Source organism: Pinus tabuliformis, chromosome 4_1, assembly GCF_031772625.1.
Source record: "Pinus tabuliformis cultivar Carrire ecotype Pingquan chromosome 4_1, CPIR1, whole genome shotgun sequence".
NCBI classification, from domain to species: Eukaryota; Viridiplantae; Streptophyta; class Pinopsida; order Pinales; family Pinaceae; genus Pinus; species Pinus tabuliformis.
The window spans coordinates 596210504-596354682 of record NC_142303.1 but is presented as its reverse complement, the minus strand read 5'-3'; the positions used below and the strand labels follow the sequence as shown (position 1 = coordinate 596354682).

The window sequence follows — 144179 nt, the reverse complement described above, 5'->3', positions numbered from 1 at the left end:
TGCCAGGTGCTCAATTAGTGTTAATACCTCCCTTGTTTTTTCATCTTGATTTTGTTCACCTCCTATCCTTGCTATGTAGCCGATGTCACCTTCTCTCCTACAGGTGAAACTATAACATAGTCAATTGCAAGATTGTATCTTATTTTGGTATTGAGATTACCATGTTCACATATTTCACATCCTTCAACAAGCTTGAACATCAAGATATCTGTTTTGTTCAATGAATTGCAATTATCTTAATTATAACTATTTTTCCTTGGTTTTTTGTATTTCTTTTATGCTTCTTGCTTAACACTACTCTTACATATCTTGTTTAGCATGGAACCCCCTTTTATGTACTCCACACATTTTGTCTTGGGCATTTTGTAGACGATTCAATGATTGTTCATGTGGCATCACATTTCATGGGGCAATTTCATAGTTGACATGATAGTACAAATATCCCAAGGCGTTGGCATTCCTATCTATATTGTTAAGCATAGACACCCCTCTTATGTATTCAACACGTTTTGGGTAGGGACTCAAGGGGATCACACTATGATTGTTCCTATGGAGTCACATTTTGTGAGGCATTTTCATACTTCTCGTTGTAGTACACATATCCCAAGGCATTGGTCACATTTTTCGAGGCACATTTGGGCAACTTTTTCATGCATAGGCTTTCTCTTGACATGTCAAGTGCTCAAGTAGTGTCAATACCTCCCTTGTTTTACCCTCTTGATTTGGTTTGCCTTGTGTCATTGTTAAGTAGTTGGTATCACCTTCTCTCCTAGATGTAAATGTATAATATGATCATTGCATAATTGTAACTTATTTTGGTATTTAGATTATCATGTTCACATCTTTTACAGTCTTCAACAAGCTCCAACATCACGACATCTGTTTTGTTCAGTGAATTATAATTATCGTAATTATAACTATTCTTCGTTGTCTTTTTGCATTTCATTTATGCTTCTTGCTTAACACTACTACTCTTATCTAGCTTGTTAAGCATGGACCACATTTTATGTATTCGACACGTTTTAGCTTGGGGTAATGGGAGATGATTCTATGATTGTTCATGTGTCATCACATTTCATCGGGCAATTTCATATTTGACATGGTAGTACACATATGCCACGACATTGGTCACATCATTCAAGGCCAATTTAGACAAATTTTGCATGCATGGGCATCCTCTTGACATTCCATGTTGAATATCCTTGAATGGCCTCCTATTTCATCATCATTCTAGTTATTTTGCACTCGAATATAAGCTCCAACCACTTTGCGGACACATCTACTTGGTATTTGTGAACAACTTCATTATTTTTGACTTGGAGGGTCATTTCACAATTTTTGACGAAGAGTGCTCCTAAGATGAGTTCAGTGAAACAACTTTGGTGAGATGGGCACACGAAGAGCTCGCTTAAGATGAGTTCGGTGGAACAATTGGAATGACTTGGTGAGTCAGCATGACAAGGGTACCCAACAGAGGCATGCTCTATCGAAGACATGGTGCGCCCAACCGAAGACAAGGTGCACCCAGCCGAGATGTGCCCGTCCGATATGCGAATGCACATGACTGAGGATCAACGTGAAGAGGAGTATATTGCAGAGAAGTATGCAGGGTTCATACTAGGTATGGGCGGATTCTTCTTCGAGACGAGAAGGGATGGCCTTGTAATGTGGAAAGGGAAGTCGTATAACTTCCCCACACCACCATCTTTTTGAAGCTCATAAAGAAGATGGGCTTACTGTCACTCTCTCGAGATGATGAGACCCTTGGGAGCTTGAGATGCCATCGAATGGCGCCTAATGATCAGCATAATCGGAGGAAAGATTGTGTGACATTGAAAGAGGTGACAATTGTTGAACATGTTTGGGTGCTTGTGTTCTTGTGGAGTTGATGCTACTTTCAGATTAGCTACCTGACTAGTCGATTGCACGAGGGGATCCAACATATTTCATTCTTACAGGTTGTGATACCTGCATAGACATGGGATATATGTCAGAGACAAGATTCTTCTGTATTGATCAAGACAGTTGATGTGAAGGTTGTTTATGATGAGGACAACATTAAAGATTTGGTTTAGAAGTTTTCTGAGGGGTGTGTTGTCGAGGATGACAACCATTTTGACGTGGGGGAGGATGTCAAGCCCTTAGGCTAGGCACCTGAGCACGCCTGAGTTAGGCTGAGTCGAGTTCGGTGGAACGACTTGGTTGGCATGAAAGGTGCGCCCAAGACAAGTTCGATGGAAAGACTTTGGTGAGACGTGTGCACGAAGAACATACATGAGATTAGTGCAATTATTGGAACAAATTTGAGAGTCAGCAGAACAAGGGTGCCTACCCGAGGCGCACCTGACTGAAGACAAGGTGTGGTCAGCGTAGATGAGCCTGATTGAGACGAGGGGTGCCCTGCTGAGATGTGTCTGCCCGAGTTGCGAAGGTAACCAACTGAGGATGAGACGCAAAAGCACACGACCGACAGTGAATTGAAGGAAAGTTTGTATGCGACAAATGATGCGACATAATTTGGAGTTTATGGTAGGCTCGAACGAAGGAAGGTCAACTCGAACACCTAACCGATACGTCCCTTGGAAGAGACACGAGTGTTCATGGAGGGTGACTTATATATATAAGATGATAGGAGAGGAGTTAGAACATCAATCAACCAAAGATCATCAACCTGTCATCGCAAGAAAAGGAGGCAACGAAGGAAGAAGAGAATTGGGTCTCACGAAGGAGCTTGCTCTCTAAAGGAAGCGATCGAAGAAATTTGTGCAAGCTTGTGGAATGAAGTATTGCTGAGGGTGGCACACCATGGGGTATTTGTGTATTGAGGTTGTGTGTAGGTCGAAGGGTCACAACATGGTTATTTATTGGGTTTGGTTGTGGGTTGCTAGTTGAAGGGTTGTAACTTGGTTATTGTATATTTGTATCTATGAAGGGTTGTGGTAGCGAACTGTTTGGAGTTCCTCCCAACCGAAGCAAAGTCCATTATAAACCAAAGTTTTGTGTATTGAATTTTTATAGTGAAAGAGCAGTTGGGAAATTGTTTTGGAAGTTCGCCCTCTCGTTTATTGAAGTGTTATTTATGTACATGATTCGTGTTGTTTATGAATGAATGTGATTATTGTTGAACTTAAGTTAATTGAAGTAAAATGTAATTGATGTTAAGTTTTGAAGTGGCTATTGTAGTGAGATTTGATTGAACACCAATTTTGCAAGAGAAGATATCGGTCTCGGTATAGGATACATGGGCTAGAGGCATAATACGAGCATTAGTAAACTCAAGTTGGTTTCAGCATTGAGGAGAAAGCGCATTGGTGTTGCACACCTCAGGGGACTCTGGAAGTTCATAACTTGGAGGTGCGCCCTAGTGGCGTGACACCCAAATTTTGAGGCTAGACATTGGCTTGCCTAAGGGAAGTTATTTCTAGGAGGGAAACCTCACCATGTTTTGAGGCTTATACCATTCCTTCATGATGACCCTCTATCTTCGAGGGTTTTGTTTACATTTGGTGTACCTTGCATATTTTCTTAGTCTCATTTACCTTGTGGATATCAAGTGACTTTCTTGTACATTTTCTAGGCTAAGGAGTTCGTGTTGCCTTGCCTCTACTTGAGCCAACCCAAAAATATTATCAGTGGAGGTATATAGCTTGCTTGGAGAATGAGATTACAATGTTTGAATTTTTAGCATGCAATAGTAGCCTCCCACTTGTGAATAATTCATGCCAATGGCGGGAATTAGTCTTTTCCTTTTTTTTCTTTTATCCTCTCTATTTTTTCTCGTTTTGTCAATTCTATTTTTGGTCACCTCACTAGTGATCGATTCCCTCCAAGTCATTTTCATGACTCATGAGTAGGGACCAACTTGAGATACTTCTTCCTAGATGGTTCTAGTCAACATGCTCCTTGCCCCTTGTTACTTCCTTGGAACGTTAGTTTTGGTTTTTGCATCTTGAAGATTGCAGCTATGGGATCGCTTAATCATTTATCCAACATATCCTTCCTCTAATATTTTGCTCCTTGACTTAGCTAGTACCACCCTAGTGTCGTAACTAGTTTTTTCTCATTCTATATCTACCCTTTTCTATTGTTTTCGTTCTTCTTTTCTCATTCTTTGAACATCTACATACTCATTTTAGATATTTATGTCTTCTCTATTATGTCACTAGCTCATCACAAGTCACACCATGGTGATTGTATTTCCAATTTTTCCTTCATTGTTGCTTCACCAGTCTTGGTATGTCTTGCACAGTAGCAAGCTACACGTGGGCATAGCTATCTTGTAGTTTCATAGCTATTTCGTGGACTTTGCCACTTTATATGCCCTTTATTTCAATCTATTTTGCAATTGACGAGGTCGCTTGGATGATTGCGAGGAGATATTCTTGTTGATTTTTTGGGTAGCATCGGATGTGCTCTAGATCCGAAATTTTGTGGAGGGGTTAGAATGGTGGAGCAAGAAATGCATTCAAGAAGAAACAAGAATGGTGGAGCAAGAAATGCCTTCTAATAGAAGCAACCCCACTGTATTCTCCACTCATGCCAAAAGGAGAAATAATGCAATGTCTAAAGGTCATTTCCATGGAAAGCCTGGATCTAAGGGAGGAAGGAAGGGCAGGTGCTTTGTTTGCAATAAGTTTGGCCACTATGCAAGGTAGTGTCCAAATAGAAGGCACACATTGCATGATCATGATCACAATCATTCCAGGGGCAACTTCAACAACAACGATCAAAGGAATGGCAGGTCCAATGGCAAAGGAAAAAGGAATGATGGACATCAAGGAAATGGTCAACCCTGCAAGAAATCAAGGAACTCCAGGTATGAAGAATCGAATGTTGTTAAAAATAAGCAAAAAGAGTACTATCTTATATCGACCCTCTCTACTGCCTCTCCTCCAGACACTTTGGGAAATTGGATGATTGATAGTGGTGCCTCAAGGCACTTCACTGTATACAAGGAAGCCCTCTCTAATCTGATAGAAAAAGGAGACAAACTTGGAGATCATCCTTGGAGACAATGCCACCTATCCCGTGAAGGGAGTAAGGAATGTTACCCTTCAATTGAATCAAGGTAACACTATTCATTTGCAAGAAGTACTATATGTACCTGATCTCAAGAAGAACCTGGTGTCCATTTCAGCCATGGAGGACAAAGGATTCAAGGTGGCATTCATCGATGGAAAGGTACATGTTTGGAAAAGAAATTTTAAAGATGCTTTTACTCTTAGGTTCAGGGTTGACACTTTGTATCAAGTTGGAGGAAGTCCATTGGGAGCCATGTCTTGCGACACATCTCTACAATCTGAACTATGGCACCGGAGGTTTGCCCATCTTCATTATAAGGTCCTACCTGATGTGAGACAGATGGTGACAGGTATGCCCGAGTTCAAAGTAGAGCATGAAGGTGTATGTCCGGGATGTGCCGAAGGAAAACTTACAAGGGGACCATTCCCCTCAAGTAATAGCAAGACCACAGATATATTGCAATTGATCCACTTCGACATATTTGGTATGATGCCCGTAAACTCTTTGGGAGGATACTTATATTATCTCACCTTTACGGATGATTATTCTCGCAAGACCTGGATCTACTTCTTGAAGAAGAAGGATGAAGTGTTCCCCTGGTTCCGACACTTCAAAGCCTTAATAAAAAACCAATCCAAGAAGAAAACCATGTTATTGAGGACTGATAATGGGACCGAGTACGAATCCAATGAATTCCATGATTATTGAAGAGAAGTTGGCATTAAGAGGGAGACTACAAGGCCATACACTCCGGAGCAGAATGGTATGGCTGAAAGGAAGAATCGCTCTTTTGTAGAAGCAGTTTGTGGCATGCTTCATGATCAAGGCCTTCCGAACTTCCTATGGGCTGAAGCTGCAAATAGCACCGTGTATGTTCAAAACTGATGCCCTCATTAAGCATTGGACTCCAAGACTCCCGAAGAAATGTTCACTGGAGCTTCTATATATAGTTGAGAAGGATAGGTTGTTCAATTTTGTGATTGGGTTGCAACCATGGGCTCAAGTTGAAGTAAGGAGGCAGAAGGTTTAGTCTCTTGAAGAAGCCATGATTGATGCAAACAAGCTTCTAGATTACCCTGAATGCAAGACATAAGGGAAGGAGCAAGGCAAGAGGAGGAAGAAAGCAGATAAAGGGAAAGAGAAGTTTTCAAAGGAAGATGGAATGAAGTTGGTTGGCTTTCTGAAGGGGGAAGCAACCTCTTGTGTGTTGGTTGTGTAGTGAAGAGCACATGACCAAGCATTTTCCGTTAATGCAGAAGGCGACAACTTTGCAACAAGTCGAAAAGGAAAAGAGAGAACAAGGTTCTCATGCATCAAGCATTATGCAGGTTTTAGGAGCAACTACGGTGAAGGAAGCTACCTTGAAACATGATCCGGAAAGGAGGAAGCTAAATTTCGTAAAGATGGATGTAGTTGGGAGTCCAGCGATGGCTATGTTGGATAGTGGAGCATCTCACAACTTCATGAAGGACGATGTGGCTAGCAGATTGGGATTAAGGTTCGTTCCAACCATGCATCTTTTAAAACGGTGAAGTCAGAAGGAAGCAAAGTCCTTGGAATAGTGATAGATGTTCCGATGAAGATTGGAAGTTGGCAAGGAAAGGTGGACTATGAAGTTGTACTTGGCATAGATCAGTTTATGATTGAGTAAGAGGCTGTGCTAGTACCGCACTTGGGGAAACTATTCATTCATGCAGGAATGATGCAGCCAAAGATCATTCCTACCGTGGGAGCTATGGCATGAGAATGCAAGATGATTGCCATTTGTGTGGAGGTAGGAGAACAGTAATATGAGGTCCATGAAAGGACCCATTTGTGTGGAGGTAGGACAACTGGAGTATGAGTTTCATGAGAGGTTGGATTGGGTGGAGTCCATGCTCATGGTACACTCAAAATTGATAGCAGAATTGTTAGATGGTATTCTAAGTTTATTTAATAGGCCAAAGATGATGGATGCGAGGACTTGCACTGGAGAGTGCGAGGCTGTTGATGCCTGGACTTCTATCGTTGAAGAGTGTAGAGGGTATGAGGATCAACGTGAAGAGGAGTATTTTGATGTGGAGGAAGAAGATGTTGATAGATGGATTGAGAGTGTGGAGTAGGAACCAGACTGAGAAGAGGATGAAGCTGGAGGGATGCCCGTGGGTCATAAAGAAGATGGGCTTACAATCACTCTCTCGAGATGGTGAGACCCTTGGGAGCTTGAGATGCCATTAAATGTCACCTCGTGATGAGCATAATCGAAGGAAAGATTGTGTGACATGGAAAGAGGTGACAATGGTTGTACATGTTTGGGTGCATGTGTTCTTGTGGAGTTGATGCTACAGTGAGATTAGCTACCTCACTAGTCGATTTCACGAGGGAATCCAGCACATGTTATTATTACAGGTTGCGATACATGCATATACATGGGATATATTTCAGAGATGATATTCTTTTGTATCGATGAAGACAAGTTGTTGCGAGGGTTGTTCATGATGAGGACAATCTTTAGGATTTGGTTAAGAAGTTTGCCAAGGTGTTGTCAAGGACGACAACCATTTTGACGTGGGGGAAGATGTCAAGCCCTTAGGCTAGGCACCCAAGCACGCTCTAGTTAGGCCAAGTCGAGTTTGTTTGAATGACTTGGTTGGCACAAAGGGTGTGTCTAAGATGAGTTCGATGGAAACACCTTGGTGAGACGAGCGCATGAAGAACACACCTGAGATGAGTTTGGTGGAATGATTGGAACAAATTTGAGAGTCGGCATGACGAGGGTGCCTAGCCGAGGTGCACCTAACCAAAGACAAGGTGCTCCCAGACAAGATGCGCCTAACTGAAGACAAGGCTTGCCTAGCTAAGACGCACCCGACCAAGTTGCGAAGTTACACGATCGAAGATGAGGCGCGAAAGCACACGACCGATGGTGAACTGAAGGAAAGTTTGTATGTGACAAATTATGCGACATAATTTGGAGTTCATGGTTGGCTCGAACGAAGGAAGGTCGGCTCAAACAACCAACTGACACGTCTCTTGGAAGAGACACGACTGTTCATGGAGGGTGACTCATATATATAACACGATAGGAGAGGAGTTAGAACATCAATCAACATGAAGATCAACAACTTGTCATCGCAAGAAAAGGAGGAGATAACGAAGGAAGAAGAGAGTTGGGTCGCACGAAGGAGCTCGCTCCTTAAAGCAAGTTGTGGAAGGAAGTTGTACAAGCTTGTGGAACACGGTATTGCTAAGGGTGTTACACTGTGGGGTATTTGTGTATTGATGTTGTGTGTAGGTCGAAGGTCCCCAACTTGGTTATTTATTGGGTTTGGTTGTGGGTTGCTAGTTGAAGGGTTGTAACTTCGTTATTGTATATTTGTATCTGTGAAGGGTTGTGGCAGTGAAATGTTTGGAGTTCCTCCCAACCAAATCGAAGTCCATTATAAATTGAAGTTTTATAGTCAAATAGCGGGTGGGAAATTGTTTTGGGAGTTCCCCCTCTGGTTTATTGAAGTGTTATTTATGTACATGATTTGTGTTGTTTATGAATGAATGCGATTATTGTTGAACTTAAGTTAATTGAAGTAAACTGTAAGTGAAGTTAAGTTTTGAAGTGGTTATTGTAGTGAGATTTGATTGAACACCAATTTCACAAGTATAAGATATTGGTCTCAATATAGGGTACATGGGCTAGAGGCATAGTACGAGCATTAGTAAACTCAAGTTGGTTTCACTATTGAGGAGAAAGCGTGCTGGTGCTGCACACCTCAGGGGACTTGGGAAGCTCATAGCTCAGAGGTATGCCCTGGTGGCATTACACCCATATTTTGAGGCTAGACATTGGCTTACTTGAGGGAAGTTATTTCTAGGAGGGAAACCTCATCATGTTTTGAGGCTTATATTTGAAAAGGAGTATATTATAGAGAAGTATGGAGGGTTCATGCAAGGTATGGGTGGATTCTTATCGGAGACGAGGAGAGATGGCCTTGTGTTGTGAAAGGGAAGTCGTATGACTTTCCCACAACACCATCTTTTTGAAGATCATGAAGCAAATGAGCTTACTATCACTTGCTCGAGATGGTGAGACCGTTGGGAGCTTGAGATGCCATTGAATGGTGCCTCATGATGAGCATAATCAGAGCAAATATTGTGTGATATGGAAAGAGGTGACAATGGTTGCACATGTTTGGGTGCCGGTGTTCGTGTGGAGTTGATGCTACGGTCAGATTAGCTACCTGACTAGTTGATTACAAGAAGGGATCGAACAGATTTCATTCTTACAGGTTGCGATACATGCATAGACATTGGATATAGGTCAGAGATGAGATTCTTCTGTATTGATGAAGACAGTTGATGTGAAGGTTGTTCATGATGAGGACAGTCTTCAAGATTTGGTTAAGAAGTTTGTTGAGGGGTGTGTTGTTGAGGACGCCAACCATTTTGACGTGTGGGAGGATGTCAAGTCCTTAGGCTAGGCTCCTGACCATGATTGAGTTAGCCCAAATCGAGTTTGGTGGAATGACTTGGTTGGCACGAAGGGCGTGCTTGAGAGGAGTTCGATGGAAAGACTTTGGTGAGACGAGCACACAAAGAACACACTTGAGATGAGTTTGGTGGAATGTTTGTAAAAAATTTGAGAGTCGACACGATGAGGGTGCCTAGCCGAGGCGCACCTGATTGAAGACAAGGTGCGTCTATCCGAGATACGCTTGAACGAAGAAAAAGCTTGCTTAGCTAAGATGCCTCCTCCTGAGTTGTGAAGGTACACGATCAAGGTTGAGATGTGAAGGCACACGAACGACGTTGAATTGAAGGAAAGCTTGTATGCGACAAATGATGCGACATAATTTGGAATTTATGGTCGACTCGAACACCCAACTGACACGTCCCTTGGAAGAGACACAATTGTTCATGGAGGGTGACTCATATATATAAGATGATAGGAGGGGAGTTAGAACATCAATCAACTGAATATCAACAACTTGTCATCGCAAGAAAAGGAGACAATGAAGGAAGAAGAGAGTTGGGTCTCACAAAGGAGCTCGCTCTCTAAAGCAAGCTACGGAAGGAAGTTGTGCAAGCTTGTGGAATGCAGTATTGCTGAGGGTGGTACACCCTGGGGTATTTGTGTATTGAGGTTGTGTGTAGGTCGAAGGGCCGAAACTTTGTTATTTATTACTTTTGGTTGTGGGTCTCTAGTTGAAGGGTTGAAACTCGGTTATTGTATATTTGTACCTGTGAAGGGTTGTGGCAGTGAACTGTTTGGAGTTCCTCCTAACCGAACCAAAGTCCATTATAATCTGAAGTTTTGTGTATTGAAGTTTTATAGTCAAAGAGCATTTTGGAAATTGTTTTGGGAGTTCCCCCTCTCATTTATTGAAGTGTTATTTATGTACATGATTCGTGTTGTTTATGAATGAATGTGATTATAGCTGAACTTAAGTTAATTGAAGTACACTCTAATTGAAGTTACGTTTTGAAGTGGCTATTATAGTGAGATTTGATTGAACACCAATTTCACAAGTATGACATATCGATCTCAGTATAGGGTACATGTGCTAGAGGCATAGTACCAGCATTAGTAAACTCAAGTTGGTTTACCTTTTAAGAGAAAGTGCATCGGTGCCGCACACCTCAAGGAACTCGGGAAGCTCATAGCTCAGAGGTGTGCCTTGGTGGCGTGACACCCATATTTTGAGGATAGACATTGGCTTGCCTGAGGGAAGTTATTTCTAGGAGGGAAACCTCTCGATGTTTTGAGGCTTATACCATGCCTTCGGGAGGGATATTAAGTGTCTTGATCCTAAAAGATTTCAACCTTTAGGGGACGAACCTCTATATTTGATGGTTTTGTTTACATTTGGCATACCTTGCTTATTGTGTTGGTCTTCTTTACCTTGTGGATGAAAAGTGACTTCCTTGTAAATTTTTCTAGGCTAAGGAGTTGGTCTTGCCTTTGCCTCTACTTGATACAACCCAAAAATGTTATCAGTGGAGGTATATAGCTTGCTTGGACAATGAGATTACCATGTTCGAATTTTTAGCATGCCATAGTAGTCTCCCACTTGTGAATCATTCATGCCAATGGTGGGAAGACATTCTTTTCCATTTTTTTGTTTTTGCCTCTCTCTATATTTTCTTGTTTTGTCAACTCGATTTCCGGTCACCTCACTAGTGATTGATTCCCTCTAAGTCATTATCATGAGTAGGGTCCAACTTGAGATACGTCTTCATAGATGGTTCTAGTCAACATGCTCCTTCCTCCTTGTTAGTTCCTTGGAATGTTGGTTTTGGTTGTTGCATCCTGTAGACTACAGCTATGGGATTGCTTAACCATTTATCCTACACATCCTTCCTCTAATATTATGCTCCTTGACTTAGCTAGTACCACCCTAGTACAATTTTCTATTGTTTTCAATCTTCTTTTCTCATTCTCTCAACATCTACATATCCATGTTAGATATTTTTGTCTTCACTAGTATGCCACTAGCTCATCGCAACTCACACCTTTGCTTGTTTTGTGCTAGCATTGTCTCATGTAGCCTTTGCTTTTGCCTCTAGAGAGTTACTTCTTCTAATGATAGAGCTACCATGGTGATCGTATTTCAAAATCTTGCCTTCATTGGTCCTTCACCAGTCTTCGTATCTCTTGCACCTTAGGTAGTTACACGTGGGCATAGCTATCTCGTAGTTTCATAGCTATTTCATGAACTTTTCCACTTTAGATACCCTTTATTTCCATCTATTTTGCAGTTGACGAGGTTGCTTGGATGATTATGACGATATATTCTTACCTTGGAAACCCCTCAACTTGACTTATGAACACTTTTGGAGGAGTTCTCATCCTATTTAGCCCCTTTTCACATCACACATGTTGACATATGAACTTCTAGAGCCAGACATTGGCTTGGTTGAGGTAATTTATTTCTACGAGAAGAACCTTACCATGTTTTTTGACTTATAACCTAGCTTTGGTGCTTCACTAGTCTTCATATATCTTGCACCCTAGGTAGTTACATGTGGGCATAGGTACCTCTTAGCTTCATAGCTATTTCATCCACTTTGCCACTTTAAATGCCCTTTATTTTTTAATATGGAAATTTCTGCCTTTTATTTTTGATGGTGTTAAAGCAGTGTCAATATGCCCCTTGTTTTCTCGTGTTGATTTTGTTCACCTCGTGTCCTTGTCACGGAGTCAGTGTCACCTTCTACCCTCTTAAAGGTAAAACTCTAACATGACCATTGTCGGATTATAACCTATTTTGGTAGCGATGTTACCATTCTCACATCTTTCGCATCCTTCAAAAAGCTGCAAAATGAAGACAACTCTTTTGTTAAATATAAGTTTTGTATTTGTTTCTCGAAGGCTGTTCTTGGCTGCGAAACTGCGCCGAGAAACCAACTCAACCAACTTTAGGTTCAAGTTGGTCCTTGAACTAGAGGGGGATCCCTCAAGTGTTAAAATTTAGCGTAGATATTCACACTGAACACTTTGACTAGTTAATAAGATCAGAAAGCGTGAAGAGACACTCTCAACAGCCAAACAAAATACATACAGGAAATGTCTAGAATCTAGATAGCGACAATCGTGTGATGTTGAGGGATCAACAGTGATACACTGTCATTCTGATTTACTCATTAATGAAAATAACTTCATGGTGGGATTTCAGTGGGGGGGAGGTGATATTCAACCCAACCTTCCCTGAATACCAACACACCCCCAAATCCATGCAAAAATAAAGATATGGAATTACAAGAAAGAACATACATCAGAAACAAATTATGTCATAAAGCTCAAGCCAAAAACCTTTGATTGAAAATTTTGTAGTAGAAGTCTTTACAAAAAATGTCAGGGTTTTGGCATCAAAATCCAACACCCGCATATTACAAATCAAATAATATATGATAATTACATCTCAAATAATATATGATAATTACATCTGAAAGCTATCACTAGTTTTCTGGAAATAAAAAGAAATAATAAATTAAAATAAAACTAAATCTAGAAATTGATTGCATAATCTCTCAAATTATTGAACTGCTTGAGTCAAATCCCTTGGATCTGGAATAATCTTCCGCTGTTGAAAATGTGAATATGCAGATCTTGATGGCCAAGATATGCTCAACTAACCCTCTATTGCTGATTTTCTGACATTTGTCTTTGACTGATGATTTTTTGCCTTAAAATCTGGGGTTATTGAAACTATCCCTGAAGATCTGTCAACTTTCCTTCCAACCTGGAACTGCTAGTTTCATTTTCCACCTATCCTTTGACTTTAATCCACAAGATCTCCTGTTCTTGATAAGATCGTCGAACCCTGAATGGACTACTGACTGTTTGGTTCTCTGCTTGAAATCCGGAGGCAATCTTTTGACTGCTGATATAACTTCTGGAAATATGGTATCTTTATTAGGTTAGATTCTCTACCACTTGTCTTTCTACTGTCAACTATATCCACATATTTAGTTGCCTTCAAATCGGACCTAGATTTGGTTTATCATTCACTGCCATCTATAATCTAATTGCTTGAAGATATTGAATCTGTACACTTTTCTACCCTTAAATCTGGATCTTCTTGCTTAAATCACTCAAGTACTACTGAATAGAGGAAATAATACTTGTTACCTGCCACATCACATCCCAGCATTCCTCAATTGTATAACTGATCCTTGAATATTTGAATTGACCCTCTAAAAATGATCTTTTGGCATTATGACAGGCTTGATTTTAAATCTGCTACTGGTGCATAATGATGCTTTGTGCCTGTTGACCTCTACTGGTCAACTACCCATGCAGTACCCCCCCCCCTTTTTCTTGGCAAAAAGGGGCAGCACCTGATCAGCATGTCCGTGCCATCCTGCCATCATCAGCAACTTGATCTTTTTGATTGTAAACCCAGTCTGCATGTATTAATTGTAAATAATCTTAGTAGACATGAGTCATGTATGTAATTTGCCTAGGTGGACCTAACTTTCTGATGATAATCTACGTCCCGGAAGGTTTTTCGTCTCACCGATCCATGGATCGGCAGAGTTTTCCTTCAAACCTGACCCCAAAGCCGGGATGGACTTTGTCATTGGAATTTTAGGAAAATCCTAGTGTGTTGATCTGCTAGATTATAGTTGTGTCGCAGAACTGAGTGATTTGTGAGGGTCTATATTAAAGTGGGTTCATCCCTTTGAGATGTAAATTGTAAAAATCATGATGAAATGTGTCTTGAGGGTCGAGAAATGTTTTAAATCCCCTCATGAGTCCTAAGTCCCGGGTCCTAGGTGATGTTTCTGAAGGCTTAGTTCGATGATCCATTTTAAAATGAATTAAAAAATTAAAAAAATGAATAAAAATAATAAAATAAATAAAAATTAAAAAATGAAATAAATAAAAAATAATAAAAAATTAAAAAAAAATAAAAATAAAACAAAAAACCCTAACTAATAAAATAATAATATTTTGAGTGAATAAATCGACGGATGAGATCAAGAGATGTCTTGATCCTCATCAACGGTCGAGATCATTTCTATATGGATCACTCGAACTAGCCGTTGGAGTCATTTCCTTTAAGTAGGGCGCTAGGGGTCAGTTCAGGTTTATCGGATCTGTGAGTCTGTACTGAAAAAGCTCTCTTGTAATCTGATTTTCTGGTTAATAAAAAAGACTTTGGGATCCAAATCGTGCTGGTGTTACTCTCTGGAATTGCTGTGAGATCTTTAATTTTCTGCATATTTCAGTTTTCAGCCATTAATCATAGCTTGTTTTTAGAGTATTGTGAGCACAGGTATCTTGTTCACTTGCTAGGGTTTGAGTGTTTCTAGGGTTTCTGAAATAATGGCAGGTATCTCCATTATTTCCTGAGATCTAGCAGCATTCTCTCTCTCTTTGCTGATGGTTGCTTGAGATGTGCAGGAAAACCTTTTAGTAGAGAATATTGGCGGGCGTTTGGGGAAGTTCTAGGCTGAACCAGCCGACTCCCACAGGCTTTTCTTTGCAGAGCCCAGCTGATTTTGGCCCTGGGATATCTGTCATCAGGGTTACAACCTTTTTTCTGATTTTGGCATTCGACAAATTTGTAAATTGGTGAACTGGCTTACGTTTCCATCCACCGCTGCCGTCTTTCACCGTGCCTGCGTTACCAGTCATCGAAGTGATTTCAAACTGCAATAAGGGCAATCCAGCATTGGTATATACGGGCCAGAAGAGCAGTTTCGGGCCAGTCAAGAGATAAAACTTGGCACGCTGCATCAACGTGAGAACCAAACGTGAATGAGGGTGCGTTCTGTATGGTTCAATCATCCCAGGTATTTCCAAAACCCTGCTGTCTTCATTAACCTGCAAGCACATCACCAAAACTACGAAAAACGTCTCTGAAGCACCTGCGTATATTTCTTTGGGGAAAACACGTAACCTGATATTTCAAATCTTTTCTTTTTTCGGCGTTTGATTCGTTAATGAAATCGTAGATAGCTCAGCATTATGGTTTGCATTTAGTTTGATTGAAATTTTGTTTTAACAGCTAGGGTATTTCTGAAATCGCCGTGCCCATTGCTGTCTCGTGACTCCGTTCTGATGCAGTCCAATTATTTATTTAATACTGTTTATGCACTGTGAAGCAGACGTGAGCATTTTGGGGGTCGTTTTGCCTGCCGTAGTTTTGTTTTATATCAGTTATTTTGCTTGATACGTAGTCACAACTACGGCTTTTCCTCATTTGATTAAACGCGCTATCGATTTCCCAGTTTCTTTTCCGAGCCAGGGTCACGATTTCGTTATTTCTGGGCATCTATTTGCCTGTCGACTGCTTGCACTGTGTGCTGGGTTTGCATCACGCATCGTTCTGATCCTGTCAGCGAAGCCCTCGTCTCATTATCGCATTCAATTTAGGGGTCTTGCTGCCTCTGATATCCATTTGCCCACATACGTTGATATTGCAACTGCGTCGACTGTTTCCAGGCAATTTCTGTGTCTTCAACAAATTTCAAATCGATTTTTTTTACTACTGTTGACTGTGCATCGGACGCATTTAGTTGTTGAGCCCTGCGTTTTTGTGGTTGTGATCGTGTTTGTGTATGTGTTACCCAATTTCGATTTACACCATTGCAGCGTCCTTCATTTACCATTGCATTACTCATCGTATTTACGCTCAGCCATTTGCGTGACTGCGCCTTCTCTTTTGGGTTTGGCCTACGGCCGTGTCTCATTTAAATTTTTGTCCCAGGTTTTGGACGCGTCTGCAATAGTGGTTTTGGTTCATCGAAATTTTGGTTCGATTCATTCCTTAAGGCAGTTGATCCTGTAGCGTATTTTAGCTTAGGTCATAGGTTCGATCGAATTTTTTTTTTTTTTACGTTTTGTATTGTTTCATATCAGTCACGTTTTGCTTGTTTTTCTTTTTAAATAGTTTCATTTCATTGCCAATAGCTTCATATAAAAAAAATATATATATATAGATTAAAATGCATTTCATTTTTTAGATTTTGAAATTAAATTTTTATTTTTATTTTTTTAGTTTTTTTAATTCGTTTACTTTTAGTATAGTTTTAGATTTTCATTTTCATTTTCAAATATTAATAAAAAATCAAAAAAAAAAAAAAATGTTTATGTTTTAAAGTTAGGATTAGTTTTACTCTTAATATAGTTTAGTTTTAGAATAATTTCTAGATTTTCTTTTTTTTTTAGATTTCATTTAAAAAAAAAATATATATATATTTAGGATTGGCATTTTGCTGGAAAATTTAGCTTTAAATCTTTTTGCCTGAAAATATTGTGGAAAATTCTTTTTGTCAAAACTCAGTTATTTGAGAAATTTTTATGCTGAGATTTAAAGTTATTGATGTGGAATGAATGCTTTACATGAATGATTATCTTGACGTGGTATCTGGTTAATAATTGGTGATTTATAATTGTGTTATTACTCTCCTAATTACTGGATATCATTATTGAGTTCCATGATCTTTGTGGTTTTACTGAATATTTAAGCATTGTTCTGGCTATTTGATGATAAGTGATTGTTGTTCATGGTTTTATATTCTATATCAGCTAACAAGTAATCGCTTTAAAGGCACTGGTCCGCTAAATCAAATCATCTTAGGGCTTGCCATATCGTGTCTCCCACCCAACTAGTCGATAGTTGGTTTCCTTCACCTTGTAGGGTCTACCCCCCTTAGCCGCAGGAGACAGGCTTAAACGGAGGGATCGGGGATAAGAGTGACAGCCCCCGGTCTGAGCGTTGTCGTGTCAATCCGCGCGACAACATTTTTTGGCGCCGTTGCCGGGGACACTTTGTTCTCGGTGTTTCAACGACTTTTCATTTATCTTCTCTTTCTCATCTCTCAGTTGAGCTGGCATATTCAATATTTTTGGCATCTTTTCATCCCATATCAGCAGCATCTCTTCGGTTTGTTTCTTGTTTGGGTGGCGACTCCACTTTCTTATTTTTCCCAGACAAGAAGCCTGCCGCATATCTGTTTGTTGATTGCTTCTCGGATCTTAGAATCAGATTTATTGTTCAAGTGGCGACTCCACTTCTCTCATCTCTTAATTTTCTTGAGCAGAAATCTCTTTCTATCATCCATTTGATCCCTTGTTGTTCATCATGGATTATTCATGTAAACCATGTCATTTTACTGACAATCTCCATGATCTTCCGAAAGAGGCCATTTCTAAATTATTTAAGTTCTCGGGTGATGATCCGGTCGCTGTTAGACATCATTTAAACATGTTTACTTGCGTAATGATCATATATTGTAGACTTCCTCAATATAATCATGAAGATTTCAAGATGCGTCTTTTTGTCCATTCTTTAGAGGGTGATGCCTTGAATTGGTTTAATAATTTTCCTAATGATTTTTTCACTTCTTTACAAGACATTCTCAATGCTTTTAAACATAGATATGATAGTTCAAACAGCTTGCCTTCTACCTCTAAAATTGTGCAAACGAAAGAAAGTAATCTTATAAAAAATCCAGCTGTTGAAGAAAGTTTTCAAGATCAGAATGTGTCATCCACCGGAAATATCGCAGACCAAGTTCATGATAGTGAAAAATCAGGGACAAATGACAATGAAAAGGAAGAGCAAAAGCAAATTATACAAGATCTAATGGAGGCTAATCAAACTAATTATGTCAATGACGTGAGAACTTTGTGCACCCACCTTGAAAAACGTAACAGGGAGATAGATATTATGCAAAATCAGCATGCTAAGGAAATTGAGGCCATGAAAATTAAATATGAAACAGAAATTAGAAGCATGCAAAGCAAGATGTCAGTCTTAGAGGAAAATATGGTGACCATGAAAGTTGTTCATGATAGGGAAATTGACTCTATGACGTTCAATCATAACAATCAGTTCGCTGACATGCAAGCGAATCATAAAGAAGAAATAAATTTCATGCAGCATTGCTTGATGAACTTAAAGGAAAAGAATGATAAAGTAATAAAACACATGCAAGAACACCATGCCATACAAATCAGTGCTATAAGGGATGAATGCTCTAGTCAGATGGATGCCATTAGAATACAGGTTCAAAAGTTTCAGCAATTGGAAGATGAAAGAAACCAGATGACATCAATAGATCAGGAACCTTCTCATTTGTTGCAACAAGCTCCATCTTATTATGAGGAGGTTATTAGTTCAGTTGAAAGATGGTTGATTGAAGATGGACTTAAGAATGATAAAGATCAGATGCGGGCTAAAGAAAGACATATCACGCATACTTCATCTGATAGTTTTGAGACAGAAAGTTCCAGATCATCAGTAATTCATCCTGCCAGAAAGAAAAAGCGCAAGAGAAAGAAAATGAGAAGAAGATTTGACGCATCAGACGGCCGCGAGCAGCTTGATTTTCGGATAGGAAAAAGTCCCACCATATGCAAAATTGGACATGGCACATCCGACAAGCAGCCGACAGATTTGCCTGAAAGCAGGCAAATGCTCAGTATGCACTATATTGAACACATCTGATGCCGTGGGGCATTTTTTGTATTGTATTTCTAACTCTACTCCTCGTCTTTTCAGCATTTCATTTCTGTTTTAGGATTAGATTTACTTTTCATGTTATTAGATAGTTAATAAATGAAGAGCTTTTATCTTTCCTGTGCTTAATGTATATGATGATTTTTGGATGGACGCTACTTATTTTTGTGTTGTATGGATGCAGATTCTGGATTCTCACATTCCTGCAAGCAGCAACGTGTCCCCAAGTAGAGCCAGATGTTGACCTCTACTGGTCAACTACCCATGCAGTACCCCCCCCTTTTTCTTGGCAAAAAGGGGCAGCACCTGATCAGCATGTCCGTGCCATCCTGCCATCATCAGCAACTTGATCTTTTTGATTGTAAACCCAGTCTGCATGTATTAATTGTAAATAATCTTAGCAGACATGAGTCATGTATGTAATTTGCCTAGGTGGACCTAACTTTCTGATGATAATCTACGTCCCGGAAGGTTTTTCGTCTCACCGATCCATGGATCGGCAGAGTTTTCCTTCAAACTTGACCCCAAAGCCGGGATGGACTTTGTCATTGGAATTTTAGGAAAATCCTAGTGTGTTGATCTGCTAGATTATAGTTGTGTCGCAGAACTGGGTGATTTGTGAGGGTCTATATTAAAGTGGGTTCATCCCTTTGAGATGTAAATTGTAAAAATCATGATGAAATGTGTCTTGAGGGTCGAGAAATGTTTTAAATCCCCTCATGAGTCCTAAGTCCTGGGTCCTAGGTGATGTTTCTGAAGGCTTAGTTCGATGATCCATTTTAAAATGAATTAAAAAATTAAAAAAATGAATAAAAATAATAAAATAAATAAAAATAAAAAAATGAAATAAATAAAAAATAATAAAAAATTAAAAAAAAATAAAAAATAAAACAAAAACCCTAACTAATAAAATAATAATATTTTGAGTGAATAAATCGACGGATGAGATCAAGAGATGTCTTGATCCTCATCAACGGTCGATATCATTTCTACATGGATCACTCGAACTAGCCGTTGGAGTCATTTCCTTTAAGTAGGGTGCTAGGGGTCAGTTCAGGTTTATCTGATCTGTGAGTCTGTACTGAAAAAGCTCTCTTGTAATCTGATTTTCTGGTTAATAAAAAAGACTTTGGGGTCCAAATCGTGCTGGTGTTACTCTCTGGAATTGCTGTGAGATCTTTAATTTTCTGCATATTTCAGTTTTCAGCCATTAATCATAGCTTGTTTTTAGAGTATTGTGAGCACAGGTATCTTGTTCACTTGCTAGGGTTTGAGTGTTTCTAGGGTTTCTGAAATAATGGCAGGTATCTCCATTATTTCCTGAGATCTAGCAGCATTCTCTCTCTCTTTGCTGATGGTTGCTTGAGATGTGCAGGAAAACCTTTTAGTAGAGAATATTGGCGGGCGTTTGGGGAAGTTCTAGGCTGAACCAGCCGACTCCCACAGGCTTTTCTTTGCAGAGCCCAGCTGATTTTGGCCCTGGGATATCTGTCATCAGGGTTACAGCCTTTTTTCTGATTTTGGCATTCGACAAATTTGTAAATTGGTGAACTGGCTTACGTTTCCATCCACCGCTGCCGTCTTTCACCGTGCCTGTGCTACCAGTCATCGAAGTGATTTCAAACTGCAATAAGGGCAATCCAGCATTGGTATATACGGGCCAGAAGAGCAGTTTCGGGCCAGTCAAGAGATAAAACTTGGCACGCTGCATCAACGTGAGAACTAAACGTGAATGAGGGTGCTTTCTGTATGATTCAATCATCCCAGGTATTTCTAAAACCCTGCTGTCTTCATTAACCTGCAAGCACATCACCAAAATTACGAAAAACGTCTCTGAAGCACTCGCGTACATTTCTTTGGGGAAAACACGTAACCTGATAATTCAAATCTTTTCTTTTTTGGGCTTTCGATTCGTTAATAAAATCGTAGAGAGCTCAGCATTATGGTTTGCATTTAGTCTGATTTAAATTTTGTTCTAACAGCTAGGGTATTTTTGAAATCGCCGTGCCCATTGCTGTCTCGTGATTCCGTTCTGATGCAGACCAATCATTTATTAAATACAGTTTATGCACTGTGAAGCAGACGTGAGCATTTTGGGGGTCGTTTTGCCTGCCGTAGTTTTGTTTTATATCAGTCATTCTGCTTGATACGTAGTCACAGCTACGGCTTTTCCTCATTTGATTAAACGCACTATCGATTTCCCAGTTTCTTTTCCGAGCCAGGGTCACGATTTCGTTATTTCTGGGCATCTATTTGCCTGTCGACTGCTTGCACTGTGTGCTGGGTTTGCATCATGCATCGTTTTGATCCTGTCAGCGAAGCCCTCGTCTCATTATCGCATTCAATTTAGGGCTCTTGCTGCCTCTGCTATCCACTTGCCCGCATACGTTGATATTGCAACTGCGTGGACCATCTCCAGGCAATTTCTGTGTATTAAACAAATTTCAAATCGATTTTTCTTACTGCTGTTGACTGTGCATCGGACGCATCCAGTTATTGAGCCCTGCGATTTTGTGGTCGTGATCGTGTTTGTGTATGTGTTACCCAATATCGATTTACACCATTTGAGCGCCCTTCATCTGCCATTGCATTAAGCATCGTATTTATGCCCAGCCGTTGGCGTGAGTGCGTCTTTTCTTTTGGGTTTGGCCTGCGGCCGTGTCTCATTTAAATTTTTGTCCCAGGTTTTGGACGCGTTTGCAATAGTGGTTTTGGTTCATCGAAATTTTGGTTCGATTCATTCCTTAAGGCAGTTGATCCTGTAGCGTATTTTAGCTTAGGTCATAGGTTCGATTGAATTTTTTTTTTTTTTACGTTTTGTATTGTTTCATATCAGTCACGTTTTGCTTGTTTTTCTTTTTAAATAGTTTCATTTCATTGCCAATAGCTTCATATAAAAAATATATATATATATATAGATTAAAATGCATTTCATTTTTTAGATTTTGAAATTAAATTTTATTTTATTTTTTTTTAGTTTTTTTAATTCGTTTACTTTTAGTATAGTTTTAGATTTGAAATTTTCATTTTCAAATATTAATAAAAAATAAAAATAAAAATAAAAAAAAATGTTTATGTTTTAAAGTTAGGATTAGTTTTATTCTTAATATAGTTTAGTTTTAGAATAATTTTCTAGATTTTCTTTTTAGATTTTATTTTAAAAAAAAAAAAAAAAAATAAAAAATTTAGGATTGGCATTTAGCTGGAAAATTTAGCTTTAAATCTTTTTGCCTGAAAATATTGTGGAAATTTCTTTTTGTCAAAATTCAGTTATTTGAGAAATTTTTATGCTGAGATTTAAAGTTATTGATGTGGAATGAATGCTTTACATGAATGATTATCTTGACGTGGTATCTGGTTAACAATTGGTGATTTATAATTGTGTTATTATTCTCCTAATTACTGGATATCGTTATTGAGTTCCATGATCTTTGTGGTTTTACTGAATATTTAAGCATTGTTCAGGCTATTTGATGATAAGTGATTGTTGTTCATGGTTTTATATTCTATATCATCTAACAAGTAATCGCTTTAAAGGCACTGGTCCGCTAAATCAAATCATCTTAGTGCTTGCCATATCGTGTCTCCCACCCAACTAGTCGATAGTTGGTTTCCTTCACCTTGTAGGGTCTACCCCCCTTAGCCGCAGGAGACAGGCTTAAACGGAGGGATCGGGGATAAGAGTGACAGCCCCCGGTCTGAGCATTGTCGTGTCAATCCGCGCGACAACAGTGCCCATACTTTCAACCAGTGTTTTTTAAAAATTGTCACATTTGATTTGGCTTTGCCTCGAATCTTCCTTGTCTCTATCCTTGGGCTTCTTTGCAAATTCACAGAGCACCAAGTGCCAATATCATCTGAGAATTCTTTGGTGTCTGCAAGTCCTAATCCAATGAACTTGCAGGTTGCTCTGTCGAGTTATAAAAACCCTGATTCTAAGGAACATTCAACTGCTCTTCTTTTGCCATGCTTACACTTGACTTAGATGAATAGAATTAGGGAAAAGAAGCAAAAGAAGTATTGAAACTACTCTTGATGACTATTTAAGAAGTCAAGTCCTCGTAAATTCTAATGATAATAGATGAAGGTTGCTAGACACTCCATTTTCATACTTCTGAGGAGGCTGTAAATCATTCTTGGAAACAAAATTACTGTCTTCGAGTTTTGGATAAGTAGGTTCCCAAAACTTTTCCTTTGTATCTTACAACAGTGTTGCATAAGACACTTGAAACCAATAATTATCCTGAATATCCTTTAGGCTTATGGCCCAAAATGCATGATTTGAAATTCTGCAGCTATGCTTTTATTTATTTTTTAGTTTAATTCAAGGTTATCTCCATCAGCTTCACTGCAACCTCTTTCCCATCATAAATTCTTCTGCAAACAGACCCAAATGTGTTTTGGGCATGTTGACATTACTTTTGGCACTTGATTATTTCATTGGCATCTGAAGTTCATTAATTATCTCAGGTTTGAATCATCTTGAACTTGGCTTCAAAGGAGTAATCCGTTTATCCAAACCTTCAATGATTTCTGTTATCCATAAATGTGTAAAACTATTACCTAAGAACATAGATCTATATCATGGTGATGCCATTTCATTTTTAATGTGCACTATTTTGGATTTTGCTGTCTATAGGAATAATACGATGCCACAGAGAATTCAGAGTATATGAGCTTCTCCAATGAAGGCCAACATGAGTTAATGTATGGCTTTTAGAATCTATTGCTGCAAATTTTCAAATGCAATGCATATCTTTCGACTGGCACCTTGGTATTCTATTTTATTGATCGACATTCTAAAAACTGCTTACGTTATGTCTCTCCTTTCCATCCAGCTAAAACCTTTCACACTAGTTGCTGTTATTTTTGCTAAATGTGTAGGATGCTTATAGTGCATGAAAACCTCTCATGGATTCATTTGAAAAGTCCTCAAAAACGCCCCTTGCAAGCTTGAAATGCTCTTTACCTTGTAATCAAGACTAAAATATTCTTGCAAACAAATTCATGAAGGTTTTGCCTCTCACTTAATCGTTGAAACTTGAAAGTGAAACAATTAGCCAATAGCTTTTATAAACAAATCCAACTCTGGAAATATATGCTTCTCACCTATAGACCTCTTAACTGGAGCTTCTTTGGTTTTAGACATTGAATTGATCTGACCATATTACTATTCTTCAACTAGAAAGACTCATCTGTATGTGTCATCGGATTTAATTTCTCCACACTTCAACTATTTCCTTGATTATCTTTGGGCTCTTCAAGAGTTTTGGATTCTCTGCAATCCAGTTAAGAACAATCTTAACTTTTTCATGGGTTTAAAAACTGAATAGATATAGGCGAGTATATGCCTCAGTGCCAGGGTACTGCAAGAATCTTTTTCCAACAATGGCAGTTTTACCAATAACTATACTTGTGCCATAATCAAGCAAAATTCCCTATGCAACATGAACAGCTGGATGAATATCTATCATAAAGACCTTCCTTTTGCAATTTTAACTGTCAGGACCAACATTCGTTGCTATTGACCTCATAATGCATGTACAACATATAACAGGTAAGAACAATTCATCAAAGTTCTTCAGGTTGCCTAAACAGAGTTTGATGATCCCAAAGGTACTGGAGCACTTGCCAAGCTATTTAGTAACAATAAAGATGCAGAAATCCTCTTTCAACGGTAGTGGTCATCACTCAACCATGGCTTTTCAAAAATGACTTGAGAAGTCAGCTTATTCCTGTTCCTGAAAAAACTCAATCTGAACCGCAAAACTGGATGCCAGGAGAAAACAATTCTTAAAACCTTATACCTTTCTGTGTGTACAAACCCTTGATGCTGATAGTCTGCAAAAAAATCAGTCTCTCTGTCTTCTTCCGTTGCTAAAGCAACTACATCTTTCTTCACTCCTTGAACCTTTTCCAAGGCAGATTCCACAGTGCTAGAGCAAGAAGTGCATGTCATTCCTTTTATGCAAAGAGGTCATACAACTATTGCAGATCTCTCATCAACATCATCGTTTATCAAGGTGGCTTCAAAGCCAACATTTCCCTAATCGATTCATCCTTGTGTTGAACATGGCTTGTCAAATTGCCTGTGTTGAAGAACTCGTTTACCCCCTATCCACTATTCGGAAATAGTCTCTTTACTGCAATTGCATATTTCACATAAATCATCTGTGCAAATAGTAAATAGTGCACATACATTGCCTCTGATGCATCCCTGTGACAATTTTCGGATGTGGTTCTTCTCTTTCTCATCCTGGCAGGAAACATTGGGATCACTTCTGTTATTCAAGAGGGTATGCAAATTCTGAGGTAGACCCTTGCTCAATCACCAAGTACTCGAGCTTTAAGCATGAGACCCCTCATTTCACTTTTCCAAGTCTGTGTATGCATCTTCTTGAACATTGCTGTTGAGTGAAAATCCTAGTCTGAAATTAGTTGCAAAACTTTCATGTGCATATAGTACATGATATTCTCCATCTAAATAATTTTCATTAAAACTTTCCTGTTGTAGACGATTACATATTCACGCATCATCCACCATTGGCGCCTAAAGATCGAAAGCTTCTCATATAACTAATTTACAAAGTATATGAATCCACGTTCTGGAATTTCAAGCTATCTTTTACAAACTTTGGAAAGGGACTCAAGTGAATCCTTTCTGCAAAATTTGCCATTGAAATTTCCTTTCCAACAATTGTCAAAAGTCCAAAATATGCTTTAAGTTGTCGTTCTCATGGGGAAGATGAGATGCTCTGCATTTGTCGTTCTCATGGGGAAGATGAGATGCTCTGCATTCGAGACATGGCCACATAAAGAAACTCGTTGCCACCTTTAAACTTGTCTGGCAGAATTAGCTCCTGCACTGTCATTGTAAACCACGACTGGATTGCAGGACGGGGTGAACAGTAAGCAGTTTTTAGAGCTAGGGGTCCACAATTCTCCACAGAATGCCACGTAGGGAAATGTGGTTTGATAAAACAGTCAATTGCGAACCCTCCCCTTCGTTAAGTGTTGAACAAATTGGGGGGTCCACAATTCAACTATGGCCATGGATTTTCCTTGACATTCTTGGATCATTGACACTTCGCGATATCCCTGTTCTCATTGACAAGGAATGTTGGGTTTTGACAAAATGGAAACACACTATATATTTTCATATATGAGAGTATATCCCACATCGCAAAGACAAAAACCTCCAACCCACTTTATATACTCAGGTGCATATGGATGTAACCAATGCGTTGGGCACCCTTTAGCTCCTCTCTTGGCTTGGTGCTCTGAGTATTGAGCTTTGACTTGGCTTGTGATTTGACTGCTTGGTGGACATCGATAACAAATATGGGAGAGAATAAGGACTTGGAGATCAGGCTTTTAAGCCTAATATTTTGCATTAATTTTATATTTTAAATAAAACATTTTATAAAAATATATAACTATAATTTTATAAAATTAAATTTATTTAAAATTAAAATTATTATTAAAATAACCCAATCAATTTGTATACAGATGATTTTGCCACTGAAGTTCACATGTGATTGAGAGTCTGGGCAGGAAACTGGTTGACACCATAAAAAAATTTTGTAACATTTTGAAGAGGTCAAAATATGTTACAACAATAAGTATAATATTTCTAACTATTTTTCCTTTGTTTTTATGCGTTCACTGATGCTTGCTTCTTAACAACATTCCTATCCATTTTTTAAAGCATGGACACCCCATCTTATGGGTTGGACACGTTTTGGCCAAGGACTCTTTGGGATGACTCTATGATTTTTCAAGTGGTGACAAATTTCGTAAGGCAATTTCATAGGTGGTAGTACACATATCTCAAGGCGTTAGTGACATTATTCGAGGCACATTTGGGCAACTTTTGCATGCATGGACATCCTCGTTACATGCTAGGTGCTCAACTTGTGTAACTACATCCCTTGTTTTTTCGTCTTGATTTTATGCACCTTCTATCCTTGCTAAGTAGCCGATGTAACCTTCTTCCTAGAGGTAAAACTATAACATAGTCATTGTAGGATTGTATCTTATTTTGGTATTGAGATTACCATGTTCACATCTTTCTTATCCTTCATCAAGCTCCAACATCAAGACATCTGTTTTGTTCAGTGAATTATAATTATCGTAATTTTAACTATTCTTCCTTGGCTTTTTACGTTTCATTTATGCTTCTTGCTTAACACTACCCTTATCTAGCTTGTTAAGCATGGACCCTATTTTATGTATTCGAAACGTTTTGGGATGGACAATGGGAGATGATTCTATGATTGTTCATGAGGCATCACATCTCATGGGGAAATTTCATTGTTGACATGGTAATACACATATGTGACGACATTGGTCACATCATTCAAGGGCCATTTAGGCAAATTTTGTGTGCATGGGCATCCTCTTGACATTCCATGTTGAATATCCTTGAATGACCTCCTATTGCATCATCTTTCTAGCTATTTTGCACAGGAATAGAGCTTTCAACATATTTCGTTCTTTTCATTTGACGCATGTGGGCCTGCCACTGTCAAGCCCTCAGGCTTAGACGCTCGAATGTGCTTGAGTTAGTCCGAGTCAAGTTTGGTGGAACGACTTGGAGGACGCAAAGAGTGCACCTGAGATGAGTTCGGTGTAATGACATTGGTGAGATGACTACACCAAGAGCGCGCCCAAGATTAGTTCGGTGGAAGAATTGGAATGAGTTGGTGAGTCGACATGTCAAGGGTACCCAACCGAGGCATGCTCTATCAAAGACAAGGCGTGCCCATCCAAAGACAAGGTGCACCCAACCGAGACACGCCTATCCGATTTGTGAATGCACACAACTGAGGATGAACGTGAAGAGGAGTATATTGCAGAGAAGTATGGAGGGTTCATACTAGGTATGGGTGGATTCTTCTCAAAGACGAGGAGAGATGGCCTTGTGATGTGGAAAGGGAAGTCGTATGACTTCACCATACCATCATCATTTTGAAGCTCATGAAGGAGATGTGATTACTGTCACTTGCTCGAGATGGTGAGACCCTGGGAGCTTGAGATGCCATTGAATGGCGCCTCATGATGAGCATAATCAGAGGAAAGATTGTGTGACATGGATAGAGGTGACAATGGTTGCACATGTTTGGGTGCATGTGTTCTTGTGGAGTTGATGCTATGGTCAGATTAGCTACCTGACTAGTCGATTGCATGAGGGGATCCAACACATGTCATTCTTATAGGTTGCGATACATATATGTTAGAGATGAGATTCTTATGTATTTATGAAGACAGTTGATGTGAAGGTTGTTCATGATGAAGACAACCTTCAAGATTTGGTTAAGAAGTTTGTCGTGGGGTGCGTTGTCAAGGACGAAAACCATTTTGACGCCCCAGAGGTTGTCAAACCCTTGGGCTAGGCAATAGAGCACACCTGAGTTAGGCCGAATCTAGTTCTATGGAACAACTTGGTTGGCACGAAGGGCGTGCCCGAGGAGAGTTCAATGGAAGGACTTTGGTGAGACGAGCGCACAAAGAACAAACCTGAGATTAGTTTGGTGGAATTATTGGAACAAATTTGAGAGTCGGCACGACGAGGGTACCTAGCAGAGGTGCACCCGATAGAAGACAAGGCGAGTCTAGCCGAGACACGTGCGAGCGAAGACAAGGTGTGCAGAGATGAGATGTGCCCGATCGAGTTGTGAAGGTACACGATCGAGGATGAGAAGCGAAGGCATACGACCGACGATGAACTGAAGGAAAGTTTGTATGCGACAAATGATGCGACATAATTTGGAGTTTATGGTCGGCTAAAATGGAGGAAAGTTGGCTCAAACGCCCAATCGACACGTCCCTTGGAAGTGACACGCCTATTCATGGAGGGTGACTCATATATATAACATTATAGGAGAGGAGTTAGAACTTCAGTCAACCGAAGATCAATAACTTGTGATCACAAGAGAAGGAGGTAAAGAAGGAAGAAGAGAGTTGGGTCTTAGAAAGGAGCTCGCTCTCTAAAGCAAGTTGTGAAAGGAAGCTGTGCAATCTTGTGTAATGAAGTATTTCCGAGGGTGGCACACTGTGGGGTATTTGTGTATTGAGGTTGTCTGTAGGTCGAAGGGCCGCAACTTGGTTATTTCTTGGGTTTGGTTGTGGTTTGCTAGTTGAAGGGTTGTAACTCGGTTATTGTATATTTGTATCTGTGGGGGGCGACCTTCTATCTTCGATGGTTTTTTTTTTTAAATTTGGCATACCTTGCTTATTGTATTAGTCTCCTTTACCTTGCTTATTACAAGTGACTTTCTTGTAAATTTTCTAGGCTAAGGAGTTGGTGTTGTCTTTGCCTCTGCTTGAGCCAACCCAAAACTATCATCAATGGAGGTATAAAGCTTGCTTGGACAATGAGATTACCATGTTTGAATTTTTAGCATGCAATAGTAGTCTCCCACTTGAGAATCATTCATGCCAATGGCAGGTATCAGTCTTTTCCATTTTTTTCTTTTTTCCTCTGTCTCTATATTTTCTCGTTTTGTCAACTCTATTTTTTGTCACCTCACTAGTGATTGATTCCCTCTATTCTTCCTTGGGTTTTTGCATTTCATTTTTGCTTCTTGCTTAACACTAATCTTATCTGTCTTGTTAAGCATGGGCCCCATTTTATATATTTTTCATGTTTTGGCTTGGGACAATGGGAGATGATTATATGATTGTTTAGGTGGCATCACCTTTCATGGGGAAATTTCATAGTTGACATGGTAGTATACATACGCGATGACATAGGTTGCATCATTCAAGGCCCGTTTAGGCAAATTTGCATGCATGGGCATCCTCTTGATATTCCATGTTGAATATCCTTGAACGACCTTCTATTTCATCACCTTTCTAGCTATTTTTCACTGGAATAGAGCCCCAAACCCTTTGCGGACACATCCTCTTGCTATTTGCGAACATGTGGCTTCATTATTTCTGACTTGGAGAGGGTCATTTCATAATTTTTGGAGGTCACTTGCAGGATTTTTAGGATATATTCTTATGTTTGAAACCTCTCCATGGACTCATGAGCTAATTTGGTGGAATGACTTTGGTGAGACGGGCAGACGAAGAGCGTGCCCAAGATGAGTTCGGTTGAACAATTGGAATGACTTGGTGAGTCGTCACGACAAGGGTACGCAACCGAGGCACGCTCTATCGAAGACAAGGCACACATAACCAAAGACAAGGTGCGCCCATCCGAAACACGCTCGTCCGATTTGTGAATGCACACGACTCAGGATCAACATGAAGAGGAGTATATTGCAGAGAAGTATGGAGGTTTCATACTAGGTATGGGTGGCTTCTTCTTGGAGACAAGGAGAGATGGCATTGTGATGTGGGAATGGAAGTCGTATGACTTCCCCACACCATCATCTTTTTGAAGCTGATGAAGGAGATGGGCTTACTGTCACTTGCTCGAGATAGTTAGACCCATGGGAGCTTGAGATGCCATTGAATGGCGCCTCATGATGAGCATAATTGGAGGAAAGATTGTGTGACATAGAAAGAGGTGACAATGGTTGCACATGTTTGGGTGCATATGTTCTTGTGGAGTTGATGCTACGGTCAAATTAGCTACCTGACTAGTCGATTGTATGAGGGGATGCAACACATGTCATTCTTACAGGTTGTGATACATGCATAGACATGGGATATATGCCAGAGACGAGATTTTTCTTTATTGGTGAAGACAATTGATGCAAAGGTTGTTCATGATGAGGACAGTCTTCAAGATTGTTTAAGAAGTTTGTCGATGGGTGTGTTGTCGAGGAAGACAACCATTTTGACGTGGGGGAGGTTGTCAAGCCCTTAGGCTAGGCACCCAAGCACGCCTGGGTTAGGCTGAGTCGAGTTCAATGGAACGACTTGGTTGGCACGAAGGGCGCGCCTGAGACGAATTCGATGGAAAGACTTTGGTGAGACGAGCGCACAAAGAACGCACTTGAGATGAGTTTGGTGGAATTATTGAAACAAATTTGAGAGTCAGCACAACAAGTGTGCCTGGCCGAGGCGCACCCGACCGAAAGCACATTGCGAAAGGAAGCTGTGTAAGCTTGTGTAACGAAGTATTACCGAGGGTGGTACACTGTGGGGTATTTGTGTAGTGAGGTTGTTTGTAGGTCGAAGGGCTGCAATATGGTTATTTATTGGGTGAGTTTGTGGGTTGCTAGTTGAAGGGTTGTAACTCAATTAATGTATATTTTTATTTGTGAAGGGTTGTGGCGACAAATTGTTTGGAGTTCCTCCCAACCAAACCGAAGTCCATTATAAACCGAAGTTTTGTGTATTGAATTTTTATAGTCAAAGAGCAGTTGGGAAATTGTTTTGGGAGTTCCTTGTCTCGTTTATTGAAGTGTTATTTATGTACATGATTCATGTTGTTTATGATTGAATGCGATTATTATTGAACTTAAGTTAATTGATGTAAACTGTAATTGAAGTTAAGTTTTGAGGTGGCTATTGTAGTGAGATTTGATTGAACACCAATTTCACCATTGAGGATAAAGTGCTAGTGTTGAACACCTCAGGGGTCTCAGGAAGCTCATAAATTAGAGGCGCCCCCTGGTGGCGTGACACCTAGATTTTGAGGCTAGACATTGGCTTGCCTAAGGGAAGTTATTTCTAGGAGGGATACCTCACCAAGTTTTGAGGCTTATACCATGCCTTCGTGAGGGTTATTGGGCCTCTTGATCCTAAAATATTTCATCCTGTGGGGGACAACCCTTTATCTTTGATGGTTTTGCTTACATTTGGCATACCTTGCTTATTGTCTTAGTCTCCTTTACCTTGTGGATGACATGTGATTTTCTTGTAAATTTTCTAGGCTAAGGAGTTGGTGTTTTCTTTGCCTCTACTTAAGCCAACCCAAAAATATTATCGGTGGAGGTATATAGCTTGCTTGGACAATGAGATTACCATGTTTGAATTTTTAGCATGCAATAGTAGTCTCCCACTTGTGAATCATTCATGCCAATGGCGGGAATTAGTCTTTTCCATTTTTTTCTTTTTGCTTCTCTCTCTATATTTTCTTGTTTTGTCAACTCTATTTTTGGTCACCTCACAAGTGATTGATTCCCTCTAAGTCATTGTCATGTGTAGGGCCCAACTTGAGATACTTCTTCCTAGATGGTTCTAGTCAACATGCTCCTTCCTCCTTGTTACTTCCTTGGAATGTTGGTTTTGGATGTTGCATCCTGTAGATTGCACCTATGGGATTGCTTAATCATTATTCCAACACATCCTTCCTCTAATATTTTGCTCCTTGACTTAGCTAGTACCACCCTAGTGTCGTAACCAATTTTCTCTCATTCTACATTGACCTTTTTCTATTGTTTTCATTCTTCTTTTCTCATTCTCTCAACATCTACTACATACTCATGTTAGATATTTTTTTCTTCACTAGTATGTCACTAGCTCATTGCCACTCACACCTTTGCTTGTTTTGTGCTAACATTGTCTCATGTAGCCTTTGCTTTTGCCTCTCGAAAATCACTAGTTCTCATGCTCGAGATACCATGTGATCGTATTTCCAAACCTTGCCTTCATTGGTGCTTCACCAGTCTTCATATCTCTTGCACCCTAGGTAGCTACAGGTGGGCATAGCTATCTCGTAGTTTCATAGCTATTTCATGAACTTTTCCACTTTAGATGCCCTTTATTTCCATTTATTTTGCAATTGACGAGGTGGCTTGGATGATTATGAGGATATATTCTTACCTTGGAAACCCCTCTCTTGGACTTACGAACACTTTTGGAGGAATTGTCCACCTATTTTTCACTTCACACATGTGGACGTCTGAACTTCTAGGGCTAGACATTGGCTTGGTTGAGGGAATTTATTTCTACGAGAACAACCTTACCATGTTTTTGGGCTTATAACCTGCCTTTGGCACTTCACTAGTCTTTGTATCTCTTGCACCCTAGGTAGCTATGTGTGGGTGTAGCTACCTCTTAGCTTCATAGCTATTTCATCAACTTTGCCACTTTAAATGCCGTTCATTTTTTAATATTGAAATTTCTGCATTTTATTTTTGATGGTGCTAAAGTAGTGTCAATACGTCCCTTATTTTCTCATCTTGATTTTGTTCACCTCGTGACCTTCTACCCTACTAAAGGTAAAACTCTGACATGACCATTGTAGGACTATAACCTATTTTGGTAGCTATGTTACCATTCTCACATCTTTCGCATCCTTCAACAAGCTGCAACAAGAAGACACCTCTTTTGTTAAATATAAGTGTAATATTTCTAACTATTCTTCCTTGGTTTTTATGCATTTGACTTATGCTTGCTTCTTAACACCATTCCTATCTATTTTTTTTAGCATGGATCCCCCTCCTATGGATTCGACACGTTTTGGCCAAGGACTCTTTTAGATGACTATGATTGTTCAAGTGGTGTCACATTTCGTGAGGCAATTTCATAGGTGGTAGTACACATATCCCAAGGCATTGGTCACATTATTCGAGGCACATTTGGGTAACTTTTGCATGCATCGACATCCTCCTTACACGCCAGGTGCTCAACTAGTGTCAATACCTCCCTTGTTTTTTCGTCTTGATTTTGTTCACCTCCTATCCTTGCTAAGTAGTTGATGTCACCTTCTCTCCTAGATGTAAAACTATAACATAGTCATTGTAGGATTGTATCTTATTTTGGTATTGAGATTACCATGTTCACATCCTTCACATCCTTCAACAAGCACCAACATCAAGACATTTGTTTTGTTTAGTGAATTATAATTATCGTAATTATAACTATTCTTCCTTTGCTTTTTGCATTTCATTTACGCTTCTTGCTTAACACTACTCTTATCTAGCTTGTTTAGCATGGACCCCATTTTATGTATTCAACACGTTTTCACTTGGGACAATTTGAGATGATTCTATGATTATTCATGTGGCATCACATTTCATGGGGTAATTTCATAGTTGACATGGTAGTACACATATGCCACGGCATTGGTCACATCATTCAAGTCCCATTTAGGCAAATTTTGTATTCATGGGCATCTTCTTGACATTTCATGTTGAATATCCTTGAACGACCTTCTTTTTCAACATCTTTCTATCTATTTTGCACTGGAATAGAGCTCCAAAACCTTTGTAGACACATCTACTTCCTATTGGAGAAAATGTGGCTTCATTATTTTTGACTTGGAGAGGGTCATTTCATAATTTTTGGAGGTCACTTGCATGATTTTTAGGATATATTCTTATGTTCGAAGCCTCTCCTTTGACTTATGAGCTATTTTGGAGGAGTTTTCAACATATTTGGCCCTTGTCACTTGACGTGTGGGGACCTCCCACCGTCAAGCCCTTAGGCTTAGTCGTCCAAATGTACTTGAGATAGGTTGAGTCAAGTTTGGTGGAACGAGTTGCAAGCTACGGAGAGTGCGCTTGAGATGAGTTTAGTGGAATGACTTTGGTGAGATGGGCACACGAAGAGCACATTCGAGATGAGTTCGGTGGAACGACTTTGGTGAGACGAGCACACGAAGAACGTGCCCAAGATGAGTTTGGTGGAACAATTGGAATGACTTGGTGAGTCGGCACGACAAAGGTACCCAACCGAGGCACGCTCTATCAAAGACAAGGTGCGCCCGACCAAAGACAAGGTGTGCCCAGCCGAGATGCACCCATCCGATTTGCGAATGCACACGACCGAGGATCAACGAGAAGAGGAGTATATTGCAGAGAAGAATGGAGGGTTCCTACTAGATATGGATGGATTCTTCTTGGAGACGAGGAGAGATGGCCTTGTGATGTGGAAAGGGAAGTCGTATGACTTCCCCATACCACCATCTTTTTGAAGCTCATGAAGGAGATGGGCTTACTGTCACTTGCTCGAGATGGTGAGACCCTTGGGAGCTTGAGATGCCATTGAATGGTGCCTCATGATGAGCATAATCAGAGGAAAGTTTGTGTGACATGGAAAGAGGTGACAATGGTTGCACATGTTTGGGTGCATGTGTTCTTGTGGAGTTGATGCTATGGTCAGATTAGCTACCTGACTAGTCGATTGCACGAGGGGATCCAACACATGTTATTCTTACAAGTTGTGATACATGCATAGACATGGGATACATGTCAAAGATGAGATTCTTCTGTATTGATGAAGACAATTGACGTGAAGGTTGTTCATGATGAGGACAATTTTCAGGATTTGGTTAAGAAGATTTCCGAGGGATGTATTGTCCAGGACGACAACCATTTTGACGTGGGGGATGTAGTAACCCATCATTAATATAGAGAGCAAAAGAATATTAGCATGCATACGATGCATGCATATGATAGCTACATATGCATGTATCGCATGCACCGCACTAGTAACTATATTCTAAATTAACTAAAAATATTAAATATCCTGACACGTTCAAATTCTGTAGTCGCATTCACCCATCAACACATATATTACTTAATGCATCATGATTAATGAGCAATTACCAATGATATTAAGTTAAAAAGTATAAAGTAAAAGGGTTATAAAAGATAGATGTTAAAAATTAAGCTAATCCTAAAAGATGGTTATATAATCATATATCTTAGAATATTAATAAATTAATAAAATGATAAAAATAAATTAAAGTTAAAGTATTTAATATGAACCTAAACCTTTATATTAAAAACAAACAAAAAGAATACTAAACCAAAAATCAATATACCTTTAAAAGAAAAATATATCACGTGACATGAGAAGGGTGTCACCATAAGGAGAAGCGGTGGGTTGCAGGTGGAGGGAGCGACCATTGCCAAGAAACAGAATATAGGGAGCAGGGAACAATTTTGAAGGGGGAAGAAAAAAAAAGAGAAGAGAGAACGAAGGGAAGAGACATACGGAAGAGAGATGAAATTGATAAACGGAAGTTACCAACAGAAGGAGAGCCTTGTTGTTCTGAGATTTCTAGGCATGGGGGAACAGTCTGCTTCAATTGGGAAGCTTATTGGACTGAGTAGCGAGGTTCTACTCAGTTTGGCTGGGTGGTTTTGGTCTTTTGGTAATCGAAGTAGGAGCAGCTTGAGGCATCTTCAACCGCAGGAATAGAGGTAGGTACTCTCATCAATTCTGTCAGTTAGATTTGTAAAATTTTATGTAATTTCATCACAGGTTCGTGATGATTTTAAGAAATCCTTTACTGTCTTTACAATGGTTGTTAAATTCTGTACAGTCCTTACACTAAATTCTGTATAGCCCTTACAGGGGAGGATGTCAAGCCCTTAGGCTAGGCACTCGAGTTGGCCTGAGTTAGGCTGGTTCACGTTAGGTGGAACAACTTGGTTGGCACGAAGGGCGTTCCTGAGACGAGTTCGATAGAAAGACTTTGGTGAGACGAGCGCATGAAGAACGCACCTGAGATGATTTTGGTGGAATTATTGGAACAAATTTGAGAGTCGGCACAATGAGGGTGCATAGACATGGTGTGCTTAACTGAGACGCGCCCAACCGATATGCGCCTGACTAAAGACAAGGTGTGCCTAGCTAAGACGCGCCCGCCTGAGTTGCAAAGGTACACGACCGAGGATGAGACGTGATGGCACACGACTGACAGTGAATTGAAGGAAAGTTTGTATGCAACAAATCATGCGACATATTTGGAGTTTATGTTGGCTCGAACGCCCAACTGACACATCCCTTGGAAGAGACACGAATGTTCATGGAGGGTGACTTATATATATAAGATGATAGGAGTGGAGTTAGAACATCAATCAACCAAAGATCAACAACTTGTCATCGCAAGAAAAGGAGACAACGAAGGAAGAAGAGAGTTGGGTCTCATGAAGGAGCTTGTAATACCTGATTTTTACAATTAACCAGAAATGCAAATTTTGTGTCGTAAATTTAGGAATGAACTTAGATTCAACAATTTAAACCAACTCTGATGCCCTAATTTGCATTTTAACCAAACAATCTGAATTTTAACAATTTAAATGCAAATACTTACTTGGAGCTCGTGTTTGAAGGCAATTTTGGACTGTCGTTGCTCCTGCTCCCTCTCTTGCTTCCAAACCGACCCTTTTCTTCCCAGCCTATCTGGGATCAACCTATCTGGTTCCCAGACCCAGAAGACTTTGTATTTGAGCTCTTCTGGCCCCCGTGCCCAAAACACCAAGAAAAATTACTCAATTATCAAGTTTCTCTCCACAAATTTCCTCTGACTACTACTTCTCTGTATGTCTTCCTCAGTCTATGCTTCTTATGAAAGACCAAAAAAACACTCCCCCTCTCATGTCCCCTTTGTCTCCTTATATTCCCGAATCCATTGATGCCTCTTGCTACCATGATAATGACTAATATTTAAATTTTTTTTTAAATGAAGTTTGTCTCTATGCATTTTAACCAGGGTATAATCATTAATATCAGTGTTGATAATATCGCCGAGATATCGGCGATATTCGGAAATATCACGATATTTTCGGCGAGCCGAAATATCGCCGACCAAATATCGCGATATTTTCGAGTTTTGAAAATTGCGCGAGATTTACGATATTTCGACGATATATTGGAAAATATCGCGCGACGACCTAAAATATCGCCGACGACCCTGAAAACATTCCGGGCGGGCTATATAATTCGATTTTTGGTTTTTTTAAGTCATTTTGGTTTTTTCTGAGCGCTGGAAGTCCAATGCGGTTGCTGCCAAGGAGGGTTTGAAGCCAATACGCCATCAACAACGAAGATTTCTAAGCTGCAAGTGCCAAGAACTGTAAGACAAACTCGATTTTCATTCTTCCGGTTCCCTACAATCATTTGCTTGGTTTTTGATTTGATTTCAAACTGCAAGGTTTTGCATTGAACCACAAACATGAACCACTTCCACCGGACAGGAGCAATCAACAGACAAGTTTGAAGTCACAAAAATACGCTGCCATTACAAGACAATACTTGAAGTTGTCTTTAAGGTTTCCTTTTGCATAGATGGTGTTCCGGAATATATTTGTGTCCTACCCCTTCAATCCGACCTTCCAATCAAAATATAAATCCTCATTGCACCAAATGCTGCACATACATATAGAAGAAATGTCACTTTTCACTAGTCTTCTTGCTTCAACATAAATTGCTGTACGATGAACAGTTGTTGTTAGCTTGCATTTACTATATGATTTCTGATTTCCTTTTCTGTATGAATGAACGTTGAGAAACTACATACCTAGTTTGTTTAGGACTTTAGAAGTTTATAGTGATAAAAAGATAGCTCATGAATGTTATTTTAATTGGTGATTCAATTGCATCCACCTTACTAATTGCCATAGTGTCATGTTGTTGCACCAGCTGTTTGGAATAAAGGGAAGTAAAATAATGTGCAAGTTTGAGAATAAATTGTTAACATTTGAAGGACATCATGGATTGAAGTACACATTGACCAACAATATGAAGGATAGTTGAAGAAATTTAAATGATATTTGTTAACAAAGTTTGTAAACCCCTCAACAATGTGACCTTTCTTCACAACTCCAACATGTGGGATGGATGCAATAAGATAGCTGCTTCCTGTTCGTACATGATTATTTGTTGTATAAATGTAGTATTTTCTCAAAAAAAATGCACAAATGACTAGTAGTTACACAACAAAAGGGATGATCGAGTAACTCACCAATTCCACAGTTGCTTACACAATTATTTTGATTATAAGCTTCTCGATAACCACATACATCATTGCACCCAATCTTGGGTGCAAGGTAGGATGACCAATACCTCCCTCAACTCCACCTATTAACTCAAACATGACCATTTCCCATGCTCCCCAAATCTAGTGCCATAGAGTTGTCCCTGTTTAGGGGAAAAAAATGTTTCTAGGTTGAAAAAGAAACAAATCCATGATTTGGTGGTAACATCAATATATATTATAAACAAGCTTTGTTGTCTTGAAAGGCAGTCAAGTACATTGCTAAAATTATTTCCACAATGGCTTTGATCCTTGCTATTAATGATCCTCCCTCCATCAGCTCAAAAGGTGCTGCCTTCTTCTTCAAAGATTGCACCCTGCCTTGCTGGTTAAAGATGTAACTTTCTCTGTGCTCACTGCTATGAACTTATGAAGTCTAATAATGCATTATGCACCTACAGCAGTGGTATAAGTTATAAGTTATAACAGTTATATATTTTTCCCATGCTTGGCATAATTCTGAAAGAAATTGTTCTCATTCCGTGCCAATTTGCTATGTGTTTCATTTGCCATTTGGATACCTCACGTTACAACATGTTCATACTCTTTTGTTCAAGAGTATTCAACAGTCAACTTGTATTACACTTCTATTCAACAGTCAACTTGTATTACACTTCTATTCAACAGTCAAGTTAAAACTGTTTTGTAAAATGATGTGGTTATTTGTAATTTGAAAATTTCGTATTACTTATTAAGTTACTAATTCCAAATTTTTTTTGGTGCTCTAGGTTTCCGTTTGAGTTAGCCCACTACAAAATACAAATATGCCAAAAGCCTTGGACCCATTTTGGGAGTATGGGAGCCCTGATGGTGGGACAAATCGTGCATATCTTACATGCAAATTGTGTGGGGACAAGATGACAGGTGGGATTACACGACTGAAATACCATCTTGCTAGACTCAGTGGACATGATGTTGGGCTTTGTACAGTTTCTAGTTCGGAGCTTATACAAAAAGCTCTTGAGGCAATTGAAGAAAAGGACAGAAAGAAGGAAGAGGCGGAAAGAAACAAAGCTGAACGTGCAGGTAGATCTTTCGGGATATCTTCTCCTGATTTTGGTGTTGAGGGTAGTGGGCCTAGTGGCCCTAGTGGGAGGGGCTCCACAACTGGCACACCATCACATGCTACTGCTAGTGTGAGTGCGAGGTCATCATTTTTTGTTCCACGAACAGGCGCTGGAGCACAACCTGGCATAAAATCACTTGTTAAAAAAAAGGAGAAGCAAGAAGCAGATAGAGTCATGGGGAGGTGTATTTTTTGGAGCGACTTACCTCTCAACATCACGAAAACCAATCCATTTTGGCAGCCAATGTGTGATGCTATTGCTATTGTGGGCCCAGGGTACAAAAGTGCCACATATGAGGAGTTGCGGGGGCCAATTCTTCAAGCAGAAAAACAGGACATCAACTCTAGATTGGCGGAGTTGAAAAAGACATGGGAAGTCACTGGATGCACAGTGATGTCTGATGGTTGGACAGATAGGAAGGGTAGGACCCTTCTAAATTTCTTGCTACATTGTCCTAAAGGTACCATGTTTATTAAATCGTTGGATGCATCAGAACATATCAAAGATGCAGCAACGATATGTGAGTTGTTAGATGGGTTCATTCGGGAGATTGGTGTGTAGAATGTGGTGCAAGTCATAACAGACAATGCAACTAATTATGTGTCTGCCGGCAGAATGCTTATGGAGAGGCATCCCACATTGTTCTGGACTCCATGTGCAGCGCATTGTCTTGATTTGTTGCTTGAGGATATGGGGAAACTCTCCTTCATCAAGGAGGCAGTTGATATGGCTAGGAGCATCCCTAAGTTTATTTATAACCATGCTTTTGTTCTTAGCCTTATGAGGAGGTTCACTAGAAACAAGGAGTTGCGACGTCCTGCCATCACATGTTTTGCCACAACCTTTATTACTCTTCAGTCATTGCTTCGATGTCAGTTCGAGTTGAAGCAAATGTTTGTGTCTGATGATTGGCATAATTGTAGATACAACAAGAGACCTGATGGGAAAGCCATTGCAAAAATGGTGTACTCTGAGACATTTTGGCGTGGAGTAGAAGAAGCATGTGCAGTTAGCGAACCTATAGTAAAGGTTCTTAGATTGGTGGATGGAGAGAAGTCTGCAATGCCTTATTTGTATGAGGGCATGGATAGGGCCAAGGAGGCCATTCGTTCCTATTATGCAAACAAGGGTTCTGTTGGCCTTGATAAGCAGATGATGTTATGGGATGTGATCGATAGTCGGTGGACAGGGATGCTTCATCGACCCATTCATGCAACAACACTCTTCCTCAACCCCGCATTTTCATACAAATGCAACTTTGATTTTGATGGCGAGGTGATGGAAGGGCTCCATTCCTGTATTCAGAGGATGGTACCTGATCTTGAGCTTCGTAGCAAAATCAATCGCGAGGTACAGTGTTATCAGGATTGTGTTGGCCTATTTGGCTTTGATGATGCCATTAGGGAAAGGGCCCTCTTCATGCCACGTAAGTGACAAGTCATCACTCATTAGAAATTAGAAATTTGAATTTAATTATGTTTTAACTTTTAACTTTTAAGTTTTTGAATTTTTTATTTCATTATTTTGTTGTAGATATTTGGTGGCGAAGCTATGGTGCAAGGGCACCAAATTTGCAAAAATTGGCTATACGAATCTTGAGTCAAACATGTAGCTCTTCAGGGTGTGAGCGCAATTGGAGTGTATTTGAGAAAATACACGCCAAAAAGCGCAACAGGTATAACTTTGAACTCAAGCCTTCAGTTGAGCAATTACACTTATTGTAATTTTTAATTTTTAATTTATGACCTTCAACTTCAAGTGTCAAGAGTCAAGAGTCAAGACTCATTACTCTTTTTGACACTCTTACAGGTTGGAGTTCGCACGCCTCAACGATTTGGTGTATGTGCATTACAACATCCGACTTCGAGTGAGGCAAATAGAATCACCAATGGATCCAGATGCCATTTCCTTAGACAATATTGATGTATTGTCTCCGTGGAGGGTGGAGTCTGAGGAGCCCATATTGGAGGAGTCACCTTCATGGTTAGAGCCAGTGGCAGATGATCCATTAGAGCAGGGGCAGCAAGAGGAGGACTCGGAGTCAGAGGAGCAGCAGCACTTAGAGGAGGAGCAGGAGGAGCAGGAGGAGGAGGACACTGCGGGAGCATCAGCATCAACACCATCTGCTATAGATATAGGAGAGCATAGCTCCATGCCTAGCACTCATTATTTGACATTAGGTGCAGAGGTAGGGTCAGGGCCTTCTACTACTAGGGGCAGGCCTGGCAAACAGCCCATCATGTTTTCCCGTAAAAGGGGGAGAGGGCAGTAGATAGATAGCTGCTAGTTTTATTTGTTATGCTACATGTAACTCATGATGATGAGATACTTTTATATATGTGATGTTATTTTGTATTGGTTCTCCACATTTGAGTCCTTGAATGGACAATTATCAGGGATCAGCAGGATTTGGTATCGCCTTTGATATATCATTTCTATTTGACATCATATATATCAGTGTTTTCTTCATATTTATGTGCCAATGTGTTTATTTCATGTTGATATTGCTTTATATGTTTAAAAATCTGAAAAAAATGAATATATTATGCATTTTTTATGCTTGCCGATATTTGCTGATATTTTGCCGATATTTTCGCCGATATTGCCGATAAGATATTTTTTGGACCCTCGCCGATATTTTCCCGATACCGATATTATCAACACTGATTAATATACTTTATTAATGTTATATTTGCATTAATTAATGAGTATACTAATTAATAAGGTTAATTATTATATTTACATTAATTAATGAGTATGTTAATTAATAAGGTTTATTATTATCAGAGTTTTATTAGTTAATAAACTTTATTAATTGAAGTACTACTTTAGAATACCCATTGGATGATATTATAGAGTCCTAAGCTTAATGCATTTATTACTTTTAATAGTTAGGTATTTAATTTGGGATTAACTATATATTATAATGGTGGTATACATATCAAGTACCCCACTCACTTGTTCAATATATTCTCATGAGTTAGGTATTTACTTAGTATTTCCAATAATTAATTCATTGTTGTATACTTGGACATTTAGTTAGTATGTATACTAGTGCAGCACATGTGATGCATGCATATGTAGCTATCATATGCATGCCTCGTACACATGCTAATATCCCTATGCTCCCTTTAATTCGAGATGGGTCAGTACAGAGCTCGCTCTTTAAACCCAGCTGCGGAAGGAAGTTGTGCAAGCTTGTGGAACGAAGTATTGCCAAGGGTGGTACACCGTGTATTTGTGTATTGAGTTGTGTGTAGGTCAATTGGCAACAACTTGGTTATTTATTGGGTTTGGTTGTGGGTTTCTAGTTGAGAAGTTGTAACTCGGTTATTGTATATTTGTATCTGTGAAGGGTTGTGGCAACGAACTATTTGGAGATCCTCCCAACCGAACCGAAGTCCATTATAAACCAATGTTTTGTGTATTGAAGTTTTATAGTCAAAGAGTAGTTGGGAAATTGTTTTGGGAATTCCCCCTCTTGTTTATTGAAGTGTTATTTATGTACATGATTTGTGCTCTTTATGAATGAATGTGATTATTGCTAAACTTAAGTTAATTGAAGTAAACTGTAATTGAAGTTAAGTTTTGAAGTGGCTATTGTAGTGAGATTTGATTGAACACCAATTTAGCAAGTATAAGATATCGGTCTCGGTATAGGCTACATGGGCTAGAGGCATAGTACGAGCATTAGTAAAATCAAGTTGGTTTCATCATTGAGGAGAAAGCATGCCAGTGTCACACACCTCAGGGAACTCGGGAAGCTCATAGCTTAGAGGTGCGCCTTGTTGGTGCGACACCCAGATTTCGAGGCTACACATTGGCTTGCTTGAGGGAAGTTATTTCTAGGAGGGAAACCTTACCATGTTTTGAGGCTTATACCATGCCTTAGGGAGGGATATTAAACCTCTTGATCCTAGAAGATTTCATCCTTTGGGAGACGACCCTCTATCTTCGATGGTTTTGTTTACATTTGGCATACCTTGCTTATTGTCTTAGTCTCCTTTACCTTGTGGATGACAAGTGACTTTCTTGTAAATTCTCTAGGCCAAGGAGCATGGTGTTGCCTTTGCCTCTACTTGAGCCAACCCAAAAATATTATCAGTGGAGACATATAGCTTAGACAATGAGATTACCATGTTTGAATTTTTAGTATGCAATAGTAGTCTCCCACTTGTGAGTACTTCACGCCGATGGCGGGAATTAGTCTTTTCCATTTTTTTCTTTTTGCCTCTCTCCATATTTTCTCGTTTTGTCAACTCTATTTTTGGTCACGTCACTAGTGATTGATTCCCTCTAAGTATGAGTAGGGACCAACTTGAGATACTTCTTCGTAGATGGTTCTAGTTAACATGCCCCTTCCTCCTTGTTACTTCCTTGGAACGTTGGTATCCCTAATGTCGTAACCAATTTTCTCTTATTCTATATTCTACCATTTTCTATTGTTTTCATTCTTCTTTTCCCATTCTATCAACATCTATCTACTCATGTTAGATATTTTTGTCTTCATTAGTATGTCACTAGCTCATCACTTTGTTTTCTTGTTTTGTGCTAGCATTGTCTCATGTAGCCTTTGCCTCTAAAAAGTCACTCCTTCGCATGCTAGAGCTATCATGGTGATTGTATTTCCAAATCTTGCCTTCATTGGAGCTTCAACAGTCTTCGTATTTTTTGCACCCTAGGTAGCTACACGTGGGCATAGCTATCTTGTAGTTTCATATCTATTTCATGAAATTTGTAACTTTAGATGCCCTTTATTTCCATCTATTTTGCAATTGACGAGGTCGCTTGGATGATTATGAGGATATATTCTTACCGTGGAAACCCCTCCCTTGGACTTATGAACACTTTTGGAGGAGTTGTCCACCTATTTATCCCCTTTTCACTTCACACGTGGACGTTTGAACTTCTAGGGCCAAACATTGGCTTGGTTGAGGGAATTTATTTCTACGAGAACAACCTTACCATGTTTTGGGGCTTCTAACCTACCTTTGGCGCTTCACTAGTCTTCGTATCTCTTGCATCCTAGGTAGCTACATGTGGGCATAGCTACCTCTTAGCTTCATAGCTATTTCATCAACTTTGTCACTTCATATGCCCTTTATTTTTTAATATGGAAATTTCTGCCTTTTATTTTTGATGGTGCTAAAGTAGTGTCAATACGTCCCATGTTTTCTTGTCTTGATTTTGTTCACCTCGTGTCCTTGCTAGGGAGTCAGTGTCACCTTCTACCCCCCTAAAGGTAAAACTCTAACATGAGCATTGTAGGATTATAACCTATTTTTGTAGCGATGTTACCATTCTCACATCTTTCACATACTTCAACAAGTTGCAACATGAAGACACCTCTTTTGTTAAATATAACTATAATATTTCTAACTATTCATCCTTGGTTTTTATGCATTTCACTTATGCTTTCTTCTTAACACCATTCGTATCTATTTTTTTAAGCATGGACCCCACTCTTATGGATTCGACACGTTTTGGCCAAGGAATCTTTGGGATGACTCTATGATTGTTCAAGTGGTGTTGCATTTTGTAAGGTACTTTCATAGGTGGTAGTACACATATCCCAAGGCATTGGTCACATTATTCGAGGGACATTTGGGAAACTTTTGCATGCATGGGCGTCCTCCTTACATGCCAGGTGCTCAACTAGTGTTAATACCTCCCTTGTTTTTTCATCTTGATTTTGTTCACCTCCTATCCTTGCTATGTAGCCGATGCCAACTTCTCTCCTATAGGTGAAACTATAACATAGTCAATTGCAAGATTATATCATATTTTGGTATTGAGATTACCATGTTCACATATTTCACATCCTTCAACAAGCTTGAACATCAAGATATTTGTTATGCTCAATGAATTGCAATTATCTTAATTATAACTATTTTTCCTTGGTTTTTTGTATTTCTTTTATGCTTCTTGCTTAACACTACTCTTATCTATCTTGTTTAGCATGGAACCCCCTTTTTTGTATTCCGCACATTTTGTCTTGGGCATTTTGTAGATGATTCAATGATTGTTCATGTGGCATCACATTTCATGGGGCAATTTCATAGTTGACATGACAGTACACATATCCTAAGGCGTTGGCATTCCTATCTATATTGTTAAGCGTAGATACCCCTCTTATGTATTCAACACGTTTTGGGTAGGGACTCAAGGGGATCACACTATGATTGTTCCTATGGAGTCACATTTTTTGAGGCATTTTCATACTTCTCGTTGTAGTACACATATCCCAAGGCATTGGTCACATTTTTCGAGGCACATTTGGGCAACTTTTCCATGCATAGGATAGGCTTTCTCTTGACATCACATTTCATCGGGCAATTTCATATTTGACATGGTAGTACACATATGCCACGACATTGGTCACATCATTCAAGGCCAATTTAGACAAATTTTGCATGCATGGGCATCCTCTTGACATTCCGTGTTGAATATTCTTGAATGGCTTCCTATTTCATCATCATTCTAGTTATTTTGCACTCGAATATATGCTCCAACCACTTTGCGGACACATCTACTTGCTATTTGTGAACATGTGGCTTCATTATTTTTGACTTGGAGAGGGTCATTTCACAATTTTTGATGAAGAGTGCTCCTAATAGGAGTTCAGTGAAACAACTTTGGTGAGTCGAGCACACGAAGAGCTCGCTTAAGATGAGTTCGGTGGAACAATTGGAATGACTTGGTGAGTCAGCATGACAAGGGTACCCAACTGAGGCATGCTCTATCGAAGACATGGCGTGCCCAACCGAAGACAAGGTGCACCCAGCCGAAACGTGCTCGTTCGATTTGCGAATGCACACGACCGAGGATCAACATGAAGAGGAGTATATTGCAGAGAAGTATGGAGGGTTCATACCAGGTATGTGCAGATTCTTCTTGGAGACGAGGAGGGATGGCCTTGTAATGTGGAAAGAGAAGTCGTATAACTTCCCCACACCACCATCTTTTTGAAGCTCATAAAGAAGATGGGCTTACATTGAAAGAGGTGACAATTGTTGAACATGTTTGGGTGCCTGTGTTCTTGTGGAGTTGATTGTACTTTCAGATTAGCTACCTGCCTAGTTGATTGCACGAGGGGATCCAACATATTTCATTCTTACAGGTTGTGATACCTGCATAGACATGGGATATATGTCAGAGACAAGATTCTTATGTATTGATCAAGACAGTTGATGCAAAGGTTGCTTATGATGAGGACAACCTTAAAGATTTGGTTTAGAAGTTTCCCAAGGGGTGCGTTGTCGAGGATGACAACCATTTTGACGTGGGGGAGGATGTCAAGCCCTTAGGCTAGGCACCTGAGCACGCTTGAGTTAGGTTGAGTCAAGTTAAGTGGAACGACCCTGTTGGCATGAAGGGCACGCCCAAGACAAGTTCGATGGAAAGACTTTGGTGAGACGTGTGCACGAAGAACACACATGAGATGAGTTTAGTGCAATTATTGGAACAAATTTGAGAGTCAGCACCCGACTAAAGACAAGGTGCGCTCAGCCGAGATGAGCCTAACCGAAGACAAGGGGTGCCCTGCTGAGATGCATCTGCCCGAGTTGCGAAGGTAACCGACTGAGGATGAGACGCGAAAGCACACGACTGACAGTGAATTGAAGGAAAGTTTGTATGCGACATAATTTGGAGTTTATGGTAGGCTCGAACAAAGGAAGGTCAGCTCGAACACCTAACCGATACGTCCCTTGGAAGAGACACGAGTGTTCATGGAGGGTGACTCATATATATAAGATGATAGGAGAGGAGTTAGAACATCAATCAACCAAAGATCAACAACCTGTCATCGCATGAAAAGGAGACAATGAAGGAAGAAGAGAATTGGGTCTCACGAAGGAGCTCGCTCTCTAAAGGAAGCTGTCGAAGAAAGTTGTGCAAGCTTGTGGAATGAAGTATTGCTGAGGGTGGCACACCATGGGGTATTTGTGTATTGAGGTTGTGTGTAGGTCGAAGGGTCGCAACTTGGTTATTTATTGGGTTTGGTTGTGGGTTGCTAGTTGAAGGGTTGTAACTCGGTTATTGTATATTTGTATCTATGAAGGGTTTTGAAGCGAACTGTTTGGAGTTCCTCCGAACTGAAGCAAAGTCCATTATAAACCAAAGTTTTGTGTATTGAATTTTTATAGTGAAAGAGCAGTTGGGAAATTGTTTTGGAAGTTCCCCCTCTCATTTATCGAAGTTTTATTTATGTACATGATTCGTGTTGTTTATGAATGAATGTGATTATTGTTGAACTTAAGTTAATTGAAGTAAACTGTAATTGATGTTAAGTTTTGAAGTGGCTATTGTAGTGAGATTTGATTGAACACCAATTTTGCAAGAGAAGATATCGGTCTCGGTATAGGATACATGGGCTAGAGGCATAATACGAGCATTAGTAAACTCAAGTTGGTCTCAGCATTGAGGAGAAAGCACGCTGGTGTCGCACACCTCAGGGGACTCGAGAAGCTCATAACTCAGAGGTGTGCCCTAGTGGCGTGACACCCAAATATTGAGGCTAGACATTGGCTTGCCTAAGGGAAGTTATTTCTAGGAGGGAAACCTCACCATGTTTTGAGGCTTATAGCCTTCCTTCATGATGACCCTCAATCTTCGAGGGTTTTGTTTACATTTGGTGTACCTTGCATATTTTCTTAGTCTCATTTACCTTGTGGATGTCAAGTGATTTTCTTGTACATTTTCTAGGCTAAGGAGCTTGTGTTGCCTTGCCTCCACTTGAGCCAACCCAAAAATATTATCAGTGGAGGTGTATAGCTTGTTTAGAGAATGAGATTACAATGTTTGAATTTTTAGCATGCAATAGTAGCCTCCCACTTGTGAATAATTCATGCCAATGGTGGGAACTAGTCTTTTCCTTCTTTTTGTTTTATCCTCTCTCTATTTTTTCTCATTTTGTCAATTCTATTTTTGGTCACCTCACTAGTGATCGATTCCCTCTGAGTCATTGTCATGACTCATGAGTAGGGCCCAACTTGAGATACTTCTTCCTAGATGGTTCTAGTCAACATGCTCCTTGCTCCTTGTTACTTCCTTGGAACGTTGGTTTTGGTTTTTGCATCTTGAAGACTGCAGCTATGGGATTGCTTAATCATTTATCAACACATCCTTCCTCTAATATTTTGCTCCTTGACTTAGCTAGTACCACCCTAGTGTCGTAACCAATTTTTTCTCATTCTATATCTACCCTTTTCTATTGTTTTCGTTCTTCTTTTCTCATTCTTTGAACATCTACATACTCATGTTAGATATTTTTGTCTTCTCTAGTATGTCACTAGCTCATCACAAGTCACACCATGGTGATTGTATTCCAAATTTTTCCTTCATTGGTGCTTCACCAGTCTTGGTATGTCTTGCACTGTAGCTAGCTACACATGGGCATAGCTATCTCGTAGTTTCATAGCTATTTCATGAACTTTGCCACTTTAGATGCCCTTTATTTCAATCTATTTTGCAATTGACGAGGTCGCTTGGATGATTGGAGGAGATATTCTTGTTGATTTTTTGGGTAGCATCGGATGTGTTCTAGCTCCGAAATTTTGTGGAGGGGTTAGAACACATGAGATCTCCAAGACCCAGAAATCGTTTGGTGAAATTCCACCCGGATTGTGTTTTATTAAAATAATTAATATTTTTAATGGGGTTTCTAAGTCTAAACTTAGGAAAATAAAAATATTAATGGGTATTAATGAAAATATGGGTGAGAAGCTTCTAAGTGATGAAGATCAAGTCTAATTTAATCTTAGCCGTTGATTAGGGACTTAATCTCGGTGGTTGATTCATCAACAGGAAAAGTATAAGAGAAGGCTTGAGGGTCAGTTGGAGATACACCAAGTTGATCAGTCAATTTGATTTTTTTGGGGCGTGGTTTGCTGGGAAACTCGAACAAGTGATCTGAGTTGTAGTGAGAGGGGTAGAAGCAGAGATTTGGATTGGAGAACAAGTTTCAAGCTAAGGAGTACGTAGCAGAGAGGCAGCTTGAGCATCAAGGAGGCAATGCAGAAGCCTATGCAGCTCAAGAGGGGTTCACGTAGAGCTGACGCAGCCCAAAGGGGCTCTTGTATTGGCAGTGCAGAGTATTCGTCAGTAGTCCAAGATTTTGCTGGAGAAGTAAGGTTCTGAGTCGGGAGGGCTCAACAATAGTCTTCATCCAACAAATTGATCTAGCAGAAGGGGTGACACAGTGTTCTAGAGGCAAGACGCTAGTCCACGTAGTGAGTGCATAGGGACTTCACAGTATTTCCCAAGAGGTTGTCAGATCACTCATTGGATCAACTATGACTTGGAGAACGAGGGAAACCCTCAAATCTATTTCTTGTTTGCTGTTATTTCTCTGTAAGGTTAGCCAGTGTGAGAGGCAACTTGTACTCAGATTCTGCTTGCTTAATAATATAAACCCTCTATCTACTGCACCGGTTTTCCCACGTTGGGTTTTTCTGGGGACGTGTTGTCCAAAAATAACTGTGTCCCTTGTGTGTTTGTCTCATCTATTGTTTCTGTTAAAATTGGCAACTAGGGCTAAACTCCACATGGGTCATCTTATTTATGACAACTGATATTTTTCTTGGATTCCTCTCTCCAAGAGGTGTGGGATTGATCTAAAGATCATCCGATTTTGATGTGTACAAATGAAGTTATGAATTTATTTTGATTATGATCAAATTGTCAAGGTTTGGCCAGCAAACTTATGTAGGCTCAGACGCCCAACAATCACGTCTATTCATCCTCAATGTTGCATATAAATAGAAGGTGACTTAGCCTCATTTGGACACACTCATCTTCACACTTCTCTCTCTCTCTCCTCATTGATTGGGTATGGATTTTTAGGCCTCTCTCTCTCCACACGTCCGAAATTTTAGGAGTCCAAAATTTTAGGAGATCGAATTTTTGGACAGTTTGACCAAGCATTGACCAGCATGTATTGACCTCCTTTGACTGCATTTTTGTGAAGACTATCTCTTTGGGCAGGCCGCATTTTTGGGCACAGAAATCGAGGCTAAACGTTGACTGTTGACCAACATTGACTGCATCTAGGGCTGACCATAGGTGACTATTTGACCAGATTTTGACTGGGCTGTTTTTGGGCTGACTTGAGGGCTGATTCATCTTGTTGTTTAGAGGCCGAAGCTCACAGAAGTTGACCAATTAGTTGAGGGTCAAATCTACCCTGTTGATTAGCGTTAACTTTTCTGGTTAGGGCTCTTTTTTTGCTGTCATAAATTATCAGATTTGTAAATTGTACTATCTCTCTCTATTGAACTATTGAAGACTATAAGAGGAATTGATCAAGGGTTTCCCCACATTGGTGTTTGTCCCTGGCTGGTGCCACATCATGTCTCCTCTTGTCTTGGCTTGTCTTCTATTGTTTATGTTTATGTTCTATGTGCATTTTACGATCATGTTGATGTGATTGCTAAACTAAATATTGATATTGGGCTAATAAAGAAATTGAAGTAAAATTGCTCTAAATCATAGAACATACCATTGTTGCCTAAAATTAACATGGTTTCAGAGCTGAAGTGAAGACAAAGCCCAAGCAAGAGTGAAAGAGCAATCACCAAAGACAGTTGGACAAGGACAAAAGGTTCAATGGGTTCCTCATCCTACTTCCCGACTGAGGACAAGCTCCATGGTAAATCTGACTATCAATGATGGAAGATGTCTCTTGATTTGACCTTGGAAGAAAAAGAAGTGATGGACTATGTGCAGGGTAAAATCCCTGAACCTCCTTCAAATGCACTGGCTGTTGCGAAGACCAAGTACAATAGGGCTAAAGTCAAAGCAAAGAAAATTATCCGGGATTCCATTGACAAGCATCTGGTGGCCTACATCTCCGAATTCAAGACCTCCAAGGAGATCTATGACAGGTTGGTCGACATGTTCAAGTTAGTAATGCTAATCAACTTCTATTTCTCAAGAATAAGTTGAAGGATATTGAGAAGGGAAAGGACGAGGATATTCAATCCTCTTTCTTGAGGATTACTGAGATCAAGAATGATCTACTCTCAATTGGAGAAGTCATTCATGATAGGTAACTTACTCTCACCACTCTTGGAGGACTCCCACCTGAGTGGTATGTATTTAGAACCACCTTCCTCAACAATGATGGAATTCCAGGGTTTGAACAATTGATGTCGAGATGCATTCAAGAAGAAACAAGAATGGTGGAGCAAGAAATGCCTTCTAATAGAAGCAACCCCACTGCATTCTCCGCTCATGCCAAAAGGAGAAATAATGCAGTCTCTAAAGGTCATTTCCATGGAAAGCCTGGATCTAAGGGAGGAAGGAAGGGCAGGTGCTTTGTTTGCGATAAGTTTGGCCACTATGCAAGGGAGTGTCCAAATAGAAGGCACACATCGCATGATCATGATCACAATCATTCCAGGGGCAACTTCAACAACAACGATCAAAGGAATGGCAGGTCTAATGGCAAAGGAAAAAGGAAACGGTCAACCCTGCAAGAAATTAAGGATCTCCAGGTATGAAGAATCAAATGTTTTTAAAAATAAGCAAAAAAAGTACTATCTTATATTGGCCCGCTCTACTGACTCTCCTCTAGACACTTTGGGAAATTGGATGATTGATGGTGGTGCCTCAAGGCACTTCACCGGATACAAGGAAGCCCTCCCTAATCTGATAGAAAAAGGAGACAAACTTGGAGATCATCCTTGGAGACGATGCCACCTATTCGGGAAGGGAGTAGGGAATGTTACCCTTCAATTGAATCAAGGTAACTCTATTCATTTGCAAGAAGTACTATATGTACCTGATCTCAAGAAGAAACTGGTGTCCTTTTCAGCCATGGAGGACAAAGGATTCAAGGTGGCATTCATTGATGGAAAGGTACATGTTTGGAAAAGAAATTTTAAAGATGCTTTTACTCTTAGGTTCAGGCTTAACACTCTGTATCAAGTTGGAGGAAGTCCATTGGGAGCCATGTCTTGCGACACATCTCTAGAATCTGAACTATGGCACCGGAGGTTTGCTCATCTTCATTATAAGGTCCTACTTGATGTGAAACAAATGGTGACAGGTATGCCCGAGTTCAAAGTAGAGCATGAAGGTGTATGTCAGGGATGTGCCGAAGGAAAACTTACAAGGGGACCATTCCCCTCAAGTAATAGCAAAACCACAAATATCTTGCAATTGATCCACTCCGACACATCTATTGTGATGCCCGTAAACTCTTTGGGAGGATACTTATATTATCTCACCTTTACGGATGATTATTCTCACAAGACCTGGAGCTACTTCTTGAAGAAGAAGGATGACGTGTTCACCTGGTTCCGACACTTAAAAGCCTTGACTGAAAACCAATCCGATAAGAAAACCAAGATATTGAGGACTGATAATGGGACCGAGTACGAATCCAATGAATTCCAAGATTATTGAAGAGTAGCTGGCATTAAAAGGGAGACTACAACGCCACACACTCCTGAGCAGAATGGTGTGGCTGAAAGGAAGAATCGCTCTTTTGTAGAAGCAGTTTGTGGCATGCTTCATGATCAAGGCCTTCCGAACTTCCTATGGGCTGAAGCTGCAAATAGCACCGCGTATGTTCAAAACTGATGCCCTCATCAAGCATTGGACTCCAAGACTCCCGAAGAAATGTTCACTGGAGCTTCTATATATAGTTGAGAAGGATAGGTTGTTCAATTTTGTGATTGGGTTGCAACCATGGGCTCAAGTTGAAGTAAGGAGGCAGAAGGTTTAGTCTCTTGAAGAAGCCATGATTGATGCAAACAAGCTTCTAGATTACCCTGAATGCAAGACATAAGGGAAGGAGCAAGGCCAAAGGAGGAAGAAAGCAGATAAAGGGAAAGAGAAGTTTTCAAAGGAAGATGGAATGAAGTTGGTTGGCTTTCTGAAGGGGGAAGCAACCTCTTGTGTGTTGGTTGTGTAGTAAAGAGCACATGACCAAGCATTTTCCATTAATGTAGAAGGCAACAACTTTGCAACAAGTCGTAAAGGAAAAGAGAGAACAAGGTTCTCATGCATCAAGCATTATGCAGGTTTTAGGAGCAACTACGGTGAAGGAAGCTACCTCGAAACATGATCTGGAAAGGAGGAAGCTAAAGTTCGTGAAGATGGATGTAGTTGGGAGTCCAGTGATGACTATTTTGGATAGTGGAGCATCTCACAACTTCATGAAGGAGGATGTGGCTAGGAGATTGAGATTGAGGTTCGTTCCAACCATGCATCTTTTAAAGCGGTGAATTCAGAAGGGAAAAAAATCCTTGGGATAGCAACAGAAGTTGTACTTGGCATAGATTAGTTTATGATTGAGTAAGAGGCTGTGCCAGTACCGCACTTGGGGAAACTGTTCATTCATGTAGGAATGAAGGAGCCAATGATCGTTCCAACTGTGGGAGCTATGGAATGAGAATGCAAGATGATAGGCATTCGTGTGGAGGTATGAGAAAAATAATATGAGGTCCATGAAAGGATCCATTTGTGTGGAGGTAGGGCAACTGGAATATGAGTTTCATGAGAGGTTGGATTGGGTGGATTCCATGCTCATGGTACACTCAAAGTTGATAGCAACATTGTTAGATGGTATTCTAAGTTTATCGGATAGGCCAAAGATGATGGATGTAGGGACTTGCACTGGAGAGTGCGAGGCTGTTGATGCCCAGACTTATACCGTTGAAGAGTGTAGAGGGTATGAGGATTAACGTGAAGAGTAGTATGTTGATTTGGAGGAAGAAGATGTTGATAGATGGTCTGAGAGTTTGGAGTAGGAACTGGACCGAGAAGAGGATGAATATGGAGGGATGTCCGTGGGTTAGGATGGAACCGTGAGAGTATCGGTAGGTGTTTCTGTCCACCTCTTTATAAAGTATATTGTAGAGAAGTATGGAGGGTTCATACTAGGTATGGGTGGATTCTTGCCGGAGACGAAGAGAGGTGGCCTTGTAAGTGGAAAGGAAGATCATATGACTTCCTCACACCACCATCTTTTTGAAGCTCATGAAGGATACGGGCTCACTATAACTTGCTTGAGATGGTGAGACTCCTGAGAGCTTGAGATGCCATTGAATGGAACCCCATGTTTAGCGAAACTGGAAGAATGATTGTGTGACAAGGAAGAGGTGATAATGGTTGCACATGTTTGGGTGCATGTTACCTTGTGGAGTTGATACTATGGACAGATTAGTTACCTAACTAGTCGATTGCACAAGGGGACCCAACGCACGTCATTCTTATAGGTTGCGATACATGAATAGACATGGTATATATGTTGGAGATGAGATTCTTCTATATTGACGAAGACAATTGATGCGAAGTTTCATGATGAGGACAATCTTCAGGATTTGTTTAAGAAATTTGTCGAGGGGTGTGTTGTCGAGGATGACAACCATTTTGAAGTGGGTAGGGGAATGTCTAGCCCTTTAGCTAGGAAACTGAGCATGCTTGAGTTAGGGCGAGTTGAGTTCGGTGGAAGGACTTGGTCGGCACGAAGAGCGCGCCCGAGACGAGTTCGATGGAAAGAATTCAGTGAGACAAGCGCATGAAGAATGCACCCACGATGAGTTTGGTGGAATGATTGGAATAAATTAGAGAGTCAACACGACGAGGGTGCCTAGTCAAGGCGCAACTGACGAAGACAAGGCATGCCCAGTTGAGATACGCCCGACTGACAACAAGGTGTGCCTAGCTAAGACTTGCCGGACCGACGACAAGGTGTGCCTCGCTAAGATGTGCCTGCCTGAGTTGCGAAGTTATGCGACTGAAGATGAGACGTGAATGCACATGACCGAAAGTGAACGAAAGGAAAGTTTGTATGCGACAAATGATGCGACATAATTTGGGGTTTATGGTTGGCTTGAACGAAGGAAGGTTGGCTCGAACACCCAATTGACACATCCCTTGGAAGAGACAACTATTCATGGGGGGTGACTCATATATATACGATGAGAGGAGAGGAGTTAGAACATCAATCAATTGAAGATCAACAACCTCTCATCGTAAGACAAGAAGGAGACAACAAAGGAAGAAGATAGTTGGGTCTCACGAAGCAGCTTACTCTCTAAAGCAAGTTGCAGAAGGAAATTATGTGAGATTGTTTAACGAAGTATTGTTGAGGGTGGTACACCATGGGGTTTTTCTGTAGGTCGAAGGGCTGCAACTTGGTTATTTTTTGGGTTTCGTTGTGGGTTTCTAGCTGAAGGGTTTGTAACTCTGTTATTTTATATTTGTATTAGTGAAGGATTGTGGCAGGCAAGTGCTTGGAGTTTGGCCCAACCGAACCAAAGTCCATTATAAACCGAATTTTTGTATATTGAAGTTTTATAGTCAAAGAGAAACTGGGAAATTGTTTTGAGAGTTCCCCCTCCCGTTTCTTGAAGTGTTATTTCTGTATATGATTCGTGCTATTTATGAATGAATGTGATTATTGTTGAAGTTAATTGAAGTACACTTGAACTGAAGTTAAGTTTTGAAGTGGCTACTGTACTGAAATTTGATTGAACAGCAATTTTGCAAGTATAAGATATCAATCTCGATAACAAGGTACATGGGCTAGAGGCATAGTACAAGCATTAGTAAACTCGAGTTGGTTTCTCTATTGAGGAGAAAGCGCATTGGTGCCGAAAACCACAGGGGACTCGGGAAGCTCATAGCTCAGAGGTGCGCCCTGGGGGCATGACAACCACATTTTGATGCTAGACATTGGCTTGCCTGAGGGAAGTTATTTCTAGGAGGGAAACCTCACCATGTTTTGAGTCTTATACCATGTCTTTGGGAGGTATATTGAGCCACTTAATCCTAAAAGGCTTCATCCTTTGGGGAAAAACCCTCTATACTCGATGGTTTTGTTTACAATTTGGCATACCTTGCTTATTTTCTTAGTCAACTTTACCTTGTGGATGACAAGTGACTTTCTTGTAATTTTTCTAGGCTGAGGAGTTGTTCTTGCCTTTGCCTCTACTTGTGCCAAACAAAAAATATTATTAGTGGAGGTATATAGCTTGCTTGGACAATTAGATTACCATGTTTGAACTTTTATCATACAATAGTGCTGGAAAAAATTCAAAATTAGGGCAACTTATTATTTCATTTTCCATACATGACATTTATTTGTAATATTTAGTTCTTTTTCTTTGTTTATTATTTTTATGTTCATGACCAAATAAATGCCAAAACAATGCAGATCACAGCCATAAGAGAGAGACACAAGCAATAGGCTCCAATCCATGGAAAAAACCCTCCAGAAGGGGAAAACCCACGAGAACTTCTTCTTATAGAATCAAATCAAAGGAGACTTCCAAGACCAAACCCTAGACCTTTGCTTCCATCAATCAGTCAACTAGTCTTCCTCCACAAGTTCTCCAAGGACATTGAAATTAGGGCTCTTTAAAAGAACGAGTTGTAGTACTTCCTAGGACATCGAAATTAGGGTTCTTCAAAAGAACGAGTTGTAGTACTTCCTTAGCCTCAAACCTGAGGTAACCCTGGATACTTCAGATGTAGAGAAAAACCTACCCCTTTGCAGACCTTTTTCGACCTTCGCACCTCCTTCTAGCTGCAGACCCAAACTCTTTCTAATGCGAGTTTCTTGTCTGCCTAATGAAGGTCAAATTGGTAGCTTTATATAGCTTTTACATGAGGCGATCGAGCCCTCATAAAGCTGACTTCTTAACTTGCTGGTCGACTTGATTTATTGTAGCATGTAGATATTTCTAATACAAAAAATAACAATTTTCTTCTCTTTATGCATGTGGCCTCCAAGGGACTTTACATCGTGACCTTGACTCTTTGACTTTTTCTTCATAACCCCTAGAGCACTGAATGGGTGCTTTGAGCTAGGAAAAATAACCATGGGAAAAAAACCCAGTTATAAATAAATATTTTTTTTCTTTTACAAAAATATATTTTCTTTTTCTTTTTTTGACAAGTACACAGATTACATGAAGTCATGATACAATTATGAACACTAACACTAGTTACATTTCAACACTCCCTCTTAACTAGGGAGGTATTCATAATTAACAACAGGTACAAGGATAGTACTTCCATTGAAAAGTTCTCATAAGAAGAGTCAGATTGGTAACACATTTGTATAGCATCATATCATCCAAACATAGCAAGGCCTTGACTAACAGCTCTATCTCTCCACAAGATCGCAACACAATGCTGGCGAGACCAATGATTTATAGACACCTTCATCAGTCTCTCCAAGAGCATACCCCACCCGGGTGTTCACAGGGTTTGTCCTTCTAGGAATATTCTTATGTTGGATTCCCAGTCCTCAAAGAATATCCGTCCTCTACAACTACTCTTATCTTGGATGCCCTACCACATCCTCAAAGAGTATCGGATTCCAAATGATTAACCAATCGTCCATTCTTTTCTTCCCAAGTGAAGAAAAGAATGATGTGTCTATCTCTCCCTCTTAACTAGGGAGGATATACCCATTCTAATGAAGGAATGTACCCATTCCTACAAAAGGAATGTACCCAAGTTCCCACCCCAGCTCAGGGCCCCACCCAAACACTTAAGGTTCAAAAGGTGTCACCAGCAGAAATGGCCGAAAGAAGAAAACAAGGACTATGCTACTACTGTGATGACAAGTACTCTCCTAGACATAAATGCAAGGAACCCAAATTCTTTCAAATTGATGCTACTGATAACAGTTCACATGAGGAAGCTCCATCCCTTGAGGTGCCCGAGGAAGAAGTTGGGGAAACCCAAACCGACAATGATCTCACAGCTACACCAGATGAGCCGGTTATCTCACTACACGCTTTGGTTGGCATTTCTTTGCCTCAAACTCTCAAAATTCGAGGCTTTATTAAACATCGACCGGTCGTGGTATTGATTGATAGTGGTAGCACTCATAACTTTATCCATAAGCGAGTTGCAAAAGTTGTTCATTGCTTTGTGCAGGCAGTATCTAATTTCCAAGTCCTTATCGCTGATGGGGGGACCATGAAATGTGAAGGCCGATGTGAAAATATTAAGCTTCAGATGGGAGACTACCACCCAAAGACCCACATGTTTGCTATTGAAATGGGTGGTTGTGACATTGTTTTAGGTGTTGAATGGCTTCGCACATTGGGCTCGATCACAATGGATTTCCAGGAGTGATATATGAGCTTTAAGCAGAACGACCACATTCATACATTACGTGGACTCTAGGCATGTGCTCCTACTATCATCAACTCGCATTGAATGGAAAAGCTTTTGAAAAAGGGCCATGACGGAGTCATTGCCCAATTTAATGCCATCCAGGCCATTGAGCCCACTACTCCTCATATTCATCTTGAGATGCAGCAGGTCTTAGACCGCCACCCGCAGGGATTTGGCAAACCTAAAGAGCTTCCGCCCTCTAGGTGTGAACATGACCATAACATCCCTTTGGTCTTGGGGTCCCAACCACCTGATGTGCGCGCATACCGATATCCTTTCGCCCAAAAGAATGAAATTGAAAAAATCATCAAGGAACTCCTTGAAGATGGTATTATTCATCTCAGCATCAATCCTTATTCATCACCAGTGGTCATGGTGCTAAAGAAAGATGGAGAATGGCACATGTGTTCGGACTTTCGGGCCTTCAACAAGCTCATTGTCTAAGACAAATTTCCTATTCTGGTTGTTGATGATATTCTTGATGAACTGCATGGTGCTCAATTCTTTACCAAGCTAGATCTTCGCTCTGGCTATCACCAAATATGCATGAAGGAAGTAGACATTCCCAAGACTACCTTTCGAACTCATGAAGGCCATTATGAATTCTTGGTCATGCCATTTGGTCTCTATAATGCTCCATCTACTTTTCAAAGCCTCATGAACCACCCGCTGAAACCAGATCTTCGAAAATTTGTCCTCGTCTTCTTTGATGACATTCTCATCTACAGCCTAACCTAGGACAAACATCTTTAGCATGTAGATCTGATCTTGCAATTGCTTCAGAATCACAAATTATTTGTCAAATTGTCCAAGTTCTCTTTTGGCGTGGAAGAAGTCGAGTATTTGGGACGCATTGTGGGTCGTGAAGGAGTGAGGGTTGATCCAAAACAGATACAAGCAATGCAAGATTGATGCCAACCAAAAACCTTGAAGAGTTTAAGGGGATTCTTGGGTCTAATTGGCTACTATCGCCAATTTGTCCGCAATTATGGTCGCATTGCTAGACTCCTCACTAATCTTCTCAAGAAAAATTCATTTCTCTGGACTGATGTAGCTCAGCAGGCATTCGTGGCTCTCAAATAGGCCATGTGCTCCACTCTCTTATTGGCCCTACCTGACTTCACCAAATCTTTTGTGATTGAATGTGTTGGTTCCGGTATTGGTATTGGTGCTGTATTAATGCAGGAAGGTCGACCATTGGCCTTCACCAGCCAACAACTGAGTGGAAAACATCTGGGTCAATCTACCTATGAGAAAGAAATGATGGCCATCTTACATGCAATAGACACCTGGCGGCCATACTTGTTGGGGTGACGTTTCCAAATCCGCACGGACCATCAAAGCCTAAAATGTTTTTTGGAGCAACGTCTATCATTGCCACAACAAAATAAATGGCTGGCCAAAATGATGGGATATGATTATGAGATAATTTACAAGAAAGGGTGTGACAATGTAGTAGCTGATGCTTTATCGCGCCAATTTGAGGATGAAAGCACCCTACTATCAATCTCTTTGCCCATACCAGATTCGATTGAAGAGGCCCGCAAAGAATGGTTCTCACACCTCTCTCTCCCAACTTATTAATAACTTGAGAGAAGATCCTAATTCCTTAGTCGACTACTCTTGGAAGGATGATATTCTTTGCTACAAGGATCGAGTATATATCACCGACATCCACCTACAAAACCCGCATTTTGGAAGCGTTGCACCCATTTCCAACTACGTGGCAATGAGGCTTTCATAAGACTTATGCTTGCGCTTGTCGTTCTTTCTTTTGGACTAGCATGAAAAACAACATTCTTACTTTTGTAGTTGAATGTGATGTGTGTCAACGAAACAAAGGAGAAACAATCAAGTTACCGGGAACCTTACAGCCATTGCCACTCCCTGCCTCTGTCTGGACGAATGTTTCCATGGATTTCATCACTGGTCTCCCAAAGTCGGGAAACAAATCCGTCATCATGGTGGTTGTGGACAAAATTTCTAAATATGCTCATTTTTGCGCTCTACCCCACCCATTTACCCCCACTTTGGTGGCTCAAGCTTTCATGGACTAGATCTTCAAACTGCATGGCATGCCGACTTCCATTGTGTCTGATCGCGACCCCACTTTCACCAGCAAATTTTTGCAAGAACTTTTCAAGCTACAAGGCACACAACTCCAACTAAGTACCACCTATCATCCCCAAATCGATGGTCAAACATAAGCAGTCAACAAATGTTTGGAGACATATCTAAGGTGCTTCACTTCAGAAAAGCAACATCAATGGGTACAATGGCTACCTTTAGCTGAATGGTGATATAATACTAACTATCATGAAGCCACCAAGATGACTCCATACGAGGCAGTGTATGGCCAACTCCCACCTTCACCTATTTCTTATATCCCTGGATGTTCTAAGGTGCAGGTAGTTGATCAACTTCTATAGAACCGTGCCGCCATGATAGCTCATCTCAAAGATAATCTACATCAAGCTCAGAATCAAATGAAGCAACAGGTAGACCAACATCGTTTCAAGCACACATTTCAAGAAGGGGAAGCAGACATCTCTCAAAGAAAAGGGCTGCCAGAAACTAGCACCAAAATTCTATGGACCTTATCAGATACTTCAGCGCATTGGAGCAATCGCCTACAAACTGGCCTTGCCATCAACTTCAAAAATTCATCTGGTCTTCCATGTATCACGTGTCAAGAAAGTGGTGGGGAACAACTACAGAATTCAAACCAGTCTACCCGAATTGGCTAAGGAAGGCTCACTCTGGCTCCAACTAGAACATGCCCTCGATACCGGTGAAAGACATCTCTGTGGCCGCACGATCAAGGAAGTCCTCGTCAAGTGGAAAGACACCTCTCCAGAAGATGCGACCTGGGAACCAACCACTATTCTTCAACAGTTTCCGCAGCTCCACCCTTGAGGACAAGGATGCTTTTGATGGGGGAGGGCATGTTAGGGTCCAACCCTAACCCCTTTATTTATGTATTAAGCTGAATGGGCCAAGTCATAGTCATAGTTAGGTAGAGAGTAAATAAAGTCCGCATTAATAATTGTAAGTGGTTGACCCGCATTATAGAAAATGGCCACAATTAGTTGTAAATGGAATATATGGGCTGGGATACTCTGCTAAAAATGGTGTACCCACCCAAGCTAGATTTGTGCAAGGTGTCAGATAAAAATGGTGTACCCACCCAAGCTAGATTTGTGCAAGGTGTCAGATAAAAATGGTGTACCCACCCAAGCTAGATTTGTGGAAGGTTTCGGACCTTAAAGCGACATAGGGATAGCAGGAAGTCACACCCAATATATGGGCTGGGATACTCTGCTAAAAATGGTGTACCCACCCAAGCTAGATTTGTGCAAGGTGTCAGATAAAAATGGTGTACCCACCCAAGCTAGATTTGTGGAAGGTTTCGGACCTTAAAGCGACATAGAAACAAGTACAAAGCATAACCCGTGTTATGCAAGGGACCACTAGTAATTAGGGCTTTGGATGTCATTTACCTATAAATAGCCTTAGTTAGTAAAGGAAAGATCATCGAGTCTTACTGTAATTGAGCTCTACTCTGCTGGAGGTTGCCCCCTCGAAGAGGCAAGTGAACATTGAATCTATTTCTGAATAATAAATAGTTGCTATTTTTTTCATTTTTTTTGTGTTCTGGGCTATATTTCTTCGCATTTTTGGTATTCTGGGATTTCTTGCAGGTCAAGAGCATAACACATTTCATATATGCTTCTTGCTGAACACTACTCTTATCTAGCTTGTGTAGCATGGACCCCATTTTATGTATTTGACACATTTTGGCTTGGGACAATGGGAGATGATTCTATGATTGTTCATGTGGCATCACATTTCATGGGGCAATTTCATAGTTGACATGGTAGTACACATATGCGATGACATTGGTCACATCATTTAAGGGTCATTTAGGCAAATTTTGCATGCATGGGCATCCTCTTGACATTTCATGGTTAATATCCTTGAACGACCTCATATTTCATCATCATTCTAGCTATTTTACACTGGAATAGAGCTCCAAACCCTTTGCGGACACATCTACTTGCTATTTGCAAACATATGGCTTCATTATTTTTGACTTGGAGAGGGTCATTGTCAAGCCCTCGGAGTTAGGCAGTCAAATTTGCTTGAGTTAGGCCAAGTCAAGTTTGGTGGAATGACTTGGACGACATGAAGAGTGTGCCCGAGATGAGTTCGCTGGAACAACTTCAGTTAGATGGGCACACGAAGAGCCCGCCCAAGATGAGTTCGGTGGAACAATTGGAACAACTTGGTGTGTCAGCACGACAAGGGTACCTAGTCGAAGCACGCTTTATTGAAGACAAGGCACACCCAACCGAAGACAAGGTGCGCCTAGCTGAGACACGCCCGTCCGATTTGTGAAGGCACACAACCGAGGATCAACGTGAAGAGGAGTATATTGCAAAGAAGTATGGAGGGTTCATACCAGGTATGGTTGGATTATTCTCGGAGACGAGGAGAGATGGCCTTGTGATGTGGAAAGGGAAGTTGTATGATTTCCCCACACCACCATCTTTTTGAAGCTCATGAAGGAGATCGACTTACTATCACTTGCTCAAGATGGTGAGACCTTTGGGAGCTTGAGATGCCATTGAACGACACCTCATGATGAGCATAGTTAGTGGAAAGATTGTGTGACATGGAAGAGATGACAATGGTTGCACATGTTTGGGTGCATGTGTCCTTGTGGAGTTGATGCTATGGTTAGATTAGCTACCTGACTAGTCAGTTGCATGAGGGGATCCAACACATGTCATTCTTACAGGTTGCAATACATGCATAGACATGGGATATATGTCAGAGGCAAGATTCTTTTGTATTGATGAAGATAGTTAATGCGAAAGTTGTTCATGATGAGGATAGTCTTTAGGATTTGGTTAAGAAATTTTCCAAGGGGTGTGTTGTCAATGATGACAACCATTTTGACATGGGTGATGATGTCAAGACCTTAGGCTAGGCACTCAAGCGCGTCTGAGTTAGGTCGAGTCAAGTTCAGTGGAACGACTTGGTTGGCATGAAGTGCACGCCTGAGATGAGTTCGATGGAAAGATTTTGTTGAGACGAATGCACATAGAACGCACCTGAGATGAGTTTGGTGGAATGATTGGAACAAATTTGAGAGTCAGCATGACGAGGGTGCCTAGATGAGGCGCAACTGACTGAATACAAGGCGTGCTGATCTGAGACACACTAGCTCGAGTTGCGAAGCTACACAATCGAGGATGATATGTAGAGGCACACAACCAATGGTGAACTGAAGGAGAGTTTGTATGCGACAAATGATGCAACATAAATGTGACTTTATGGTCGGCTCGAACGAAGGATGGTTAGCTCGAATGCCCAACCGACATGTCCCTTGGAAGAGACACGACTGTTCCTGGAGGGTGACTTGTATATATATTAGATGATAGGATAGGAGTTAAAACATCAATCAAACGAAGATCAACAACTTGTCATCGTTAGAAAAGAAGAAGACAACAAAATAAGAAGAGAGTTGGGTCTCACGAAGGAGCTCGCTCTCTAAAACAAGTTGTGGAAGGAAGTTGTGCAAGCTTGTGGAACATTATGAGGTATTTGTGTATTGAGGTTGTGTGTAGATCGAAGGGCCGCAACTTGGATATTTATTGGGTTTGGTTGTGGGTTGGTAGTTGAAGGGTTGTAACTCAGTTATTGTATATTGGTATCTGTGAAGGGTTGTGGCAACGAACTGTTTGGAGTTCCTCCCAACCAAACCAAAGTCCATTATAAATCGAAGTTTTGTGTATTGAAGTTTTAGAGTCAAAGAGCAGTTGGGAAATAATTTTGGGAGTTCCCCCTCTCATTTATTGAAGTGTTATTTATGTACATGATTCATGCTGTTTATGAATGAATCCATTTATAGCTGAACTTAAGTTAATATAAGTAAACTGTAATTGAAGTTAAGCTTTGAAGTGGCTATTGTAGTGAGATTTGATTGAACACCAATTTCACAAGTATAAGATATCGGTCTCAGCATAGGGTACATGTGCTAAAGGCATAGTACGAGCATTAGTAAACTCAAGTTGGTTTCACCATTGAGGAGAAAGTGCGCCAATGCTGCACACCTCAGGGGACTCGGGAATCTCATAGCTCAGAGGTGCGCCCTAGTGGCGTGACACCCAATTATGAGGCTAGACATTGGCTTGCCTGAGGGAGCTTATTTTTGGGAGGGAAACCTCACCATGTTTTGAGGTTTATATCATGCCTTCGAGAGGGATATTGAGCCTCTTGATCCTAAAATATTTCATCCTTTGGGGAGCGACCCTCTATCTTCAGTGGTTTTGTTTACATTTGGCATACATTGCTTATTGTCATTTTCTCCTTTACATTGTGGATCGCAAGTGACTTTCTGGTAAATTTTCTAGGCAAAGGAGTTGGTGTTGCCTTTGCCTCTACCTCAGCCAACCCAAAAATATTATTAGTGGAGGTATATACCTTGCTTGGGGAATGAGATTACCATGTTTCAATTTTTATTATGCAACATTAGTCTCCCGCTTGTGAATCATTCATGACAATGATGGCAATTAGTCTTTTCCATTTTTTTCTTTTTGCCTCTCTTGTTATATGTTCTCGTTGTTTCAATTCTATTTTTGGTTTTCTCACAAGTGATTGATTCCCTCTAAGTCATTTTCATTATTAGGGCCCAACTTGATATACTTCCTCCTAGATGGTTTTAGTCAACATGCTTCTTCCTTCTTGTTATTTCCATGGAATGTTGGTTTTGGTTGTTGCATCCTGTAGACTACAGCTATGGGATTGCTTAATCATTTATCCAACACATCCTCGAAAACATTATATATATATATATATATATATATATATATAAAATAAATTCCTCCTTATAGAGTGTTATATACATTTAATGAAAATAAAAGATAATTGTGAAATTTTTTATAGAGAAGTTTGTTTTAAAAAAGAATTGGGAAATTTTCTTTAAAATTTTCAATATAATTTAACATAGATTTATATCATGAATGTTATGTGGTTCTTGTAGAAAATAGAATCAACTAGCATTCTAGGTGGATTTTTTAAAGTTTGTATTAGTGTATTTTTACAACAACATCAACAATTATGTCGATTTCTATTCGTGTTACCCCCAAGTTCTAACCATTTGTTGATTCTTGCCATATCTAGAGGATAGGATAACCTTCCCTAGATAACCTTTCTCCCATAGAGGCAAAATTGACATAGCCATCTTCTCTATAACCTTCTTCTTTATACTACTGTGACAGATGAGTTAGCAGTTTTGAAGAAGGTTGTTTGGAAGGGTTCGTTCAATAATTTTGCCATGTGAAAGTAAAAGAACCAAAATCTTACGATGGTGCGAGGAACACAAATATATTGGGTAACTTTGTTTGGGATATGGAACAGTACTTGGATTGATTCGGGGTGACTTCAGAGGGGGGCAAAATAAGAATTGTTGTATCATCCTTAACAAAGGATGTGATGATGTGGTGGAGAAGTTGAGCAAAACAAATTGCTTTTGGTAACATGACAGAGACCATCACCACTTGGGAGAAGATGAAGGAAGCCTTGATAGCTCGTTTTGGACCACAAGATGAGACTTGGGTTGCGAGAGCGAAGTTGAAGTTCATGATGCAAAGAGGGACCCTGCAAGCACATGTGAGGGAGTATTCAAGTATGATGTTGTTGCTTCTGGATATAACTGAGAAGGATAGGTTGTTAATTTTGTGATTGGGTTGCAACCTTGGGCTCAAGTTGAAGTAAAGAGGCAGAAGGTTTAATCTCTTGAAGAAGCCATCACTAATGCAAACAAGCTTCCAGATTACCGTGAATGCAAGACATAAGGGAAGGAGCAAGGCGAGAGGAGGAAGAAATCAAATAAAGGGAAAGAGAAGCTTTCGAAGGAAGAGGGAATGAAGTTGGGTGGCTTTTTGAAGGGGGAAGAAACCTCTTGTGTGTTGGTTGTGCAGTGAAGAGTACATGACAAAGGATTTTCCATTAATGCAAAAGGCGACAACTTTGCAGCAAGTCGAGAAGGAAGAGAGAGAACAAGGTTCTCATGCATCAGGAGTTATGTAGGTTTTAGGAGCAACTACAATGAAGGAACCTACCTCAAAACATGATGCGGAAAGGAGGAAGCTAAATTTCGTGAAGATGGAAGTAGTTGGGAGTCCAGTGATGGCTATGTTGGATAGTGGAGCATCTCACAACTTCATGAAGGAAGATATGACTAGGAGATTGGGGCTGAGGTTCGTTCCAACCATGCATCTCTTAAAGCGGTGGATTCGAAAGGAAGCATAGTCCTTGGGATAACGACAACTGTTCTGATGAAGAGTGGAAGTTGGCAAGGAAAGGTGGACTTCACTATCATTAGGATGGATGACTATGAAGTTTTACTCGACATAGATCAATTTATGATTGAGTAAGAGGCTGTGCCAGTACTGCACTTGGGGAAACTATTCATTCATGTAGGAATGACGGAGCCAATGATTGTTCCTACTGTGGGAGCTATGGCAGGAGAATGCAAGATGATAGCCATTTGTGTGGAGGTATGAGAACAGTAATATGAGGTTCGTGAAAGGAGCCATTTTTGTGGAGGTAGGACAAATAGAATATGTGTTTCATGAGAGGTTGGATTAGGTGGAGTCCATGCTCATGGTATGCTCAAAATTGATAGCAGCATTGTTAGATGGTTTTCTAAGTTTATCAGATAGGTGAAAGATGATGGATGCGGGGCCTTGCACTTGAGAGTGCGAGGCTGTTGATGCCCAAACTTCTACCATTGAAGAGTGTAGAGGGTATGATGATCAACGTGAGGAGGAGTATGTCGATTTGGAGGAAGACGATGTTCACAAATCGATTGAGTGTTGGGAGTAGGAACTAGACCAAGAAGAGGATGAAGATGGAGGGATGTCCGTGGGTCGGGATGGAATCGTGAAGACAGATATGCTAGGCCATAACGATCTAGTTTTGATGAAGTTGATGGAAGAAAGTATGGGTAGGTGTTCCTTTCCACCTTTAATAAAGTATATTGTAGAGAAGTATGGAGGGTTCATACTAGGTATGGATGGATTCCTGTCGAAGACGAAGAGAGATGGCCTTGTGGTGTGGAAAGGTAAGTCGTATGACTCCCCCACACCACCATCTTTTTGAAGCTCATGAAGGAGATGGGCTCACTGTAACTTGCTTGGGATGGTGAGATCGCTTGGAGGTTGAGATGCCATTGAATGGCACCTCATGATGAGCGAAGGTGGAAGAAAGATTGTGTGACAGTAAAAGGTGATAATGGTTGCACATGTTTGGGTGCATGTGTTCTTGTGGAGTTGATGCTACGGACAAATTAGCTACCTGACTAATCGATTGCACGAGGGGACCCAACATACGTCATTCTTACAAGTTGCGATACTTGAATAGACATGGTATATATGTTGGAGATGAGATTCTTCTATATTGATGAAGACAATTGATGCAAAGTTTCATGATGAGGACAATCTTCAGGATTTGTTTAAGAAATTTGTCGAGGGGTGTGTTGTTGAGGATGACAACCATTTTGAAGTGGGTGGGGGGATGTCTAGCCCTTTGGATAGGCAACCGAGCATGCTTGAGTTAGGGCGAGTTGAGTTCGGTGGAAGGACTTGGTCGGCACGAAGAGCGCGCCCGAGATGAGTTTGATTGAAAGAATTCAGTGATACAAGTGCATGAAGAGGGTGGAATGATTGGAACAAATTGGAGAGTCGACATGACAAGGGTGCCTAGTCAATGCGCAACTGACAAAGACAAGGCGTGCCCAACTGAGATACGGCTGATCGACAACAAGTTGTGCCCCGCTAAGACGTGCCCGACTGACGACAAGGTGTGCCTAGCTGAGACGCGCTTACTTGAGTTGCAAAGGTACGCAACCGAAGATGAGACGTGAATGCACATGACCGAAAGTGAACCAAAAGGAAAGTTTGTATGCGAGAAACGATGCGACATAATTTGGGGTTTGTGATCGGCTTGAACGAAGGAAGGTTGGCTCGAACGCCCAACTGACACATCCCTTGGAAGAGACACGACTGTTCATGGGGGGTGACTCATATATATAAGATGAGAGTAGAAGAGTTAGAAGTTAGAACATCAATGAATTGAAGATCAACAACCTCTCATTGCAAGACAAGGAGGAGACAACGAAGGAAGAAGATAGTTGGGTCTCACGAAGTAGCTTGCTCTCTAAAGCAAGTTGCGGAAGGAAGTTGTGCGAGCTTGTGGAACGAAGTATTGTTGAGGGTGGTGTGCCATGGGGTATTTCTGTATTAATGTTTTGTGTAGGTCGAAGGGCTACAACTTGGTTATTTTTTGTGTTTCGTTGTGGGTTGCTAGTTGAAGGGTTTGTAACTCGGTTATTCGTATATTTGTATTAGTGAAGGTTTATGGCAGGGAACTGTTTCGAGTTTGGCCCAATCAAACCAAAGTCCATTATAAACCGAAGTTTTTTATATTGAAGTTTTATAGTCAAAGAGCAATTGGGAAATTGTTGTGAGAGTTCCCCCTCCTGTTTGTTGAAGTGTTATTTCTCTACATGATTCGTGTTGTTTATGAATGAATGTGATTATTGTTGAAGTTAATTGAAGTAAACTGTAATTGAAGTTATGTTTTGAAGTGGCTATTGTACCGAGATTTGATTGAACAATAATTTCGCAAGTATAAGATATCGATCTCACTAATAGGGTACATGGGCTAGAGACATAGTACAAGCATTAGTAAACTCGAATTGCTTTCTCCATTGAGGAGAAAGCGCACTGGTGCCGCACAACTCAGGGTACTCAGGAAGCTCATAACTTGGAGGTGCGCCCTGGGGGCATGACAACCACATTTTGATGCTAGACATCGGCTTGCTTGAGGGAAGTTATTTCTAGGAGGGAAACCTCACCATGTTTTGAGGATTATACCATGTCTCTGGGAGGTATATTGAGTCACTTAATCCTAAAAGGCTTCATTCTTTGGGGGACTACTCTCTATCTTCGATGGTTTACAATTTGGCATACCTTGCTTATTGTCTTAGTCCTCTTTACCTTGTGGATGACGAGTGACTTTCTTGTAATTTTTCTAGGCTGAGGAGTTGGTGTTGCCTTTGCCTCTACTTGAGCCAAACTAAAAATATTATTAGTGGAGGTATATAGCTTGCTTGGACAATTAGATTACCATGTTTGAATTTTTATCATACAATCGTGTTGGAATAAATTTAAAATTAGTGCAGCTTATTATATCATTTTCCATACATGACATTTATCTGTGATATTTAGTTCTTCTTTCTTTGTTTATTATGTTTATGTTCATCATCAAATAAATGCCAAAACAATGCAGATCACAACCATAAGAGAGAAACACCAGAAATAGGCTCCAAGCCATGGAAAAAACCCTCCTTAAGGGGAAAACCCAGGAGAACTTCTTCTTATAGAATCAAATCAAAGGAGACTTCCAAGACCAAACCCTACACCTTTGCTTCCATCAATCAATCAACCAAACTTCCTCCACAAGTTCTCCAAGGACAACGAAATTAGGGCTCTTCAAAAGAACGAGTTGTAGTACTTCCTTAACCTCAAACTTGAGGTAACCCTGGATACTGCATATGTAGAGCAGAACCTACCACCTTTGCAGACCTTTTTGCACCTTCGCACCTATTCACACCTCCTTCTAGCCGCAGACCCAAACTCTTTCTTATGCGAGTTTCTTGTCTTCCTAATGAAGGTCAAATTGGTAGCTTTATATAGCCTTTACATGAGGCCTTCGAGCCCTCATAAGGCCGATTGATACAATTATGAAGACTAACACTAGTTACATTTGAACACTCCCTCTTAACTAGGGAGGTATTCATAATTAACAACAGGTACAAGGACAATACTTCCATTGATAAGTTCCTGTAAGAAGAGTCAGATTGGTAACACATCTGTATAGCATCATGTCATCCAGCGTTATCACATAGCAAGGCCTTGACTAACAAATCTATCTCTCCACAAGATCACAACACAGTGCTGGCGAGACCAATGATTTATAGACACCTTCAACAGTCTCTCCAAGAGCATACCCCACCCAGGTGTCCACAGGGTATGTCCTTTTAGGACTATTCTTATCTTGGATTCCTAGTCCTCAAAAATATCTGTCCTCTACGACTACTCTTATCGTGGATGCCCTACCACATCCTGAAAGAGTATTGGATGCTAAATTCTTACCCAATCGTCCATTCTTTTCTTCCCAAGTGAAGACAAGAATGATGTGTTTATCTCTCCCTGTCAAGTAGGGAGGATATACCCATTCCAATGAAGGAATGTACCCATTCCTACAAAAGGAATGTAAACCAGGGACTTGTCCCAACTCCCTCTTAGCTAGGGAGCTGTTTCCAACAACGATTCTTTATTAATTGTTGGAGATCATGGGATCTTCAGCTGCATGTAGTGCTCCTCCATTTGATGTCATGAATTTCATTTTCAATATTATGGAACCTTCATGTTTGGGAGTGATCCATTGGACCATATATGGCTTTTCCTCATACAACTACCTTTTTCACATCATGTCTTCTTTAGGATCTTCTATCCTTCCACATGAGTATCAGATGTAGATGACATCCACACTTCTTTTTTAGGTAGCCCTGTATTATCCCATCCAGATATTATTCAAAAATCTGAGATGAACATCAAGTCAAAAATTACCTTCTGTGATGGCCCTTCCTCATGACATCTGCTTGTTGCAACATCAACATCCTACATATGTATTGACACATCTCCAAGATATTCATTTGTCAAGGGTCTTCACCCCACCTTTTTTTTTATAAGACTTTTCCAACGTCTTCATATCTTTCCCATGGAGGTATCATAGTCAACCCTTCTAGTCATAGGATGTTGATTGCCTTCTCCATAGTTGCATCCTTTACGATCTCATCTTTTATCTTTATTCACATATTACTTCCCAAGAACTCCCAATCATAGTTCCTTCAATTCTTGTCAACCACCTCATATACCATATGAGGACATATTATGTTGATTTCATCTAGTTAATATGTGACCCATGCCTTTATGCATCCTTTTGATGAAAGAGATCCTTTTCCCTTGATCATGCTCATGAGGTAGAGCTTGCATCCTTACTATCTGCAACTATATAATGACATGACCTGACTCATTGAACATATGCATACATACCTTTTTTCTTCTTTGGTCATTTAGGCTTCCTTCAACAACTCCCTGTCCTTGATTGGGAGTGCTTCAATCATATTTGACCTGCTACGTTCCTTTGTCATCATACCATCATTCTTCTAAATAATGAACCCCATCCCAAGTGGAATTCTTAGCGATGCATCTTTCAGGAGATGAACCTTCTAAAGACGATTCTAGCAGAGGATCTGATTATCCTCATCTTGCAAATGCTCCTTCCCAATGATGTATGATGAGCTTCATACTAGCTGATTCTCATTTTACCCATAAGTGCTCCTTGTGCTTCTAATAAGGTTACCAAGAGCTACTTCTTTTCTATTGGGATGACTGCAATAATCATGTAGACTTCTATTTCAACGATCTTTCGAGCTCTTGCTTTAATCGTATGCTTTTTATGCGATTTCCTCAAGACAGGTTCCAAGTCATCCATCACTGTCATCTTGTCTTTATTCATGAATGCATTATGTCGAGCCTTTCCAGACTGATCATAGTTTGAAAGTGATCTTCAAACTTTTGACCTTTAGGTTATCTTCTCGTGTTGCTACCTATCAGTCCCAACATGACCACCTCTTGACTTTATAGTTGCCATGTACTAGATGGTGACTTTTCTTCAACAATCCATTTACTTGGTTGAACTTGCCTCAACTGTCATTTTGTGTACCTGCAACATCTTTTCAGGTCCGATAACCAAAAACAAAAATAGAAAACTTACCTCATGATGAACATCTTCATTGTCCATCCCACAGAAGTCTTCCTTCATATATCCCAACACCCAAGGATTAAACTTGATTATCAAGTTATCATTCTCTTCCATCATGCTTATCATTAACAAGTATAAGGACAACCTTGCTTATTCATCCTTCTAATTCCGCTTTTCTCATTATGTACCTTTTTGGCTTTCACTGTAGTAGATTGCCTCATCCGATATAGACTAGATGTCTTTCTTCTTACTGATGGAGGATTACAATGTTTTCCTTTGATGTTGCTTACAATGCAATACCCTCTTCTCTACCTTCAAAATTGAAACTTCTCAAGCTCTTACTACAAGAGATATCTGGAAGCCATGTGTTGGAGATATTGAGCCTCTGATTAGGGTACTTCGAAACACCGAAGTGTACTGGATGTTGCTCAGAATTTGGGATTCATATGGAGAAGAGAATTGATATATACTGATCAAGAAGTGCTGCTCAAGATGCGAGCCTTCCAAAACAAAGTATATCCTTGACAAAAAATGATGGGATTTTTGTCACTGAATGTGCTTAGAACGATGCAAAGAAATACTCATCTTCTTCTATGTGACAATGCTTGAGACTGCCTCCTTTCTTAGTTAGTGCTACTTCTTATTACCTGAAAGCTTAAAATAATTTTAACTTAGATGTCTGAGGTTAGAGTCTCCTTAAATCACAAAGGTCGACTTCCTTATGACTACTGGGAAGATCTCCATAGGTCAGCTCCTTGCCTGATGAGCACGCTTTCTTACTATATTCATAGATTACAAAACTACATTCTGGCTACAATTCTTTACCTCGAATATGACTAAAAAACATGTATAGAACTACTTGTGGTATTTTTCAAGCATGACTTGAGGAAAATACTATTTCGATTCTTCTTCTATGGATGGCAAGCTTCAAATTATTCGATCTTCAGATTCTTTTAATGAATAGGCCTGGAAAGGATCTCGGCCCTTTCACGTTGTGACTATAGCTATATCTAAGCTTGTCACACTGTACTTATGCCCAGAGATATGGTGGGGGTCTTGGCTCCTTTTACAATAACAATGTAGCTTTACATTAGGCTCCTTCTTGGGTACACATATGCCTAGAGCCTTTCAAAGGAAAACTCGATTCTTCTTTTCGAAGCTATTTTAATGACATTGGAGATCTAGACTCTTCGCTGGCTCAAAAGAATCATAACTATATGCTCAGTGGAATTTTGGATCTAACGGGGCACAAAGATTCTTAATAATAATTTCACACCTTAAATAAAGTTCCCAAAACTTCGATCCTTATGATGAGGGACTCAGTGTTCTTTTAGCTTGACGGTTAGCCCTTTAGAGAACAGAGCCTCACCTTACCTTGTGAAGCTTGTGGTCTTATTTTTGTGGATAGGACTAACAAACGTGCTTAGAGCTTCGATCTTTTCTTCAATGAATTCGGTGTTGAAAGGGTTGCTTCCTCATATATTCGGTCCTCTTAAATGATCTCAAAACCTTTGCTTTTTTCTCGTTTTAGATCTGTGACCTTAACTTAGTGACTAGGACTTCTCGATGTGCTCAAAATTGTAAAACTTCTTTTACAAGAGGCTCGATCTTAGGAGATCTTCTTATTTGACACCTTGAAGCCTTGATGTGACCCTCTATTTGCCCTTAAGTTAACAAACCAAGCTCTGATACCATGTTGGAAAAATTTCAAAATTAGGGCAACGTATTATTTCATTTTCGATACATGACATTTATCTGTGATATTTAGTTCTTTATTTGTTTATTATGTTTATGTTCATCATCAAATAAATGCAAAACAATGCAGATCACAACCATAAGAGAGAGACACCAGAAATAGGCTCCAAACTAGGGCAAAACCCCTCAACAAGGGGAATGCCCATGAGAAATTCTTATGGAATCAAATGAAGGGAGACTTCCAAGACCAAACCCTAGACCTTTGCTTCCATCAATCTATCCACCAAACTCCCTCCACAAGTTCTCCAAGGACAACGAAATTAGGGCTCTTCAAAAGAACGAGTTGTAGTACTTCCTTGATCTCAAACCTGAAGTAACTAACCCTAGGTACTACATATGTAGAGCAAAACCTACCTCCTTCGTAGTCCTTTTTCCACCTTCACACCTTCTTCTAGCCGCAGACCCAAACTCTTTCTTATTCGAGTTTCTTGTTTGCCTAATGAAGGTCAAATTGGTAGCTTTATATAGCCTTTACATGAGGCCTTTGAGCCCTCATAAGGTTGACTTCTTAACTTGTTGGCCAACTTGATTTATTAGAGCATCTAGATATTTCTAATATACAAAATACAATTTTCTTCTCTTGATACATGAGCCCTCCATGGGTCTTTACATCATGACCTTGACTCTTTGACTTTTTTCTTCATAACCCCTAGAGCACTCAATGGGTGCTTTGACCGAGGACAAATAACCATGGGAAAGAAGCCCATTTATAAATAAATATTTTTTTTTTCTTTTACAAAAATAATTTTTTTTTCTTTCTTTTGACAAGTACAAAGATTACATCAAGTCATGATACAATTATGAAGACCGATTCTAGTTACATTTCAACAAATAGTAGTGTCCCACTTCTGAATCATTCATGGCAATGGCGAGAATTAGTCTTTTCCATTTTTTTCTTTTTGCTTCTCTCTCTATATTTTCTTGTTTTGTCAACTCTACTTTTGATCACCTCACTAGTGATTGATTCCCTCTAAGTCATTGTCATGAGTGGGCCCAACTTGAGATACTTCTTCCTAGATGGTTCTAGTCACCATGCTCCTAACTCCTTGTTACTTGGAACATTGGTTTTGGTTGTTGCATCTTGTAGACTGCAACTATGGGATTGTTTAATCATTTATCCAACACATCCTTCCTCTAATCTTTTGCTTCTTGACTTAACTAGTACCACCCTAGTGTCGTAACCAATTTTCTGTCTTTCTATATCTACCCTTTTCTATTGTTTTCATTTTTCTTTTCTCATTCTCTCAACATCTACATACTCATGTTAGATATTTTTGTTTTCACTAGTATGTCACTAGTTCATCACAACTCACACCTTTGCTTGTTTTGCGATAGCATTGCCTCATGTAGCCTTTGCTTTTGCCTCTCGAAAGTCACTTCTTCTCATGCTAGAGCTACCATGGTGATCATATTTCCAAATCTTGCCTTCATTGGTGCTTCACCAGTCTTCATATCTCCTGCACCCTAGGTAGCTACAACTAGGCATAGCTATCTTGTAGTCTCATAGCTATTTCATGAACTTTGCCACTTTAGATGACCTTTATTTCCATCTCTTTTTCAATTGACGAGGTTTCTTGCATGATTATGAGGATATATGCTTACCTTGGAAACATCCTTCAACAAGCTCCAACATCAAGACATCTTTCTTTCTTTCCCCCTTTTTTTTTTCTATAATTTTTGTTAATTACTCCAGTGAATTATAAGTATCGTAATTCTAACTATTCTACCAACACGTTTCGGCTTGGGACAATGGGAGATGATTCTATGATTGTTCATGTGTTATCACATTTCATGGGGCAATTTCATAGTTGACATGGTAGTACACATATGCAATGACATTGGTCACATCATTCAAGGCCCATTTAGGCAAATTTTGCATGCATGGGCATCCTCTTGACATTCCATGTTGAATATCCTTGAATGACCTCCTATTTCATCATCTTTCTAGCTATTTTGCATTGGAATAGAGCTCCAAACCCTTTGCGGACACATCTACTTGCTATTTGCGAACATGTGGCTTCATTATTTTTGACTTGGAGAGGGTCATTTCATAATTTTTGGAGGTCACTTGCATGATTTTTAGGATATATTCTTATGTTTGAGACCTCTCCATGGACTTATGAGCTATTTTATTGGAACTTTGAACATATTTGGCCCTTCTTACTTGACGTGCATGGACCTCCCACCGTCAAGAGCTCAAGCTTACAAACTCGAATGTGCTCGAGTCAGGCCGAGTCAATTTTGGTGGAACGAATTGAACGACATGAATAACGCCCATTATTATTTTGGTGGAACAACTTTGGTGAGATGGGCACATGAAGTGTGCGCCTAGCCGAAGATGTGCCTAACCGAAGGTGTGCCCAGCCGAGACGCGCCCATTCAATTTGCGAAGGCACACGACCAAGGATCAACGTGAAGAGGAGTATATTGTAGAGAAGTATGGAGGGTTCATACCAGCCTCCAGGTATGGGTGGATTCTTGTCGGAGATGAAGAGAGATGGCCTTGTGATGTGGAAAGGGACGTCGTATGACTTCCCCACACCGCCATCTTTTTTAAATCTCATGAAGGAGATGGTTACTATCACTTGCTCGAGATGGTGAAACCCCTGGGAGCTTGAGATGCCATTGAATGGTGCCTGATGATGAGCATAGTCGGAGGAAATATTGTGCGACATTGAAGATGTGAAAATGGTTGCACATGTTTGGATGCATGTGTTCTTGTGGAGTTGATGCTAAAGTCAGATTAGCTATCTGACTAGTTGATTGCACGAGGGGATTAAACACATGTCATTCTTACAGGTTGCGATACATGCATAGACATCGGATATATGTCAGAGACGAGATTCTTTTGTATTGATGAAGACATTTGATGCGAAGGTTGTTCATGATGAGGACAATCTTTAGGATTTGGTTAAGAAGTTTGTCGAGGGGTGTGTTGTCAAGGACAACAACCATTTTGACGTGGGGGAGGATGTCAATCCCTTAGGCTAGGCACCCAAGCATGCCTGAGTTAGGTTGAGTCGAGTTTGGTGGAACGGCTTGGTTGGCATAAAGGACGTGCCAAAGACAGGTTCAATGGAAAGACTTTGGTGAGATGAGTGCATGAAGAACGCACCTAAGATGAGTTTGATAGAATGGTTGGAACAATTTTGAGAGTCGACACGACGAGGATGCCTAGCCGATGCGCACTCGATCGAAGATAAGGCACACCCAATTGAGATGTGCCTGACCAAAGACAAGGCATGCCGAGTTGAGACGGACCTGCCGGAGTTGCAAAGGTACATGACTGAGGATGACATTTGAAGGCACATGACCGTCGGAGAATTGAAAGAAAGTTTGTATGCGAGAAATGATGTGAGATAATTTGGAGTTTATGGTCAGCTAGAACAAAGGAAGGTCGGCTCGAACTTCCAACCGACACATCCCTTGGAAGGGACACGACTATTCATGGAGGGTGACTCATATATATAGGATGATAGGAGAGGAGTTAGAACATCAATCAACCGAAGATCACCAACCTGTCATCACAAGAAAAGGAGACAACGAAGGAACAAGAGAGCTGGGTCTCACGAAGGAGCTCGCTCTCTAAAGCAAGTTGCGGAAGGAAGTTGTGCAAGCTTGTGGAACGTAGTATTGCTACGAGTGGTACACCGTGGGGTATTTGTGTCTTGAGGTTGTGCGTAGGTCGAAGGGCCGCAACTTGGATATTTATTGGGTTTGGTTGTGGGTTGATAGTTGAAGGGTTGTAGCTCGGTTATTGTATATTTTTATATGTGAAGGGTTGTGGCAGCGAACTGTTTGGAGTTCCTCCCAACCGAACCGAAGTTCATTATAAACCGAAGTTTTGTGTATTGAAGTGTTATAGTCGAAGAGCAGTTGGGAAATTGTTTTGGGAGTTCCCCCTCTCGCTTAATGAAGTGTTATTTATGTACATTATTCGTGTTGTTTATGAATGAATGTGATTATAGCTGAACTTAAGTTAATTCAAGTAAACTGTCATTGAAGTTAAGCTTTGAAGTGGCTATTGTAGTGAGATTTGATTGAACACCAATTTCACAAGTATAAGATATCAGTCTCGGTATAGGGTACATAGGCTAGACTCTAGAGGCATAGTACAAGCATTAGTAAACTCAAGTTGGTTTCACCACTGAGGAGAAAGCACGCTAGTGCTGCACACCTCAGGGGACTTGGGAACCTCATAGCTCAAAGGTGAGCCCTGGTGGCATGACACCTAGATTTTGAGACTACACATTGGCTTGCTTGAGGGAAGTTATTTCTAGGAGGGAAACCTCACCATGGTTTGAGGCTTATACCATGCCTTCGAGAGGGCTATTGAGCCTCTTGATCCTAAAAGATTTCATCCTTTGTGGGACGACCCTCTATCTTCGATTTTTTTGTTTACATTTGGCATACCTTGCTTATTGTCTTAGTCTCCTTTACCTTGTGGATGACAAGTGACTTTCTTGTAAATTTTCTAAGCTAAGGAGTTGGTGTTGCCTTTGCCTCTACTTGAGCCAACCCAAAAATATTATCAGTGGATGTATAAAGCTTGCTTGGACAATGAGATTACCGTGTTTGAATTTTTAGCATGCAATAGTAGTCTCCCATTTGTGGATCATTCATTCCAATGGTCGGAATTAGTCTTTTCCATTTTTTTCTTTTTGCCTCTCTCTCTATATTTTCTCGTTTTTTCAACTCTATTTTTGGTCACCTCACTAGTGATTGATTCCCTCTAAGTCATTGTCATGAGTAGGGCCCAACTTGAGATCTTCCTCGATGGTTCTAGTCAACATGCTCCTTCCTCCTTGTTACTTCCTTGGAACGTTGGTTTTGGTTGTTGCATCCTATAGACTGCAGCTATGGGATTGCTTAATCATTTATCCAACACATCCTTCCTCTAATTAATATAATGACCTGCACCCTTAACCCAATTTACAATATTGCAAGTGTTTGTTTAGGCCCAACCCACATGTTTTGACATGCATGATATAAATTCTACATGCATTTTTGCAAACATAAACAGTGCGTCTACACTTTTTTACTTTCCTAATAAATGATAATTAATGCAAGCATTCATCACTTAAGAGACACTTATTTTTTGGTCAAATTGACTCTGGAAAAACCACATAGCCTCTTGGGGAAAACCGGTCTTCAAAGGAGGATTTTATTGCATTTTAAAGAAATAATTACACAACGGAAATAAACAACTTATCTCCCTTTTGTTTGCTTCTCAGAGGTTCCTGTCACTTTAATGTCTGGGCTGATTTTTTCTTCTCATAGTCCTTTCATTTCAGTGAAGAAGTCAACCTCCTATCAACTCACAATACACAGGTATTTGTATTTTACTATTTCTTAATAAGCTCCTCTTCACTTAGAAACTCAGTGTGTCTGCATGGCTTTCATACAGGCTATTAGATGGTTGTTCTCACACAAAGACTGAGCTAAAACACACTTAGAAAAAACACATAGAAGCCTCGTCGAGTTTTGCGCTGATAGTCCCGAAATTTTTGGGATACTAAGAGTCTCGAAATTTTTGGGAGCTTGAGATTTATGCTGCCCAAGACCGAAATTCTCGGCCACTTATCTGTTGACAAATGGGTGAGAGGAATAAAGTTTGTACGTTGCCTCTATCTCAGAAATTAATTTGACCTGGGTGCTGAAGATTAAGAAGCTGCTCCTTAGATATTCGAGCCTCCTCCAAGGCTTAAGCTCAGCCTCTTGAGATTCGAACCACAACTAAATTCTTTCTTGTTCTCTTTGTTGTTCAATTTCCTTCACACAAAACCCTTCCTTCTTTTGTTCTTTCTACTCCACAGTCTCTTCTCAATGCTCTCTCAAGTGTGTAGTGAAGAATGAACTTCCCTTTTCCTCCTTTGTCTCATTATAAAAGATTGAATCCCTAAACCTAGGATCCAATGGCTGAGATTTCATCCTCGAATCTCAAGATGTGTGGTTATGATCATTTCTCCTTGGCTTTGATACCACTTGTTGGGAATCACGATTGTCATTAGACCAAAACCTGCAGGTGTTAGCCAACGATCGCATCGCCAGAGATAAGGATCCACGAGAGGCGGTTAGTCCATGTCGCGAAACACACGGGGAGTGTTGGTTTATCCAATGTCCAACACCTCTTATTGAGGAAGGTGTTTCTCACCAATCCCATCTCGTCTTTGAAAAATACATGCTTTCCCCTTGGTAATGATTTGGTGAGAATTCATGCTTCCTGTTCATTAGTGTATATATACTCAAGCTTCACTGCCCCTCGCTGAACCTAGTCTCTGATGAAGTGATACTTGATCTCAATATGCTTTTACCGGTCATGAAATACTAGATTCTCAGAGAGTTTGATACAACTCTAATTATCACAGTATATCGTAGTTGGTCTCAACATCTGATCAAATAAACCAAAAAGCATCTTGCGAAGTCACAATGCCTTGCACCCTGCCTGACTAGCTGCCATATACTCTGCCTTTGCGCTACTCAATGCCATTGACTTTTGTTTCTCCCTGAACCATGATACAATTATTGAACCCAATGAGAAACAACACCCAGAAGTACTCTTCCAGTCACTAGCACTGCCACGCCAATCTGAGTCTGTCCAACCAATCAAACTAACTCTATCAATCCTGACATAGGCCAAACCAAAATCCATTGTGCCCTATAAGTACCTCAACACATGTTTTACAACCACCCAGTGTGCTCTCCCGGTCTCCATCATAAACCGACTCAATGTGTTGACTGCAAAAGAAATATCTGGTCTGGTGTTGACTAGATACGTCAATGAACCGTTCAGCTGTTGATACAAAGTGGGGTTCACTAACCTAGAATCTAAAGCATGAAACTTCTTCCAGTTGGTGATCATAGGAGTAGCCATAGGCCTGCAACCCGCCATACAAAATCTCCTCAAGATATCACCTGCATACTTTCCTTGGCCCACGAAGATATGCCCATCCTCCTGCTAAACCTCGAAACCCAAAAAGTATTGCATCAACCACATATCAGTCATATCAAACTTTGAAGTAGGCATCTATCCTCTCATACCATGCCCTCGGTGCCTGCTTCAGTTCATACAAGGGTTTCTTAAGCCTACACACATGAGAATCCCTCCCATGCAACTCAAAGCCCTCGTGCTGCTCAATGTACACCTCCTCCTGTATAACACCATTGAGAAAGGTTGTGTTCACGTCCATTTGGTGAATACTCCATCCCATCTCAGCTGCTATAGATATCACTACCCTAATGGAAGTATAATGAGCAACCGGTGCAAAGTTCTCCTCATAGTCAACTCCCTCTACCTGTGAGAACCCCTGCACCACATATCGAGCTTTGAACTTCTCTACGTTGCCATTCGCAACATGTTTGATCTTGTAGAGCCACCTGGAAGTCACCATTTACTTCCCCTCCGGACATGGCACTACCTCCCAGACATCATTATTCATGATAGAGGCATACTCATCCACCATGGCATCCCTCCAGATTTGCTGACTGGCGAACTCCTCAAACTAGCTGGCTTTGTCTGCCACAAAGCCACCCAACCTCTCTCGTGGTCTATTCTCCCCCACTGACCACTTGGGTCTCCCCACTGCCTCCTGAGCATCCTTCAGGGTCTCTCGAAGCCATTTTGGCTTCCTCTTCCTTGTAGTAGTCTCCTGTGGTGGTATGGGAAAATCCTCAATTGGTGCCTCTCCTCTTGACGAGGAAGGCTCTTCTATAACCAATGGAGAGACTGGACTCTAAGATACTGGGCTCTTCTATAACCAGGTGATCCTGAACCAGGCTGAACTATACTCTATGAAACTGTCACCCCTGAAGAAGGTGAACCTCCTGATCTTGATGCACCACCTAATGCTCCTGAAACCTATAATGTTGCCCCCTTCTGAGGATCATGATGCTCTACTTGGTCAACCTCTCGAGACCTCCTCAAAGCCCTCTCCTCCTCAAATCTCACATCCCGCCTCAAGACAATCTTCCTTTGTGCAGGAAGATATATACGGTAGGATCTGCTGGTCTCACTATAACCCACTAGGATACCCTTCTTTGCAGTGGGTTACAACTTCGTCCTCTTCTCCTCAGGGATGTGTGAATAAGTAAGGCACCCAAATATCCTAATGTGCCCAACTTCAGGCTTCCTGCCGGTAAACACCTCCTCAAGAGTCTTGCTCCCCAAGACTCTATGTTGACTCATGTTCTGCAAATATACAACAATGTTACACGCCTCGACCCACAAGAAGAAAGGTAAACTCTGATCATGCAACATAGCTCTAGCTGCACCCACAATGGTCCTGTTCTTCCTCTCTTCCACCCTATTTTGTCGGGGTTTGTAAGGCACAATGAACTCCCTCTTGATGACAACACTCCCACAAAACTCTTCATCTCCATGGAGATATACTCGTCCCTATTGTCTGATCTCAACACCCTGATTTTCCTCCCTGTCTGGGTCTCCACAAGAGCCTTAAACTCTTGGAACCCTTGGAAGACCTCATCCTTGGTCTTCAGGAAGTAAATCCATGTCTTCTTGGAGTGGCCATTATTGAAAGTCACGTAATACTCACATCCACTCAATGAAACATGGGACATGGGACCGCATACATCAGAATGAATCAAATCAAGATACCTACTTGTCATTGCTTGGGAAAGGTGTCTTGGTGTACTTTCCCAAAGCACACCCCCTACACACATCATGATGCTCTGTGCTGAAATCAGGGAAACCTATAACCAACTGCCTAAACATCCTAAAAGCTCCATGGTGCAAGTGGGTCATCCTCATGTGCCATAGCTCACACAAGTCACTGCCACTGGTCTATGCTACCATAGCTCGAAGAGGCTGAAACATAAGTCTGTATAGTCTCCCACTACGATCTCCAATCACATGAGCATATTTGATACTGGATCCTCTTGGATATATCAACACTTGTCCTTTTCAAAATAGTACCTCAAACCCCTTGTCCTCCTAGCTAGAGACTGATATCAAACTCTTCAACCCCAGAACACAAAGAACATTTGTCACCTTCAAAGGGGGTGATGACTCCATCTGAAATGAAACTGTCCCCACTCATGCCGCTTTGACTTTGGAGTTGTCTCCAAGCACAACCTCCAAGTCTACATCATCCTCTAAAAGGCTCGTGAAGTGCTCTCTCACTCCGGTCATATGGCAAGATGCTCCACTGTCAATGAACCATGCACGGGAAGATGTAATATGAGTGGCTAAACTAACCACCGATGCATACTCTGAATCAAATCTAGCCGCAAAATCATCCACCTCAGCTGAAGATCCAACTCCCTGTTTCTTCTTAACCTTCTTGTTGGGACATTGTACAACATAGTGACCCATCTTCTTACAAGCAAAGCATTTCACTTTACTCATGTCGTTCTCCTTAGCCTTCTGCTTCCACTTCTCCTGCTTTGCTCCACTAGTAGAGCCATTCTTGGTCTACTTCTTCTTTCCCTTTGCCACAAGAGCAACATTCTCCTTTTCACCTCCTCCACCACTCTTGCTGCCCCTTGCATTCCTCTTGGTCTCCTCTTGGATGAAATCGTCCCACATCCTCCAATGAAGAAAATGCTCTCTGGCCACCAAGCCATGGTTAAAACCATCCCACTTCTCGTGGAACCCATCCAAATCAATTCTAACCAATTGTTCATCTGGAATAACCTCTCCAATGGCAGTTAACTCATCCTTCACCTATGTGATCCTGGTGAGATATGAGGTCACACTGTCGATCTTGGTCATCTTGGTGTTGCGTAGCTTTTGTCTCAACACCATCTTCCTGTTCTCATTAGAACTCTGGTGTAAAGAGACCAAGGACTCCCACATCTGATAGGCAAATCTCATCCCGAACACGAGGGAATAAATGGTCCTTGATGGCATCTAGAAAGATCCTTTTTCCCTTCACATTATTCTTGTTGAACTCCACCGAGCTAGATCAGTGGGTGTTTGCACAACTGCTTCATCAACATCCCACACTTCAACTTCCTCCAGTAAAAGCATGATTCTCTCCTTCCATGGGCCAAAATTTTCAGACCTTGCCAATCTGTCCTCTACTCTCAACCTTGTTGCCATGACCCCACAATCAACAATTTGAAGCAAATCTGTGAGCTAGAACCTTCTTCCCTCTGAACTGCTGAAGTCTTTGGGTTTCTGACAAAGTTTCAAAAGGTTTTGGTTCACTATTAGCAGGATTTAATTCTTGCTGCCCTCTTTATCAGCTGTATGGAATTTTAGATCTGAGCCTTCAACCTTTCTCTGATATCATGTAGAAAATTTAATGAGTTGCACCCTTAACCCATTTTACAATATTGCAAGTGTTTGTTTGGGCCCAACCCACGTGTTTTGACATGCTGATATATCTTCTACATGCATTTATTGCAAACATAAATAGTGCATCTACACTTTTTCACTTTCCTAACAGCTGATAATTAATGTAAAATTATTGCAAGCATTCATCACATAAGAGACACTTATTTTTTGGTCAAATTGACCCTGGAAAAACCCCACAACCTCTTGGGGAAAACCAGTCTCTGTATTAAATTGGCAAATTCTGCTTTAAAATATCACTGTTTGAATTTTGAGCATCGATTTTGTCAAATTTTGTTATTCTTTCGAAATTAGGGCTATGAGTGAATTAAAAGTCTGGGTATATTTTCTGGAATGGTTTAATTTAATTTCTAAATTTAGGGCACAAATTTTACATATCTGGTTAATTTCTAAAAATGGGTATCACAGTATTTGTGTATTGAGGTTTTGTGTAGGTTGAAGGGCCGCAACTTGGTTATTTATTGGGTTTGGTTGTGGGTTGCTAGTTGAAGGGTTGTAACTCAGTTATTGTATATTTGTATTTGTGAAGGGTTTGTGAAAATTCCTACATTCAAGGAACCCCTACGGCAACAAAACTGAATTTACTTCTCCTACTTGATTTTAATATACATTATCAAGTTATTTTCTGAATAATATTGAAGTAAATTACTTCTGCATCCTACACCAATTTAATTTGATTACATGAAACAAGAAACTGAGCAAAGAACAAGATACATAGGACACCGTTATTTTTGGACAAAATAGTCCCCAGAAAAACCCAATGCGGGAAAACCGGTGCAACAGCTCTGAGGGTTTTATATTATTAATCAATAGTTCTGAATACAACGCTGGATGTCCTATCGACAATCCAGTTACAGAGAAAAAATATAATGGTGGAAAACCGAGTGAGATTACCTCACTTCACCCGGTAGTTTTCGGCTAATCCGACAGTAGAGTTGGCTAACCCAGGCTATCTCTGCGCTGGCACTGCGTCAGCTTACAGGCTCTGCGTCAGCCTTGCGCTGTCTCTTCTTCCTCCTGGAGCTTCTGCGTGAACTTCTCCCGGCTGTTCCGGTAGCTCCCCGGTTTAATTCCGAATTTTTGCGTGAGGTCAGCTTCTCCTCTGTGTTGGCCCTTCTGGCTCTGCGTCAGGCCTGCGTGGGCCCAGACTGGCCCAGCGTCAGTCCCTCTAGATGTTGCGCTACCTCCACTAGTGGCTCTCCGCCTCTCTGCCGTGTATTACCGAACTTTCTCTGCCTCTCTACTGTAGAATGATCACCTAGTTCGAATTTATCAGCTTCCTAGCTCCAGAAATCGAACTCTAGATCAATTTGTTCTCTCCGTGTGTTTTTCTAAATGAACCGCAAGCCTCTTTGAGACTTCAACAGCCGAGATTAAGTCTCTAATCAACAACTAAGATTAAAACTTGACTTCGCTTTCTAGAACATTCTCACCCATATTTTGATTAATACCCATGAATACTTTAATTTTCCTAAGTTTAGACTTAGGAACCCCATTAAAAATATTAATTATTTTAATAAAATACAATCCGGGTGGAATTTCACCAAATGGTTTCTGGGTTCTTTAGAACTCATGTGCCTTAGCCTCTCCACTGATTTTCATGGCTAGATCACATTTGATGCTACCAAAAACTAACACTGTGTTGCTGCTATTGTACTGCTGCTCATGACACTGCCATTATCACTGTTGCATCTGTACTACAACCCCCTCTGCATCTGCTGCTAACAATGCCACTGCTAGCTTTGCACTGCGTCATTTTCTAATTGCTGTTGCTCAGTAACGGAAAAGCATACAAAATTTTTGAACTAACTGTGTTCAACATAATACCATGTGAATGTTGGAATCTGACTGCTACTAGTCTCTGACCCTCTGAATCTTTTGCGCTGCTGCTGACTTCTGCACTGTTGCCAACCTTGCTCTGCGCTGATCAGTCTCTAGTCTCAGGCTACTGCATCTATCTCTCCAAACAACCCACTGCATCATCTGACACTAAGTCCATCTCACTACTGCTGAATCTCGGGCTCTTGTAGCAAGGAATTGATCCAAGGGGTGGACTCCTCAAGGATCCTGCCCACATGTAGTCCTCCCTACTAGAGTTCAATATCGCCCCATTTCCCTCCTGGAGATGCATGGGCACTCATGGCAAACTCATCTTCGTCAATTTTTGCTGGAGCAGCCTTAGGATCATGTTTCTCATCCTTATCCTTTTGTTTCAAAGGACACTGGGATGCAAAGTGGCCCATCTCGCCATATCTGAAACATTTCACCTTCGAAATGTTCTTCTTTCGCTTATGCTTATGTTGTCCCTTTGATGCTAGAGCTGCGTTCTCCTCCTCCTCCCTGGTCTTCGTACCACTCCTACTGCTGCCATTGAGGTTGAACTTAACCAGATCCCTCCTTAATTCTTCCTATTGAAGGGCTGCCCACATATCCTCCCATGAAGGTAGTCTTTCCTTGCCTAATATACTTTGGACGAAGACTTGCCATTCATCCGAGACTCCATTCAGGGCCGTACTTACCATCGCAGTAGATTGTGGAGTAGAACCCACTGTAGCAAGCTGGTCTCTGGTGTTCTGAAGATGTTGAAGATAGGAGTTAACCCCTCTCCCTTCTGCATCAATGTCCGCTGCAACTATTGTTCTATGTACATCTTCCGCTGTTCGGAAGAACCTTCATACAGTGAAGACAAAGCTTCCCACATTTAACGAGCTGTATCTTTGCCCTGCAAGTGTGAGACCACATGATCTCGAACTCCATTGAGTATGAACCTCTTTGCCTTTCCCTGCTCTGCCTTGTACTTCTTCTTCTGATCATTGTTTGCGGGAACAACCACAACACTCTTGACATAGGCTTCGAGATCGTACTCCTCCAGAACAGCTAAGATTTTGGTCTTCCATATGACATAGTTGGAAGCTCCTTCCAACCTGTCTTGATCTCTGAGCCCATGTGATGCCATCTCACCCAAATTGTCGAATTGACTCCTATAGTCACTGCACAACACTGGTCTGCTGCTTGACAAGTGAAAAATTTGGACTTTTGGCGAGAAAAGTCCTCTTAGGAGAAAATTCCCCTTCTATGTGTCTTTGCTCTTTTTCGACGGATTTCTGCCTCGACAATAACTGCACCCTTCAAGCACTGCGCTGAGGCGCTGCGTCACTCCCTATGCCTTTGCAACCTCACGAACCAGAAATCGTACTTCTCTGTCAACTCTCTCAGAGAGGGATTTCCTCAGAATCTTTGCTTTCCCAGCAAGGACTGCGCAATCTCTTCAAGGGGATTTGAATTTCTACCAAATGCAGCTATTGGCCTCTTTGTTCAGCGCCGTATCTGCTCTTCCTGTTTCAAAATCAATGCTCCAATACCATGTGAAAATTCCTACACTCAAGGAACCCCTACTATAGCAAAACTAAATTTACTTCTCCTACTTGATTTTAATATACATTATCAAGTTGTTTTCTGAATAATACTGAAGTAAATTACTTATGCAACGTACACCAATTTAATTTGATTACATGAAACAAGAAACTAAGCAAAGAACAAGATACATAGGACATCGTTATTTTTGGACAAAATAGTCCTCGGAAAAACCCAATGGGAAAACCAGTGCAGCAGTTATGAGGGTTTTATATTATTAAGCAGTAGTTCTGAATACAATTATGGATGCCCTCCCGACAATTCAGTTATAGAGAAAAAATATAATGGCGGAAAATTGAGTGAGATTACCTCACTTCACCTAGCAGTTTCTGGCTGATCCGGTAGAAGCACTGGCTAGCTCCGACTATCTCTGCGCTGGCCTTGCGTTAGCCTTACAGGCTCTGCATCATCCCTGCACTGTCTCTTTTGCCTCCTGGAGCTTCTACGTCAACCTCTCTTGGCTGTTCCAGCAGCTCTCCGGTTGAATTTCGAATTTCTGCGTGAGGGCAGCTTCTCCTCTGCACTGGCCCTTCTGGCTTTGCATCAGGCCTGCGTGGGCCCAGACTGGCCGAACGTAAGTCCCTCTAGATGATGCGCTGCCTCCACTAGTGGCTCTCCGCCTCTCTGCCCAGTATTCCTGAACTATCCCTGCCCCTCTGCTGCAAAATGATCACCTAGTTCGAATTTCTCAGCTTCCTAGCCCCAAAAATCAAACTCTAGATCAATTCGTTCTCTTGGTGTGTGTTTCTAAATGAACCCCAAGCCTCCTCCTTATACTTTTCTCGTTGTGACTTCAACGGTCGAGTTTAAGTCTCTAATCAACGACTAAGATTAAAACTTGACTTGATTCACTTTCTAGAACATTCTCACCCATATTTTTATTAATACCCATTAATACTTACCCCATTAAAAATATTAATTATTTTAATAAAATACAATCCTGGTGGAATTTCACCAAACGGTTTCTAGGTTCTTTAGAACTCATGTGCCTTAGCCTCTCCACCGATTTTCATGGCTAGAGCACATCCGATGCTACCAAAAACTAATAGGGTTGTGGTAGTGAACTGTTTGGAGTTCCTCCCAATCGTATCGAAGTCCATTATAAATCGAAGTTTTGTGTATTGAAGTTTTATATTCAAAGAGCAGTTGAGAAATTGTTTTGGGAGTTCCCCCTCTCGTTTATTGAAGTGTTATTTATGTACATGATTCATGTTGTTTATGAATGAATGCGATTATTGCCGAACTTAAGTTAATTGAAGTAAACTGTAATTGAAGTTAATTTTTGAAGTGGCTATTGTAGTGAGATTTGATTGAACACCAATTTCGCAAGTATAAGATATCTGTCTCGGTATAGGGTACATGGGCTAGAGGCATAGTACGAGCATTAGTAAACTCAAGTTGGTTTCACCATTAAGGAGAAAGCGCGCTGGTGCCGCACACCTCATGGGACTCGGGAAGCTTATAGCTCAGAGGTGTGCCCTAATGGCGTCACACTTAGATTTTGAGGATAGACTTTGGATTGCCTGAGGGAAGTTATTTCTAGGAGGGAAACCTCACCATGTTTTGAGGCTTATAACATGCCTTCTGGAGGGATGTTGAGCCTCTTGATCCTAAAAGATTTCATCCTTTGGGGGATGACCCTTTATCTTCGATGGTTTTGTTTACATTTGGCATACCTTGCTCATTGTACTAGTCTCCTTTACCTTGTGGATGCCAAGTGAGTTTCTTGTAAATTTTCTAGGCTAAGGAGTTGGTGTTGCCTTTGTCTCTACTTGAGCCAACCCAAAAATATTATCAGTTGAGTTATATAGCTTGCTTGGACAATGAGATTACCATGTTTGAATTTTTAGCATGCAATAGTAGTCTCCCACTTGTGAATCATTAATGCCAATGGCGAGAATTAGTCTTTTCCATTTTTTTATTTTTGCCTCTCTCTATATTTTCTCGTTTTTTCAACTCTATTTTTGGTCACCTCAGTAGTGATTGATTCCCTCTTAAGTCATTATCATGAGTAGGGCCCAACTTGAGATACTTATTCCTAGATGGTTCTAGTCAACATGCTCCTTCCTCCTTGTTACTTCCTTGGAACGTTGGTTTTGGTTGTTGCATCCTGTAGACTGCAGCTATGGGATTGCTTAATCATTTATCCAACGTATCCTTCCTCTAATCTTTTGCTCCTTGACTTAGCTAGTACCACCCTAGTGTCGTAACCATTTTTCTCTCATTCTATATCTACCTTTTTCTATTGTTTTCATTCTTCTTTTCTCATTCTCTCATCATCTACATACTCATGTTAGATATTTTTGTCTTAACTAGTATGTCACTAGCTCATCACAACTCACACCTTTGTTTGTTTTGTGCTAGGATTGTCTCATGTAGCCTTTGCTTTTGCCTCTCGAAAGTCACTTCTTCTCATGCTAGAGCTACCTTGTTGATCGTATTTCCAAGTCTTGCCTTTGTTGGTGCTTTGACAGTCTTCGTATCTTTTGCACCCTAGGTAGCTACAGGTAGGCATAGCTATCTCATAGTTTCATAGCTATTTCATGAAATTTGCCACTTTAGATGACCTCTATTTCCATCTATTTTTCAATTGATGAGGTCGCTTGGATGATTATGAGGATATATTCTTACCTTGGAAACATCCTTCAATAATCTCCAACATCAAGACATCTCTTTTTTTCATTGAATTATATGTATCGTAATTCTAACTATTCTTCCTTAGCATTTTGCTTTTCATTTATGCTTCTTGCTTAACACTACTCTTATCTAGCTTATTAAGCATGGACACCATTTTATGTATTCGACTATTTTTGACTTGGGACAATGGGAGATGATTCTATGATTATTCATGTGGCATCACATTTCATGGGGTAATTTCATGGTTGACATAGTAGTACACATATGCCCCGACATTGGTCACATCATTCAAGACCCATGTAGGCAAATTTTGCATGCATGGGCATCCTCATGACACTCCATGTTGAATATCCTTGAATGACCTCCTATTTCATCATATTTCTAGCTATTTTGGAATGGAATAGAGCTCTAAACTCTTTGCGAACACATCTAGTTGCTATTTGCGAACATGTGGCTTCATTATTTTTGACTTGGAGAGGGTCATTTCATAATTTTTGGAGGTCACTTGCATGATTTTTAGGACATATTCTTACGATTGAAACCTTTCCTTGGACTTATGAGCTATTTTGGAGGAGTTTTCAACATATTTGGTCCTTTTCACTTGACGCGTGTGGAACACCTATTGTCAAGCCCTCAGGCTTAGGCGCTCAAATGTGCTCGAGTTAGGCCGAGTCAAGTTTGGTGGAACGAGTTGGACAACACGAAGAGTGCGACCGAGATGAGTTCGATGGAACAACTTTGTTGAGACGGGCACACGAAGAGTGCGCCCATGATGAGTTCGGTGGAACAATTGGAACGACTTGGTGAGGCGACACGATAAGGTTACCCATCCATGGCACACTCTATCGAAGACAAGGCGTGCCCAAAAAAAGATAAGGTGCGCCCAAGCGAGATGCGCAGTTTGATTTGTGAATGCACACGAATGAGGATCAACGTGAAGAGGAGTATATTGCAGAGAAGTATGGTGGGTTCATACCAGATATGGTTGGATTCTTCTCAGAGACGAGGAGAGATGGCCTTGTGATGTTGACAAGAGAGTTGTATGACTTCCCCACACCGCCATCTTTTTGAAGCTCATGAAGGAGATGGGCTTATTGTCACTTGCTTGAGATTGTGAGACCCCTGGGAGCTTGAGATGCCATTAAATGTCGCCTCATGATGAGCATAATCAGAGGAAATATTGTGTGACATGGAGAGAGGTGACAATGGTTGTACATGTTTGGGTGCATGTGTTCTTGTGGAGTTGATGCTACAGTGAGTTTAGCTACCTCACTAGTGGATTGCACGAGGGAATCCAGCACATGTCGGAGATGATATTCTTTTGTATCGATGAAGACAAGTTGATGCGAAGGTTGTTCATGATGAGTACAATCTTTAGGATTTGGTTAAGAAGTTTGCTGAGGTGTTGTCAAGGACGACAACCATTTTGATGTGGGGGAATATGTCAAGCGCTTAGGCTAGGCACCCAAGCACGCCCCAATTAGGCCATGTCGAGTTTGGTTGAATGACTCTGTTGGCACGAAGGGTGCGTCTGAGATGAGTTCGATGGAAACACCTTCATGAGACGAGCGCATGAAGAACACACCTGAGATGAGTTTGGTGGAATGATTGGAACGAATTTGAGAGTCAGCACGACGAGGGTGCCTAGCCAAGGTGCACCTGACCGAAGACAAGGCTCTCCCAGACAAGATGCGCCTGACTAAAGACAAGGCTTGCCTAGCTAAGACGCACTCGCCCAGGTTGCGAAGTTACACGATCGAAGATGAGACGCGAAAGCACACAACCGATGGTGAACTGAAGGAAAGTTTGTATGCGACATAATTTGGAGTTCATGGTTGGCTTGAACGAAGGAAGGTCGGCTCAAACGACCAACTGACACGTCTCTTGGAAGAGACACGACTGTTCATGGAGGGTGACTCATATATATAAGATGATAAGAGAGGAGTTGGAACATCAATCAACATGAAGATCAACAACTTGTCATCGCAAGAAAAGGAGACAACGAAGGACGAAGAGAGTTGGGTCACACGAAGGAGCCCGCTCCTTAAAGCAAGCTGCGTAAGGAAGTTGTACAAGCTTGTGGAACATGGTATTGCTAAGGGTGTTACACCGTGGGGTATTTGTGTATTGATGTTGTGTGTAGGTTGAAGGGCCGCAACTTGGTTATTTATTGGGTTTGGTTGTGGGTTGCTAGTTGAAGGGTTGTAACTTGGTTATTGTATATTTGTATTTGTGAAGGGTTGTGGCAGTGAAATGTTTGGAGTTCCTCCCAAACAAACCGAAGTCCAGTATAAATTGAAGTTTTATAGTCAAAGAGAAGTTGGGAAATTGTTTTGGGATTTCCCCTTCTGGTTTATTGAAGTGTTATGTATGCACATGATTCATGTTGTTTATGAATCAATGCGATTATTGCTGAACTTAAGGTAATTGAAGTAAACTGTAAGTGAAGTTAAGTTTTGAAGTAGCTATTGTAGTGAGATTTGATTGAACACCAATTTCACAAGTATAAGATATCAGTCTCAATATAGGGTACATGTGCTAGAGGCATAGTACGAGCATTAGTAAACTCAAGTTGGTTTCACTGTTGAGGAGAAGGCATGCCAGTGCCGCACACCTCAGGGGACTTGGGAAGCTCATAGCTCAGAGGTGTGCCCTGGTGGCATTACACCCATATTTTGAGGCTAGACATTGGCTTACTTGAGGGAAGTTATTTCTAGGAGGGAAACCTCATCATGTTTTGAGGCTTATACATGAAGAGGAGTATATTACAGAGAAGTATGGAGGGTTCATGCAAGGTATGGGTGGATTCTTCTCGGAGACGTGGAGAGATGGCCTTATGTTGTGAAAGGGAAGTCGTATGACCTCCCCACACCACCATCTTTTTGAAGCTCATGAAGCAGATGAGCTTACTATCACTTGCTCGAGATGGTGAGACCGTTGGGAGCTTGAGATGCCACTGAATGGCGCCTCATGATGAGCATAATCAGAGCAAATATTGTGTGATATGGAAAGAGGTGACAATGGTTGCACATGTTTGGGTGCCTTTGTTCTTGTGGAGTTGATGCTACGGTCAGATTAGCTACCTGAGTAGTCGATTACAAGAGGGGATCGAACAGATGTCATTCTTACAGGTTGTGATACATGCATAGACATTGGATATAGGTCAGAGATGAGATTCTTCTGTATTGATGAAGACAGTTGATGTGAAGGTTGTTAATGATGAGGACAGTCTTTAGGATTTGGTTAAGAAGTTTGTTGAGGGGTGTGTTGTTGAGGATGCCAACCATTTTGACGTGTGGGAGGATGTCAAGTCCTTAGGCTAGGCTCCCGAGCATGCTTGAGTTAGCCCAAATCGAGTCTAGTGGAATGACTTGGTTGGCACGAAGGGTGTGCTTGAGAGGAGTTCAATGGAAAGACTTTGGTGAGACGAGCACACAAAGAACACACCTGAGATGAGTTTGGTGGAATGGTTGGAAAAAATTTGAGAGTCGGCACGATGATGGTGCCTAGCCGAGGCACACTGGACTGAAGACAAGTTGCGTCTCGCTGAGATACGCTTGAACGAAGACAAAGCTTGCCTAGCTAAGATGCCTCCTCCTGAGTTGCGAAGGTACACGATCAAGGTTGAGATGCGAAAGCACACAAAGAACGGTGAACTAAAGGAAAGCTTGTATGTGACAAATGATGCAACATAATTTGGAATTTATTGTCAGCTCGAACACCCAACTGACACGCCCCTTGGAAGAGACACAATTGTTAATTGAGGGTGACTCATATATATAAGATGATAGGAGGGGAGTTAGAACATCAATCAACCGAATATCAATAACTTGTCATCGCAAGAAAAGGAGACAACGAAGGAAGAAGAGAGTTGGGTCTCACAAAGGAGCTCGCTCTCTAAAGCAAGTTGCGGAAGGAAGTTGTGCAAGCTTGTGGAATGCAGTATTGCTGATGGTGGTACACCCTGGGGTATTTGTGTATTGAGGTTGTGTGTAGGTCGAAGGGCTGAAATTTTGTTATTTATTACTATTGGTTGTGAGTCTCTAGTTGAAGGTTTGAATCTCGGTTATTCTATATTTGTACCTGTCAAGGGTTATGGCAACGAACTGTTTGGAGTTCTTCCTAACCGAACCAAAGTCCATTATAATCTGAAGTTTTGTGTATTGAAGTTTTATAGTCAAAGAGCATTTTGGAAATTGTTTTGGGAGTTCCCCCTCTCATTTATTGAAGTGTTATTTATGTACATGATTCGTGTTGTTTATGAATGAATGTGATTATAGCTGAGCTAAAGTTAATTGACGTACACTCTAATTGAAGTTACGTTTTGAAGTGGCTATTATAGCGAGATTTGATTGAACACCAATTTCACAAATATAAGATATCGATCTCAGTATAGGGTACATGTGCTAGAGGCATAGTACTGGCATTAGTAAACTCAAGTTGGTTTACCATTTAGGAGAAAGCGCGTCGGTGCCGCACACCTCAAGGGACTTGGGAAGCTCATAGCTCAGAGGTGTGCCCTGGTGGCGTGACACCCATATTTTGAGGATAGACATTGGCTTGCCTGAGGGAAGTTATTTCTAGGAGGGAAACCTCACCATGTTTTGAGGCTTATACCATGCCTTCGGGAGGGATATTGAGTGTCTTGATCCTAAAAGATTTCAACCTTTAGGGGACGACCCTCTATATTCGATGGTTTTGTTTACATTTGGCATACCTTGCTTATTGTGTTAGTCTTCTTTACCTTGTGGATGAAAAGTGACTTTCTTGTAAATTTTTCTAGGCTAAGGAGTTGGTGTTGCCTTTGCCTCTACTTGATCCAACCCAAAAATGTTATCAGTGGAGGTATATAGCTTGCTTGGACAATGAGATTACCATGCTCGAATTTTTAGTGTGCCATAGTAGTCTCCCACTTGTGAATTATTCATGCAAATGGTGGGAAATGATGCTTTTCCATTTTTTTTGTTTTTGCCTCTCTCTATATTTTCTTGTTTTGTCAACTCTATTTCCGGTCACCTCACTAGTGATTGATTCCCTCTAAGTCATTATCATGAGTAGGGCCCAACTTGAGATACTTCTTCATAGATGGTTCTAGTCAACATGCTCCTTCCTCCTTGTTAGTTCCTTGGAACGTTGGTTTTGGTTGTTGCATCCTGTAGACTGCAGCTATGGGATTTCTTAATCATTTATCCTACACATCCTTCCTCTAATATTATGCTCCTTGACTTAGCTAGTACCACCCTAGTGTCGTAACCAATTTTCTCTCATTCTATATCAACCTTTTTCTATTGTTTTCAATCTTCTTTTCTCATTCTCTCAACATCTACATATTCATGTTAGATATTTTTGTCTTCACTAGTATGCCACTAGCTCATCGCAACTCACACCTTTGCTTGTTTTGTGCTAGCATTGTCTCATGTAGCCTTTGCTTTTGCCTCTAGAAAGTCACTTCTTCTAATGCTAGAGCTACCATGGTGATCGTATTTCCAAATCTTGCCTTCATTGGTCCTTCACCAGTCTTCGTATCTCTTGCACCCTAGGTAGTTACACGTGGGCATAGCTATCTCGTAGTTTCATAGCTATTTCATGAACTTTGCCACTTTAGATGCCCTTTATTTCCATCTATTTTGCAATTGACGAGGTTGCTTGGATGATTATGAGGATATATTCTTACCTTGGAAACCCCTCAACTTGACTTATGAACACTTTTGGAGGAGTTCTCATCCTATTTAGCCCCTTTTCACATCACACATGTTGACATATGAACTTCTAGGGCCAGACATTGGCTTGGTTGAGGTAATTTATTTCTACGAGAAGAACCTTACCATGTTTTTTGACTTATAACCTGGCTTTGGTGCTTCACTAGTCTTCATATATCTCGCACCCTAGGTAGTTACATGTGGGCATAGGTACCTCTTAGCTTCATAGCTATTTCATCCACTCTGCCACTTTAAATGCCCTTTATTTTTTAACAGTGTTGAAAATATCGGTATCGGGAAAATATCGGCGAGGGTCCAGAAAATATCTTATTGGCAATATCGGCGAAAATATCGGCAGCATAAAAAATGCATAATATATTCATTTTTTTTTTGTGTTCAGATTTTTAAACATATAAAGCAATAACAACATGAAATAAACACATTGGCACATAAATATGAAGAAAGCACTGATATATATGATGTCAAATAGAAATGATACATCAAAGGCGATACCAAATCCTGCTGATCCCTGATAATTGTCCATTCAAGGACTCAAATGTGGAGAACCAATACAAAATAACATCACATATATAAAAGTATCTCATCATCATGAGTTATATGTATCATAACAAATAAAACTAGCAACTATCTATGTAAAATCATTGCCCTCTCCCCCTTTTACGGGAAAACATGATGGGCTGTTTGCCAGGTCTGCCCCTAGTAGTAGAAGGCTCTGACCCTGCCTCTGCACCTAATGTCAAATAATGAGTGCTAGGTATGGGGCTATGCTCTCCTATATCTATAGCAGATGGTGTTGATGTTGATGCTCTCGCAGTGTCCTCCTCCTCCTCCTCCTACTCCTCCTCTGAGTGCTGCTGCTCCTCCGAGTCCTCCTCCTCTTGCTGCCCCTGTTCTAATGGATCATCTACCTTTGGCTCTAACCATGAAGGTGACTCCTCCAAGATGGGCTCCTCAGACTCCACCCTCCACGAAGACAATACATCAATATTGTCTAAGGAAAGGGCATCTGGATCCATTGGTGATTCTATTTGCCTCACTCGAAGTCGGATGTTGTAATGCACATACACCAAATCATTGAGGCATGTGACTCCAACCTATAAGAGTGTCAAAAAAAGTAATAAGTATTGACTCTTGACTCTTGACACTTGAAGGTCATAAATTAAAAATTAAAAATTACAATAAGTGTAATTGTTCAACTAAAGGCTGGAGCTCAAAGTTATACCTGTTGCACTTTTTTGCGTGTATTTTCTCAAATACACTCCAATTGCGCTCACACCTTGAAGAGATACATGTTTGACTCAAGATTCATATGGCCAATTTCTGCAAATTTGGTGCCCTTGCACCATAGCTTCGCCACCAAATATCTACAACAAAATAATGAAATAAAAAATTCAAAAACTTAAAACATAATTAAACTTTCAAATAAAAGTTACATAATTGAATTTAAAAAAAATAGAATTATAAGTAAGGAAATTCTAAATTGAAAATTCTAATTTCTAATGAGTGATGACTTGTCACTTATGTGGCATGAAGAGGGTCCTTTCCCTAATAGCATCATCAAAGCCAAATAGGCCAACACAATCCCGATAAGACTGTATCTCGCGATTGATTTTGCTACGAAGCTCAGGATCAGGTACCATCCTCTGAATACAGGAATGGAGCCCTTCCATCACCTCGCCATCAAAATCAAAGCCGCATTTGTATGAAAATGTGGGGTTGAGGAAGAGTGCTGCTGCATGAATGGGTCGATGAAGCATCCCTATCCACCGACTATCAATCACAACCCATAACATCATCTGCCTATCAAGGCCAACAGAACCCTTGTCTGCATAATAAGAACGAATGGCCTCCTTGGCCCTATCCATGCCCTCATACAAATAAGCCATTGCAGGCTTCTCCCCATCCACCAATCTGAGAACCTTTACTATAGGTTCACTAACTGCGCATGTTGCTTCTACTCCACGCCAAAACGTCTCAAAGTACACCATTTTTGCAATGGCTTTCCTGTCCTATCTCCTGTTGTATCTACAATTATGCCAATCATCAGACACAAACATTTGCTTCAACTCGAACTGACATCGAAGCAAAGACTGAAGAGTAATAAAGTTTGTGGCAAAACGTGTGATCGCAGGACGCCGCAACTCCTTGTTTCTAATGAACCTCCTCATGAGGCTAAGAACAAAAGCATGGTTATAAATAAACTTGGGGATGCTCCTAGCCATATCAACCGCCTCCTTGATGAAGGAGAGTTTCCCCATATCCTCAAGCAACAAATCGAGACAATGTGTTGCACACGGAGTCTAGAACAATGTGGGATGCCTCTCCATAAGCATCTTGCCGGCAGACACATAATTAGCCGCATTGTCTGTTATGACTTGCACCACATTCTGCACACCAATCTCCCGAATGAACCCATCTAACAACTCACATATCATTGTTGCATCTTTGATATGTTCTGATGCATCCAACAATTTAATAAACATGGTACCTTTAGGACAATGTACCAAGAAATTTAGAAGGGTCCTACCCTTCCTATCTATCCAACCATCAGACATCACTGTGCATCCAGTAACTTCCCATATCTTTTTCAACTCCGCCAATCTAGAGTTGATGTCCTGCTTTTCTGCTTGAAGAATTGGCCCCCGCAACTCCTCATATGTGGCACTTTTGTACCCTGGGCCCACAACAGCAATAGTATCACACATTGGCTGCCAAAATGGATTGGTTTTGGTGATGCTGAGAGGTAAGTCGCTCCAGAAAATACACCTCCCCATGACTCTATCTGCTTCTTGCTTCTCTTTTTTTTAACAAGCGATTTTATGCTAGGTTGTGCTCCAGGTCCTGTTCGTGGAACCAAAAATGATGACCTCGAGGCTTGCACTAGCAGTAGCAGGTGATGATGCGCCAGCTGTGGAGCCCCTCACACTACCCGCAACATCAAAATCAGAAGAAGATATCCCGAAAGATCTACCTGCACGTTCAGCTTTGTTTCTTTCTGCCTCTTCCTTCTTCTGTGTTTTTCATCAATTGCCTCAAGAGCTTTTTGTATAAGCTCCGGACTAGAAACTGTACAAATCCTAGCATCATGTCCACTGAGTCTAGCAAGATGGTATTTCAGTCGTGTAACCCCACCTGTCATCCTGGTCCCACACAATTTGCATGTAAGATATGCATGATTTGTCCCACCATCAGGGTTCCCATACTCCCAAAATGGGTCCAAGGCTTTTGGCATATTTGTATTTTGTAGTGGGCTAACTCAAACCTAGGGCACCAAAAAAAAAATTGGAATTAGTAACTTAATAAGTAATAACCACATCATTTTACAAAACAATTTTTTTGCTACATTATTTGCAATTTTGCAATGTGAATTGAAAATTGAAAATTCATAAATTCATTTGAAATTTCATAAATTCATACATAGAATTTACTTTTAGAAATAGGCAAATGGTAAACCTACCTCACTGTTCACATTGCACAATAAGAAACTAATTTCTAAGGTGAAGAAATTTTATAGAGATGAACCCCTAATATATAATAAAATTAATAAATAGCCTCTGCAGCTATGAACTCAAAAAAAATGGAGTTTGCTCTCCAAATATGGAGAAAACTTGAAAACTTAAAACCCTTGCATTTGCTCATGGGCATGAAAATCTTTTCAAATGGAAAAAAAATCAAGCAAAATGATTGTAGGCAAATAGGCAAGCAAGAACAATCCTAAAACTAACAAAAAATTTCATTAAAATAGGGGTTTATTTGAACATACCTGTTAATGGAAGAAATGAAATTGTCTCATTGTTCTTGAAGCTTAGATCAATGAAATCTTCATTGTTGGTGGCGATAATAGCTATGGAACGCTCAAACCCTCCTTGGCAGCAAGCACATAGCTCTCCCCTTCCTTCTCCAGCAATCAGAAACGAAAATGATTCATAAAAAACCAAAATCCGAATTTTATAACCCGCGCGGATATTTTCTACTGTCTCCCGGCAATAAATTAGATCGTCGCGCAATATTTTGCTGAAATATAGGCGATATTTCGGAAATATCGCGATATTTCCTCGGAAATATTGCGATATTTTCTCGGCGATATTTCGGCTCGCCGAAAATATCGCGATATTTACGAATATCGCCGATATTTCGGCGATATTATCAACATTGTTTTTTAATATGGAAATTTCTGCCTTTTATTTTTGATGTTGTTAAAGCAGTGTCAATGTGCCCCTTGTTTTCTCGTGTTGATGTTGTTCACCTCATGTCCTTGTCACGGAATCAGTGTCACCTTCTACCCTCTTAAAGGTAAAACTCTAACATGACCATTGTCGGATTATAACCTATTTTGGTAGTGATGTTACCATTCTCACATCTTTCGCATCCTTCAAAAAGCTGCAAAATGATGACAACTCTTTTGTTAAATATAAGTTTTATATTTGTTTCTCGAAGGCTGTTCTTGGCTGCGAAACTGCGCCAAGAAACTAACTCAACCAACTTTTGGTTCAAGTTGGTCCTTGAACTAGAGGGGGATCCCTCAAGTGTTAAAATTTAGCGTAGATATTCACACTGAACACTTAGACTAGCTAATAAGATCAGAAAGCGTGAAGAGACACTCTCAACAGCTAAACAAAATACATACAGGAAATGTTTAGATAGCGACAATCTTGTGATGTTGAGGGATCAGCAGTGACACACTGTCATTCTGATTTACTCATTAATGAAAATAACTTCATGGTGGGATTTCGGGGGGGGGGGTGATACTCAACCCAACCTTTCCCGAATACCAACACACCCCCACATGCATGCAAAAATAAAGATATGGAATTACAGGAAAGAACATACATTAGAAACAAATTATGTCATAAAACTGAAGCCAAAAACCTTTGATTGAAAATTTTGTAGTAGAAGTCTTTACAAAAAATGTCAGGGTTTTGGCATCAAAATCCAACCCCCGCATATTACAAATCAAATAATATATGATAATTACATCTCAAAGCTATCACTAGCTTTCTGGAAATAAAATGAAATAATAAATTAAAATAAAACTAAATCTAGAAATTGATTGCATAATCTCTCAAATTATTGAACTGCTTGAGTCAAATCCCTTGGATCTGGAATAATCTTCCACTGTTGAAAATGTGAATATGCAGATCTTGATGGCCAAGATATGCTCAACTAACCCTCTATTGCTGATTTTCTGGCATTTTTCTTTGACTAATGACTTTTTGCCTTAAAATCTGGGGTTATTGAAACTGTCCCTGAAGATCTGTCAACTTTACTTCCAACCTAGAACTGCTAGTTTCATTTTCCACCTATCCTTTGACTTTAATCCACAAGATCTCCTGTTCTTGATATGATCCTCGAACCCTGAATGGACTACTGACTGTTTGGTTCTCTGGTTGAAATCTGGAAGCAATCTTTTGACTGCTGATATAACTCCTGGAAATATGGTATCTTTATCAGGTTAGATGCTCTACCACTTGTCTTTCCACTGTCAACTGTATCCACATATTTAGTTGCCTTCAAATCTAGATTTGGTTTATCATTCACTGCCATCTATAATCTAATTGCTTGAAGATATTGAATCTATACACTTTTCTACCCTTAAATCTGGATCTTCTTGCTTAAATCACTCAAGTACTACTGACTAGAGGAAATAATACTTGTTACCTGCCACCTCACATCCCAGCATTCCTCAATTGTATAACTGATCTTTGAATCTTGAATTGACCCTCTGAAAATGATCTTTTTCCATTATGACAGGCTTGATTTTAAATCTGCTACTGGTGCATAATGATGCTTTGTGTCCATACTTTCAACCAGTATTTTTTAAAAATTGTCACATTTGATTTAGCTTTGCTTCGAATCTTCCTTGTCTCTATAGGCTTCTTTGCAAATTCACAGAGCATCAAGTGCCAATATCATTTGAGAATTCTTTGGTGTCTGCAAGACCTAATCCAATGAACTTGCAGGTTGCTCTGTCGAGTTATAAAACCCCCGATTCGAAGGAACATTCAGCTGCTCTTCTTTTGCCATGCTTACACTTGACTTAGATGAATAGAATTAGGGAAAAGAAGCAAAAGAAGTATTGAAACTACTCTTGATGACTATTTAAGAAGTCAAGTCCTCGTAAATTCTAATGATAATAGATGAAGGTTGCTAGACACTCCATTTTCATACTTCTGAGGAGGCTGTAAATCATTCTTGGAAACAAAATTATTGTCTTCGAGTTTTGGATAAGTAGGTTCCCTAAACTTTTCCTTTGTATTTTACAACAGTGTTGCATAAGACACTTGAAACCAATAATTATCCTGAATATCCTTTAGGCTTATGGCCCAAAATGCATGATTTTAAATTCTGCAGCTGTGCTTTTATTTTTTTTTAGTTTAATTCAAGGTTATCTCCATCAGCTTCACTGGAACCTCTTTCCCATCATAAATTCTTCTGCAAACAGACCCAAATGTGCTTTGGGCATGTTGACATTACTTTTGGCACTTGATTATATCATTGGCATCTGAAGTTCATTAATTATCTCAGGTTTGAATCATCTTGAACTTGGCTTCAAAGGAGTAATCCATTTATCCAAACCTTCAATGATTTCTGTTATCCATAAATGTGTAAAATTATTACCTAAGAACATAGATCTATATCATGGTGATGCCATTTCATTTTTAATGTGCACTATTTTGGATTTTGCTGTATGTAGGAATAATATGATGCCACAGAGAATTCAGAGTATATGAGGTTCTCCAATGAAGGCCGGCATGAGTTAATGTATGGATTTTAGAGTCTATTGCTGCAAATTTTCAAATGCAATGCATATCTTTCGACTGACACCTTGGTATTCTGTTTTATTGATCGACATTCTAAAAACTGCTTACGTTATGTCTCTCCTTTCCATCCAACTAAAACCTTTCACGCTAGTTGCTGTTCTTTTTGCTAAATGTGTAGGATGCTTATAGTGCATCAAAACCTCTCATGGATTCGTTTGAAAAGTCCTCAAAAACGCCCCTTGCAAGCTTGAAATGCTCTTTACCTTGTAATCAAGACCAAAATATTCTTGCAAACAAATGCATGAAGGTTTTGCCTCTCACTTAATTGTTGAAAGTGAAACAATTAGCCAGTAGCTTTTATAAACAAATCCAACTCTGGCAATATATGCTTCCCACCTATAGACCTCTTAACTGGAGCTTCTTTGGCTTTAGACATTGAATTGATCTGACCATATTACTATTCTTCAACCAGAAAGACTCATCTGTATGTGCCATCGGATTTAATTTCTCCACACTTCAACTATTTCCTCGATTATCTTTGGGCTCTTCAAGAGTTTTGGATTCTCTGCAATCTAGTTAAGAACAATCTTAACTTTTTCATGGGTTTAAAAACTGAATAGATATAGGCAAGTATATGCCTCAGTGCCAGGGTACTGCAAGAATCTTTTTCCAACAATGGCAGTTTTACCAATAACTATACTTGTGCCATAATCAAGCAAAATTCCCTATGCAACATGAACAGCTGGATGAATATCTATCATAAAGACCTTCCTTTTGCAATTTTAACTGTCAGGACCAACATTTGTTGCTATTGACCTCATAATGCATATACAACATATAACAGGTAAGAATAATTCATCAAAGTTCTTCAGGTTGCCTAAACAGAATTTGATGATCCCAAAGGTATTGGAGCACTTGCCAAGATATTTAGTAACAATAAAGATGCAGAAATCCTCTTTCAACTGTAGTGGTCATCACTCAACCATGGCATTTCAAAAACGACTTGAGAAGTCAGCTTACTCCTGTTCCTGAAAAAACTCAATCTGAACTGCAAAACTGGATGCCAGGAGAAAACAATTCTTAAAACCTTATACCTTTCTGTGTGTACAAACCCTTGATGCCGATAGTCTGCAAAAAAATCAGTCTTTCTGTCTTCTTCAGTTGCTAAAGCAACTACATCTTTCTTAACTCCTTGAACCTTTTCCAAGGCAGATTCCACAGTGCTAGAGCAAGAAGTGCATGTCATTCCTTTTATGCAAAGAGGTCATACAACTATTGCAGATCTCTCATCAACATCATCGTTTATCAAGGTGGCTTCAAAGCCAGCATCTTCAATTGCCTCCCTAATCGATTCCTCCTTGTGTTGAACATGGCTTGTCAAATTGCCTTTGTTGAAGAACTCGTTTACCCCCTATCCACTATTCGGAAATAGTCTCTTTACTGCAATTGCATACTTTACATAAATCATCTGTGCAAATAGTAACTAGTGCACATACGTTGCCTCTGATGCATTCCTGTGACAATTTGCGAATGTGGTTCTTCTCTTTCTCATCTTGACCAGAAACATTGGGGTCACTTCTGTTATTCAAGAGGGTATGTGAATTCTGAGGTAGACCCTTGCTCAATCACCAAGTACTCGAGCTTTAAGCATGAGACCCCTCATTTCACTTTTGCAAGTCTGTGTATGCATCTTCTTGAACATTGCTGTTAAGTGAAAACCCTAGTCTGAAATTAGTTGAAAAACTTTCATGTGCATATAGTACATGATATTCTCCATCTAAATAATTTTCATTAAAACTTTCCAGTTGTAGACGATTACATATTCACAAATCATCCACCATTGGTGCATAAAGATCAAAAGCTTCTCATATAACTAATTTACAAAGTATATGAATCCACGTTCTGGAATTTCAAGCTATCTTTTACAAACTTTGGAAAGGGACTCAAGTGAATCCTTTCTGCAAAATTTTCCATTGAAATTTCCTTTCCAACAATTGTCAAAAGTCCAAAATATGCTTTGTGTTGTCATTTTCATGGGGAAGATGAGATGCTCTGCATCCGAGACATGCCCACATAAAGAAACTCGTTGCCACCTTTAAACTTGTCTGGTAGAATTAGCTCCTGCACTGTTATTGTAAACCACGACTGGATTGCAGGAGGGGGTGTAAACAGTAAGCGGTTTTTAGAGTTGGGGGTCCGCAATTCTCCACAGAATGCCATGTAGGGAAATGTGGTTTGATAAAACAGTCAATTGCGGACCCTCCCCTTCGTTAAGTGTCGAACAACTTGGGGGGTCCACAATTCAACTATGGCCATGGATTTTCCTTGACATCCTTGGATCATTGACACTTGGCGATATCCCTGTTCTCGCTGACAAGGAACGTTGGGTTTTGACAAAATGGAAACACATTATATATTTTCATATATGAGAGTATATCCCACATCGCAAATACAAAAGCCTCCAACCCACTTTATATACTCAGGTGCATATGGATGTAACCAACTCGTTGGGCACCCTTTAGCTCCTCTCTTGGCTTGGCGCTCTGAGTATTGAGCTTTGACTTGGCTTGTGATTTGACTGCTTGGTGGACTTCGATAACAAATATGGGATAGAATAAGGACTTGGAGATCAGGCTTTCAAGCCTAATATTTTGCATTGATTTTATATTTTAAATAAAACATTTTATAAAAATATATAACTATAATTTTATAAAATTAAATTGATTTAAAATTAAAATTATTATTAAAATAACCCAATCAATTTGTATAAAGACCATTTTGCGACCGAAGTTCACATATGCCTGAGAGTCTGGGTAGGAAACTGGTTGACACACCATAAAAAAAAATTGTAACATTTTGAAGAGGTCAAAATATGTTACAACAATAAGTATAATATTTCTAACTATTTTTCCTTGGTTTTTATGCATTTCACTGATGCTTGCTTCTTAACAACATTCCTATCCATTTTTTTAAGCATGGACACCCCATCTTATGGATTGGACACGTTTTGGCCAAGGACTCTTTGGGATGACTCTATGATTGTTCAAGTGGTGACAAATTTCGTAAGGTAATTTCATAGGTGGTAGTACACATATCCCAAGGCATTAGTCACATTATTCGAGGCACATTTGGGCAGCTTTTGCATGCATGGGCATCCTCGTTACATGCCAGGTGCTCAACTTGTGTCACTACATCCCTTGTTTTTTCATCTTGATTTTGTGCACCTCCTATCCTTGCTAAGTAGCCGATGTAACCTTCTTCCTAGAGGTAAAACTATAACATAGTCATTGCAAGATTGTATCTTATTTTGTTATTGAGATTACCATGTTCACATCTTTCTTATCCTTCAACAAGCGCCAACATCAAGACATCTGTTTTGTTCAGTGAATTATAATTATCATAATTATAACTATTCTTCCTTAGTTTTTTGCGTTTCTTTTATGCTTCTTGCTTATCACTACTCTTATCTAGCTTGTTAAGCATGGACCCTATTTTACGTATTCGAAACGTTTTGGGTTGGGACAATGGAAGATGATTCTATGATTGTTCATGTGGCATCACATTTCATGGGGCAATTTCATTGTTGACATGGTAATACACATATGTGACGACATTGGTCCAATCATTCAAGGGCCATTTAGGCAAATTTTGCATGCATGGGCATCCTCTTGACATTCCATGTTGAATATTCTTGAACAACCTCATATTTCATCATCTTTCTAGCTATTTTGCACTGGAATAGAGCTCCAAACCCTTTGCGGACATATCTACTTTCTATTTGTGAACACGTGGCTTAATTATTTTTGACTTGGAGAGGGTCATTTCATAATTTCTAGAGGTCACTTGCATGATTTTTAGGATATGTTCTTATGTTTGAAACTTGTTCTTGGAATTATGAGCTATTTTGGAGGAGTTTTCAACATATTTGGCCCTTTTCATTTGACGCATGTGGACCTCCCACTGTCAAGCCCTCAAGCTTAGACGCTCGAATGTGCTTGAGTTAGTCCACTGTCCGAGTGAAGTTTGGTGGAACGACTTGGAGGACACAAAGAGTGCACCTGAGATGAGTTGGGTGTAACAACATTGGTGAGATGACTACACCAAGAGCGCACCCAAGATTAGTTCGGTGGAAGAATTGGAATGAGTTGGTGAGTTGATATATCAAGGGTACCCAACCGAGGCATGCTCTATTGAAGACAAGGCACGCCCATCCAAAGACAAGGTGCGCCCAACCGAGACACGCCTATCTGATTTGCGAATGCACACGATTGAGGATGAACGTGAAGAAGAGTATATTGCAGAGAAGTATGGAGGGTTCATACTAGGTATGGGTGGATTCTTCTTAAAGACGAGGAGAGATGGCCTTGTGATGTGGAAGGGGAAGTCGTATGACTTCACCATACCAGCATCATTTTGAAGCTCATGAAGGAGATGTGATTATTATCACTTGCTCAAGATGGTGTGACATGGATAGAGGTGATAATGGTTGCACATGTTTGGGTGCATGTGTTCTTGTGGAGTTGATGCTATGGTCAGATTAGCTACCTGACTAGTCGATTGCATGAGGGGATTCAGCACATGTCATTCTTATAGGTTGCGATACATTCATAGACACGAGATATATGTTAGAGATGAGATTACTATGTATTTAGGAAGACAGTTGATGTGAAGGTTGTTCATGATGAAGACAACCTTCAAGATTTTGTTAAGAAGTTTGTCGAGGGGTGCGTTGTCGAGGACGACAACCATTTTGACGCCCGGGAGGTTGTCAAACCCTTGGGCTAAGCAACAGAGCACACTTGAGTTAGCATGAATCTAGTTCTATGGAACAACTTGGTTGGCACGAAGGGCATGCCCGAGAAGAGTTCAATGGAAGGACTTTGGTGAGACGAGCGCACAAAGAACACACCTGATATTAGTTTGGTGGAATTATTGGAACAAATTTGAGAGTTGGCACAACGAGGGTACCTAGTCGAGGCGCGCTAGATAGAAGACAAGGCGTGCAGAGATGAGACGTGCCCGATCGGGTTGTGAAGGTACACAATCGAGGATGAGAAGCGAAGGCACACGACCAACGATGAATTGAAGGAAATTTTGTATGCGGCAAATGATGCGACATAATTTGGAGTTTATGGTCGGCTAAAACGAAGGAAAGTTGGCTCGAACGCCCAATCGACACGTCGCTTGGAAGTGACACGACTATTCATGGAGGGTGACTCATATATATAACATTATAGGAGAGGAGTTAGAACTTCAGTCAACCAAAGATCAATAACTTGTCATCGCAAGAAAAGGAGACAACGAAGGAAGAAGAGAGTTGGGTCTCACAAAGGAGCTTGCTCTCTAAAGCAAGCTGCGAAAGGAAGTTGTGCAAGCTTGTGGAACGAAGTATTTCCGAGGGTGGCACGCCGTGGGGTATTTGTGTATTGAAGTTGTGTGTAGGTCGAAGGGGCGCAACTTGGTTATTTATTAGGTTTGGTTGTGGTTTGCTAGTTGAAGGGTTGTAACTCGGTTATTGTATATTTGTATCTGTGGGGGACAACCTTCTATCTTCGATGGTTTTTTTTAAATTTGGCATACCTTGCTTATTGTATTAGTCTCCTTTACCTTGCTTATTACAAGTGACTTTCTTGTAAATTTTCTAGGCTAAGGAGTTGGTGTTGCCTTTGTCTTTGCTTGAACCAACCCAAAACTATTATCAATGGAGGTATATAGCTTGCTTGGACAATGAGATTACCATGTTTGATTTTTTAGCATGCAATAGTAGTCTCCCACTTGAGAATCATTCATGCCAATGGCGGGTATTAGTCTTTTCCATTTTTTTCTTTTTTCCTCTATCTCTATATTTTCTCGTTTTGTCAACTCTATTTTTTGTCACCTCACTAGTGATTAATTCCCTCTATTCTTCCTTGGGTTTTTGCATTTCATTTTTTCTTCTTGCTTAACACTAATCTTATATAGCTCGTTTGTATGGGTGGATGCCATGGTAGAAGAGTATAGTTCTATCATGGTGAATGATGTCTAGGAAGTGGTACCTAGGCCAGAGGATAGATCATTTGTAGGATCAAGATGGATCTACAAGATCAAGTATGCTGCAGATGGCAGTATAGAGAAGTACAAGGCTAGGTTCGTAGCAAAGGGTTACACACAAAAAGAAGGAATAGACTATGACGAGACCTTCACCCCAGTAGCCAGATATACCTCTACGAAATTCGTTATATCCGTAGCAGCTCAAATGGGATAGGAGATTCACCAGATGGATGTCAAGACAACATTCTTGAATGGGGTGATAGAAGAAGAGGTGTATATAGAACAATAAAATGGAGCTGATGTAGACTATTTTGATTCACCTGTTGATATGGATGTTTCTTATGATTTTGAACTGAATTTGTCTACAGATTTTGAGCCAACTTCCTTCAAAGAAGCGACTTCTCATGATGAATGGAAAGAAGTGATGAAAAAGGAGTATGATGCCTTGATAAAGAATGGCACTTGGAAGCTGGTTGATCCTCCATTGGGAACCAAATCAATTAGTTGCAAGTGGGTCTACAAGAATGGCTCACTTGACAAGCACAAAGCCAGGCTTGTGGCAAAAGGTTTTGCACATAAGGAAGGGGTCGATTATGGATAGACATTTTCCCCCACAGCAAAATGGGTTACCATCCAGATACTCTTTGCCTTGGCAACTCAGAATGGTTGGAAAGTCCATCAAATGGATGTAAAAACTGCTTTCTTGAATGGAGATTTGAAAGAAAATGTTTTTATGTCCCAGCCAGAAGGATTTGTTGTGAAGGGCCATGAACATAAAGTATGCAAACTTGTGAAATCCTTGTATGGCCTCAAGCAAGCACAACGAGCCTGGTATGAAAAGTTCATTGAGCATCTTCTGAAACTCAACTTCAAACATTATGATCTTGATGATGCAACTTTGTTTGTCAAGAAAGTTGGCAAAATAGTTGTATATCTTGTGGTGTATGTAGATGATCTTTTGATGACAGGGAACAATGAGAGCTACATTGCATCCATAAAGAAGGAATTGAGGAAAGGTTTTGAAATGACTAACTTGGGCTATGTTCACTACTATCTTGGTATTGAAGTAACTCAACATCCAACGTTCATATTCCTCTCTCAGAAGTACATTGGAGATCTGTTGAACAGGTTTGGCATGGCTGAGTGAAATCCTTTGACTACTCCAATGGAGCAGAACTTGAAGCTCACATCCATTGAAGGAAAAGAATTTGAGGATGCAACAAAGTATAGACAGCTTGTAGAAAGTCTCAACTACCTGACTACTACCAGACCGGACATTTCATTTGCTGTTGGAATCCTCTTCATGTTTATGCAAAAGCCTTGTGAGGGACATTGGTCTGCTGCAAAAAGAGTTCTAAAGTACTTGAAGGAAAATCAAGACTTTGGACTCAAGTATACATAGGTGGCTAACTTTAGCTTGATTGGATACTTTGATTTATACTTTGATGGAGACAGAAACTGGGGTATCTACTTCAAGTTATGCTATGAGTCTTGGATCAGGAGCTGTCTCCTGGAGAGCACTCAAACAATCAGTTCCAACAGATTCCACAATAGAGGCAGAATATGTGGCAGCAGTTGAAGCAACAAAGGAAATTGTGTGGCTCAGGAAAATTTTGGAAGATTTGCAGATGAAACAAGTGCATTCAACTCCACTCATGATTGACAACACCTCTGCAATAAAGTTGGCCAAGAACCCAAAGTTCCATGATCAAACGAAGCACATCAATACAAAATACCATCTGATTCGACATCATGTTGAGGCCAAGACAATCCATCTACGCCATTGTTCCACCAATGAGCAAATTGCAGACATCTTTACCAAAGCACTTGGAAGAGAAAAGTTCGAAAGGTTCAGAACGATGCTTGGACTCACCAACATCCCTTCAAATTAAGGGGGGGAATGTTGACACCTAATCATTAGGATTGGGTGAATATTTGTAAATAATGTAAATAGTAAATAATGGAGAATAGGAATATGAAGAGACACTGGGACGTGAAGCCCAAGAGTCTCTCCCTCCCTATATATATCCATGAGCAATCTTAATGAAGAAACACAATTCATTTGAGAAGTTACCTCCTGGCCTGACAGTCTCATCTACTTCTCTGCCCTTTTTACCTTGACATTTGTGATCTGGTGTTCACGCTCCCTAACATATGAAACATATTTTCTCTCTTCTCATTTGATTTATGCTCTTCCTTGGAAGTGTGAAAAATCAGTTACCTGATTCCTACTGCAAGAAACTGATGATAGTTCTCCTATTTGTTAATTACTTGAACAAATTACTTGCAGTTTTCTACAGCAAATATCGAAATACATACACTGTAGCGTACACAATAAATATTGCGAAAACTAAATAAGAAACAGGAGAGAAATAAACACACACACATCTACACAGTTTGTTTGGACATCTCCGGTTGTTTGGAAATTTGACCCTCTAGCCCTTCGGTCACACACCTCGACATCTAGCACTAGATCTCGACTCTCCCAGCTGAATTTCAAACTCCCTCTGAAGCTCTATGTTTCCTCTGTGTGGCACTGCGTTCCTCTCTGAACTGCTCTATGCCTTCTCTTCCTTGCACTCTCCAAATCTGGAAAACTCTCCTCCGGAATACTATCCCTGCGCCTCACTGTAAGATCACTCAATCTCACTCCGGCAACTCAACGCTACTACTCTTGAGAAATTTGATCTCTGATCTCTCATTCGATGTGTTCTCCAAGTGCCCATCGAAATCCTTATAATCTCTTGTTGGAGGTCAACGGCCAAGATTAAACATAATCAAGGGCTAAGATTAACTGGGAGTTGATCCTTGTCTTTTTCTAGAAGATTCACACCTGATTTAATTAATACCCTTTAATTAAGCAGATTTCGTAAGTTTAGACTTAGAGAACCATTTTAAAAAGTTAATTATTTTAATTAAACCATGTTTAGGTGGAAATTTCCCAAACGATTTTTGGGTATTGGAGAATGCATGTGTCTTAGCCTCTCTGAAAAATCTTGATGCAATAGCACATCCTATGGTACAGAAATCAACACTCCCTCTTAGAAAGGAATGTGATCTAGCGCTGCAACTTGTTGAAGCATCACTCTGTGTCTGCACCATCTCCTGCTGCACTGCTGATGTTGGCTCTATTGCCCACCAACTACTACGCAACTCTGATTGCTGCATCTGTGTTGCTACTGGCCCTGCTAAACTGCTACCAACACTGCAACTGCATTGCAACCCTCTCTCCATCTATTGCAACTGCAACATTTGTAATGTAAAAGCATCCAAAATACTGAACTAACTATGTTCAGTATGATGCATCCGTTGTATGATCTCTGATTACTGCTAGTCTCTGCACTATCACTGAAGCCTCTGTGCTGCTCTTGACTCTGCTCTTTGCCAACTGCATTGTTGCCAACCCTGCTTTGCGTTGCTCAGAATCTGACTGCTACTAGCTACTACATCTCACTCTGGCACCTGACTCCACCAATTGACACTGGTCCATCCTGCTACTGTTGACTATGGGCTCTTGTAGCAAGGTCTTGATCCAAGAGGTGGACTCCTCAAGGATCCTGCCCATCCTGTATCTCTTTGAGGCTACAACTCCAAATCACCCCACCTCACCCCTGGAGGCATCTTGACAATCATGGAAAACTCTTCCTCCAGTCTGGAGGACAGCTTGTCGATCTCTGCAAATGTAGCTTGTTGATCCTGCTTCTCCTCCTTGTCCTTCTTTCTGAGAGGACACTGAGTGTTGTAGTGGCCCAGCTCGCCACACCTAAAGCACTTGATCTTCGAAATATCCTTCTTTCTTCTGCATTGCTCCTACTGCCCCTTTGATGCAAGGGCCACGTCCTCCTCTTCCTTCTCCTGCTTTGTCCCACTGCTGCTACTGCCACTGATGGTGGCCTTTACCAGATCACGCCTCATTTCCTCCTATTGTAGATCAACCCACACACTTCCTTAATCTGGTAGTTTTTCTTTGCCCGGGATATACTCTGGACGAGAACTTGCCAATCTTCAAAAACGCTATCCAACGTTAATCGTACAAACTCTAAGGGTTGGGGCTCTAACCCTACTAAAGTCAGCTGGCTCAGACATCCTGAAGCCTCATAAGGAACGGGTCTACTCTTTCCCCTTTCTGCATCCTCGTGCATTTCAATTTCTCCTCCAAGCACATCTTCCGCTGCTCGGAGGATCCTTCGTATAGTGTAGCTAATGCTTCCCACATCTGTCGAGCAGTGTCCTTGCCAACTATATGGGATACCACATGATCTCGAACTCTGTTGAGAATGATCCTCTTAGCTCTCGCCATCTCAGCCTTGCACTTTTTGAGCGGATCTGCATCGGTGGGTACAACTACCACACTATTGACATAAGTTTTGAGATCATGCTCATCTAGAAGGAAGGAGATCCTAGCCTTCCAAATCACATAGTTGGAGGCTCCGTCCAACCGATCTTGATCTCTCAACCCAGCTGATGCCATCTCTCCTGGAAAAGTCGAACTGCTTCCTCTTCTCTTTTGCGCAACTACTGCCTAGCTATTCACACTCCCTTCTGGAGTGAGAAATCCCGCACACAGCTACTACTTCTCTGCTAAGAAAATTCGAACTTCTACCTAGAAGCCTTCTGAGGAAGGAATTCCCTCAGCATGTGCTATTCTCTCCCTCTAACGCTATTTTGCCAGCAACTGCTGCGAAATATTTGCGTCCCAACTGAAGATCTACTCTGCAATGAAAATACGATGCTCCCTTTTGCCTTTGGAAAGCTTCGATCTGGAAATCGAATTTCTCTATCGACTCACTCAGAGAAATCAATTTCTCCTCAAAACTTCAACCTCCGTGGCCCAAGGAATGCACCACCTCTGGGGTTTCGAATTGTTGACTCTGTAGTAATTTCGAATTCTCTCTTCCTTCTGCAACTGAGCTCTTCTGCTCACGATTTGTGCTCTGATACCATGTGAAAAATCGGTTACCTGATTCCTACTGCAGCAAACTGATGATATTTCTCCTATTTGTTAATTACTTGAACAAATTACTTGCAGTTTTCTACAACAAATATCGAAATACATACACTGCAGCCTACACAAAATAAATATTGTGGAAACTAAATACGACACAGGAGAGAAATAAACACACACACATCTACACAGTTGTTTTTGGACAATGTCCCCGGAAAAACCCAATGTGGGAAAACTGGTGCAACAGCTGAGGGTTTTATTATTATGCAGTAGTTTCTGAGTACAAATCGTTGGATGCCCAAACTGGCTATCCGATACAGAGAAAAACTGGCAAAGAGTTAGTGAGAAAAATCTCACACTGATTCGAGAGATCCGACATTGATCAAAGACAGGTTGGTTGGCCCCACGCTGCCTCTGCATAGCTTCTGTGTCAATCCTACATAGCTCTGTGTCACACTTGTTGGGCTTTGCGTCACCTCCTCTTTTGATCTCCTATTGTCTGGAAATTTGACCCTCTAGTCCTCCGGTCTCACACCTCGACTTCTGGCACTAGATCTCAACTCTCCTAGCTGAATTTCGAACTCCCTCTGAAGCTCTGCATTGCCTCTACGTGGCACTGCGCTGCCTCTTTGAACTGCTCTATGCGTTCTCTGCCTTGCACTCTTCGATCTAAAAAACTCTCCTTCGGGCTACTATCCCTGCCCCTCATTGCATGAAGATCACTCGATCTCACTCCGGCAACTCAATGCTGCTACTCTTGAGAAATTCAATCTTTGATCTCTCATTCAATGTGTTCTCCGAGTGCCCATCGAACTCCTTATAATCTCTTGTCCAACAGCCAAGATTAAAACATAATCAAGGGCTAAGATTAATTGTGAGTTGATTCTCATCTTTTTCTAGAAGATTCACACCTGATTTAATTAATACCCTTTAATTAACTAGATTTCCTAAGTTTAGACTTAGGAGGGAACCATTTTAAAAAGTTAATTATTTTAATTAAACCATATCTAGGTGGAATTTTCCCAAACGATTTTTGGGTATTAGAGAATGCATGTGTCTCAGCCTCTCTGCAAAATCTCGAGGCAAGAGAACATCCGATGCTACAGAAATCAACAGGAATTTCAGGAGACTGCTTTTGCTTTGGCTCTTCATCTTCTCCAAATTTGAGCCCTCCAAAAATTATCCTCATCAAATTTCTTTTGGCGAGAGGGTCAACACTAAGGGCTACGAGCTACCTCAGCGACTTATCCAACCTCTATTGGATTTTGGCCAAATTACTCTAGATTCTTGACAGATTATCCATGACCAATTTTCCAATTCTACCTTCGTTGTTCTTTTCCAATTCTTCTTTTTCTAAACAAACATGCTAGCAACAATGAATACAACATATATCTTTAACAATGACTTCACTGACAAAACCAACCAACTAAATTTGCTAATCAAACCCTAGCTCAAACAATTAGCACTCTCTCAAGACTCATCCTCGACATTACATGGCTTTAACACAAGATACAAGGCATGAATCTTTGCAACACATTGTTAGCTATCCAACAATACTAATACTAGCAGCTACACGATGACAGGAAATGTTCATAATAGTACATAGCTTGCTATAGCAACATATATAGCTTTGGAAATAATACAAAGCAGCTATAGACTCTTTCTCAGTTCTCTCGCCATACATTAGAAAACACTTAGTAACATATATGCACCATACTAATACCACAATACAAATGTCCTTGCAGCACGCATAGACTAACAACCAACCTTATGCACTCAACTCTAACCCATTACACTCAACTCAACACATCAATGTTGTCCTCTCATACATCAATGGGCATCAGGATGTATGATCAAGCACCTCTCACAAGGGACAAGAACATACAATTCCTAATAACTCAACAATTATATAGATGCCTGTCTATGAAGTTTTTCAATATACATCCTCCCAGCTATCATTTCATCAAACACTTTAATGGCAAAGCACAGATGGACATTTAGAAACTCAATGGAAGGGTATACAACTATGAAACCGGATTCGTCCCCTAGGCCCTACGTGTCTCGAATCCGGCGAATCAGACACTATTCGGGTGGATTCGTGTCCGAAAATCGGGACACATTGTGTTCGATCAGGACACTTAGAATCTGGAACGTGTCCCGATCGGGACACGTCGAATCCGAAACATGTCCCAATTTTTGGAAAAAAATCCAGAAATCAAGAACCCGCACGGCGTTATAAAGGCATATCTCCCCATTCTATTTGCAGATTCACTTGTTTAGTTTGTTGCAGGTTTGTTGTGGGTGTTTGGGAGCAAGGAGCAAAGGGTGTGGGAGCATTTTCAAGGAGATTCAATCAACAGGTAAGTGCTAGAGCCTATCAGATTTGATGATGGTGATACTATAGAGAGGTCATCCTCCACACCAGTGATGTAGAGATGACTTTGGATACAGAGGAGGAGGATGCAACAGAGGGGAGCAGTGGTGACCATGATAATGAGGACAATGATGCTGATTTTGATGATGACTATGAGGATTGATGACTCATGAGTCATGAGCTACCTACTGCCTTGAGGTTTGTATACTTGTAGTTGTAGTTGTTTTGTATTTTCTATTTCTATTTGCCATTGACAATGCACTACCTATGTAAACAGTGACACATTTTGATTTTGATGACTTAATGAGAAAACTACATTATCTTTATCTTACTATCTTGTCTTTCTCCTATTGGATCATTGATGAATTGAATATGTATTATAAATTTATAGCTTATCATTTATCATTTATGTCACAATTTTATTTGTAATTTTGTATGCATAATATTACTTTGTAAAACTTACATCTAGATGAAGATCTATGTTTGAATCAATGAATTTGTATATCTCTATTTGCCATTGGCATTGCACTACCTATGTAAACAGTAACATATTTCGATTTTGATGACTTAATGAGAAAACTACAATATCTTTATCTTACTATCTTGTCTTTCTCCTATTGGATCATTGATGAATTGAATATGTATTATAAATTTATAATTTATCATTTATGTCACAATTGTATTTGTAATTTTGTATGCATAATGTTACTTTGTAAAACTCACATCTAGATGAAGATCTATGTTTGAATCAATGAATTTGTATCATGAATGAGATTGTGTAAGAAATATCTAATTATATATATATATATATATTTTAATAAAATAATATATAACGTATGCGAATGTGTCCTGCTGGGGGGGGTCAATGTGCCCATATCCGACGCTCAAATCCCCGTATCCATTGAATCCCGAATCCCTGTGTCAGGTGACTCAGGTATACAGACATTGGATTGCAAACCTGACATGTCAAATATTTTTTTGGAACTGTAGATTATTCAATATATCTTTCTGCTTCAACAACCTCTGATAGGTGTTCTTAGCTCCAGACAATAGAAAGAGACAAATCCGGCTTCTGATTTCTGTTCAACGCACTTTGCAGCTGCTCATATAGAACGCAGATCATACAACACACTGTGCTTGGCTCAGGGTATTATGCTTGGCTGTAAGATTCACACTTGGAAATACTACAAATAACTGTTGAGTTTTTCTGGGTTTTAATGAATCTTTTCAGTGAGCCATTTCGTCAAACACGTTGTGAGCATATTGCTGTAGGTGTAATTTCTTTTTCAACTTCTTGCTAATAACATTAACGATGAATAACATCAACCAAAAGTGTTTCCAAGCACTGTAAGGTGATTTTCATAGAAGTTTATTCCCAAGTGAACATATACAATAATGAACTCATGCCCAAAATTGAACCTAGAATTGTATCTAGAGCTGATACAAAGTTAATGACCACAGATCAACAACACACAGAATAATAAGAAGAGGAACCTGATATACATTGTGACGACTTGTCATGGAAAGTTCATCCCCTTCAGTTGCTTCAGACTTCAACTACAGCCGCATAGCAAGCTCCAGAACTCGTTCAACAGACCATAAATTCGTGTAGCCTAAAGACTGGTGTGCAAGGCTCCTTTCACATGCTTCATGGGGTAACTCAATTCACAGAAGACTGATATATTCTCCCCACAGTGGTCATGGACAGCTATGATAATTATTATACTGTTGTTGACTGGAATCAACCTCATTTAGAGAGGTACCACGCTCAACATTTAGCAACAATGGTATTTGGGCTCGTTTGTACCAGAAATCGGCCCTTTTATTATATACTACGCACAACCCTTCTCACAGAAGAAACCCAACTTGTGGGTCAGTAGACTTAGGTGAAAAGACCAGGTAACTCGACCCAACAAAGAGTGGACTCAGCCATCAAAAGAAAACTAAAGAAACTCACTCCTTTCAGCAGAGAGACTCGGCCAAGTCCAAGATGAAAACCCACCTACAATCTTGTATAAGATCCAGTGCGTCTCCTCACCTTTCAATAAAATGATTTATTAGTTCAATTAAGTGAATAAGCTTGTTAATCAAGGGCAGAAGTGAGCACCTTATAATGGGTTTCCCTTCCAAATTCGGGGCTTTGAACATGTATTAATGTTACCTTCCTGGGTAAGAGTGGTTAATGAAGGACCCTATTAGGTGGTTTCAACCTCTAAGGGAATGACATGTCCAAGGTGCATCCTTCAAATGGCAGGTGTCATGTGAAATAATGATGGAACAAAGTGGGGACAAAGGGAAGGCTCCAAGCCACATGCCATGGTACAAGGGTAGCTATGATGAAGGATGCCCACACCTTGGGTGTATGAATGTAGGAGGGAGCAATCATGGTACATGAGTTAACCTTACTTTTGTTTTTCCACTCTTCTACATATGCCTTTTGCCTTTTATTGATTTTTCTTTCATTTTACTGCTTGGGGTTCAAGGGGATGAGAGCATGATGTGTAAGTGTTAAAATTGGCAACTAAGGCCAAACTCCATGTGGGTTTTCTTATTTATGGCAGCTGATATTTTTCTTGGATTCCTCTCTTCGAGAGGTGTAGGATTGATCTAAAGACCATCCGATTTTGACATGTATTCATGGAGATATGAATTTATTTGTGTTATGTGACAATTCGTCAAGGTCAGCCAACAAGCAAATTACCCTCATCTATCCTCAATGTTGCACTATAAATAGAGGTGGCTTGCAAGTCATTTTAGGCACACCTCTTGTGATTTCCTCCTCTCCACTTGTTTGGGTTTTGGTGGAAGGAGATATTCCTAAGAGATTACGTTGCCCTAAAGGAGATGCCCTAGCTCTTAGCGCAATCAATGAAGTATGCCCTAGCTGCAGTCATGGAGGAGTCTTGTCACAGCAAGTGAATCTCCTACACTGTCCTAAAAGAGGTTTCTCTAACGCAGCAAGAGGAGAACCCAAATTGTTGTCCTAAGAACCCTAAACACAGGTCTAGAAGAGACCCTATGATGTTGATCTATGAGGCCCTAAATCCACTCTCATCATGTGCCCTAGCTATAGGCTTATGAGGAGATCTACTTGCAGAAAAGAGGGGACCTATATGCAGCTTAAAGAAGCACCTATTCGCTGTCCAAAGAGGGAGCTCTATCCGTAGTTAAGGGTGGCCCTAATTCACTGTTAAAAAGGCCCTCATACACTATCCTGGGGTGCCCTAATCCGCATTCTATTGAGCCCTTATTCACAGCTAAACAATGATCCTATTCAACAACAACTAGGCCTTAATACACAGCTATGAGGAGGTTGTATACACAACTAATATAGGCCCTAATCCGCAGCTACAGAGGTTATCCACTGCCCTAGCTGCTGCTTAACGAGCCCTAGCCATAGTCAAAGAAGGAGGTTTCAGTTACAACAAGTGGATGTCTCAAGCACCTATTAAATAGTGCCCTAAGCCGCAGTAGGAGAAGCCTCTAATCTGCAGCCAAGAGACCTTAGACGCAGTCAAGGAGAGACTCTTATCCACAGCAAGAAGGGGTCTTATCACTGCATGTATAAGCTTGGAAGGACAACACGTTTGTTGTGATAAAACAAGTTGTTTATCGTATGCATTGACCAGGTAATGAAGCCATTGTAATAAGTTGAAAAGTTGAATAGCATCTCGAATCAAATATGTACTGACAGCTAGCCAAGTTTGATGATGCTTGTGAGTTGTTTGTTGGAGGGCCATATGCCGATCTTGTTGCTGAGCTAGGCCACAGGCCATAGCTAGCAGCATAGGATGTTCAAGAATTGTCTAAGGGCTGCATTTAGATATCAAGTCAGTCTTGATCGCATGGCCATGATGGAGTGTCCCCTCAGCCTCTGAAGTACTGTATAGTTGATGCCCTGAATCCTGAAGCAGTGCCAGCTAGTGTAGCAAGCAGTGAACAATGTTTTTGGGAGATGCATTGGGTCAAGGGTTGACCATGTTCGGCTCAGTTTGATGAGCATCCTATTGGTGTCATATGAATGATCTTCAGAAGAAGATTATGTGTAGATTGACCATCATTGACTTCTCTGGTCAAGGGTTTTCTACTGCTGTCATAAAATCTCAGATTTATGTATTTGTACTATCTTTCTCTCTGCTGAAATATTGAAGATCATAAGAAGATTTGATCAAGGGTTTCCCCACATTGGGGTTTGTACTTGGCTGGTGCCACATCTTGTGTCCTCTTGTGTTGGCTTGTCTTTTGATGTTTATGTTTATGTTCTATCTGCACTTTACTATCATGCTAATGTAATTGGTAATCTGAATATTGTCATTGGGCTAATATGAAAATTGAAGTAAATTGCACTAAGCATAGAACATACCTAAATTTAACATGGTATCAAAGGTGAGGTGAAGACAATGCCCAAGCAAGAGTGAAAGAGCAATCACCGAAGTCAGTTGGAAAGGACAAAAGGCTCAATGGGTTCCTCATCCCACTTCAAATTCACCAAGGGTGAAGTCGATGCGAAGAAGATTATCAAAGATTCCTCTGACAAGCGTATGGTAGGCTACATAAAGGTCACTTCAATGAAAAGTCTAGATCCAAGGATGGAAGGAAAGGCAGGTGCCTTGCTTGTAATAAGTTTGGCCATTATGTGAGGGAGTGTCCAAAAACAAGGGACACATCACATGATGATGATCATTCCAAGGGCATCTTCAATGACCGAAGGAATGTCAGGTTCAATGGTGTTAATTTTAGGTATGTTCTATGCTTAGAGCAATTTATTTCAATTTTCACGGTTAGCTCAATATCTTTTCCAGATTAGCAATCACATCAGCATTAAAGTAAACTGCAGATAGAACATAAACATAAATCGCTGAAGACAACCCAGGACAAGAGGACACAAGATGTGGCGCTAGCCAGGGACAAACCCCAATGTGGGGAAACCCTTGATCAATTCTTCTTATATGTTCTTCAATAGTTCAGTAGAGAGAGAGAGAGATAGATAGTACATTTACAACAGAAGTCAACACTATGACTTATCTAGCTAAGAGCATAGATCATCTCTAAGAAGATGATACATGAGATCAATTGAAGACATGTTGCTTCAACTGACTTTCCAAGGTGACTCCTTCACCTATCATTATGCTGCATCTCATCATCATGCTACACCTCATCGTGTTGCACCATGCTACACCCTATGCTACACTGCTATCCCATGTGCCATTGTTGAACCATGTTGTCATACAACATGTCTCATGTGCTTGCCATGTTGCACCATGCTTGCCATGTTACACCATGCTGTCCATGCTTATTGTCCCATTGTGCCACTGCTGTACAATGTCATTGCTGTCCCATTGTGCCACTGCTGCACAATGTCATTGCTGTCCCATTGTGCCACTGCCTCATCATTGTGCTATCCCATTGAACATTGTGGCACAATATCATTGCTGCTAGTACTGTTGTCCCATCACGGCTTGTTATCCCAGCAACCCAACATTGTTGCTGTCCCAACATACTTACGCTGCTCTAAATATGTATGTACCATTGCCTAGCTGTCCTAGTTTTACTGCTGTAACAACTGTACCTAACAGTCATGCCCAAAACACTGTTGTTCTAGGCATATGGCAGCCCTTAACACTTCCTTCAGCTCACAGTTCTAGGGTCCTTGACTGCAACAATCTTGGACTGGTTAGGGTACTTCCAACAACCCTTCAATCTACCCAAAAGTACCCTCCTTTACTGCGGCTGCCCTTCTAAGAGAGGAGGAGACCCTATACTCCATTTTCTGGGCAGTCTATCCCTCATCAACAACTTCAGCCTTCCTTTGTTTGCTGTTGCTTGCTATATCAAGTCTCCTCTTGACTGCGGTAGCCCAACACTCTTCCAAATGATTCTAAAACAATTCTTATTGCTACGGCATAAGGCTTGCGGTTAGGGCACACCTGGACAGTGACTAGGGCACAAACTGAACTACGGATTTAGCCTCATACATCAACGTTTAGGGTCTGTCTTCCACGTATAATTAGGCCTCATCCTTGGCTGTAGCTAGGGCACATTGAGGCCTCCTTTATACATCATTCATCTGCGTCTATAGTGTTGCGTTAGTCCTTCTATTCTTTGCGGCTAGGGCACAACATGACCCTCCTTTCTCTGCGGTTAGATGTCTTTTCCTAGGAGAGCGTTTAGGGCTTTTAAGGACAACTGCTTAGGGTCTCTTCTAGACCTGTGTTTAGGGCAGTTAGAACTTCTCCTTGCTGCGCTATAGAAGTCTCCTCCATGACTGCGTTAAGGCTTCTTCATTAGGGCAGCACAGAGCCTAGGGTACTCCCTCTAGATCTCTCCTTCATCAAAACCCAAAGCAGAATGAAGAGAGAGATCACAAGTGTGTGAGTGTGTGAAAATGACTTGAAGGCCACCTCTATTTATACTAAAACGTTGAGGCAGTTTGGTTGCTGGCTGACCTTGTCGAATTGTCTTATAACACAAATAAATTCATAACTCCATGAATACTTATCGGAATCAAATGATTTTTAGATCAATCCTACACCTCTCAATGAGAGGAATCCAAGAAAAATATCAGCTGCCATAAATAAGATGACCCACATGAAGTTTGGCCCTAGTTGCCAATTTTAACACTCCCTCTCAACTAGGGAGAACTCCATCTGCTGATCCATATGTCCGACTATACTATCTTTGCCATTAGTGCCCTACACTGCTTTGCTCTACTAAACCATGAAGAGGAAGAATTGATCGAGAATGTCTCATACCTTTCTCTACTGACACAAAGTCAATTTTATTGATCCTAGATCAATATCACAAGAGTGTCTCAAACCACTCATATTGATCCCAAATTAGTTTCATTAATCCCCGATCAATGGAGCTCATCCTAGCATAGGGAGTACGGTAGAGACAATGATGCGTCCATCGATAGTACTACTATAGTCCCTAACCCCATTTCCCTGCTCATTGGCCAGATGAGAGGTACTTCCCATGAGTCCCAGACTGCATGGGTAGGATGCCTTGATAGGAGAACCATTCATCCTGTCCCTAAGTCGCCTCGGGGTATCACAAGGGAAGGCTGAGCCATTCACCCTGTACACAACGCACCATTATGGGAGGGTGAGTCGCCCTATGGTCGCTGGTTGCTCCAATAAGTAACCCAAGCCCCCCGGAGCTCCTAGAGCTCAATGCATGCAACATGCAAGACCCTCATAAGAGTGTCTTTCAACGACTCCAAGCCGTTCGGGAAAGTCACAAATTCGACCTTTCCCTAGGGCTTTGACAAAATGTCTGCGACCTGTACATCAATGTCAATGCAATGGAGCCTCCTCGCTCATCGACGTACCATATCCTAGATAAGGTAGTATCTGATGTCTAGAATACGGGATTCCTCAACAATCGAATCCCCCCCTGGTTGTCACAGAGGATCACAGTGGTATCCATCATGTGTATAAACAGCTCGCTGAAGAGTTTCCACAACCAGGTAGCTTCACACGAGATCATTCTCATAGCTATGTATTCAGTCTCAGCGGTGCTTATAGCAACCAACTTCTGCTTCCTGCTCATCCATGATATCGAAGCAGAATCCAAAGAGCACCAGCACTCAGAAGTGCTCTTGCAATCCTCCACACTGCCTGCCCAGTTAGCATTCGAATAATCATGCAGCTTCACATTTCCAGCAGTGTATCTCAATCCATGAGAGATTGTGCCCCGAAGATATCTCAGAAGATTCTTGGCGCCAGTCCATTGAGGCTCAACCATATATGAGCTCATCATGCTAACTGCAAAACATATGTTCGGACGGAAGTTCACCAAGAACATCAACGTGAATGAGTTTATGAGACTCAGAGGCATTTTCCAAATCTGGTCCATCATCACTACCATATAACTTCTGAAAGTTAAGATCCTCGAGGTAGTCATGGGCTTGCAATTTACCATTCCACATGCGGAATCCAACTTCCTCTTACTTTTGCAAATGAGGGGGTCTGCACCTATCAGAAATAGATCGTCCTCAGAAGGTGTCAATATGAGAGGTTTATCATCCACAACCTTCAAGCAATGGTTTGGATCGGCTACACTCCTAGTGAATCTTAGCTTCATCAAATAGCTATCAATCCTCTCATACTATGCCTGGGGTGTTTTTCTTCAAGCCATAGAGGGCTTTCTTCCACCTGCACACATGAGATTCCCGATCATGAATCTCAAACCCCTCGGGTTGTTCCAAACCTGTGGACTTGTTACATGAGGGGAATGGTCCCCTTGTAAGATTTTCCTTCGGTACATCTTGAACATGTACCTTCATGCTCTTCTTGAATTCAGGCATCCCTGTCACCATCTGACTCACATCGGGTAGGGCCCCATAATAAGTAGACCTCCAGTGCTATAGATGAGATGTGACAACTGACATGGTCCCCAATGGACCATCCTGCAACTTGATACAAATTTCCAACCCTGAACCCATTAGTAAAAGCATCTTAGAAAATTCTATTTTCAAACACGTACCTTTCCATCGATGAATGCCACCCTGAAACCTTTGACTTCCATTGCCGAAATGGACACCAGGTTCTTCTTGCGATTAGGTACATAAAGATATTCTCGTAAATGAATCGAGTTACCCTCAGTGAATTTAGGGGTAACATTCCCTACACCCTTTCCGGGATAGGGGGCATCGCCTCCAAGTATAATCCCACAATTGTTTCCATCTCTACTAAATTAGAGAGATCACCCTTCTATCCGATGAAGTGCTTTGAAGCACTACAATCAATAAGCCAGATTCCCAAAGAATCTGAAGGAGGGCCAATACAAGATAACGCTTATTTATCTTATTAGAAACAACATTTGATTCTTCATGCCTGTGGTTCCTTGCTTTCTTGAAGAGTCGGTTGTTTCCTTGATGACCTGCATTACTTGTCATTCCCTCGATCATTGAAGATATCCCTGGAATGATTGTTATCTTCAACAAGAGATGTGTCCCTGCCATTCAGACACTCCTTCACATAGTGGCCAAACTTATTACTAACAAGGCATTTGTCTTCACCTCAACGCTGATACCATGTTAATTTTAGGTATGTTCTATGCTTAGAGCAATTCATTTCAATTTTCACAGTTAGCTCAATATCTTTTCCAGATTAGCAATCACATCAACATTAAAGTAAATTGTAGATAGAGCATAAATAGAAATCGTTGAAGACAAGCCAAGACAAGAGGACACAAGATGTGGTGCTAGCCAGGGACAAACCGCAATGTGGGGAAACCCTTGATCAATTCTTCTTATATGTTCTTCAATAGTTTAGCAGAGAGAGAGAGAGAGATAGATAGTACATTTACAACAAAAGTCAACACTATGACTTATCTAGCTAAGAGCATAGATCATCTCTAAGAAGATGATACATGAGATCAGTTGAAGACATGCTGCTTCAACTAATTCTCCAAGGTGACTCCTTCCTATCATTGTGCTGCATCTCGTCATCATGCTGCACCTCATCGTGTTGCACCATGCTGCACCCTATGTTGCACTGTTGTCCCATGTGCCATTGTTGAACCATGTTGTCATACAACATGTCTCATGTGCTTGCCACAGCTATCCATGTTGTCCATGCTTGCCATGTTGCACCATGCTTGCCCATTATGCCACTGCTGCACAATGTCATTGTTGTCCCATTGTGCCACTGCCTCATCATTGTGCCATTCCATTGAATATTGTGGCACAATATCATTGCTGCTAGTACTGCTGTCCCATCACGGCTTGTTATCTCAGGAACCCAACATTGCTGTTGTCCCAGCATACTTATGCTGCTCTTAATATGTATGTAACATTGCCTAGCTGTCCTAGTTTTACTGCTGTAACAGTTGTACCTAACAATCATGCCCAAAACACTGTTGTTCTGGGCATATGGCAGCCCTTAACCCTTCCTTCAGCTCACAGTTCTAGGGTCCTTGACTGCAGCAATCTTGGATTGGTTAGGGTACTTCTAACAACCCTTCAATCTGCCCAGAAGTGCCTGGCTTTATTGCGGCTGCCCTTCTAAGAGAGGAGGAGACCCTATACTGCATTTTCTTGGCAATCTATCCCTCATCAAAAACTTTAGCCTTCCTTTGTTTGTTGTGGCTTGCTATATCAAGTCTCCTCTCGTCTCCGGCAACCCAACACTCTTCCAAATGATCCTTAAACAGTCCTTATTGCTGCGGCATAAGGCCTACGGTTAGGGCACACCTGGACAATGACTAGGGCACAAACTGAATTGTAGATTTAGCCTCATACATCAGCGTTTAGGGTCTGTCTTCCACGTATAATTAGGCCTCATCCTTGGCTACGGCTAGGGCACGTTGAGGCCTCCTTTCTACATCATTCATCTGCGTCTATAGTGCTACGTTAGTCCTTCTATTCTCTGCGGCTAGGGCAGAACATGACCCTCCTTTCTCTGCGGTTAGATGTCTTTTCCTAGGAGAGGGTTTAGGGCTTATAAGGACAATTGCTTAGGGTATCTTCTAGACTTGCATTTAGGGCAGTTAGAACTTCTCCTTGCTGCACTATAGAAGTCTCCTCCATGATTGCATTAAGGCTTCTTCATTAGGGAAGTGCAGAGCCTAGGGCACTCCCTCTATATCTCTCCTTCATCAAAAGCCAAAACAGAATGAAGAGAAGGATCACAAGAGTGTGAGTGTGTGAAAATGACTTGAAGGCCACCTCTATTTATACTAACGTTGAGCACAAGTGGGGGAAGTTTGGTGGTTGGCCGACCTTGTCAAATTGTCTTATAACACAAATAAATTCATAACTCCATGAATACTTATCGGAAGCGGATGATCTTTAGATCAATCCTACACCTCTCAATGAAAGGAATCCAAGAAAAATATCAGTTGCCATAAATAAGATGACCCCAATGGAGTTTGGCCCTAGTTGCCAATTTTAACAAATGGCAAAGGAAAAAGGAATGCAGGACTTCAAGGAAATGGTCGACCCTCCAAGGAAGCAAGGAACTCCAGGTATGAAGAATCAAATGTTGTTTCTGATAAGCAAAAGGAGTATTATCTTATATTGGCCCTCTCCATTACCTCTCCTCCAGACTCGTTGGGAAATTGGCTTATTGATAGTGGTGCCTCAAGGCACTTTACCGGATACAAGGAAGCGCTCTCTAATTTGATAGAGAAGGAGACAATTGTGGAGATTATTCTTGGAGACGATGCCACCTATCTTAGAAAGGGTGTCTGGAATACTACCCTTCAATTGAATGTGGGTAGAATGATTCATTTACAAGAAGTTATTTATGTACCTGATCTCAAGAAGAACCTGGTGTCCATTTCGGCAATGGAAGTCGAAGGTTTCAAGGTGGCATTCATCGATGGAAAGGTATGTGTTTGGAAAAGAAATTTTCAAGATGTTTTTACTCTTGGGTTCAGGATTTGCAATTTGTATCAAGTTGCAGGAAGTCCATTGGGGACCATGTCGTGTGACACATCTTTTCTATGGCACCAGAGGTCTGCCCATCTTCTTTGTAAGGTACTACCCAATGTGACAGGGATGCTTGAATTTGAGGAAGAGCATGAAGGTACATGTCCGAGATGTACCGTAGGAAATATTACAAGGGGACCATTCCCCTCGTAATAACAAGACCTCAGATCTGGAACAACCCAAGGGGTTTGAGATTCATGATCGGGAATCTCATGTATGCAAGTTACAGAAAGCTCTCTATGATTTAGAGCAATCAACCTGGGCTTGGTATGAGAGGATTGATAGCTAGCTGATGAAGCTGAGATTCACTAAGAGTGAAGCCGGTCCAAACCATTTCCTTAAGGTTGTGGATGATAGACCTCTCATACTAGTACGTTATGAGGACGACCTTTTTCTGACAGGTGTAGTCCCTCTCATTTGCAAAAGTAAGAGGGAGTTGGATTCCGGATTTGGAATAGTGAACTGCAAGCCTGTGTCTACCTCGATGAAGCTTAACTTTAAGAAGTTATGACGGACCTGATTTGGGAAATGCCTCCGAGTTTCATAAACTCATACTAGAATTGATGTTCTTGGTGAACTCTCGTCCGGATATATGTTTTGCAGTTAGCATGTTGAGCTCATATCCAGTTGAGCCTCAATGGATTGGTGCCAAGAATCATTTGTGATATCTTTAGGGCACAATCTCTCATGGATTGAGATACACTCTCGGAAATGTGAAGCTGCATGATTATTCTGATGCTGATTAAGCAGGCAGTGTGGAGAATTGCAAGAGCACTTTTGGGTGTTGGTTCTCTTTGGGTTCTGCTTCGATATCCTGGATGAGCAAGAAGCAAAAGTTGGTTGCTTTGAGCACCGATGAGGCTGAATTCATCGCTGTGAGTATGGCCTCCTGGGAAGCTGAAGCTCTTCTGTGAGCTTTTTGGACACGTGTTGGATACCATCGTGATCTTCTGTGACAACCAAAGGGGGATTTGATTGTTGAGGAATCTCGTGTTCTATGATCGCTCCAAGAATATAGACATCAGGTGCCACTTTATTTGGGATATGGTACAATGGGGAGAAAGACGGCTCCATCACTCTAGGACTGATGTGCAGGTCGCCGATATTCAGATGAAGCCCTTGCGAAAGATCAAATTCTTGAATTTCTGAGAACGACTAGTAGTCGTGGAGGGACTCTCTCCTAAAGGTCTTGTATGACATGGACATTGAGTTTTGGGAGCTCCGGGGTGCTTGGGGGTACTTGGAGTGATGAGCAACCATAGGGTGAGTGGTTCAGCCTTCCCCTAGTGGTTTGCTATGTAGGCATGATGAGTGGTTCATCCTTCTCCTGCCGAGACACAGTCATAGGGTGAGTGGTTCAGCCTTTCCCTAGTGATTTGTTGTGTACATGGTGAGTGGTTCAGCCTTCCCCTGGGATACCCCATGGCGACATGTAGGCAGGATGAATGGTTCATCCTTCTCCTACTGAACATCCTACCCATGCAGTCTGGGACTCATGGGAAGTACCTCTCATCTTGCCAATGAGTAGGGAAATGAGGATAGGAACCATAGTAGTACCGATGGACGCATCGTGTAACTATCGCACTTCCTATGCTAGGATGATATTGATCTAGGATCAATTGGAACTGACTTCGGGTCGGTAAGAGTGGTATGACACACTCTTTATTGGAACTGATTTCGGATTAGTAAGAGTGGTATGACACACTCTCTTTATTGGAACTGATTTCGGATCAGTAAGAGTGGTATGACACACTCTCTTTATTGGAACTGATTTCGGATCAGTAAGAGTGGTATGACAAACTCTTTTTATTGGAACTGATTTTGGATCAGTAAGAGTGGTATGACACACTCTCTTTATTGGAACTGATTTCGAATCAGTAAGAGTGGTATGACACACTCTCTTTGTTGGAACTGATTTCGGATTAGTAAGAGTGGTATGACACACTCTTTATTGGAACTGATTTCAGATCAGTAAGAGTGGTATGACACTCTCTCTTTGTTGGAACTGACTTTGGGTCAGTAGAGAATGGTATTATACATTCTCGATCACTTCTTCTTCTTCATAGTTCAGCAGAGTACAGCAGTGCAGGGCACTGATGGCTTAGATAGTACGGTCTGGCAGATGGATTAGCAGATGGAGATCTCCCTAGTTGAGAGGAATGTTAAAATTGGAAACTAGGGCCAAACTCCATGTGGGTCTTCTTATTTATGGCAGCTGGTATTTTTCTTGGATTCCTCTCGTCGAGAGGTGTAGGATTGATCTAAAGACCATCCGATCCCGACATGTGTTCATGGAGATATGATTTTATTTGTGTTATGTGACAATTCGTCAAGGTCGACCAACAAGAAAATTACCCTCATCTATCTTCACGTTGCACTATAAATAGAGGTGGCTTGCAAGTCATTTTAGACACACCTCTTGTGGTTTCCTCCTCTCCACTTGTTTGGGTTTTGGTGGAAAGAGAAGTCCCTAAGAGATTACATTGCCCTAAAGGAGATGCCCTAGCTCTTAGCGCAGTCAATGAATTATGCCCTAGTTGCAGTCATGGAGGAGTCTTGTCACAGCAAACAAATCTCCTACGTTGTCCTAAAAGAGGTTTCTCTAACGCAACAAGAAGAGAACACAAGTTGTTGTCCTAAGAACCCTAAATGCAGGTCTAGAAGAGACCCTATGATGTTGATCTATGAGGCCCTAAATCCACTGTCATCATGTGCCCTAGCCACAGACTTATGAGGAGATCTACACACAGAAGAGAGCTGACCTATATGCAACTTAAGGAAGCACCTATTCTCTGTCCAGAGAGGGAGCTCTATCCGCAGTTAAGGGTGGCCCTAATTCATTGTTAAAGAGGCCCTCATACATTGTCCCGAGGTGCCCTAATTCGTAGTCTGTTTAGCCCTTATTAATAGCTAAACAATGATCATATTCCGCAGCGACTGGGCCTTAATACGCAGCTATGAGGAGGTTCTATACACAGCTAATATAGGCCCTAAATGAAGGCCCTAATCCGCAGCTACATAAGGCCTAAATTTGCAGTCTTATCCGTTGCCCTAGCTGCTGCTTAACTAGCCCTAGCCGTAGTCAAAGAAGGAGATTTTAGTTATAGCAAGTGGAGGTCTCAAGCACCTGTTAAGTACTTCCCTAAGCTGCAGTAGGAGAAGCCTCTAATCTGCAGTCAAGGAGAGACTCTTATCCACAGAAGAAGGGGTCTTGTCATTGCATGTATAAGCCTAGAAGGACAACATGTTTGCTGTGATGAAACAAGTTGTTTATTGTATGCATTGACCAGGGAATGAAGCCACTGTAATAAGTTGAAAAGCTGAATAGCATATGTGGATCAAATTAGTACTGGCAACTAGCCAAGTTTGATGATGCTTGTGAGTTGTTCGTTGTAGGGCCATATATGCCTATCTTGTTGTTGAGCTAGACCATAGGCCATAGCTAGCAGCATAGGATGTTCAAGAGTTGTCTAAGGGCTGCATTTAGATATCAAGTCAGTCTTGATCGCATGGCCATGATGGAGTGTCCCCTTAGCCTCTGAAGAACTGTATAGTTGATGCCTTAAATCCTGAAGCAGTGTCAGCTAGTGCAGCAAGCAGTCAACAGTGTTTTTGGGAGCTGCATTTGGTCAAGGGTTGACCATGTTCGGCTCAGTGTGATGAGCATCCTATTGGTGTCATATGAATGATCTTCAGAAGAATATTCTGTCTAGATTGACCAGCATTGACTTCTCCGGTCAAGGGTTTTCTACTACTGTCATAAAATCTCAGATTTATGCATTTGTACTATCTCTCTCTCTCTGCTGAACTATTGAAGATCATGAGAAAATTTGATCGAGGGTTTTCCCACATTGGGGTTTGTCCCTAGCTGGTGCCACATCTTGTGTCCTCTTGTGTTGGCTTGTCATTTGATGTTTATGTTTATGTTCTATCTGCACTTCACTATCATGCTGATGTGATTGCTAATCTGAATATTGTCATTGGGCTAATATGAAAAATTGAAGTAAATTATGCTAAGAATAGAACATACCTAAATTTAACAGTAAGATATAGTAGTGATTACCCCCCTATGGTGGGGTAGTTCATCGCCCACCAGGGGTTGGGACATTCATGGGTTCCTTAATGATGCAAGGGGCACTCATGGGGGCCCTAGGAACTAGGGTGATGGCCATAATGATAGGGGTAGAGCTCATGTTTGGTTTTTGCCCATGTGCTAAATCTTAGGGTCTTGACCATCTTTTGCATTTTGTGGTACATTTGTTGTTGTATGTGGCCATATTATGCTTTTATCTTCTTTCTTTTTAGCTGCATCAACCTCCAAGGCATTGTTCCAAGCCCAACCCAAGGTGTGGACAAGGGGAAGGGGATGTTAACACCTTATGGAATCAATGGACAATTGTGGACCTAGATGGGAAAATGTGAAAAAGGGCTTGTAATAAGCAAAGGGGAGTGAGATATATGGTATCAGGAAGCAGGACCATGCAACCAAAATTAGGGTTTCCCATGTAGTTCCCTTCCTAATGCTAGTAGCCAATGGAGACCCCACGGAACTAGGATTCAGGATTAACTCCCCAGTTGAGGTAAATGGAACAAGAGTACAGTCAAATCCCTTCCTTCTTCCAATTCACCCAGTAATCCATGCCCAAATGTGCCCAATAAAAACAAGCATAAATACCCAATTACATAATGAAAAAGCATACCTTTGGCATTGGATGGCCCACCTTCAAACATACAATCATAACAAATAAGCGAGGGTACAACATGGCTGGCTCATGTGGCAGAGAAAAATACATCAAAGTTGTCAAGTGGCTGGAAAGGGGTTGGTGTTTGCTAGCTGAAGACAAATCTTAGGAGAAAATTTCTCCTATGGGGTCACCCACTGTGGTGGGTAACATCTGGCTCCAACTGGGACATGAGCTCTCAGTAAAGTGCACGAACGATGTACTCGAATGGGGAGGTCATGAGAACACTGACAATCCTATGGGAACCACAGAGCTGTTACCTGCACATCACAGATGAACAAACAAAGGAAGCATGTGTCCTAGGCGTACTTTGATTGTCCATGTTTTCATCAAATAATGAAACCAAAAGGAAATAAACTTTATTCTAAATGCAAGTCTAATATAACATTACAACATAATATGATATGAAACTCTAATGCAAAAATCTACATGTGATGCACTCTACTCTAACATGCGTGTAATATACAATGTCAAGTATCTAGGAAGGGGGTGAGACGACTAACTTTGATTGGGTCTGGACAAAGCTCATCATCAAGTCTAGCAATATAATACTATCCCTCACCAACTTTACCATGGATCTTAACGGGCACAGGCTTTTTGTCTACCAACACTACATCCCCAATGTTGAATTCCTTCTAGGATTTTCCACCCATTTCTTCTTTGCTTGTGGTCGTTCGGATCAGACCTTTTAAGGATGCAAATTTCTTGGGAATGAAGGATGGGAGTAGGGTCCTTTGTCTTGGGAAACCTACTGTGATATGGGATAGGATCAAGTTTTACCACGAGTTGGATACAAAGGCTCTCTATAAAGAATGAATGGGGTTCCATCGGGTGACGGGATAGTAACATAAGATAAATCCATTTGGAGTTGGCTTTTTATAGTAGCACCCCATTTTATAGACAACAACATTGCCCACACATCAAGTATATCAACAACCACCACGCCCATAAGCAATGATATGTCTTTATGGATGGCTAATGTTACCTTGAGGTCTTTGATAAGGCCTTCAACATTGATGGATCTAGAATCAAAGCCACAAAAATTCTTATACTTGCGAGTAATGCTTAGATTGAGTTGTTTGATGACTTTGAGTGGCATATTATTTGGAGAAGCCTCAGAATCCAACATGCAATTATGGAGGAGAAGGTCATTAATGGCTAATGTCAATAGGAATGTATTAGGACCAGGATTTGTATTAGTGAGGTGGATATTTTGTAAAGCCCTAAAGCTTTCTTTACTCACCTTTTTGGGATGGGATTTTCACAATCTCCTTTATGGGAACCTGCATAGTTCAACTTCCTTATCTTTGTTCTTGTGCTTGGGTTCCCCTTTGGGAAGATCCTTTTTGGTGTTGTCCTTTTTAGGAGGATCTTTCCTTGGGGTTTCCTTAGGAGGAGGCTCCTTCCCCTTTGATGCATTGGAACTTGAGGAGGGATCTTTGTCATTTTTCCTAGAATATTGGACCCCTTCAAATCTCCCACTATCATCAACATTCAATATGGGCTCATCCTTCTCATCTTTAAGCTTAACCTCACCAATCAGAGGATGTGTATATGTACCACCTAACATAATGTTGAAGGCTTGGGTTTCAACAACTACATTTGTTTGCTCACCACCCTCCTCATATTCACTTTCTTCACCAACACTATCACTTTGGTCATCCTCGGAAGATGATTCTCCTTGTCCCACAACATTGGTTGGAGCTAAGGTATTGGTGACATGAGAGGGACCATGATTGCCTTCTTCATTAGGTTTCTTGACAAAGGGCTTATTCTTTGGGACAAATGTGGATTTTTGGGCCTTTTCAAGAGCAGTGAACTTATTCATATACAACTTGTCCCTAGTATTAAGGTCCTCGGATAATTTGTCAATTTTCTTAAGGGCCATGACTAGGGTTTCCTCAACTTGGTCTTTAGGTTTTCTCTTTTTGGTTTTGACCGTAGCTTTAGGGAAATTAAACATTTCAACTTTAGCAACATTTAGGTTTTGTTCAACCTCGATGACAATCTCCTTTGCCTTAGCGAGAGTCTTGGGTTTGTTATCCCTAACTTGATAGTCAAGTGCCACCCAATAGCCTTAATGAATTTGTGTAATACTTGAGCATCAATGGGTTTATGGTGATCAGGGATGTCCTTGCCAATCCTATCAAAGATATGGATAATTTCCCTAATAGTTTCATTGTTTTTCTTTCCTATGTGGTAAAACTTCTCAAGGATATAGGCTCCATCGGCATCAAATGCCCATATTTTCTTAAAAGCATCTTCAAATTGGTCAAGTCACCAATGTTGGTTGGATGGAGACTAAGGTACCTGTTGTAGCGGCTACAACCACCCTCCAAAATTTTGCCTTAGCTTCGTTTTGGAGTCTCCCTACCAACCATCCACAGCAGCATGTCTTTCCTTGTCAAGTACACAAGCTTTAGTGATTTTCTTGCAGAATGACAGCCTGTCCATGAGAGCTTGTTGCATTCCCCTCACAGGCTGTTTCTTCGGACTTGGTCCAGCTGCAGGCTGAGCATCTCCCTCAAGAAATTGCGCAATTCTGGAGGGGAACCAGCCTTCCCTCCAGAAATGCGCAGTTCTGTCTAGCAGCCTGCTGGGCTCCAGAATTGCGCAAATATACCAGTCAAGCTTCACTGAGAAAATTGTGCAATTCCTCCCAACAGGGCTGCTCAACCCAGGAATTGCGCAATTCTGGGCAGAAGTTAGCTGCTCAGCCCAGAAATTGCACAAACCTTTTGGGCAGCCAGGCCAGCTCCCTCCCAAAAATGCGCATTTTTCCCCTCAGCTGAGCAGACTGTTGCATGTGCAGTTGGGTTGACTGGTTCCACCTAGGACCAAGAAAAATTGACTTGCATGCATGGGCTGTTTTTTCTCGGAATAGCAAAAAGCATCCCTAGATTTTAGGGAGCTATTTTTAGCAGCTGGAGGTTACATGCAAAGATCGTTTTAGAATCTTTCCTCCAAGTGTCGCTTTTTCCTAGATTTGTGGCATGCGCGTCATGAGCTTCAAACTTATTTATTTGACGCATCAAAGCTCGTTTCTTCACATCAATCTTGGAGCTTTGACATCCCACAGCACATCCAGAAGTCTTCGACACATCCATCTCAACTATTCACGGGTAAGTTGTCTTAATGTGTCTTTTGCAGCATTTTTGTCGCTTTTTGTGTTTTCGCTTGTGTGAGTGTTGTTTTCTTGATTTCTGTGAACGCTTGCTGTCGTTTACATGCATACTAGCTTGTACTAGCACCGTTTCAGTTTTTGTTAGCATCTCACTGCTGTCGCATGCATGAAACTGTTTTGCACAAACGATCGCCGATTCGGCAACTTGCTTCACCCACATGCATGTTGTTCCATTTTCTGAATCTTTCATTCACTGTTTGCATGCACGATCATTCACTCCTACTTACACTCAGTATTGTCATGCATTCACATTCACATTTGCTTTCAGTTACCCATCAGCGGATCTGGGCAACCTTGGCCCGGACTCTGCCTCACCAAGACAACATTGCGCAATCCTGGGAGGGAAGGCTCTGTCTTCCTCTCAGGAAATGCGTATTTCTGCCCAGTGATTGTCCTCCAATCTTGCATTGCGCAATTCTGAGGGACAGTGACTGCTGGCCCAGAAAATTGCGCAATGCAATCACTAGGCCTGCAACCACTGCCAGCTAAAATTGCGCATTGCGCAGTTCCAACAGCCAACCAGCCTCCCAGACAGCCCAGACTACCTTTTGCGCAGTTCTGGTAGCCAGTGTCCCAGCCTCCCAGTAAAAATTGTGCAATCCTTGCCAGTCAATCCCTAGGTATGTTGCATGTTGTTCCTCAAGTTTGCTTTGGTTTTCACTGATAGATTCCTTGCCATGCATGTCGCTTTGTCTACAGATCTAGCAGTTCCTCCACCTCTTAGCAGTTCAAGATCAATGGCCTCCAAGAGAGCAAGGTCAAAGGACACTGACAGAAGTGCAATTGGAGTAGCAGTCGAGCGAGTGTCTACAAGTCTGACGATCTATGAAGACACCAAGCTGAAATGGCAAGAGGTCAATGATGCATTTGCAGGCACATTTGGGGAAAACCTTGAAGACCCCCAAGTCTATGTGAACATCCACAAGTCCGACTTGTATCGGATTGCATGTGGGTATCTCGTGCTCCCATGCGCGGACATGATACATTGGATCATCTTGCACACTGATCCTGAGATGATGACATTGAGCATTGTCAGCGGGACAGAGATTGCTACCTTCAGGGCACAGGATTATGATGAGATGTATCAGATGTCGAAGCCCATGATCATCATGGAGACACCCTTCAGCATACCCAGCAACAATGCCAACTCCAGAGATATCTTGAAGAACTGGGTGAAGGAGTTGGCTAAATTCAAGATGACACCCAACCAGGTCTACAAGAGGAAGACACTGCGGAAGGCATATCAATACTTGGTCATTTTGGCATGTTGTCTGTATGGCCAAGAAAGCACAGAGACCTTCCCACAGAGTTGGGTGATCGCGTTGGACCAATTGGCCAGAGAAGGCAAAGCATGCAACTGGTCTGACATGTTGGCTCATCAGCTGAAGGAACAGGTAACAAGGGCTCGACAGCCGCCCAAAGGTATGCAAGCAGAAATCTACATGTTCGCCTACATCTTGGATGCAATCTGTCCTGTCAGGAGTTCGTGGGCTTGAAATGGGCATGGACACCGACGGAGACTGTTGTGAACACTTATTGTAAGATGTTGTCTGAATGCAGCTTCAGACGAGTTATCACACAGCTGTCCAATCATTTTGTCACCCCGGTTTACAGGATGATATTCGAAGAGGATCCACCCTACATGTCGAAGGCAGCAATGGAGGCACTAATTGACATAGCTAATTGCTATGCCTCACCATCCGACACCTTCATAGCTGATTGGAGAAGCCTCCACATGTTCTACCAAAGTTTGCCTTGGACAAACTCGTCATGCAGGAAGTATCATATCACATCTCGGCAGGATTGACAGTTAGGCTGCACTGGAAGAAGAAGGCACCTTGGCCCGCTCTTCCATTGCGAATCGGGTTATATGAGATACGGAGTTTCAAGCATGTAGATGTCGAAGCAGAGCAGATGAATAAGTATCCATTCGACCTTTGAAGTTACAATCCGTATGACCTGCATTGCCTTGTGAAAGATCATTGCGCGAGAGTACAGTTCAACTGCATCCATGGGGCATGTCATTGGGTGGAGGAAGACCCATGGAAATATTGTTACAACTCTTCCAGACTCAATGAACCGATCGGCCTCGCTGTGGAATGGATAGCAAAGCAGCATCCCAGAGAGTACCAGAAGCAACAGCAGCAGCAAAGGTGAACATACCAGTGAGCAACAAGGGCAAGAGGAAGATTGTCGACTGCATGGAGGAAGAGCAAAGCTGCAAGTTCCGAGCAGACCCACTTGTGCATAAAGTAGCTTTGGCAATAGAGGCAAAGAGACAACAGTGCGACAAGAGAAACACGCAAAGGCAAAGAGAGAAACGGAGAATGGAGGAAACAAAGAAGGAGTTGCATGAGTTGAAGGAGCAACTTCAGAAGGAACAGGAGCTGCGCAAATAGGAAAAGGAAGCGCAACAAGAACAGGTGCAACAGAGGGCACAACTTGTACAGATAGATGAAATTGCGCCCGTACAGGTAGTAGACTCATCAGAACAGCTGGCATCAGGCAGACAGGGTGAACCATCGTAGGAGCAAGACTTTGCTCAAGAGATAGAGCAAGCACTTGAACAGATGGATATGGATATGGAGCAACAGGAGTTAGAGTAAGATATCGACCTCATGCCTCACCACCAAGAGGTCGACCTGCCAACTTCACCGCATCCAAAAGAGGAGCAAGTCCAAAGAGACCAAGGAAACATTGAGATCCTCGGAGACCAGACGGAAGGAGAGATGCACAACATCTCATTCAACGAGTCTCAACATAGAGTTGTGCAATCTTGCAAAGTGTCGACTCCAGAGGATCATACATCTCCTGCACAGTTTGAGGAACGAATGATCGTGTCTAACATGCGCAAACATCTAGTAGCATTGGCCGATGCTACCAGAGCATATGCCCAAGCCACTAGCTCGAGTGTTCGCTTCCTGATAGCTGAGAACGAGCGAATGGCTAAGGATCTACAGACGGCCAAGCAGGGAGGAGAATTGGTTACATCATCCGCTCGAGTAGAATTGAAGAAAGCAATACTGGATGAAGTATTGTCTCTTGACACAGTCATGCGAGCGTTGTATTCCAAGTTTGGTACCGTGCATAAGGTAGTCGTCCATCTCAACAGGTGGCAGCGATGATGTGCTAGAGGAGCACGTATCTTATCGAATGTGGATGCTGTTGTTGATTACATGCAAAACATGGATGATGAGATACAAGGGAGCCCCACTTCACTTGCCTAAGATGATGAAGCCCAGAGCGGTCGAGCTGAAGGCACGCATCTGGAGTCGGATCCGGAACTATGAGGAGCTCCCGCAGCTCATCACTAGTCTACAGGATTCCCATGCACGTGTGTTCAAGAGTATGGATGTTGTTGTGCGCGCACATGCGATCCCATCTATTGGGACACTCACCCAGGCAAAGACAAAGGCACATGTCTGATTAGAGCTTGAATCGTACTTTGACAAGTTGATGTGCATAGCCACCAGCCGAGACTTGTCCATTAGCGCAGACACTATGCATAAGTATGTTGCTGGTCCGACCGCACTCAAGACAATGATGTGCATGCTATCAGACGAGTTGGACAGAGGAGCCTGAGCAATGTACCCGAATGTAATGGAGGCAAGAGTTCATTTCCAGAAAGATGTCACCTTAGAGTACACGGACACCATCGCGGACTACCGAGCTTGGCATCAGTTCGCTACTGTCGACCACTGTGAGGATGTCGAAGCGCTGGTCTTCCAATAATTGTCCGAGTCATAGTGATGTCTTACATGGCTTGCTCAAGCCATTTTGTCTCACATGGGTACATGTGCATTGTAATGTAACGTCTTGTCAAGTGTAAGTTCAAGTGTCGATAGTTGGATGTAACAATCATAGAATAGATGGAGTCATGAGGGTAGATGAATTTTCACAAAGGGGAATGTCAAGGGCCACCCCACCTTTGCTATAAATAGTCCCTCATAACTCATTGTATAAGCTTTTGGTTAGCCAAGCTTCTGATAGGAATATCTTAGAGAAAGTTTGGACAGTATTGTAATGCGCCTTGGCTTCTCCACTGCGCAGAGCTAATATATCTCTTTAGAGGAGCAGGCGGTTGTGGCTGTAATGTTCCGCTGTCGGAACTAGTGGTTGGACATGGATGTATTGTATGAATGGAACTTACACTTCTTAATATAACAGAGCTAGCACGTTTCATGCATATGTTGTATTGTATTTCAGCTATCTTGAGTACTCTAAATGATATATGTATCTGTTTGCTTACGCATGTATGTGTAGCTATTTCTGCATATGTATGTATGAATCTTTCTGAAATGTGTTGTTGGTTTAACCATCACTTTGGATTGCTAGCTAACTTTCCTTCCATGTTGTGATGCATCTTTTCTCGTGTGTTCCCTTCTTAACTCCGTGTTATCACAAGTTTCCAAGGGGCGCACTCACCTCACCCTCCGTGTGTTAGAACCTCTCATGCACCTTCCTTGACTTACTGCATATGTCACACCCTTGCTACCAATAGGGACATCTTACTTGCCTCTGTGCGAAACTGCGGTCAAGGCATTACCATACGACCCACTGCTAGGACTCCTACACCAAACAGTCTGAGGTCTAATTGGGACTTCTTACCGGGGAGATCTCCTAACATGTTGACAGGTCCAACACCATCAACAATACCATTCCCTAACATTCCCATCGAAGGTTAAAGCAAATAACATCATTACAATATCGTCATCATCAATCTCTTAAGGACCCGTTGCCCAAAAGAAGTCTTCTACATGGGTTTCAGCACTTCCCTTGAACTTGGGTAACCATTCATGGTATTTCTCAGGGAAGGGTTTAGGATTGTCACTAAATTTCAAGGGATTGAAAGCAACAATAAGGTATCTTTTGGTCTTCGAGGCATTAGGTTGGTTTTGATTTTGATTTTGGTTTTTGTTTGTGTTGGTACTCGTATTTTTATTTGTTTTACTATCAACTTCCTCAAACTCAAGGAGTAAGTTGGTTCTAATAGGTGATGGAGTTCTCTCCCCTCTCTTTGTAGCAACCCTAATCCTAGGGGGAATGGTTCCTTCAAGTTCTTCTTCAAGTAAACTAGGGGTTTTGACAATGAATGGAGTCGCCAAAGAAATATTTATAATGTTGTTTAAGAATCAATTACTCAATGATTCACAGGAAATGGAAACATTTTTCCTCCTTGGCGGTGACGCCAAAAATGTTGTTGTACAAACTAGCAGGCCTTGTGAATAGGCAAAAGCTAGAGGGCACAACAACACTTGGGACAGAGGCCCATTGTCACCACAGCCTAAGTTCCCTACTCTTCTCAAATTTTCACCGATGGGAGTAGTCCCAGTGTTACTCACTTGTGATAGACGTATATCTATGATTGGTTTGAAGTGAGGAAGGCGGCTCATTCATTGGAAGGGTTGAACAAAAGTATGAGCCTTGGGAGAAGCTAGTAAGACCTTCCACAAAAAACCCCTTTGAAAGATGACTACACGAGACCTAGGGTTGAGATATGAGTGCATCCAAGGGAAAGGTAGATAAGAAAAAAGGCAATGCATGATCTACTACAACAAGTACTAAAGCAAATTCCTTCAAAGAATCCCCAAGTTGAAGGATTAGCTTCTAGGAATACCTCTTGGTGTTATATCTAGGGCGTCAAATTTATGGAGAATTCATCATGGGAATTCCACCGAAACTTGAGGTTCCCTATAGGAGACACTAAGGAAGAAGTATATCCAAGCGAAATTCGAAATGCCCTCCTCCAAGAGATTTCGCACCAAGCCCTAGGGGAGCCTCCCTATCCTTAAAGGGGCGAAAAATAAGCGTTAAAAGCGAGATAATTATTTGAGTTTTGATGACCACCAAGGATTGAAGACTAGTGCCCGGCTATTGAGATCTCATTATCTGAGAACACATTGTTTACATACCCATCTTCCTTCCTAAAAATTGACAACGGGTTGTATGATAGAGGGAAGAAAGAATTGACCTATTGTCTGAGCAAAGTATTTAAGAAATGTAAACCTCACCCTGTATAAATATTTGAGGATAGCTGAAATAGAACTTAGAGAGAATTCAATGATGACACCAGAGACCGAGTGTATGATCAACTTATGTATCTTGCCCTTGATATGTTTGTGTATATGCCACTGTGTCCTCCTATTGGTGCCAGGTATTAGTTGTATTCAAAACTAATAGGATCAGTATGTTGGTTGATATTTTAATGGTGATGCTACTATAGAAATCCCAATTGACATCTTGCCGAATGACTGTTGCCACTTTTGTTTTAAGGCAACAGAATTGTAAAGAATGATGGTGGCATCAACAAAAGTATTAAAGCATTTTTGAACTGTGTAGTTTGGCTTGAGGACGTCTAGTCCTATGATGTTTGACTAGACCCAAATAAGCACTAAAGACCTTTACTGACATTAGCATCTCTAGCTTCTTGAATTCATGCTTGATGATTGGTAGGACTGGATAAAGAGGATTTTGCTGGTAGAGAGTGACCCAACTCACTCTTGGTTTGATATGCGGGGGAGTGTTGAGGCCTTCGTCGCATGGCAAGGCTGATTTTCCTTGTTGCTACTCTGGATTAGGGTTAGTGTTGGATGGGTAGGCCTTGACATCGTGGAGATGCTTGGGCCAAGGGTGTTGGGGCTCTATAGATATTTTGCCATTAGATTCTGAAAGAGGAGGATACAGCACACGCACTGTGGGCTATTGAAGAAAGTGTAACTAATTTCGATCTTCATAATGACATGATCTTTGTAAATGATGAAATAAAAGAAATAAAATTATTTTTATATGCCTTGCTGCTGAAATAGAACTTAGAGAGAATTCATTGATGACACCAGAGATCGAGTGTATGATCAATTTATGTATCTTGCCCTTGATATGTTTGTGTATATGCCACTGTGTCCTCCTATTGGTGTCGGGTATTAGTTGTATTCAAAAATAATAGTATCAGTATGTTGGTTGATATTTTAAGGGTGATTCTACTATAGAAATCCCAATTGACATCTTGTCGAATGATTGTTGCCACTTTTATTTTAAGGCAACAGAATTGTAAAGAATGATGGTGGCATCGACAGAAGTATTAAAGCATTTCTGAACTGTATAGTTTGGCTCGAGGACGCCTAATCCTGTGATGTTTGACTAGAACCAAATAAGCACTAAAGACCTTTACTGACATTAGCATCTCTAGCTTCTTGAATTCATGCTTGATGATTGGTAGGACTGGATAAAGAGGATTTTGCTGGCAGAGAGTGTCCCAACTCACTCTTAGTTTGATATGTGGGGGAGTGTTGAGGCCTTCGTCGCATGGCAAGGCTGATTTTCCTTGTTGCTACTTTGGATTAGGGTTAGTGTTGGATGGGTAGGCGTTGACATCGTGGAGATGCTTGGGCCAGGTGTGTTGGGGCTCTATAGATATTTTTCCATCGGATTCCAGAAGAGGGGGATACAGCGCGCGGACTGTGGGCTGTTGAAGAAAGTGTAACTAGGTTCGGTCTTCATAATGACATGATCTTAGTAAATGATGAAATAAAAGAAATAAAATTATTTCTATATGCCTTGTTGCATGGGTTTCATGAGCAAGAGGTTTATTTGGTAGTGGCTCCCATTGAGAGCCTTAGGATTTATTAATAAGTCAAAGAGTCAATGTCATGTATGAAGAAGCTCTTCTTGAGCCTATGTTTAAGGTATACAAGTCTATAGGAAAGTTTAGAAGCCCTCCGAAGACAAGCACAATCCCTCTTGAAGAAGTCGACCAACAAATTGAATTGAATACACTCATGTCAGCTCACTTGAAATGACACATCTCTTCATGAATACAAGTCGGCTTATTATGAAGACAAAACTACTATATATACCCTGCTAATCTTCGCATAAGTACAAGACACAATCTCAGATGCCTCTGCTTCGTGGGTAATTACAGTAAGTAATTACAGTCTCAATCTCCTCAGTGGTGACAATCTTGGCATATCCATAATGATGATTGCGATGCAAGGAAAGAACACAGTCACTGTCTCGGTATAGTTGTGATGATGAAGATCTTAGTGTTGATCACTGTCTCGGCATATTTGTGATGAAGAAGATTGAGGTGATACACTCTCGGCATACT

At 40.9% G+C, this 144179-nt stretch overlaps 1 protein-coding gene across 1 annotated transcript; it reads left to right on the top strand.

The window, feature by feature from the left end:
• Positions 1 to 40953: 40953 nt before the first annotated feature.
• LOC149177396 (uncharacterized) lies at positions 40954 to 42124 on the top strand. Its single transcript, XM_089423402.1, has 3 exons — positions 40954 to 41136; positions 41244 to 41385; positions 41520 to 42124. Exons 1-3 carry the CDS (start codon positions 40989 to 40991, stop codon positions 41980 to 41982), a joined length of 753 nt encoding a protein of 250 aa, XP_089279528.1. The 5' UTR covers positions 40954 to 40988; the 3' UTR covers positions 41983 to 42124.
• Positions 42125 to 144179: the final 102055 nt, after the last annotated feature.

Bases quoted from the DNA above. Each gene is read 5' to 3' on its own strand.
- LOC149177396 (XM_089423402.1), top strand. From the start codon at position 40,989: ATGGAAGGGCTCCATTCCTGTATTCAGAGGATGGTACCTGATCTTGAG. The intron at 41,137-41,243 runs GTAAGTGACAAG...ATTTTGTTGTAG, and splicing joins AAGGGCCCTCTTCATGCCAC to ATATTTGGTGGCGAAGCTAT. The intron at 41,386-41,519 runs GTATAACTTTGA...ACACTCTTACAG, and splicing joins CACGCCAAAAAGCGCAACAG to GTTGGAGTTCGCACGCCTCA.